The following is a 144,179-nucleotide window of genomic DNA, read 5'->3' as shown; positions in this document are numbered from 1 at the left end:
CCGCCATTTTGTCTCTTTGTTCATCGAGTGTTTAACCAAAGCAGATCTCTCCCCCCCCCCCCCCCCCCCCCCCCCGTGCTATCACATGCCCAGATTCTTGCATGTGGCAGACGTCAAAGATCTGCTGCCTCGTACAGGAGAAACGTCTGCTGATAAACAGGGGAATTAGCGGCCCTGGCTAACCACTCTAAATGGCATGCAAATGTCAAAGGTCGCATCAGGCGCTCTTCTCCCGCACCAGCTGAAGACACGAGACAGACACACGGCCCCACGCGCGCCCGCCCAGGTATGTTGAATGTAGGTCTCATGCGGAGGCTTTTCAAACTTTTTTGGGACCGTCCGAGTTTTAAACAATAGAAAGTTATGGGGGATTCCCGCAGTTCCGAAACAGGATGGGGTAGTACGCGTGGGAACTGGGTAGGGGAACATTAGTTGGGAACATGGTGTCAAAACCTGGTATAGAAACCCGTTTGGGAGCCAGATAAGGGGAACAGTATATACGAAAAGTTACGGGAACAAGCTGTATAATATTGTATTGAGATAAAATAAGGGAACTAGATACAGGAACCAGTCATGTTAACCCTGAAAGGATTATGTAATAGGAACCAGAAAAGGGAACCAAACAAGGAGCAGCAGAGTGAAGCCAGAGTTGGAACCTGACTTAGGAATAATTTTATAGAACTTTTTGTGAACCACATGTGGGACATAGAGAGGGAACTGTTAAGGGAACTGTTAGAGGGAACAGTAAAAGGGAATGGAAACAAACAAAAAATGGAACTACAGCTCTTATGTTGAATGCGGACTAACAATAAGTCTATTATAACTTAGCTAACATTTAACAACTAAGTATAGATTCAATAAGATCCTTCGAATAGCTAGTTGACGTAATCAAAATAAAGCGGGAGTGATCTCCCCTAAAACTTTCTCGAATGTTCTTATATAACACTACGGGGAATGCAACGTCGAGATTTCTGAAAATATGGATTTTGATTAGTTGCACGATTACAATACTTCCTCTATACTTCGTATACGAGAAAGTAAAAGTTTATTTAATTAGAAAACGCTTACGTCGTCGTTTTGTTTTTCGAGATGATCTCTCTGTACATCTTACGTTCTAATATGAAGCTAGAAGAAATGGTTGACATTTTAGGCTCGCATTGTTGTGTTGAAGTAATTTTACCCAACTAAAGGTTAATTAGGCATTGTATGATGTTATTGAGCTGTTAGTTTAGCCCGCATTAGGCCGTGTACCCATTAGAGCTGAGTTAACTCAAAGGTTTACCTGTAACAAGATCAACGTACTTTGCTGTTTAGAACAAAATCACTCAAGACGGTAACTTTAATCTTAATATTTGTAATGTTATTTCTTCAGAATTCGTCCTTTAGATTTTGGACTTATGTACCGTGTTTCATCAAACTTGGTTCCTGTCTTATCAGACTTTGTCCCTGTCTTATCAAACTTTGTCCCTGTCTCATCAAACTTTGTCCCTGTCTCATCAAACTTTGTCCCTGTCTCATCAGACCTGTCTCATCAAACTTTGTCCCTGCCTCATCAAACTTTGTCTTTGTCTCATCAAACTTTGTCCCTGTGTCATCAAACTTTGTCCCTGTCTTATCAAACTTTGTCCCTGTCTCATCAAACTTTGTCCCTGTCTCATCAGACCTGTCTCATCAAACTTTGTCCCTGTCTCATCAGACCTGTCTCATCAAACTTTGTCCCTGCCTCATCAAACTTTGTCTTTGTCTCATCAAACTTTGTCCCTGTGTCATCAAACTTTGTCCCTGTCTTATCAAACTTTGTCCCTGTCCCATCAAACTGTGTACCTGTCTTATCAAACTTTGTCCCTGTCCCATCAAACTTTGTACCTGTCTTATCAAACTTTGTCCCTGTCTCATCAAACTTTGTCCCTGTCTTATCAATTTTTGTCCCTGTCTCACCAAACTTTGTCCCTGTCTCATCAAACTTTGTCCCTGTTCTATAAAAAATGTCAGACAACACGGTTTTCCCCTCCCACCACCGCCCCCTCCCCCGCACCTTAGCGCCTGCTCCCCTAGCTCCCCCCCCTCCAGGTATTCCACCCCTACCCCCACTGTTCTACTTCCCCACCTTACAATACTTATCTGGTTACCATACCCCACTTAGATATTTGTTTAAATATCACCACACACACACACAAACATATAAAGGGTACCAGGTTCCTAAAGCGCATGCTCACGTGCATCCAGTGTGACGTAACAGCCTCGTTACACACTCTACACAGTCCGGGTCCCGTTTCCTTTCCAGGCGATGTTTCCTGGACCCGGGACCCGCGTGGTCGAGTTGGTAGTCTGTCTGGCTTGGGTTTCTGACGATCAGTTGAACGTTCGGATCCACAGCTACGAAAACAGCAGTCAAAAAACATTCGATTTGTCGGGTAGCAAGTGGAACATTGAGATTGGTAAACATCTTTGCCTTGAGCTGTTTAAGTCCCACTCATTTCAGCCAAGTCATGTCAGATAAGTTTCGTTAATCTCAGTCGTCTCACTAATCTCAATCAAGTCTCACTAATCTCAGTCAAGTCTCACTAATTTAAGTCAAGTCTCGTTAATCTCAGTCAAGCCTCGTTAATCTCAGTCAAGTCTCACTAATCTCAATCAAGTCTCACTAATCTCAGTCAAGTCTCACTAATCTCAGTCAAGTCTCACTAATCTTAATCAAGTCTCACTAATCACGGCGAAGTTTCCCCATCTCCAGCCACATTTCACTAACCCGTGCCTCACCTACCAGACCCCTCACACCCCCACACCCCCACACCCACACATGGTCTCTGCTCGACTGACTCCCCACGTGCGACATGTGTTTCAGACAAAATTTCCCAGCGGGGGAAAATGTCCCCAGCGGCTAGTGACGTGATGAAGAAATCAGAGTTATTTTACACGAAACAAAATTACTCTGAGCAGTCAAATGTCAAGTCGTTCTAAATATAGCACGTCAGTTTACCGCTGACGATTCGACGAAACAATTTTTAAAATGACTTTTTTTTTTATGTAACGTTGGACTTTATTTTATTTACCCGTGGAGGTCTAGGGGAGAGGGGACGCTGCCAAGTCGACTAGCTAATGTTGTGCAACACCCTTACATGAATGGTTTAATGGAATACGTAACACAGCCATTTTGGAAAGAACAGGAAAATTTGGGAAAGAACAGGAAAAATCCCGAAGAAAGTAACACAACAATTTGAGAAAGAACAGGAAAAACCCCGAAAAAAAAATCGGAAAAGATGGTGGAAATGGATATACCGTACATTGAGGAAAGTGGCATTTAATATTGCCAGACGAGGAATTTCGTAGAATCGACAAGGATCGTGAAAAAAAGTGAGAGATCCAAAGACACCCGACGTAGAGAAAGTGAAACTGAGGTGAACATTATTGGAAAGTGTTGGAGATAAATGGGAGACGGCAGAGGACAGAGAAGAATGGAAGGATGTTGCGTGAGGCATCAAAACCACTACGAGTCGTAAATAAGAAGATGATGCATAGAATAAAATCCTCATTGGACTCCCCCCCCCCCCCCCACCCTTCCAACTTAGATCAGTCCATAAATAGATCGGTCCACTTATACTTCATGAACCTACGACTGTAAATACACACAAATTGTATTCGTCAAAGGCTGATACCATGTTGAAACTAGTTTGAGATCAAAAGATTATCTTTATAAATCTTTAAGTCAGGGATTCTCATCTTTACGTTACTCTACCATAGGAAGTGTTTAAGTAAAACTACATGGGTTTAATCATATACCTACAAAAGTGTTAAAGGAAAACAAAAAATTGTTCATAAATTAGGATTTAGTTTGTTTAAAATTTTAGAATCCCTCGACTTAGCAGCACTAATTCCCCGACACGATCATAGTTTATAGGTCTATGCCATGGTTTTTCGGTGCACCTAAGTGCTGTTTTATAAGTTGGTGCTGGATTGTGTGGCCCAAACACTTAATCGTGACCACGGTGGTAAGGACGTGATACACTTTCTACACGTTGAGGAAGTGGCGCAGTGAGGGTTTCTGTGTTCCAGCTAATTCCGTGCTTATCTAGCCGGAAATTTCACGATTTTCTCGAGTGTTCAACATGGAGATATTGCAAGTAATTGTCAGAAGCAGATACGGGCTGTAGCTTGTGGTGTTGTTCAAGTATACTTCATAGATACGGCATGGTTTATGCTTGAAGTAGAGTTTAGATACTTTTCCGGGGTCTGAGGTTGATCAGAAATTTTTTTTATCAGTTGAAGTTTTCTGATCTCCCCCTTGACCTAGAATAAAGTCTAGGGTTGCACTAGTGGTTGAGATAAAATGTTCACTTAAAAAAATTGGGTTGGCTTTCTTCCTTGGACGGCCGCAATAACCGGACTACGTCAGGGAACATTGACTTGGTTGTAATGTAAACCATTACACGGCTAGTTTGACCGTGACCTTTGGAAGATGGAAATGTTGGATCGTTGTGTCCGCGTGAATGTTACGAAACTATTTTAAATACAATTTGTTTTTAAAATTTTAACTCACAAACGAAGGGGAAAAAGAGTGGAAAATATTTACGTGAAATAAAAATGTGGGGACAGCGTGGTTTGGAGGGATAGTGTGGGATTGTTAACTCCAAAAGTCCCGAGTTTGGTCTCCGGCAGATGAGGTTCCTTTTGAGGGGACAGCAGCCCATATAGGAAAGAAAATAACAAAATCAAACAACCGCTGCCTTGCAGATTGTTCTTGGTCAAATGCTATGTCAGCAAATCTAGGAAGAAAAGCAGGAGTAATTCGGAGTCAACGGGACATAACATGTTGACATTCAAGACTTAAATGAATTGGAGAAATCACCCTAGATATTAAAATTAATGATAAAGAAGAAAAAAATAAAAATAAAACGAGGCCGAGTATATGCAGGCATTGTTCTTGAAAATTAAAACTAGCCTGACTGTAGCTGGCTGTCCGTCCATCGACTGCCGACTGTAGATAAAATCCAGCCAACACTCCCCAAGTTCCGATGCTTTACACAGACAAAGTGTTGGATGCCGTGCCGCCTCCGGTTAATGTTGTCAATCTAAGTACACCGGCTAAGTAGGGGGGGGGGGGGGTCTGTCACACTGAGAAAACAAAGAGTGAGTCAGGCATGCAGCTAAGGACCTAGAGGTGGGCATAACCTTAACCCTAAACTTAACCCTAACCATAACCCTACTTTTAGTCCTAATCCTAATCCTAACCCTAACCTTACGACTAACACTTACCCTAATTATAACTTCAACCGTAGCCGTATATACAATGATTGATACTTATAACTGGAATTACCATGATTTGATCGGCTTTTGATAGTGATAACTATTTACAGAAATCTGGTTGTTGTAGCTGTCAAACTTTGCTGTTGTTTGCCCTGTAGTTGGCTTAACAAATAGCTGAGCATGCAGCTATATATTGCTGTAAGTGTTTCTAGCTGAACACGCAGCTATATGTGGCTGTATTTCTAGATTTGGCATTGTAAACGGTATGGCATTACTGGTGCCGCTTATAGAGGCTAAAGACGGAGCTAAAGATCACGCTCGCTTAAAAAATCTGGCAAATGTCAATGACAATGTCATCCTAACTTTGAAGACTTCCAAAGCGTTTCTCAATACTTTGCCTCAATGAGCCTTCTTCATCCGTGTACACGCTGTATTTTATCAGTACACACATGATGAATGGCGTAGGCCTGGATTTAAAAAAAAAATATGTAAAATAAAAACTAGGAATATTCTTGTAAGGAATAAAGTATTTTTATGGATGAAGCCTGGATGCTAAGGTAGTTGGTTTGGGAATCGTTGGCAGAACGTCGCTGGAACTATACCGGGAATAATGACAGTATATTTGATGTCAGGATCGTGTCTCGATCTGTCAATGCTCGCATTAAAGTACACACAGATGGTTATGTCGATAGCACATCTACCTCCAGGACAGACTAGTGCTACTGCATACATACATACACATATCGATAGTATATATATATATATATATATATATATATATATATATATATATATATATATATATATATATATATATATATATATATATACTAAGTGCATTTATGGTTGACTGCCCGTTAGAAGTTAATAACCTGCAACACTCAGTGTAGATTTTATTTTCTGCACTGTTTGTATAACTGTATCTCAGCTTTAGGTTATGTTTTGAGTTAGAGTTAGGTTAGCTCACGATTTGATTCAGACTTTAGTGGGATTTTCGTTTCAATATCTGTGAGATACTCAGGGATTTGTGCTAAGGTCGGTGTTTGAAACAGCTCATTCTTTACACGAGCTTTTCGATAAATCGAATCGTCAGTCATGCGGAACAAACAAGTCCTAGTTTTTTACATCTTGGCGTGACAGCTTAGATCACGCGTGACAGCTTAGATCACGCTTGACAGCTTAGATCACGCGTGACACAAAAATGCTGACTGAGACGGATGTATGAAATTGCGTTACATTTTTCTTTACAGGTCTGAAAGGAATGTTTAGAGTACATCCATTACATCGCAACTTGTTACAGATGGAAAAAACTAATAACTAAACCTGGTCTGAGCATTCAGAGAAATTCTTTAAAGTGGAAAGTTTTTTCCGTGATGAAAAATTTCAGACAATACTAAAATAAAAATATTCCTCGTGTTAACTGGTGCGAGACATGGGTGTAACTTCTGTAACAATCACGTGAGATGGGTGTAACAACTATAACAATCACGCGGCTGGTTTGAAGGGGCGCTCCCCAATCAATCCTCCAGCTATTTGGCACAACAGAAATTTGGGTTCATGTATACTAGATTGCTGTTGTAAGATGTTCACCCCCCCATCCCCCACATATTTTTAACATGCGAGTCCCTTCCCCCCCCCCCCCCCCCCCAATACATTTATAAAGACACTGTCGCTACTTCCACGTGCAATTAAATTCCAATATTTTAAAAAGTAATTTCAATTTCTATGAGGGCCAAAGAAGGCGCGTTCTCAAGTTCTTATGGTCGGCTGAATCTTTTCATCAAACAATAGAATGTTAACTAATTAGTCGGCATTTCTCTCCATAGATTCGTACATTATTCAGGTGTCATAGTGGGCCTCATACTTAGCTAGTGGTGTGTGATAGAGTTCAGACACAGTTAGGGTGTACATGTACCTATGGGGGAGTACGTAGTTAGGTACTTCAATATGTCCTCTAACAAGTAACCATACAGGACTGCTAACAAGTATCAAGCCCTACAACAAGTATACGACAAGTACACAGAACAAGTCCCTAAACAAGTGCCCTAACAAATCCACACACAAGTGACCGACCAAGTACCTAGCCTGTACCCCAACAAGTTCGCAAACAATTCCCCTGAAAATCCCTGAACAAGTCCCCAAATTAGTGCCCTAACAAATCCACACAAAATTACCCTAAAAAGTAACTTACTAGATCCAAACATGTCCCCAATTAATTTAACAAACAAGTCCCTAAACAAGTGCCCTAACAAATCCACACATAAGTGACCCATCAAGTCTATCAAGTACCCCAAAAGTACCTAACCTGGACCCCAACAAGTCCCCAAACAATTCCCCTGAACAAGTCCCTGAACAAATCCCTTAACGCTAAAGTATTTAAAAAAACCATTGAATTAGCATCAGATTAAACCAGGAAGAAAAAAGATCCGCCCTAGCTCATGAGAAAAGCAAGAACTTTTGAAATATGCTGGTGCAGTTAGCTACATAGACGAACATGAGAAAATCAAGAAATATTGAACATGTAGGAGCAGTTAGCTACACACAGACAAGGTTTAAAATAACAGCGTTGCCGTATGTCATGGCTATGAATTATTTAGGTAGATAGGAATTATATGCGAAATGTCGTGTGTTGATTAGTATTAGACATGTACACACATGTGTACTGTAGATTAGCATTAATAAAAGGTACACATTGATTTAGCATTGAAAAGTAGACATTGAATTAGAATTTACAAATGTAGATATTTTATTGCCATTAACAAATGTACACATTGAATTATTATTAACAAAATGAACGCATGTAATGGCATTAACAAAATACGTCCACATTTTATTTGCATTAACAAAGGTACACATTGGATTAGCTTTAGCAGATGTACACATTGTATTTGCAATAATAAATGCACATATTGTATTAGCCTTCTGTATCAGCAGATGTGCAAGTATTTCAATATAAAACACTCCATGGTATAATAGACCCCCTTTTGATCCAGGACTATGGTCCTCCCCCCTCCCCCTCCCCCCACACGTCGCTACTGTATGATGTCACGCTGTGACGTCAGTGACACGTGCTGCTGACAACGATGACTGCCATTAAAACTTTAGTGGCTACTGAACTAACAGATGTCTGGTGAACTTTTTGATGTCCAACACACGCTAGAATCTACACATACACACATACACACACACACATATACAGGAATTAGGTAATTTATGAAAAACGATCGGACCATCAGTGCAAATTTCCGATGGGTTTTCCCCGAAGTCGTCGAAAACGTGTTGACCTGTTAACCCTTTAACACCCACTCAAACATGTCTAAAGGGTTAGGAAATTCAAGTCAAGATGACTAGGATGGGTTTTTATTTTTGGTCTATGAAGTGTTAACAATAATTCAACGCTTTGTTTAGAACTGAGGTAAGAACATTTGAACATTCAGCCTTCAAACTCCAGCCTCCCTAAGACAAGATCCAGGTTTGTACAATATAAACAATATCACATGCTATTGATCCAGGTTTGTACAATGTAAACAATATCACATGCTATTGATCCAAGTTTGAAAGATCGCGCAGCTAACAATAGACGTCATCGTGTGGTCGAAATATTCCTGGGTCAGCTCTTCCAGGACTTCCACCTCTTGTTTGTAGGACGTCACATTTCCTGGGTATATTCTACATGACGTCACAATGTCAATTTCCTGGGTCTATACATGACGTCACAGTCCATTTCCTGAGTCAACCATACATGACGTCACAATGTCCGTTTCCTGGGTCAACTATACATGACGTCACAGTCCATTTCCTGGGCCCACTTTAAATGACGTCACAAAGTCCATGTCCTGTGTTTACTCTACATGACGTCACAGTCCATTTCCTGGGTCCACTTTAAATAACGTCACAGTCCATTTCCTGGGTTTACTTTACATGACGTCACAAAGTCCATGTCCTGGGGCAACTCTGTAAGACGTCAATGTGTCCACACAATTGATATACCTTAAGGAAGACAAAGACAAAAACAGACGAACTCTGCTGTACCGAGGTCTAAAAGATTTTAAATTACGGAATTTTGGTATCGACTGGAAACCAGTTGTCTGCCGGTCTGTAAAGGGTTAACAAATTCATCCCAAATTGGCCCTGATGTTTTGGTAGTCTTCAGAGGGTTAACAAATTAATGTCAAGTTGGCGAGGTACTGGTAAAGGGTTTATTATCCTACGTCAAGTTATCAGCGAGGGTGTGGTACTATAAGGGTTAATGCGTCATGTTAACAGTTATGTTGTGGTACTCTTAGGGTTAATACGCCAAGTTGTTCGTTGTTTCAAACAGTGAAGAGCTACGTGACTAGCAACGGAAACGTTTTGCTCTGGTGAAGCAGGAACATGGGAGGTCAAGGCTGAGTGAGCCGGCGAGGTCAAGGCTGAATGAACTTTTGCTAAAATTAGAATTCAGAAGTGTGCGCAGCAGGTAGAAAGTTCTAGTGTTGAGTCGGCTGTTTATGCAGTCAGCTGTTTGTGGAGTCAGCTGTTTGTGGAGTGTGAAGTCAGCTGTTTGTGGAGTGTGAAGTCAGCTGTTTGTGGAGTGTGATGTCAGCTTTTTGTGGAGTGTGGAGTCAGCTGTTTGTGGAGTGTGGAGTCAGCTGTTTGAGGAATGTGAAGTCAGCTGTTTGTGGAGTGTGGAGTCAGCTGTTTGTGGAGTGTGGAGTCAGCTGTTTGTGGAGTGTGGAGTCAGCTGTTTGTGGAGTGTGGAGTCAGCTGTTTGTGGAATGTGAAGTCAGCTGTTTGTGGAGTCAGCTGTTTGTGGAGTGTGAAGTCAGCTGTTTGTGGAGTGTGGAGTCAGCTGTTTGTGGAATGTGAAGTCAGCTGTTTGTGGAGTCAGCTGTTTGTGGAGTGTGAAGTCAGCTGTTTGTGGAGTGTGAAGTCAGCTGTTTGTGGAGTGTGGAGTCAGCTGTTTGTGGAGTCAGCTGTTTGTGGAGTGTGAAGTCAGCTGTTTGTGGAGTGTGAAGTCAGCTGTTTGTGGAGTGTGATGTCAGCTTTTTGTGGAGTGTGGAGTCAGCTGTTTGTGGAGTGTGGAGTCAGCTGTTTGAGGAATGTGAAGTCAGCTGTTTGTGGAGTGTGGAGTCAGCTGTTTGTGGAGTGTGGAGTCAGCTGTTTGAGGAATGTGAAGTCAGCTGTTTGTGGAGTGTGGAGTCAGCTGTTTGTGGAGTGTGGAGTCAGCTGTTTGAGGAATGTGAAGTCAGCTGTTTGTGGAGTGTGAAGTCAGCTGTTTGTGGAGTGTGGAGTCAGCTGTTTGAGGAATGTGGAGTCAGCTGTTTGTGGAGTGTGAAGTCAGCTGTTTGTGGAGTGTGGAGTCAGCTGTTTGTGGAATGTGAAGTCAGCTGTTTGTGGAGTCAGCTGTTTGTGGAGTGTGAAGTCAGCTGTTTGTGGAGTGTGAAGTCAGCTGTTTGTGGAGTGTGAAGTCAGCTGTTTGTGGAGTCAGCTGTTTGTGGAGTGTGAAGTCAGCTGTTTGTGGAGTCAGCTGTTTGTGGAGTGTGAAGTCAGCTGTTAGTGGAGTGTGAAGTCAGCTGTTTGTGGAGTGTGGAGTCAGCTGTCTGTGGAGTGTGAAGTCAGCTGTTTGTGGAGTGTGGAGTCAGCTGTTTGTGGAGTGTGGATTCAGCTGTTTTTGGAGTGTGGAGTCAGCTGTTTGTGGAGTCAGCTGTTTGTGGAGTGTGGAGTCAGCTGTTTGTGGAGTGTGGAGTCAGCTGTTTGTGGAGTGTGGAGTCAGCTGTTTGTGGAATGTGAAGTCAGCTGTTTGTGGAGTGTGGAGTCAGCTGTTTGTGGAGTCAGCTGTTTGTGGAGTGTGGAGTCAGCTGTTTGTGGAGTGTGGAGTCAGCTGTTTGTGGAATGTGAAGTCAGCTGTTTGTGGAGTCAGCTGTTTGTGGAGTGTGGAGTCAGCTGTTTGTGGAGTGTGGAGTCAGCTGTTTGTGGAGTGTGGAGTCAGCTGTTTGTGGAGTGTGAAGTCAGCTGTTTGTGGAGTCAGCTGTTTGTGGAGTGTGAAGTCAGCTGTTTGTGGAGTGTGAAGTCAGCTGTTTGTGAAGTCAGCTGTTTGTGGAGTCAGCTGTTTGTGGAGTGTGTAGTCAGCTGTTTGTGGAGTCAGCTGTTTGTGGAGTGTGAAGTCAGCTGTTTGTGGAGTGTGAAGTCAGCTGTTTGTGGAGTGTGGAGTCAGCTGTTTGTGGAGTCAGCTGTTTGTGGAGTGTGAAGGCAGCTGTTTGTGGAGTGTGAAGTCAGCTGTTTGTGGAGTGTGAAGTCAGCTGTTTGTGGAGTGTGGAGTCAGCTGTTTGTGGAGTGTGGAGTCAGCTGTTTGTGGAGTCAGCTGTTTGTGGAGTGTGAAGTCAGCTGTTAGTGGAGTGTGAAGTCAGCTGTTTGTGGAGTGTGGAGTCAGCTGTTTGTGGAGTGTGGAGTCAGCTGTTTGTGGAGTGTGGAGTCAGATGTTTGAAGAGTGTGGAGTCAGATGTTTGTGGAGTGTGGAGTCAGATGTTTGTGGAGTTTGGAGTCAGCTATTTTGTTGAGACCAGCGATTATTTTGTTTATGACATTTCATGAACAAATTATGTGAACTTTAAAAAAAAAATTAGCGTATTTTACACGTAGATTGTAGTTAGGAACAAGATAAGCGTTTGATAATAAGTCTAACTACACATTAAGATATCGTCTTACATTTGAAGACATCAGTGAATAGCTGGTAGGACGCCACTATGGAAGTGTTATGGGTTACTTCTTGCTGGGGAATGGGTATGTGCCGTAAGGGGGTGGGGGTTATTTGAATACATTATGAAATATTTCTATAGCTGTGTGCTACGTGGTGTAGACAGCGGTGGCTGTAATATAATACTGGCTGCCTGATACAGTACTGATAGGATGTTATGCAAAGGTTATTAGAAATAGTACCATGGATGATATAGACTATTACAGGCTAAGGTAACACCTGTCTATAAAATGTAGAACGGGTCTGGAGTTTAGACTTCAGGAGATCCCCGAGTCCACTCAGCTCTGATGGGTACCTGGCTCAAGTTGGGGAAAGTAATGGCGGCTGGGCATAGTGCTGACCACACTATCTCTTCATATGCCGAGGTCAAGAAACATTTGAACTCTACTTCCTCTACCCTATGTAAGGGGAGCTTCACCTTTTCTACCAGTCAGACGTATGATACAAGCAGTATAGAATGTACAACTCAACAAATGAAAGGTACGGAACAAATATTTGAATGTACAACACTACCAATAAAATGTACGGAACAAATATTTGAATGTAGAAGATAATTAACTCTGGCTAATTAAGACGGGAGACTGGATGCCAATACCAGCCAAAACCGCGACCAGCCTTCCCAGAAGTCTTAGGATTTATATAAGAAATAACCTTGACCTATCCCTGGTAGAAAGTAATAAATCTTGAGAGGTGGATCAGTTTTTAGACTGGAGCTAGACTAGACCAGTTGTGTAGGGCGGGTGGGGCAGGATCTGGGGCCTGAATAAGGACATTGTGGTTAGTACAAGGTCAATGCTCAGGCCTAGATCATACCAAGCTGGTCGTAATTTGCGAATTTTATTCTACTGTCGTGTGTGTAGGGAGGTCTGTGGTGTGTGTGTGTGTGTGCGTGTGTGTGTGTTGTTTGGGTGGACGTCACACTGGCATGTGAGGGCAATACAAAGTCTCAAACAGATTTCAGTAGGTCCTGATACCAAATATTTATCGATTACCTCTCATGAATTGTGATTGATTTTAAAATTGCGGCTTGTTTGCAAGCCTGTATGCGTGTGTGTGTGCGTGTGTTTTTATGTGTTTGTGTGTTTGTGGGCTTATGAGAGGTTTTGATTCTCTATACATGTATGTAAGTGTGTATGTGTGTACACTGTGTACCATAGTGTGTGTGTATATGGTGTGTGTGAGAATGTGTGGTATGTATGTGGATGTGTATGTGTGTGTGTATAATCAGCAAGTACTGTTGTACAGGGGGTGTTGGTAGAGGCGTCACAAATTGGCCGGGGGTCCGTGGACATTGTCCACCTTGGTTACATGGTTGCCTTGGTTACATGGTTGCCTTGGTTACATGGTTGGCTTGGTTACATGGTTGCCTTGGTTACATGGTTGCCTTGGTTACATGGTTGCCTTGGTTACATGGTTGCCTTGGTTACATGGTTGCCTTGGTTACATGGTTGGCTTGGTTACATGGTTGCCTTGGTTACATGGTTGCCTTGGTTACATGGTTGGCTTGGTTACATGGTTGCCTTGGTTACATGGTTGCCTTGGTTACATGGTTGCCTTGGTTACATGGTTGTGACGTCACTGGGTGTTGGTGTATCAGCTGCAACTTGGTCCATACAAACACAGCTGCATCCGCGTCAGGACTGTCACGTGGGAGTCATGGCGTCAGTGATTCGTCAGTTCTGGAGTCACTAGTTAGTTCTGAAGCCACTTGCTATCTTTGGAGTCTGTGAATCGTCAGTCCTTGGAGTCACTTGTTAGTCCTGGGGTTTTAGTCCTGGAGTCACTTGTTAACCCTGGAGTCAGTGAGTCATTCGTCCTGGAGTCAGTGAGTCATTAGTCCTGTAGTCAGTCAGTCGTCAGTCCTGGTCAGTTCCAGTCAAAGTTTGTTGTACCTACTCAATGCTAGTATTCATCAACCCTGACACAAAAAACACGTTTAAAAAAAAAAACTATTGAAAAATGGAAAAAAAGTTTTTTCAACGGGAATTCCCACAAATTGCTTTAAAATTACTTTCTATACAGCCATCAACAAAACAAAATGTATGTGTGTGTGGAAGGAGGTGTGGGGGGATGGAGGGGGCGGAGTGGTGGAATAACTGGCTCTAGAATTAGAATAAATACAATTAACCCCAGAGAATATCTAGGGAACCATGTGAAGAATTCTGGTCTTGTACAAACACACTGATGTTATTGTGAAGGGTGGAGAATTGTGTGTGTATGTGTATGTTGTGTGTGTGGGGGGGGGAGCATTGTGTGATGGGGACAGTATGTGTCATACATACATAGGTACAACTGTACTGAAACAACGCTGTGCTTTGTTAAAATTACTGTAAACATTTTTTTTTATAATAAACCGGTGTAGCCTATAATTAAACTATTTTTGAGATTCCATGAGAAATTCTAAAAATAGTTTTGAGTATTTTCAATACAATCTAACATCTAATTTACGTCTATTGTCTGCTAAATAGTGCCCCGATAATTTTAGTATCTTCAATATAACATCTAATTTATACGTACATTTTCAGTTAAAGTGATTTTAACATTCGGTTTAGATTTGAGTGGTGTGTCAGTATTTTTATATTCTAAATATGATTTAGACATTTTTGGAAATGGGTCGCCCATTAACTACATCAAATCCTGGGGGTGGGGGGGGGGATGGAATTTTGTGACGATGTGTGACAAGATCTCGCGGGCTAAAAGTGCTACGACATACTTTATCATTCTAAAAAGTAAAGTTTGAAACTAAATTTGAGCTATTTCTCGTTTTTTTTTTGTGTTTAAAACGAAAACTTGTTATGTAAATTGTTTTTAATTAACATAATGATGACGGAGCGCAGTACGTATTTTAGAAATACGTAGATGTTTAAAAAACAAAAAACTGTAATTTTAAATTGGGTTGAAGGCTGAGGTGTGACGTCATTTTAAGGTGAACTACCTGAACTGCCTTTTTGAGACGAAGTGTGGCGATCGGAAAGTGAAGGGGGTAGGAGTAAAAATAGTTACAAATCTTATTCTTAAAGTCGCTTATGATATGGATGGCCCCAGTGCAGGTATGAATCCAGTGCTTTATTTACATCTTGGGATAGTTGTTTTTTGGACACCAGCGCCGTTGTCTTCATGTTACTTTTTACATGCAGGATACGAGTTTGATGTCTGTTTCAAAATGCTAGTACTTCGAGATTAAATTCAACAAGTGGATTCATCCTCCCCACTCCCAGTCCACTTGCGTCAACAAAATTCGATTTTTCCCCGACCCCCCCCCCCTTCCCTCCTCCATATGGAGGTCAAAGAATAACCCCAGAAGACGTCAAATAAAGGTGACGTTGTAGTGTCATGGCCCCACCGATCAAAGTGTACATAAGACAACAAACTTAGAACCCCTGGTGTAGAGGTTAAGGACAAGACTTAGAACCCCTGGTGTAGAGGTTAAGGACAAGACTTAGAACCCCTGGTGTAGAGGTTAATGACAACAAACTTAGAACCCCTGGTGTAGAGGTTAAGGACAAGACTTAGAACCCCTGGTGTAGAGGTTAAGGACAAGACTTAGAACCCCTGGTGTAGAGGTTAAGGACAAGACTTAGAACCCCTGGTGTAGAGGTTAAGGACAAGACTTAGAACCCCTGGTGTAGAGGTTAAGGACACGACTTAGAACCCCTGGTGCAGAGGTTAAGGACAAGACTTAGAACCCCTGGTGTAGAGGTTAAGGACAGCAGACTTAGAACCCCTGGTGTAGAGGTTAAGGACAAGACTTAGAACCCCTGGTGTAGAGGTTAAGGACAAGACTTAGAACCCCTGGTGTAGAGGTTAAGGACAGCAGACTTAGAACCCCTGGTGTAGAGGTTAAGGACAAGACTTAGAACCCCTGGTGTAGAGGTTAAGGACAAGACTTAGAACCCCTGGTGTAGAGGTTAAGGACAAGACTTAGAACCCCTGGTGTAGAGGTTAATGACAACAAACTTAGAACCCCTGGTGTAGAGGTTAAGGACAAGACTTAGAACCCCTGGTGTAGAGGTTAAGGACAAGACTTAGAACCCCTGGTGTAGAGGTTAAGGACAAGACTTAGAACCCCTGGTGTAGAGGCTAAGAACAACAGACTTAGAACCTCTGGTTTAGAGGTTATCTGATATAGGGGACAAACGTCTTTCGAAAATTTAAAAAAAAAATTCTCTTTTAAATTCTAGTATTTACTTTTCGAGACTTGAGTTTCATGCGTACTGACGTCATGACCTTGACCTTCAACGACCCCCGATTGCATTGACATTAGTGTTGCATCAGCCTCCTTTCAAAAAGTCAACACTGGTCCCTTGTCTGCGTACAATTATTTATCTGTCTGCTCCATTTCTATGGGCAGAGTTATGCAGCTTGATAACAATTCAACTTGAATTGTGTTCACATGACGAACTGTTTATTCATCACAAAGCACTTTCTGTGGACGGGGAGTCTGAAGGTAAATCAGCGCGGACGTGGCAGAAGTAAAAAAAAAAATTGGGCAAGAATCTTGGGAAAAATCGGACGTACGGTGTTTGATTTTTGTGTGGTTGACAAACATGTTTCTAACGCGGTGATCGTAAATTTGAAATTTAAAATTAATGTGTTGTGAGTTTTTTGTGTTTTGATGATTTAGGAAAGTTGGTTGTTGTGGAAGTTATTTATTGACTTGAAATCGTTGAATGATCTCATGTTTTAATCGGTGTTTTAGTGAGTCATTTGGTGACGTTGTGAGTCATATGGTGACTTGGTGAATCAAAAGGCGACCCAATGAGTCAACTTGTGACCAAGTGGGTCATCCGGTGACCTTGTAGGTCATCTGGTGACCTAGTGGGTCATCCGGTGACCTTGTAGGTCATCTGGTGACCTTGTAGGTCATCTGGTGACCTAGTGGGTCATCCGGTGACCTAGTGGGTCATCTGGTGACCTGCTCAAGCCAAGGTCACAGCACCAGGTCAACTCACAGTGAGTGTCTAGTCTGAAAAAGTCAGACTCACTATCCAGTTTCTTCCAGGCGAGCCCCCCCCCCCCCGAAAAAAGTCAACCCCTCCTTAAGAGATGGAATTTATATAGAAAACATATACTTTTACCAGTGTCTCGCCCCCCCCCCCGCCCCACCGGGAAAATGTAGACCGCCCCCAAAAAACATTGTTCCCCCCCCCCCCCCCCGGAGAAAAAAGTCTGGAAGAAACACTAGCACTATCTCCTATACCCCCACGTGACTTGTCAATCTTATACCGTAATGGTGGGAAACATGTGTGGTGTGATCAGTGGTAAAGCTGGATACATGTGGTGGTGGTGTCAACATTCACTTAAATTACATTGACAGTATTGAACAAATACCCTTTTAAAAAACTATCGCCTGAAAATTAAACGGTTCCATGACAAATGATCTCAGGACAAATGATCTCAAGGACACATGATCTCATGACAAATGATCTCAGGACAAATGATCTCAGGACAAATGATCTCAGGACAAATGATCTCAAGGACACATGATCTCATGACAAATGATCTCAGGACAAATGATCTCAGGACAAATGATCTCAGGACAAATGATCTCAGGACAAATGATCTCAGGACAAATGATCTCAGGACAAATGATCTCAGGACAAATGATCTCAGGACAAATGATCTCAGGACAAATGATCTCAGGACAAAGGATCTCAGGACAAATGATCTCAGGACAAATGATCTCAGGACAAATGATCTCAGGACAAAGGATCTCAGGACAAATGATCTCAAGGACACATGATCTCATGACAAATGATCTCAGGACAAATGATCTCAGGACAAATGATCTCAGGACAAATGATCTCAGGACAAAGGATCTCATGACAAATGATCTCAGGACAAATGATCTCAGGACAAATGATCTCAGGACAAAGGATCTCATGACAAATGGTCTCAGGACAAATTGTCTCAGGACAAATGGTCTCAGGACAAATGGTCTCAGGACAAATGGTCTCAGGACAAAGGATCTCATGACAAATGATACCATGGAAAAATAATATCAGACAAAATATCTCAGACAAAATATCTCACATCAACATATTTGTAGTATTTAGGATTTTAGTCAAGTTTAACATTTTTAAAAAATCGTCAGATGGATTGTAGTAGCTTTTTTTTTTTACATATACTAATTGTGATCATGTGAGATAATTTGTCCTGAGATAACTTGCCGTTACCCTTAATTTCCTTTAGCCCATCCATCCAATGGGTACCTGACATATGTTGGAAATGCGGAGGCTAGACTTCTTAATGACCAGCTATCCCGTGTGTAAGCCTTAGCCTCAGAAACAGAGGAGCTCTACTTCATCTATCCTATTGACCGTCAAGCCCAAACAAGGTGACAACTCTAAACCTAGCCAATGGTTAGGCCGATACGTCTTGTACTCATATGGGTCATAAAGCATCATGACATCGTGTACACTCCTGTACACATGTGGGTCACGAAGCAACATGACATCCTGTACACATATGGGTCATAAAGCAACATGACATCCTGTACACATATGGGTCATAAAGCAACATGACATCCTGTACACATATGGGTCATAAAGCAACATGACATCCTATACACATGTGGGTCACGAAGCAACATCAAACTGGCGACACGCGAGAATTAAGGGAACAAACGGATACATTGTGTACACGAGGAGGGGGAGGTGAGAAGATGGGGTTGGATTTGAGGGCTGTCAGTACTGGCAGTGATGACGTCATCGGGTACCTGTCCCCATGTACACCCAACTATGTGAAGCCCGTGGGGGGGGGGGCTGAACTTAGTGTAAACAATTTTTTTTATCTTTCCCATCAAAAATATAAGTCACCAAATAACCCTGTGAGGACCAAGAAAAGAGTAAGTAAACAATCAATACCCCCCTCCCCCCATTCCCCCTCCTCCATTCCCCCTCCTCCCATTACGTTACAGCTTTTAGGATTTTAGCAGAGGAGGCAGATCTTCTTTGCTCTTAAATTGATTGTTATATTGAATGGGATTTCCTGCGGCGTAATTAAGTATTACATGTCTACAGGTTATACGTCATACACGGCCCGCTGACTTCAGTCTGCTTTTCTTTCTGGATTAGCTTCCAGAGTTTTAGTTGAGACAAGAACAGTCTACTAGACAGGAGTTTTAGTTGAGCTAAGAACAGTCTACTAGACAGGAGTTTTAGTTGAGCCAAGAACAGTCTACTAGACAGGAGTTTTAGTTGAGCTAAGAACAGTCTACTAGACAGGAGTTTTAGTTGAGCTAAGAACAATCTACAAGACAGGAGTTGAGCTAAGAACAATCTACTAGACAGGAGTTTTAGTTGAGCTAAGAACAATCTACTAGACAGGAGTTGAGCTAAGAACAATCTACTAGACAGGAGTTTTAGTTGAGCTAAGAACAATCTTTAAGACAGGAGTTTTAGTTGAGCTAAGAACAATCTACAAGACAGGAGTTGAGCTAAGAACAATCTACTAGACAGGAGTTTTAGTTGAGCTAAGAACAATCTACTAGACAGGAGTTGAGCTAAGAACAATCTACTAGACAGGAGTTTTAGTTGAGCTAAGAACAGTCTACAGGTCAGGAGTTTTAGTTTAACTACTGGTGAAAAAATATATTTTCTATATAAATTCCAATTCGTTGGCGGAGGTTGGGGGGGGGGGGGGAAGAAGATGCATGGAAGAAACTCTGTACAGAAGACTGACACTGACACTTAGAACGAGAAATGGCACTGACATTTAGGGGGGAGAAAGGGTGACACTTACCAGTACGTCACAGTTCTGACAGTTAATAAACTAAGAACGAGGTGATTTTTTTTCCCCAATGACGTAGATATTTAAGGAAATTCCCCATTCTAAATCTAGCACATTGGCGATTTGATCTATTATTAGATTTAAAACACATACACACGTAGACCTGTTTTATCATGCCCGCTTATGAATATGATGGACCCTGTCCGCAATTTTCCTCTTTGGATGACCTTCACCTTGGAGAGCCTTGAATTTTTTCACAGCGTCATTTGAGAGCAAACATCTGGTGTAGAGAGTACAAATGGCAGAGCTGAATGAATGGACCGGCTGCTAACTAATCGCGTTCATCCCCGTAGAATGGTTGCGGCCATTAAAGAGATTTTAGCGTTAATATCGGTGGCGGGGAAGGGACGGGGGCTTCATGTGTGTGTGGGGGGGGGGGGGGGGGGGGGGGGGGGGGGGGGGGGGGGGGGGGGGGGGGGGGGGAGAATGTCAATGATTGCTTTAATTAAACGCAATTAGTCAAGCTTCGTTTAACACAAAAACAAACCCTTCTAAGTTTTTATTGATGGAATGTTTTTGGTTCCATTGAAAAAAAATTGAAGCGGAATTTTTTTTTTGGATAACTTATACCCCCAAAATAAAGAAGCCCATTGTCTTAGGTAGGAGTATGGTTTTTGACTGTTGCACGTCATTTTAAAACCTCACTAATTACAAAAATAAAATGATACCTGATTCGTCCCCCCCCCCCACATTACATCGCTACCAATTGCGTGTGTCTAGCTTCAGTAGGAGCTAATACCAGTGGCGTAGCGAGGTCGGGTGCACCCGGTGCGGCACTTAATGGTGTCACCCCCCCCCCCAGAGGCGTAGCGACCCTTCCCGGGAACAAACTTTCAATTTTCGATTTGCACCCCCCACCTCAAACTTTCGATTTGCACCCCTCCCCCCCCTCAAACTTTCGAATTGCACCTCTTAAAAGATTATTTAACACTCGAATTAATCACTTAATTAAGTGGAATTATCATTTTTCTCTATATATTTTGCTATTTTTTGCCTTGGTGTCACCCCCCTAAATGGTGTCACCCAGTGACACCCCCCCTCCCTACGCCTTTGGCTAAGACATGGCCTTGTAAAAATGTGTAGGCGTGGCAACATAGGCAACGTTACAAAGTTTGGATTAGTATTGTCACATCGCTGTGTCAAGTTTTGAGTTATAACGCCATATTTTAACCAAAACTAAATGAGGTTACTGACGGGGTACGTCTATTCTTAAAATCTAATTAACAACTCGATTAATTATCCTCCACATGTCAGCTCACTTCTTCGTCCGTTAAGGTTACTAGTTTAAAGTCTGTTAGGTCACCAATAGATCTTTTAGGTCACGATCTGTTAGGTCACGATCTGTTAGGTCACCAATAGATCTTTTAGGTCACGATCTGTTAGGTCACGATCTGTTAGGTCACCAATAGATTTCTAAGGTCACCATTTGACATACCAGTAAAGTCAATTTTAAACATGCGAGCCGCTATTTCTTTGTGGCCGACTTACGGCGATAGACTTTGGTTGATCTAAAAATAGTAACTGTAACTATAGTCAACTGACCCAATTTTTTTGGCAGCCCCCACCCACCCTCACCGCCATTATTACTGTCGTGATTACGTTTAAAACGTTACGATGCTCTAATTCAATGCCTGACTAACAGTTTTACCACAGAGGCGTTGCTAAGAGGGGTGGGGGTGGAAAAGACGAGAAGGGTGATGGTGTTCAAATTAGTCAATTTTGTTTTAGAAAGGGGTGTAGAAATGGAAATGCCCCTCTTTTAAAATGTATGTAAACAGGGGCGGCGAGAGCCCACTACTGGGGGCGCCAAGAAGAAAAGCGACGCCCTTGTGTTAACGTGTGTACAAATGTCGGTTTTCTAACATGCGAACAACGTGGCTGTAAATTGTGGAGCCCTGTCATTGGTTAATGGGGCAAGCTGCTAAATCTTATCGCTAAATGCTAACCCAGTTGACAGCAGTACAGAAAATAAAATAGGGGGAAAGGGAGTTGGGGGGGAGGGGTGTGGGGGAGAAAGCCTGCAGAAATGTTGATTCAAAAATGTGTTTATTGTTCGTTATCAGCTGACTGTGGGGATTAATTAGAATCACATAGAAGAGGGTTTGTGTGTCTGTGTGTGTGCGTGTCTGTGCGTGTGTGTGGGGGTTGTCGGCTATCGTCTGCTGATAACCACCAAACTGGTTTTGGTGAAGTCCTGGTTTGCCCAGTGTCGTCTGGTTGGTTTGTTTAGTTACGTGAATTAGCCACCCCCACCTCACTACTCCACCCCACCCCACTGCTACACCCCACCCCACCTCACAGCTCCCCATCCCCACATCACTGCCCCCCCCACCCCACCATCGCCCCCACCTCCACTCTTACCTCACCGCCCTACTTACCCCCACCCTCATAGCACGACACCACCCCCACCCCCTACGTGACATTACTCTCTATCATCTGTACAGAAATCAACACTAAAGGTAAATTTTACAAGCTTAAGAATTTTAGACTGCTAGTCTTTGTGCATGTAGGTAATAACGTCACCGGCGTATGTGACAGATTGATTTATTTGTTTACATGTTGGTTTTGGAAGAAAACATTTAGACGATCGTCCAGAAATGGGGAAGTACATATTTTTAAAAAAAGGGTGGGGTAGGGGGAAGGTTAAAGTCGTTGTATTATAGTATTCGAATCGTGTGTGTGTGTGTGTGTGAGTGTGTGCGAGTGTGTGTGTGTGAGTGTGTGTATGTACGTGTGTGTGAGTGTGTGAGTACGTGTGAGTGAGTGTGTGTGTGAGTGTGTGTGTAAGTTTGTGTGTGTGTATGTGTGTGTGTGTGTGTAATGGAGCGTGTTACATCCCTCAAGTTCAGTGAATATTGGAATCCTGTATGAGACTAGAGAAAGTGAAGCAAGGACTGCAGGACTTACGTGGACTCAACTGAAGAGAGCCGCACAGATTCGAGTGCGATGGAAAAGTGGAGTTGTTGCCCTTTGCTCCACCGAAACCTCACAGTCAAGCAAGTGGGGGTGGGGGGTGGGGGGGGGGGGGTGTCCTCTTACAGAATGTGGTCACATGTGATGTGAGGGAAATCACAAAAAGACACAAGGGAGGCGGGGGGTGAACGTTGCAATGTGTGCTCACGCTAGTTGTAGAGCTTACACACGGCTAGGAGCAGGTTCGAATCTAAGTTGGGCTGTGGATGTCATCTAAGCTTGGCTGTCATTTATGCTTGGCTGTGAATGTCATTTGAGCTTGGCTGTGTCATTTATCCTTGGCAGTCAATGTCATCTAATCGTAGCTGTGTCATTTATGCTTGGCTTTAAATGTCATCTAAGTTTGGTTGTGGATGTCATCTAAGCTTGGCTGTGGATGTCATCTGAGCTTAGTTTTGACTCGTATATGTCATCTAAGCTAACTATGAATGTATCAATTTAAGATCGCATTTTAAATGCCGAAAGAAAGGCACAAAAAAGTGCAAGCCGTCAAAATACCGGAAGTTGCTCCTTCGCGCATGAGCGGGCAGGGCAAAAACACAAACAAGGAACAGTTTTGATTGGCTGATATCCGTGTCTGCTGCGGTTTGATGGTGTTGTCTGGCGCGTGAAATAAATGTTACATCAAATCATTTATCTGCGACGCAAACAAATGTTGGGTTGGTTCTACAGTACCTATCCAAAAATGAAAAATACAGGGGTGGGTGGAGGGTGGTGTTAAATCCAGGTATGCTTCGCGAGTCAAGGTCTTTGATCAAATGTGTGACGTCATAAGGTCTTTGATGACATCCGTGAAGTCATTAGGTCTTTGATCATAAGCGAGACGTTGTGCAGCATCTTACATCTTACATACTACAAAACTGTTGCTGTCGCTTGCACGTGTGTAAGGGTGTAAATAGATGTAAGTAGGGGTACGACGAGAGATGTAGGCTAGTATGGAGGGATGTAATGAGCAGTAAGGAGATGTAAGCAAGTGTAACTGTAAGGAGATATGGTGTTATGTAAGGGGATACATGCATTTATCAGAGCTTTATGTAGGCACAAAATTATCAATGTTCAATTTTCCAGGTAATAAAAAAACTGTAAAAGCTAAGATAAATAACAACTGTTAAAACAAACTTAAAATAATGTGAAGAGCTTGTCTGAATATTTTTTCACAACTTTCCTTTAAATTTGGTTTATGTCAATGTTGGAAAAATTATTGTGTGCGCTTTCCCAGTTAAGTTTTATTTACTGTGCCGAGCTGTTTAAGGCACTTGTTGCACGTTTTATATTGTTGTTGTCGAATGTCGATGTTGTTGTTGTTGTTGTTGTTATTGTCGTTGTCTTTGTTATCGATGTTGTCGTTATAGTTCGTGTCGTTGTCGTCGATGTTGTTGTATTTGTTGTTGTTATTGTTGTTGTTATCGACGTTGTTTTTGTTGTAGTTGTTGTCATTGTCGTTATTGTTATTGTTGCTGCTGCTGTTGTTGTCGATGTTGTTGTATATGTTGTATATATGTATGACCACTTGACAGCGCCGAACAACTGGGACGAGCTAACATCGAATACATTTTTTGTGTCAACATTGAGAGACGCAGGTCCCAACCCACGCCACGACCTGTTTTAGCGCACCCACGAAGGTGAGAGAGTTTTTGTTTTGTTTTGTGACATTGCTATGGGATCTAATTTTAGCTTTAACGTTTTCAAAATCTAAATTTTAAATTCGAATGTTGATGTTCGAGAAATGAATATCTCACTCATTTTTAGCCAAACACGAGATACATTTCTTGAAAACGCCCCACAATTCACCTGACCTTCTCAATTCACGTGAAGTTCTCCATCACATGACGTCACACAGTTCTAAGCTAGTCTGACAATCATTTCAATCTCCGTTCTTGAAATTATTTCTAGTCGAGTTTCACAGGACCTTTGCGTTTTTTATAGAAAATATACCTAACCGTTAAAAAGATGACCACAATTTTTGAACCTCAAACCACTCAGAACACGACACCTGATTGATTTATTGCATTGATAACGCATGCGCAGTTGATTAGAAACAAATCTCTTCCTGCTAGAGATATTGTACCTATTAATATTATTAAAGTTAAGTTCCCTTTCAAACATAACGGTACATAGTGCAAGTGAAGAAGAGTTCACTTGTTTCTATGACCTCGGCATATTATAAAGAGATAGTGTGGTCAGCACTTTGCCCAGCCGCCTTTACTTTCCCTAACGTGAGTTAGGTACCCATCAGAGCTGGGTGGACTCAGTGGACGGTCTACTGACTTGAACCCGGATTCGAACTCGAGACTTACGGGTTAGCAGTCCAGCTCTCTACCACTAGACCACTCCGTCCCCTCATGTACCTATTATATAACACGAACAAGCCGGCTTTATGTTATATAAAATTTCATTAAAACACTGGTATATTTGGTGTAGTATAACATTTGGTATAGTAAACCACTCGCCAACCCTTTATTCTCTGCCAACCCTGTTTCTCACACCAACCTCGTGTACCCTACCAACCCTACATACACGTATATAATAGGGCCAAGAAAGCAAATCATGCTTACCTTTTTGTTCCTCTTTGATGTCTATATTTTCACGTAGGTCTACTGTTGCCATAGCAACCTCTGCTTCCCGTTTCAAAAAACCGCAATATTCTAAAGCAATTTTCCATGACGTAAACACACCTATCTTCTAAGACGAGCGATGTCAGGGAACAGAGAGTGAAACTGACAGGGAACAACGAGGGAACTGACAAGAAAACAAGTGATTTGTTTCACATTCCGAAGAAACAAACATTTTTTTTAGCTAAGCGAGAGGTGGAAGGTGTAAAATAGGGAGAACTCAACATTGTGGTGTTCCAGAAATATAGGGGAGATGGCAGGGTTTAGAGGGGATGGTAGAGTTTAGGGGAGATTTTGCAGACTTTAGAGGAGATGGCAGTTTATTGGAGATTTTGCAGACTTTAGAGGAGATGACAGACTTTAAAGGAGATTGCAAGGTTTAGGGGAGATGGTTTAGGGGAGATGGCAGTTATGGAGAGATGGGAGACTTTAGGGGAGATGGCAGAGTTTCGGCGGGGTGGGGGGGGGGGGGGGTGGTGGTGGCTGAGTTTAGGGGAGATGGCAGAGTTTAGGGGAGGTGGCAGACTTTAAGGGAGATGGCACAGTTTAGGGGAGGTGGCAGACTTTAAGGGAGATGGCAGACTTCACGCTCAACTGGCGTTCCACAGGCCTATGTGTTTTCTGCGTATAAAATTGGCTGACTATCAATTATGTCTCTAACTATTCCTCTAAGTATGATGTTAAGTATACAAACGTCAAACATCCTTCAGGTTTATTTGTCTTAGTTTATTTCTTCTGAGAGAGAAGCAGAGACCATATGTTTAAGTTTAGATGCTTTTGCCATTGTTTCATTCTCTGTTAGATAAAATATCATACATTTAATATTTAAAAATGGGGCGTATTCAGCTTCGCAGTGGTCACACCTTAGTTTTGTAAATATTTTGGACAAATTCAGTCAGCCATATCTTCTGCCTCGTCATCAAACTTTCCCTTTTCCAACAACCAGCGAACCGTAACGAGGTGTGTATAGATGTAGGATAGAGCCAACACTTTGAAGTTCTATCTACATCTAGTGTTTGGAGAGTTAGCACTTTGAAGCACCACTGGGTTTGTGTAGAGCTAGCACTTTGATACACTGTGTAGGGACAGTGCTGTATGAATTAGAACAAAAACTACACTCATGGCTGGTGATGTTTATCAACATGCCTGTTTGACTTCTCAATCTGATGTTTTGCTTCAGCATGCAATTTGTTGACTTTTGATTTTGACTTCTAATTGATTTTTGTTGACTGATGTTGACTTTCATTGACTCATACAATTGAAGGGATCTCAAATTTTGTGGATCTGTGGCCATGGTGGATCTGTGGACTTGGTGGATCTGTGACCTTGGTGGATCTGTTATTTTCTGTGATTTATGAAGTGGAATTTTAGGCAGGCCACCGATTTAATGAATTAGCGTATTTATTTTTGTGGATCTGCGGTTTTGCGTTTTTCTAAAAGGGGGGGGGGGGGGTATGTTTTTAGAGAATCCGGGATTATGTGGAGCTATATGTGTTTATGTGGGCTGGTTGTGGCATTATGAAGTTTCCAGTTGTGGCCGTTGCCAAACCACGCTGGCGTTGTGTTGGTTACTTTCTCTAGATGGTTTCCTCATATAGACAAACATGGCACTCTCATGGGTTCTTTCAGGCTTCTTCTCCGGTGGTTTGGGCCACTTTAAGCTTCCGGTAGGACCAGACACTCTCTAAAGTACTTCGTCCGGGGGGGGGGGGGTGGGTGGGTAGGTGTGGATGTACTCTGGGAGGGTTGTGGGGGGGGGGTGTGCTCTCTTTCCTTGACACATAAATGAAAGAAACTCCGGACACTCCTGCTAACATGCTTCTATCCCCTGTCACACCACGAGTAAAACTGCCGATCTGTTTATGTGTTATCGTCACACACGGTTGGACTTGGTAGCTTACATGTCAACGCTTTTACTCGTAGAGTACATGGTGTAATGTGTACTCAGGTTTAACATAGTGCACTGTGTACTCAGGTTTAACATAGTGCACTGTGTACTCAGGTTTAACATAGTGCACTGTGTACTCAGGTTTAACATAGTGCACTGTGTACTCAGGTTTAACATAGTGCACTGTGTACTCAGGTTTAACATAGTGCACTGTGTACTCAGTTATTACACGCTGTAATGTGTACTGAGCTGCCCGCTATTAACGAGGTGGTATCAACAAATCGTTAGTTTAGAAAAACAAGATGGCCGAACACAAGCACCGATAACTCTTGAAGAAAAAAGAAAGAGAGAAAGCGATTTGCCAAAGTGAACAACAAATGCTGAAACCGACACACTCTAAGAAAATAAAGCACCATACGTGATCCTTGTATCCGATGGGGGTTTCGTAACTTCGAATTGTCTGGGGTAGGGGAGGGGGGGGGGGGCTGACTGGTTTTGGGGTGAGGTTTCAGAATTGTGTGGGGTGGGCGGTGGAGCTTGTGGTCTCTAGGATTAAGTAATTCATGCTCACGTGTACACTGATCCCCCCCCCCCCCCTTAAGATAAACTATAGCTAGTTGTAAAACTTTAAAGTATTCATTTCAAATATGTCGAGGGTAGAAAGATACGGGCAGTGGGTACGTAGTCTGTGGTTCTTAAACGTTAAGAATGGTTATGTTACGTAATACATGGTTCTGTGACGTCACCGCTGGTTCTGTGACGTCACCGCTGGTTCTGTTACCTAATACATGATTCTACATGATTCTGTGATGTAACCGATGGTTATGTTACGTAATCTATGGTTCTGAAATGCAAACTATGTCTGCAAGTTTTGTGTATGTGTTCTAGTCTAGACAGTGTCTATGTGTGCTTGACAGTGTCTATGTGTGCTTGACAGTGTCTATGCGTGCTCGACAGTGTCTATGTCTGCTTGATAGTGTCTATGCGTGCTTGACAGTGTCTATGTGTGCTTGACAGTGTCTATGCGTTTGACAATGTATGTGAATAAATTGTATCTATTCTAAATTAGACAATGTTTACATAATGTTAGAAGTCAGTGTCAATGTTTTGTAGTCAATATTTGCAGAGGCGTAGCGAGGGGGGGGGCGGGGGGGGACGACATATGTCCCCGGGCGCCGACCTTAGGGGGGGGCGCCAAATTGAAAGTTTGAGGGGGGGGGTGCAAATGAAAAGTTCGAGGGGGGTGCAAATCGAAAGTTTGAAGGGGGGGGGGAGGTGCAAATGAAAAGTTCGAGGGGGGGGGGGGGAGTGCAAATCGAAAGTTTGTTCCCGGGCGCCGGGAAGGGTCGCTACGCCTCTGAATATTTGTGTTAGACACAGTACGACAGTCGGCAAGAATTGAACGAATTCCTCGCCGTTCTATTCATCTGACACGCGGACTGACGTAGTACGCAGGTTTTGTTCGCAGGGTCAAAGGTTGACAACCTACGTCATTAGAACAGGATTTTTTTTTTGTTATCGCGATTTTTAACGGTTCACTTCGTTATTTACGCACTACCATCATTAGTTTAATTGCGCACATTTTCCCAGCTGTGGATTTTTAAAAATATGACCCATATCAGAATGTTAGCCTTGAACTTGAAGATACATGTCAATCATCTGAAATAAGGTCAAGACGATCAGGTGGGGGATTATGGGAGATTATCGTCAGTCCGTTATGCTGGGGCTGACCAATTGAATGATTGATTACCACACGAGTTTATACAAGGGGCGGGGAGTAGGGTCTTATCGAAGCCTACGTTACATTTTGTATTTTCTTCACTATTGGCTAGTGGAAGTGATTTGTCAATCTGGACAGAAACACGCAAAAAATAAACCACGGCTAAAGGAGAAAGCGACAAGTAACAAGCGTAAAACCACCAACACTAAAACCACCAACACTAAAACCACCAACACTAAAACCACCAACACTAAAACCACCAACACTAAAACCACCAACACTAAAACCACCAGCACTAAAACCACCAACACTAAAACCACCAACACTAAAACCACCAACACTAAAACCACCAACACTAAAACCACCAACACTAAAACCACCAACACTTAAACCACCAACACTAAAACCACCAACACTAAAACCACCAACACTAAAACCACCAACACTAAAACCACCAACAGCAAAACCACCAACAATAAAACCACCAACAGCAAAACCACCACCAATAAAACCACCAACAGCAAAACCACCACCAATAAAACCACCAACAGCAATACAAGCAACTGTTAAACCACCAACACTAAAACCACCAAAACCACCAACAGTAATACCACCAACCCCAAATCGCAACAAACAATCCGCCAGTACATCTGCACCAACAGTAGTATATTAGGTCGCTTTTGGACCGATTTTTTGGCGGAGGTGGGGATGGTGAGGAACAATGACATATAGCAAAATACTCGGAGGAGCTGCCGCAGCGTGGCGCAAAGACATATAGTAAAATACTCCCAGCCTGGCGCATCGGGATGGTGAGGGTGGGTGAGCAGGATGCGCGGGTGGCGCAAAGATATATAGTAAAATACTACGCCAACTGGGGTTGGCGGAGGTGGTGGGGAAGTAGGTCAGTAGGTCACCTTTTGGTGACCTTGTGACGTAATTAGTAACATTATGACGTAATCATTGACCTAGTTACGTAATTTTAATGTGTTTTTTTTTTTAATTTTTAATTAATTTTTGACCTAGTTACGTAATTTAATGCGTTTTTTAATGAGTTTCAATTTAATTTTTAATTTTTAATTAATTTTTATTAACTAGTTACGTAATTTGATTTTAATTATTTTTATTTTGTTTATTTTTAATTTTATTTTATAATTAGTTTGAATTCAATTTAATTACTTTGTTTATATTGTGTAATTTTTTATTGACTAGTTACGTAATTGGATTTTAATTTTTTAAATTTTTAAATTTAAATTTTAAATTTTAATTGATTTTAATTACTTTGTATTTTGTTTGTTTATTTTGTTTGTTTACTTGTTATTTAATTTGATTACTTTGTTTATATTGTGTAATTTTTATTAACGAGTTACGTAATTTGATTTTATTTTTATTTTTTTTAATTTTTAACTTTTTAAAATTGATTTTAATTACTTTGAATGTTGTTTATTTGTTTATTTGTTGGTTTGTTTATTTACTTGTATGTATGTTTAATAGTAAACGGATAGGGGTGTTGGTGGATGAGAGGGGGAGTAATGATGGGGTTTGAGGGTAGGGGTGTGCTAGCATGTACTAGAACAGTCTTTGTATAACAGCCATTAACCAGCCATGCAACAACACCTGTTACTCGCTTATGGCACCCGGCACGTATCGATTCACCAGCAAAGTTTTTCTTTTTGTGAGGGACCGTACACTGTCCGAGTTAATTTTGGTCACACCCACTGGACCATCATCAACTTGATAGCCCACCTAATTAAATTTTTTGACACCCGTCATTGATTTATGTGGGTTCGCGAACCGATCCCACCGGGAGGTATGGTAATTAACCCGAAGCCAGCGTTAAGTGTGGGAACATCTGTTACCACGTTAATCGATTTTACCGATCGCTTTGTTAGCTCCGCGAAGTACATAGGTCATTATGCAACAGCTGTTGTGCGACAGCTGGTGGTGTAATTAGGTTGAGCAACCGGACATTACCTTGTTGGTTTTCTAGTACGCGTATGCTACACGTATATACACATTCACACACACATACACTAAATTAGAACAAAAATCTTCTTATATTTTATTTGTTTATTAACGTTTTTCCAATTCAGCAAAGGCTTTTAAAATTTTGATTTTAATTTTTTAAATTTTAAAATTTGATTTTAATTTTTTAAATTTTTAAATTTTTAATTTAATTTTATAATTACTTTAATTATTATTAACGAGTTTATTATTAACGAGTTACGTAATTTGATTTTAATTTTTTAAATTTTTAAATTTTTTTTTTTTTTAAATTATTATTTTTAAATTTTATTTTTAATTGTTGTTTACTTGTTGTTTAATTTAATAACTTTGTATAATTTATTTGTTTGAAATTCATTTTAATTAGTTTGCTTTTAATTTCTTTGTTGTACGCCGTTTGAAATAAAAGACTAACACTAGCGTGTACTAGAAAGTGTCATTGTGTATAACATCCATTTAACCCCAAGCTGTTACTTATTAGCGACAGCTTGTACTTATCGATCCGCCCGTGATCCTCCCCGGCGCTCCCCGTGGTTGCTTAATAGCGGGCTCACTGAAGCGAGCACAACAGGTAATTAATCGAAGCCATTAAGTCCCTCTCCGCGTTAAGTGTGGCGACAGCTGGTGCTGTAATTAGTCACGGCTCTCGGCTTTTTTCATTAGACTACAGCTGTACATGAACTATGTTCACATATCGTACGCCCGGTCATTCTTTGATCAAATTAAAAAAATTTTGTTTCCACATGTCATGCGAACCGTCCCTTGCTATGTATGAAAGATTAATGGTTGTAACTATTCGCTTATAGCGAGGGTCAGCGAAAACAAAAATATATTTAAGGGTCGGAATTTTCTTTCAACCACCGTTAAGTCAGGTTTTGAGACGAAACGAAGTCTCGGTAGGTTCGTGTTTTTTAATGGGCGACAGGGCGACTTGGTGCGTTGGTACGTAGGTATGTGGGGTAGACATGTTTTTTACAAGTCTGGAAAAGTAATTACATTTTTTTTTTTTTATGACCGTTCCGATTTTCTTTTGATCTGACCACCATTTGACCACACTGAGCCAGATAAATTTAACAATTGTCGCAGCGGGGTTTATTTTAAGTGCACCCCGTGCACGCTTGTTTACATTTTAAAAGACGTGTCGCGTGTCTTCCCCTTACGGCTTCCCTAATAGAGAAACGAGAGGAAAGACAACTGTTCTAAGATTAGAACAGCCTTGTTTACAGCCACGAGTATCGTCCCTTGTGAAAAAATTCGCGTCAGAATCCTTAACTAAGCATTCAAGTTCTTTAACAAGTTAAAAAATAATTTAGGAAGACAAGGGTTAACAAAATATATATCTTAGTCTTGCAGCAGATTACCTTCCCATGTTCGCTTTAGTATTACAGTTTTCATCAATCTTCTTTTTGACTTGAACTTCTTTAATTTTTAAGAAAGTTAACTTATACATAATACATTACGGCTAATGACAATTTTTTTATTTTTACCACTCAATGTATTTTCTTTTTCTATATCTTACATTGTCATCTTAATTTTTGATCACCTTAGGTGGTGGTAAGGTGGTAAGGTGGTGGTAAGGTGGTGGTAAGGTGGTGGTAAATTTGCTTAAGGTGGTGGTAAGGTGGTAAGGTGGTGGTAAGGTGGTGGTAAGGTGGTGGTAAGGTGGTGGTAAATTTGCTTAAGATTATAAACTTCAAGTTTTAAAAAACAACAACGTTATAGTACGTCGTGTCAAATGACACACCGTTTAAAATGTCTACATTTAAAGTTCACCAAAATAATGACGTAAAAACTAAATATGATATGACGTTAGCATACATATCATTCAATCTAATCACTCTAAAGTACAAATCAATAATTTTTTATTGATTAAGGGGCTGGGTGAGTTATTTTTATCACTATTCGCCCTTCCCCTTCCCTTTGTCCGCAACCCCTTCCCCCTTCTCCCATCCAACCTTGCGTCATCACACTAACCTCAATACCAACCGCTAGATAAACAGACCGTACTACTACCCACACTATACCTATTCGATTTAAGAGACAAAGGCTGTATGACAATCCTACAGACAAATATTTATTCAACTAATATCACAACCCCCTAGAAACCACTCCAACAGACTGGGATACATAACTTGTAGACACCACTCCTCGTTGAATATCTCTTGCACCCTACCTACATCGACAACTTTGTCCGCCGCCCTCGCCCCCGTCCCTAGTATGAACTCAGTTACCAACAATTTCAAAACATGCATGTTCCGAGTTCAAAACCAACCTTCACCGACACTAGTATGAACTCGGCCCCTAACACTTCCAAAACATGCCTGTACTAACTTTGAAACCACCCTCGGTGAAAACTTCACCGACCCTACTATGGACTCTACACCTAGCGATTCCAAAACATGCAAGTTCCGAGTTCAAAACCAACCTTCACCGACACTAGTATGAACTCAGTTACCAACAATTTCAAAACATGCATGTTCCGAGTTCAAAACCAACCTTCACCGACACTAGTATGAACTCGGCTACCAACAATTCCCAAACATGCATGTACCATCGTTCCAACCTGCCTCAGTGCTAACAAAATTCCCCGGCCCTAGTATGAACTCGACTGCCATCAATTCCTAAACATCCATGTACCAACTTTGCAACCTGCCTCGGTGAAAACATCTCCGACCTTAGTTTAACTCTCCCTAACATTTCCAATGATGCGTGTACGAACTTTGTAACCTGCCTCGGTGAAAACACCCCGTCCCTAGTATGAACTCGGTTACCGACAATTTCAAAACACGCATGTTCCGAGTTCAAAACCAAGCTTCACCGACACTAGTATGAACTCGGCTACCAACAATTCCTAAACATGCATGTACCAACTTTGCAACCTGCCTCGGTGTTAACAAAAACTCCTCTGACCCTAGTATGGACTCTACACCTACCGATTCCAAAACATGCATGTTCCGAGTTCAAAACCAACCTTCACCGACACTAGTATGAACTCGGCTACCAACAATTCCTAAACATGTCTGTCCCAACTTTGTAACCTGCCTCGGTGAAAACTTCACCGATCCTAGTATGGTCTCTCTACCTATCAATTCTAAAACATGGATGTACCAACTTCGAAACAGCCCTCTGTGTTAACAAAATTCCCCCGACCCTACTATAGACTCGACCCCTAACAATTCCAAAACATGCATGGTCTAGCTTCCAACCTGCCTCGGTGAAAACGTCACCGAGTCGTGTATAAATTCTGTCCCAACCAACTTCAAACCTTCCCTGGGCACCCGAATAAAAATAACTCACCAACCAACTCCAAACCTTCCCTGGGCACCCGAATAAAAATAACTCACCCAGCCCCTTAATCAATAAAAATTATTGATTTGTACTTTAGAGTGATTAGATTGAATGATATGTATGCTAACGTCATATCATATTTAGTTTTTACGTCATTATTTTGGTGAACTTTAAATGTAGACATTTTAAACGGTGTGTCATTTGACACGACGTACTATAACGTTGTTGTTTTTTAAAACTTGAAGTTTATAATCTTAAGCAAATTTACCACCACCTTACCACCACCTTACCACCACCTTACCACCACCTTACCACCACCTTACCACCTTACCACCACCTTAAGCAAATTTACCACCACCTTACCACCACCTTACCACCACCTTACCACCTTACCACCACCTAAGGTGATCAAAAATTAAGATGACAATGTAAGATATAGAAAAAGAAAATACATTGAGTGGTAAAAATAAAAAAATTGTCATTAGCCGTAATGTATTATGTATAAGTTAACTTTCTTAAAAATTAAAGAAGTTCAAGTCAAAAAGAAGATTGATGAAAACTGTAATACTAAAGCGAACATGGGAAGGTAATCTGCTGCAAGACTAAGATATATATTTTGTTAACCCTTGTCTTCCTAAATTATTTTTTAACTTGTTAAAGAACTTGAATGCTTAGTTAAGGATTCTGACGCGAATTTTTTCACAAGGGACGATACTCGTGGCTGTAAACAAGGCTGTTCTAATCTTAGAACAGTTGTCTTTCCTCTCGTTTCTCTATTAGGGAAGCCGTAAGGGGAAGACACGCGACACGTCTTTTAAAATGTAAACAAGCGTGCACGGGGTGCACTTAAAATAAACCCCGCTGCGACAATTGTTAAATTTATCTGGCTCAGTGTGGTCAAATGGTGGTCAGATCAAAAGAAAATCGGAACGGTCATAAAAAAAAAAAATGTAATTACTTTTCCAGACTTGTAAAAAACATGTCTACCCCACATACCTACGTACCAACGCACCAAGTCGCCCTGTCGCCCATTAAAAAACACGAACCTACCGAGACTTCGTTTCGTCTCAAAACCTGACTTAACGGTGGTTGAAAGAAAATTCCGACCCTTAAATATATTTTTGTTTTCGCTGACCCTCGCTATAAGCGAATAGTTACAACCATTAATCTTTCATACATAGCAAGGGACGGTTCGCATGACATGTGGAAACAAAATTTTTTTAATTTGATCAAAGAATGACCGGGCGTACGATATGTGAACATAGTTCATGTACAGCTGTAGTCTAATGAAAAAAGCCGAGAGCCGTGACTAATTACAGCACCAGCTGTCGCCACACTTAACGCGGAGAGGGACTTAATGGCTTCGATTAATTACCTGTTGTGCTCGCTTCAGTGAGCCCGCTATTAAGCAACCACGGGGAGCGCCGGGGAGGATCACGGGCGGATCGATAAGTACAAGCTGTCGCTAATAAGTAACAGCTTGGGGTTAAATGGATGTTATACACAATGACACTTTCTAGTACACGCTAGTGTTAGTCTTTTATTTCAAACGGCGTACAACAAAGAAATTAAAAGCAAACTAATTAAAATGAATTTCAAACAAATAAATTATACAAAGTTATTAAATTAAACAACAAGTAAACAACAATTAAAAATAAAATTTAAAAATAATAATTTAAAAAAAAAAAAAATTTAAAAATTTAAAAAATTAAAATCAAATTACGTAACTCGTTAATAATAATTAAAGTAATTATAAAATTAAATTAAAAATTTAAAAATTTAAAAAATTAAAATCAAATTTTAAAATTTAAAAAATTAAAATCAAAATTTTAAAAGCCTTTGCTGAATTGGAAAAACGTTAATAAACAAATAAAATATAAGAAGATTTTTGTTCTAATTTAGTGTATGTGTGTGTGAATGTGTATATACGTGTAGCATACGCGTACTAGAAAACCAACAAGGTAATGTCCGGTTGCTCAACCTAATTACACCACCAGCTGTCGCACAACAGCTGTTGCATAATGACCTATGTACTTCGCGGAGCTAACAAAGCGATCGGTAAAATCGATTAACGTGGTAACAGATGTTCCCACACTTAACGCTGGCTTCGGGTTAATTACCATACCTCCCGGTGGGATCGGTTCGCGAACCCACATAAATCAATGACGGGTGTCAAAAAATTTAATTAGGTGGGCTATCAAGTTGATGATGGTCCAGTGGGTGTGACCAAAATTAACTCGGACAGTGTACGGTCCCTCACAAAAAGAAAAACTTTGCTGGTGAATCGATACGTGCCGGGTGCCATAAGCGAGTAACAGGTGTTGTTGCATGGCTGGTTAATGGCTGTTATACAAAGACTGTTCTAGTACATGCTAGCACACCCCTACCCTCAAACCCCATCATTACTCCCCCTCTCATCCACCAACACCCCTATCCGTTTACTATTAAACATACATACAAGTAAATAAACAAACCAACAAATAAACAAATAAACAACATTCAAAGTAATTAAAATCAATTTTAAAAAGTTAAAAATTAAAAAAAATAAAAATAAAATCAAATTACGTAACTCGTTAATAAAAATTACACAATATAAACAAAGTAATCAAATTAAATAACAAGTAAACAAACAAAATAAACAAACAAAATACAAAGTAATTAAAATCAATTAAAATTTAAAATTTAAATTTAAAAATTTAAAAAATTAAAATCCAATTACGTAACTAGTCAATAAAAAATTACACAATATAAACAAAGTAATTAAATTGAATTCAAACTAATTATAAAATAAAATTAAAAATAAACAAAATAAAAATAATTAAAATCAAATTACGTAACTAGTTAATAAAAATTAATTAAAAATTAAAAATTAAATTGAAACTCATTAAAAAACGCATTAAATTACGTAACTAGGTCAAAAATTAATTAAAAATTAAAAAAAAACACATTAAAATTACGTAACTAGGTCAATGATTACGTCATAATGTTACTAATTACGTCACAAGGTCACCAAAAGGTGACCTACTGACCTACTTCTCCACCACCTCCGCCAACCCCAGTTGGCGTAGTATTTTACTATATATCTTTGCGCCACCCGCGCATCCTGCTCACCCACCCTCACCATCCCGATGCGCCAGGCTGGGAGTATTTTACTATATGTCTTTGCGCCACGCTGCGGCAGCTCCTCCGAGTATTTTGCTATATGTCATTGTTCCTCACCATCCCCACCTCCGCCAAAAAATCGGTCCAAAAGCGACCTAATATACTACTACCAACTTCGCCACTTGCTGAAATAGCACGTTGGGGGGGGGGGGGGTGTGCAAATCGTATAAACATATGTAATGCCAATTTATAGAAACCCTATTGCCTAAAGTTGACACATTTTCCCGCCAAGAAATCGGTGCACTTGTGACAGTGAACGACAATAATCTCTAAACAGATACTTTAAAAAAAATTGACACCAAACTTTTCAAACAGTGATACGAGGCTATCTCAGCAAACCTTTACCTCTTCTGAGATAGTGAGGTGAATTATCTCACTGGGACAAGACCAGACAGGTCCTGTGGTCGAGAGTTATCTCACTCTTATCTCATCGCCTGGTGAGGTGGACCAAATCTGGCTGGCCTTCATTGAAGTAAGACAACAGAATCGAATCGTGCTTTGGGAGTGATGTCAGTAATTATTTGATGGGCTGGTCTAACTAGTGTTGTCGTGTTGCCGTCATGGGCTGAAAGCGGGCGTCCTTGAGGCTACTCAAAGATAGTTGAATATAAATAGTTTCTGTAAGGGATCGTGTACGTTATTATTAGGGTTTCTTTCAGACATTTATCTTGTAAATGGAAGGGGGGGGGGCACTTACAACTTCCAATGAAGGGGTGCACTTTATCACCGGTATCTTTTCTATATATTATTATAACTATATATTTTTTTCTGTTACATCAAGGGGTGGGAGTGAGGGGGAGGGGGAGAGAAGGCGTTGGTTGTACTTCCACTTTAGGGCAGTGCCCTCCATGTTCCCCCCTCCCCCATAGAAATGACTGAAAGAACGTCTGCGTATTATATCACATAACACTCTTAACGGGTTTACAGTTTTATATGAGGAATGGTGGTGGTGTGGTATATGACAGACTTGTATAATGGTGACCTATATAATGAAAGAAGAGTAGTGGTCTTAAACTTTTATATAATGAGACGGGGGGAGGGGATGTTAGATAAGTGGGGTAGGAGTTGGTCAAGAGTATCATATTTTTGTGTTTTACATACACAATCACCTGTCATATTTTTACTGCAGATTACTGCAGATTATGTCATATTTCTGTGATGTAAATACAGGATCTTTTACTGCAGCTTATGTCAAATTTTTGTGTACTCTGTACATAATCTGTACACAATCACTTACTGTACTGTAAGAATGTGGTTTATCGTAGTCTCGTCCTGACAAGATGGCGTACAGCCTTGACCTGATTACACGAATGATGTCAAAAAAGTTGTAGAACGTTTCTTCTAAGATAACAAACTGATTATTCAATTTTCAAATATTTTTTTTTTACAATTTTAAAATGTAATTTAAAAGTATCATAAAAATGAATGCATTTTAAATTTGACTAAATGAATAAAAACGAAATTAAATACTACACACCTGTTCTCCTCACTACACAGTCAAATGAAAATAAGACACAGAGGGAAAAGTCACAGAAAAAAAGTCATAGATAAAATTAATATGAAAACTGTCGATAAAAAAATGAATCTATATGTTATTTGCAGATACAATTTTTATTAGGTAGGACCATCTTCTGTTAGTTTTCACTACATTAAGCCAAGCAAGTTTTATCATCCTTCCCATCATCCTATCGTGTCTGTACCATCCTTCATTTCATACCATCCTGTCTGTCATCCTTCCCACCATACCAGCCTGTCTGTACCATCCAGTATGTTTTAAACCAAGGCCACACGATACACTACAGATTGACGCGCTAATCCTAACATAATCCGAGCATAATCCTTGAAGTAGATAAACCAATCACCGGATCAACTCAGACCACCCCACCCCCTCCCCCCACCACCCCAGACGTATGACCACTACAGGCAACCATAAATTCTTGTGTCCATTATCGTGGATAAAAAGTTGAGTGCGAAGGGCGTAAAGTGGGGTGGGGTGGGGGTGGGGGGGAGATGTAGCGGATTGTTGTACACGGTCACGATATGTAACGAGATGGGGCACCAAATACTGCAACTAAAATACGAAACACAAAGACATATATATATATATATATATATATATATATATATATATATATATATATATATATATATATATATATATATATATATATATATATATATATGGGCACTAATGTTAAATCAACGGCGCTGCTTTCAAAAAATGACTCAACAGACTTTTTGGAACTAGACCAACTCGAGGACTTACAAAGTTTTATGTCTTCTATTATCGCCCCCTTCCCCCCCCCCCCCCCCCCCCTCAACACACTAGCAGACACCCCCTGTCTTATATGGCTCAGTGCCATAGCCGAATACCCGTCTGGATTGCAACATATCGTAATACGGGTTCGGGGGATTTCTTAATCGAATCAATCAATAGACGAAGATTTAGATCGAACATCGATAAGGTGATCGATTCAGTGCACCTGTCAGACCGTAATGTCGTGACACACGTTCGTGACGGTCGGTGCACTCAACGTGACATGTCACGCCGCTTGAGGTGTCAGGTTATGACATACGGTCACACACACACACACACAACACACACACACACACGCACACACACACACACCACACACACACACAACACACACACACACACAGACCACACACACACACACACCATACTCCACACAAATCGAGAAAAAAAAACCCCTCATGTACATACAGATACAATAGCTAAATATACATCATAATACAAATTCAAAGTTGGAAATTTGCACACACAGCATATATATATATATATATATATATATATATATATATATATATATATATATATATATATATATATATATATATATATATCGGTATATATATATATATATATATATATATATATATATATATATATATATATATATATATATATCGGTAAATATATATATATCGGTATATATATATATATATATATATATATATATATATATATATATATATATATATATATATATATATATATATATATATATATATATATATATATATATATATATATACATGTATACAATATATAGTCTTTTGAATATGTTAAATGCATGTATATCTGTTTTTAAGAGTATATACCTACATATTTATATCAATAAGGAGTGAACATGAACCTGATTTAAATATTTAGAAAAATAGAGGTACAGATGATCGTTGATATTGCTCGACATATTTTTCAATAGAACTAGAACATTCCAGGTAAAGTAGGCCATCTATTAAACCTGTTAGGCCAGCGAGTTTCTTTAACAATCAGGACTTGTATAAGCTGCACGATAAGTGGGTCAACTGTACCTGGTTGTAGAGTGGGTCAACTGTCCACTACCCTCACTTGACAAAAGCTAGCTAAGATGACATGTACCAGCTAGCTAAGATGACATGTACCAGCTAGCTAAGATGACATGTACCAGCTAGCTAAGATGACATGTACCAGCTAGCTAAGATGACATGTACCAGCTAGCTAAGATGACATGTACCAGCTAGCTAAGATGACATGTACCAGCTAGCTAAGATGACATTTATCAGCTAGCTAAGATGGCATTTACCAGCTAGCTAAGATGTCATGTACCAGCTAGCGAAGATGACATGTACCAGCTAGCTAAGATGTCATGTAACAGCTAGCTAAGATGACATGTACCAGCTAGCTAAGATGACATTTATCAGCTAGCTAAGATGGCATTTACCAGCTAGCTAAGATGACATGTACCAGCTAGATAAGATGTCATGTACCAGCTAGCTAAGATGTCATGTACCAGCTAGCTAAGATGTCATGTACCAGCTAGCGAAGATAAAAAGATTGATCAGTAAAACGCCGGTTTTCCATGCTTGTGTCTGGTACCTATTACAGCTGAGTTGTCTCAAAGTATCGCGACTGTCTTATTGTAAATTTAGACTTTCTCGCTAGACACCATTTTATTTTACAGTCCCTGCACTCGACACTAAACAGTCACGATTATTTCTTTGTGTATTTATGGCTTTTTTCTGTGACTTTATTTCTGTGACTTTTTTTCTCTGACTTTATTTATTTGTTTATTTTCTGTGACTTTATTTATTTGATTTCTTTCTGTTACTTTATTTATTTGATTTCTTTCTGTGACTTTATTTTATTTTTTTCTGTGACTTTATTTCTGTAATTTTTTTTCTGTGACTATTTCTGTGACTTTTTTGGTGACTTTTTTTCTGTGCTTTTTTTCAGTGACTTTTCCCCCCACACACCGTTTATGTGTACAGGAAGAGAGTATTTGGACGGCATGTAGTTCAAGTGTGACACACACACACACCACACACACACTCACACCCACACACACAAGAGTAACTATTTCAGAGAGTGCGACCACACACATTTACGCACATATTTACACACATTTACAGCCCTTTGTTGTAAATTAAAAATGGGTCCAGTCAGCTTTATGGTCCTGTTTCCTTAGTCTCAATAAAACAAATCTCATCTATCCAGGCGGGAAAGGGGGGGGGGGTCGAGGTGTCTGGCCCGAGGGGGGGGGGGGTCGATGTGTCTGGCGATAGGGGGGGGGGGGGCAAGGTGTCTGGCCCCCTATGGGGGGGTCTGGCTCGAGAGGGGGGGGGGGGAGGTCGTTAGACCGTCTTGGCAGACATATTTCCTGCTTTAAGGCAATAAACGTCAAAAACAATTACCACAATTTAACACAATTAAAAGGTGCCGGCACACTTCTGAACCCCCACCCCCACCCCTCCACCCCTTTCTGTCGAAATGTTTCTGACGTTAATTCTGTTTTGGCACTATTGTAATAAAAAAAATATGTGTTAACCCTCAATTGCCCAGTTTTTTTTCTCTATTTCCTTTCTATAAATGAGGTTCTAATTGATCGGGTGCTGTAGAGTTAAATCCCTGCTGGTGTGGAGACATGCTAGTCAAATAACAAAAATCATGTTTCAAGATATCAAAGAGGAATGGGGCAAAAATCTTCTTTTAAGATATTAGAGGAGTGAGGAAAAAAATCATGTTTTAAGATATCAAAGAGGGGTGAGGCAAAAATCATGTTTCAAGATATTAGAGGAGTGAGGAAAAAAAATCATGTTTCAAGATATCAAAGAGGAGTGAGGGAAAAAATCATGTTTCAATATATCAAAGAGGAGTGAGGGAAAAAATCATGTTTCAATATATCAAAGAGTACCGAGGCAAAAGTCATGTTTTAAGATATCAAAGAGGAGTGAGGGAAAAATCATGTTTTAAGATATTAGCAGAGTAAGGCAAAACTCATGTTTTAAGATATTAGCGGAGTAAGGCAAATGTCATAATTCAAGATATCAAAGAGGAGTGAGTAAAAAATCATATTTCAGGATATCGGCAAGGATTGAGGAAAAAATACTGTTTCGAGATATCAGAGAAAAGTTGCTGAACTATCATCACCTAATGCGAAATATTAATTAATTAATTAATTAACGAGGAGTGGCCATCAGTTTAATGTGAAACATAATTAATTGTTAAAGAATCCGTTCCCTTCTTTACAAAAACAATCTAAAGCCGTACAAGTCAGAGGCGCCATTTCTTTCTTCATCGCTTTCAGTCGCCTGCTCCAGGCCAGCAGATCAAACCTGGTGTGTGTGTGTGGGGGGGGGGGGGGGGGTATGATGGCCAACATATCTCCCCAGTATCAATACACGGGCCAGGCTTCCACAAGGTGTAACGTTCAAATCCAGGTCCAAACTTGAAATTCTATTCAGATCATTATTGGGATTCAGCGATATTGGGTACCTAGCATTAGTGCGAGCATGGACACATGTTAATTGAAAACACAGTAATGTTGTTTAAACAGATAGACTCTACTTGACCTGCTATGTGAACTATACGAGTCTAAATGTATGACATAAGGTATGTCATAGCAAGAGTAGCAAACACATAGGTCTTTGTTGGAGTTGTTTTAGAACTTATTTAATTAGTTTAATTATTTAATTAGGTGATAACACGTCAAGGTATGTCACTTGATGTCTTGATCATAACAGATACATCTACACACATATCCACAAACACATCCACAGACATATCCAAAGCCATGTCCACATATTCATCCACACACATATCTATAGACATATCCACATCCACATCCACATCCACCTCCACATCCACCTCTGCATCCGCATCCGCATCCGCATCCACATCCACATCCACATCCACATCCGCATCCACATCCACATCTGCATCCGCATCACATCCACCTCCACATCCACATCCACATCCACATCCACATCCACTTCAACATCCACATCCAAATAATCCACAACCACATCTAAATCTACATCTTCATTATCCACATCCACATCTACACATCAACACATCAACACATCAACACATCTACACATCTCACAGGCATATCCACAGACATATCCATAGGCACATTCACAGATCGTATCAGAATGTCCGCCTGTTGTCACAATTCCACCTTGGATTATTTATTACCCCCCCCCCCCTCCCATATTTTCATCTTCCGGTATCATATTACAACTTCCGGTGTATTACAACTGTCACCGATTGAATCCAATCGGGTCACATCAATATAGTTTAACTAGCACATTAATTGCCGCCAAATGGGCATATGTGCAGAGATAACATTGAACCCCCCCCCCCCCCCCCCCCTCACCACCACCCCTGGTGGCAACTGGTCGGCCATTAAATCCCTGTTGACGGCCAAATTTTGATGACAGGAAGCGGTGAAATGAATCTCTTAACGTGAAGATCTCTGTTGGTGTGATGTGTTCTGGTCTCAAGTTGAACGGTAAAAAAAAAATAATCTCTGACATTTATTTTTTTCTCTGACGCAACTCTACAGGAATAGGAGGGGGGGGGGGGTGTGGAATAAAAGAAATATAAAGTAGTTTATGTGAGTCGATGACGTCTTTAAGATATTAAACGGCTAAATGTTGGGTGGGGGATAAAAATTTTTTTTTTTACAGCGATGTTGTAGAAATGTGAGGGTTATTTGAAGAGGAATTCAACAATGTAAGAAAATATGAGTGTAAAAAGCGAAACGAAATACTGCTAATTAAAATTGTTATGGATTATGAAAGAGTGGAAGGGGGGGGGGGTGCGGTAGTGAGGAAATGAGGTCAGGGACGGCGACTCCGCGTACTTGCTAACACGATTATCCCCCCTATAGTGCATTATCACGAGTGATTCCCTCCCCTTGGTGTAAAAAAATATAATACACTATGCTGTCTGGACGTTTGGGGGGGGGGGGAGGGGTTGTCGCCCAACCCCTTGCCACTACGCAAGTCGCCACCCCCCTTCCCCCGTCCCGTCACTTGTGGCTGTTTTGATCGCTACGCATGGCTGGTTTTTATTCAACGTGAACCGTAGCGAGGGAAAAAAAAAAGCTTTTAAGTCGTTGGGACATGAGACCTTAACTTAACCGACCAATTCTGGTTCTGTTGACGTCAATAGGGTCATGGAAATACCACCCTCCTCCCCACTTCACCTTCCTCCCCCCTCCCCCACCATAAACCTGCCACGTTTTAGCATCACTGTCTCCTCACAGCGGTTAAAACTGGTTGGTCAGCTGAACTTTGACCCTAAGAGCTCTGACGCGATCAGTGTCCGGCTTCAACAGGAAAACCCGGTTTGAGCTCATTAGCATATTCACCGGTGCGTATCGCCGCAGCGCTGGGTGTGCAGATGTGGGTTGGGATTGAAAACCCCGGGGTCGTCTGGTGAGTGGGTCCGGTTAGTTAGCCGGTTAAATTTGGCAGTCAGCCGGTTAAATTTGGCAGTCAGTCGGTTAAATTTGGCAGTCAGCGAAATATTGGAAATAACTTTGAACAAATGTTGGACAAAACTTTGAACAAATGTTGGACAAAATTTCTGACCAAATAATAAAACAGATTTCAGTTCTGTATAACCAACAAAAGACCACCTAAAAACTTTCAACGTATTGGATGAAGGACCTTACAGAGAGACTAATGTTACGACCATAAAACCACAAACCACCTTTTTTATAAAAGCACAAACCACAGCTAAGAGAGACTATAAAGCCTAGAATACAACCGGGATAATATATTGCCTTTAAATTAGGATAAGGAAGGATTTTTTAAGGGCTTACATCATCCCAGAGGTTGTGCTAATGCATCAGCCAACATTACCACAACAGTTGTTCTAACTTATCCTCTAGTGATCATCAACATTCCCTCAATGATTGTTCTAACTTATCCTCTGGCAATGGCCAACATTCCCTCAATGATTGTTCTAACTTATCCTCTAGTAATCATCAACATTCCCTCAATGATTGTTCTAACTTATCCTCTGGCAATGGCCAACATTCCCTCAATGATTGTTCTAACTTATCCTCTAGTAATCACCAACATTCCCTCAATGATTGTTCTAACTTATCCTCTGGCAATGGCCAACATTCCCTCAATGATTGTTCTAACTTATCCTCTAGTAATCATCAACATTCCCTCAATGATTGTTCTAACTTATCCTCTGGCAATGGCCAACATTCCCTCAATGATTGTTCTAACTTATCCTCTAGTAATCATCAACATTCCCTCAATGATTGTTCTAACTTATCCTCTAGTAATCATCAACATTCCCTCAATGATTGTTCTAACTTATCCTCTAGTAATCACCAACATTCCCTCAATGATTGTTCTAACTTATCCTCTAGTAATCACCAACATTCCCTCAATGATTGTTCTAACTTATCCTCTGGCAATGGCCAACATTCCCTCAATGATTGTTCTAACTTATCCTCTAGTAATCATCAACACTCCCTCAATGATTGTTCTAACTTATCCTCTGGCAATGGCCAACATTCCCTCAATGATTGTTCTAACTTATCCTCTAGTTATCATCAACATTCCCTCAATGATTGTTCTAACTTATCCTCTGGCAATGGCCAACATTCCCTCAATGATTGTTCTAACTTATCCTCTAGTAATCACCAACATTCCCTCAATGATTGTTCTAACTTATCCTCTGGCAATGGCCAACATTCCCTCAATGATTGTTCTAACTTATCCTCTGGCAATGGCCAACATTCCCTCAATGATTGTTCTAACTTATCCTCTAGTAATCATCAACATTCCCTCAATGATTGTTCTAACTTATCCTCTAGTAATCATCAACATTCCCTCAATGATTGTTCTAACTTATCCTCTAGTAATCACCAACATTCCCTCAATGATTGTTCTAATCTAACTTATCCTCTGGCAATGGCCAACATTCCCTCAATGATTGTTCTAACTTATCCTCTAGTAATCACCAACATTCCCTCAATGATTGTTCTAATCTAACTTATCCTCTGGCAATGGCCAACATTCCCTCAATGATTGTTCTAACTTATCCTCTAGTAATCATCAACATTCCCTCAATGATTGTTCTAACTTATCCTCTAGTAATCATCAACATTCCCTCAATGATTGTTCTAACTTATCCTCTAGTAATCACCAACATTCCCTCAATGATTGTTCTAACTTATCCTCTGGCAATGGCCAACACTCCCTCAATGATTGTTCTAACTTATCCTCTAGTAATCATCAACATTCCCTCAATGATTGTTCTAACTTATCCTCTAGTAATCATCAACATTCCCTCAATGATTGTTCTAACTTATCCTCTAGTAATCACCAACATTCCCTCAATGATTGTTCTAACTTATCCTCTGGCAATGGCCAACACTCCCTCAATGATTGTTCTAACTTATCCTCTAGTAATCATCAACATTCCCTCAATGATTGTTCTAACTTATCCTCTAGTAATCATCAACATTCCCTCAATGATTGTTCTAACTTATCCTCTGGCAATGGCCAACACTCCCTCAATGATTGTTCTAACTTATCCTCTAGTAATCATCAACATTCCCTCAATGATTGTTCTAACTTATCCTCTAGTAATCATCAACATTCCCTCAATGATTGTTCTAACTTATCCTCTAGTAATCACCAACATTCCTTCAATGATTGTTCTAACTTATCCTCTGGCAATGGCCAACACTCCCTCAATGATTGTTCTAACTTATCCTCTAGTAATCATCAACATTCCCTCAATGATTGTTCTAACTTATCCTCTAGTAATCATCAACATTCCCTCAATGATTGTTCTAACTTATCCTCTAGTAATCACCAACATTCCTTCAATGATTGTTCTAACTTATCCTCTGGCAATGGCCAACACTCCCTCAATGATTGTTCTAACTTATCCTCTAGTAATCACCAACATTCCCTCAATGATTGTTCTAACTTATCCTCTGGCAATGGCCAACACTCCCTCAATGATTGTTCTAACTTATCCTCTAGTAATCACCAACATTCCTTCAATGATTGTTCTAACTTATCCTCTGGCAATGGCCAACACTCCCTCAATGATTGTTCTAACTTATCCTCTAGTAATCACCAACATTCCCTCAATGATTGTTCTAACTTATCCTCTGGCAATGGCCAACACTCCCTCAATGATTGTTCTAACTTATCCTCTAGTAATCACCAACATTCCTTCAATGATTGTTCTAACTTATCCTCTGGCAATGGCCAACATTATTCCTACATTTGTTCTAACTTATCTTTAAGACCTCAATGTAGCGATAGGATTTGTATTTTCCAGTTAGGCCTAAGAAAGATGTGATTCACGGAAATTTCCGGTACATACCGGTTAAACGTGTCTGGAGGGTCAAGCAGTTCGGGTGGAACGTTAACAAGATTATAACTAAGATTAAGATTAGATTATTTAATTTCCCTCCAAGTAGTTTAATCAGTGTAGAAATAGCTTTTGTTAGTATATATTTGATCGTGAAAAAAAAAAAGTAAATTTTTTTGAAGTTAATTGTATGTTTTTTTTTCCTGATTTATCTTTACTTGGAGAGAATGTCATCAACCCTCGCCTTCCCCCTCCCCCTCTAGTCCAGGGTCAAGCACCGGGACACGTCTGCTCCCTTTTATTCTTGACCAACACCGCAGAACGCGAGTAGTGTAACAGGTTGACCTTAAGAGAGAGGTGAAGGCCGTTTGTCGGAATACTGTAACCTAGGACAGCAACCTTTTGCTGAGCGTTACAGGCAGGTTGATAGGATGTCAGGACAGGGTAGTGATGATATAGGAGTTTATTGACTCCTCGATATATATATATGTATATATATATATATATATATATATATATATATATATATATATATATATATATATATATATATATATATATATATATATATATATATATATATATATATATATACATATATATACATATATATACATATACATATATATATATATATATATATATATATATATATATATATATATATATATATATATATATATATATATATATATATATATATATATATATATACGAATACTTGTTTATGTACTCTTCTCTGTCTGTATGTAGTATACAATGTGTACAATGTTTCCAATTGTATAATTATGTATATATAGACTTATTTAGAGTGGGAGAGGGACTAATTTTTGGGGACAATTCCATCCACCGAAATGGATGGCTTAATTAGGTGGGAGGGCGTATGGTTGCCAACACCTAAAGTCCCGAGTTCTGACCCCGGGTAGAAGATGTTTGTTAGCTGGGGACAGCCACTCTTCTAGGAGAGACATCTCCTAAATCAAACAACTGCTACCTTGTAGTTTGTTCTTGGTTGGACAAAGGCTATGGAAGCAAATCCAAAAAAAAAAAAAAAAAAAAAAAAAGCAGGCTGAAATCAAAGTTATCTCGCCAGACGTCGCATAAAAAAATAAGACATAATAGTGTTGGAGGATATTACACAATTGTGAACGAAGAAAGGAAAGATCATCGAAAGAATGTTACAATCCCAGGCCAGGGGCGTAATGAGGGGGCGGGGGCGGGGGGGGGGGGGGAGGGCGGACCGCACCGGCTGACACCATTTAGGGGGGGTGACACCTAGGCAAAAAAATAACAATATATATTTAGAAAAACTTGAGGGGGGTGCAAATCAAAAGTTTGAAGGGGGGGGGGGGGGGGGGAGGGTGCAAATCGAAAACTTGAAAGTTTGTCCCCGGGAAGGGTCGCTACGCCTCTGGGGGGGGGGGGGGGCGACACCATTAAGTGCCGCACCGGGTGACACCCGACCTCGCTACGCCACTGTTCCAGGCTTAACATAATCGGTGTATTGCATTGATAAGCTCACGGCGAATAAGATATCAAGTTTTAAACCACAAGAACTCCCCACCAAATATTTGATCGAGAGTCGGTGATTATGTCTTGTGATAGTTATAGACTGCTGTATCGAATAGAAGGTCCGTCTACAGCTAAATCAATGGGAAATGGCGAATGTAATCGAGTACCAGGCTTGTAATCGTGGCATTGATGTAACAACTCGAGTACCGGTATCTCGTCGGATCTGAGGAAATTTTCTAGCATCGATTGGATTGCGTCATCGGAGTGACGTCGATTAATATGACGTCAGTCAGTGTGACGTCGATCAATATAAAACTTCAAAGTGCGCCGATCTCTCTCCCCCCCCCCCCCTGATAAACGTGGTGCTAGATTTCTTATTGCAAGTCTTTGATGAAGATTCCTGGGTTTTACCACATTTCTATCTGATGCAGATACGTGTGGTTAAGATATTGCTGGCTCATTAAAAACGTTGGTTCTAAAGTTTGAGTTTGACTGGTAGGCACGGAGAAAAATTTATGATGATGAGTCATTAAGTCTAAAGGCATTCGGGTCTGAAATGTAAAATTAGTCTAGAACATTTTAAGATAGTCCAACATGACGTCATTTCCGTTAGCAGCTTGATAGAGTGTTTTCATGTTCATTTCTATAGTTTATGGTATGATTCTTGCGTTAGAACCACACACCACACACACACACACCATATACCCCACATCGAATATCAAACACCCCACATACCACACACCACACACACCATATACCCCACATCGAATATCAAACACCCCACATACCACACACCACACAAACACACCATATACCCCACATCGAATATCAAACACCACACATACTACACACACCACACACATACACACCGTATACCCCCACATCGAATATCAAACACCACACATACCACACACACACCATGTACCCCACATCGAATATCAAACACAACACATCACACACATCACACACCACACACACCATGTACCCCACATCGAATATCAAACACAACACATCACACACATACCACACACACCATATACCCCCACATCGAATATCAAACACCACACATCACAAACATACCACACATCACACCACACACACCATATAACCTACATCGAATATCAAACACAACACATCACACACATCACACACCACGCACACCATATACCCCTCCATCGAATATCAAACACCACACATCACACACATACCACACACCACACACACACCATATACCCCCACATCGTATATCAAACACCACACATACCACACACACACACACACCCATATACCCCAACATCGAATATCAAACACCACACACACACACACCATATACCCCACATCGAAAATTAAACACACAATACTGGGATTTATATGGCGACTGAATGTAGCTCTATAGCGTCACAATATTCATGTTTAGCGGCGTCAGCATTATACGTTCCACAGAGTCAGTAAATACAAGTTCCAGAGTCAGTAAATACAAGTCCCAGAGTCAGTAAATACAAGTTCCAGAGTCAGTAAATACAAGTCCCAGAGTCAGTAAATACAAGTTCCAGAGTCAGTAAATACAAGTTCCAGAGTCAGTAAATACAAGTTCCAGAGTCAGTAAACAAAAGTTTCAGGACAGTACCGTCAATACCCAGAGTCCCGTGTAGTCGGGGAAAGCCAAGCCTCGTCTGCTGGCTCCTAGGACGTTCGCTGATGTGTAGAGAAATTAATTTTAATAAAAGCGTCAGCCGGCCTGGCGACTTCAAGCCGCCATCAAATAAAGAGATCAGCAAAAATCCCCAACATCATTCATCTGTCTGGGTTGGTGGTACACACAATATTTACAAAACTCGCGTGAGAAGACAAAATCTATCCATTATATTCTATCTACTGCAGCCATTAAGAAGAAGAAAAATATATCAATTATATTCTACCAACCGCAGCCAATATATTACTTAAGATGCTCTTATAAAATTGCGCAGTTATGAAGTTTATACCAAAGGTCTTTATCAGATAAAAGTACAATTTTGGATGCATTATCTTGCTCGATTCTTTTTCCTTTTTAAAGAATTAATTACCGGAATTAACTAATAATCTGGCTCTGTCGTGTAGTAAAGTTCCTCTTTAGACCTAGCGATCTATTGGGCTGATGAAGTAGAGTTCAAATGTTTCTTGAACTTGGCGTATAAAGGGATTGTATTTCAGTACTATGCCCAAACGCGCTTACTTTCCCCAACGTTAGTCAGGTACCCTTTAGAGCTGGGTGGACTCAGGGACGTCATACAGTTGCAAGTCCGAATCGGGATCCGAACTCGAGATCTCCGGGCTAGCAGCTGTGTCATAGTGTGTCATGAAAACAATGTCCTGCACACAGGAAAGTCAGGTTTTTGTTTTTTTGGTTCCAGATCACTAGAAAAAATGGCACCGCCAGACCCGCCCCCTCCACACACACACGCACGCACACACACACACACACACACACTACAGACACCACCAAGATGATCTCAGACAGACGAAGGCATACCTCGTCCTTATAGATGGTGTGATATGCGAGTGAAATATCGATGCATTGAAGTATCGAAATACGATTTACAGTGATACATGTGATTACGGTACGGAGAAAACGGCCAACTAACAAATTACTCAAGTAGAATTAGTTTAAGCCAGCTGTTGTTATTATTGTTATTGTTGTTGTTGTTGTGTGTGAAGGCTATATGTAATGTTTTTCTCCATGTCTGAGCTACACGTGCTTAGCTAATTAAAAACATAAACCTTCGCTTCGGTTTTTTGTGAATATCTTCCTTTTCTAGTGTTTCTGTTATTATTATTTTTTTAAAAATAATCTTGTTATTAGGAACATGATATAGATCAAAGAAAGAAAAAAAACACACCAGCAAAACGAAATATGTCATTGTGTAATCAATAAATAAAAATAGCATCCAAGCCATCAAAGTATCGGACAGCGGTATTTAGCTTTGTGTTATGAATCGATTTATAGGAAAATTGGATATTGAGAAAAACACCCCCCCCCGACAGTGGTCTAGTCGTAATGGGATAGATTTTATAGGTCGAAAAATGTAAGAAATGCTTTTATTTTCACGGTCATTTCAACTCAAGATAAATCATATAACACCCACACACCACATACCACATACCACATACCACACACACCACACACCACACACACCACACACCACACACCACACATACCACACATCACACACCACCTCAAGTATCTCACATCATTGATCGAACATCCCCACACCACACATAGCATGCACCATATCATACACATACACCACACCACATCATACACATACACCAAACCGCCTTAAATTCCACACAGCACACACTAGTGCTTGAGCCCCTCCCCCTCCAATTTCCACACATATTTTCTAGTGATGAGGCTCTTCACTGTCAGGGTACCATCTCTCTGTAATGTGCAAGGTGCTGACTCCACTATCTGTAATGTGCAAGGTGCTGACTCCCCTCTCTGTAATGTTCAAGGTGCTGACTCCCCTGTTCGGTAATGTTCAAGGTGCTGACTCCCCTGTTCGGTAATGTTCAAGGTGCTGACTCCCCTTTCAGTAATGTGCAAGATGCTGACTCCCCTTTCGGTAATGTTCAAGGTGCTGACTCCCCTTTCAGTAATGTGCAAGATGCTGACTCCCCTTTCGGTAATGTTCAAGGTGCTGACTCCCCTTTCAGTAATGTGCAAGATGCTGACTCTCCTTTCGGTAATGTTCAAGGTGCTGACTCCCCTTTCAGTAATGTGCAAGATGCTGACTCCCCTTTCGGTAATGTTCAAGGTGCTGACTCCCCTTTCGGTAATGTTCAAGGTGCTGACTCCCCTCTCTGAAATATGCAAGGTGCCGATCTCCTCTCTTAACATGTGCAAGTAACTGATTCGTTTGTCAGTGATGGGCAATATGAACACCGCCTCTTCCCCCCCCCCCCCCCCCCGTTTTGGCCTGTTGTGCCAACAGACCCCTACATTGTAAATATAAAAAAGATAAGAACATAGACAATGATTTGATTTGCTTTCTATGTAAGCTCACAGCACCCATACAATTAGATTAACTCCCCTTAATTTAGTGACCCCTCCACCCCTCGCACCCCACCCCTCGTACCCCCACCGGATGTCTATCATTTTATTTTTTCCCCTCCCACATTTCAACACCTTCCTGGAGCGAAAGAGATTTTTTTTTCAATAATCTAACACAATTTAATTTCATAAAAAAATAATTCTACCCATAATCCATTTATCTTCTGCTTCTACGTGTCGGCCATTTCTATCACCGATAATTTCAGTTGGAATTTTTTTTTCGCGACTAGATTGCGCAAAACGTTACAAGTGATCGATAATAATGGGGGAAAAAAGTAGCTAGCGCTCTCTTTTTTAAAAGGCAAAAATTGAGCAGTTCGAGGCGAGTTACTCGCCCCTGAGGGCAAGTGCACCTAACAGATTGAATGCACTCTATCAATCAGGACCCTATGACGTCACGGGGATGGCCAGTTAATCTCGTGCCCACATGTGCGGCCAGTTGGCCATTTTTGTTTTGTGGCTTTAATCTGGGTTTTTGTAGTTTTTATTCTAAGCTTAACTGGACGAAAAAGGAGTTTGACATTACAGTCAACATATAGTGTTTGTTAACATTTTGAGTTTTCGGTCAACAATTTGAGTTTGGGGTCAAATTTTTGACACATTGGCGCAAGACTCCCTAGATGAACTTCAACAGTCACGTGTTCGTGACCAAGACGAGCCATCTAGATGGAGGCATCCGGGTATGGTCAGGCATGGAGAGGGGTGGGCGCCGTCATGCGACACTTAGTCCTGGACACTCCACTCTGTGGTGCCCCAACGACCCCTACTGTTAACATACGGTATGGCCATAAGGACAATGACATAATGGTAGGAGACTGTAAATGCGCAACTGTGTAGCTCCAGTAGCGTAGCGAAAGGGGGGGGGGGGATGGGCGGGGGGTTGAGGGGGTGCAAATCGAAAGTTGGGGGGGGGGTGCAAATCGAAATCTTGAGGGGGAGGGGGTGCAAATCAAAATGTTTGTCCCCGGGCGCCTCTGTGTAGCTCCTATTGTACAGCTACTACTGTATAGCTACAAACATAAAAGAACCGTTAACGAAAACGTGTCTACCATTAACCATCTTCTAATTTCACCAAAACAGCAAACCATTCTGGAAATAATATGGCTTGTAGGTTGACTCTACAATAGCAATATGCTCCCCCCCCCCCCAAACAAAGCTTTAGAGCCCCCCACAACAACTACTCACAGCTATAATAGAAATGTACTCGTTCCTCCCCCCACCCCCGTGCCCATCAAAACCTTAGAGCCCCCGTCCGTCCCTCCCCCAACAACTACTCACAGCTATAATAGCAATATACTCCCCCCCACCCGCGGGCCCAACAAAACCTTAAATCCTCCACCCCCCCATAACAACTACTCACGGCTACAATAGCAATATACTCCCCCCCCCCCATCCCCGTGCCCATCAAAACCTTAGAGCCCTTTCCCCCTCCCCCCTACATCAGCTACTCACGGCTACAATAGCAATATATCCCCCCCCCCCATCTCCGTGCCCATCAAAACCATAGAGCCCTTCCCCCCTCCCCCTACATCAACTACTCACAGCTACAATAGCAATATACTCCCCCCCACCCCCGTGCCCAACAAAACCTTAGAGCCCCATCCCCCCTCCCCCTACATCAACTACTCACGGCTATAATCACGAATTTGATCGATCACAAGCAAACACGAGTTTATTTTATTGGTTCTTGTAGTTCAATCGGATTAAAAACAAAAACACGTTGCAACAGTCAGCATGCCATAGCGTCAGACTTCATGACACAGATTAGATGACACAGATTAGATGACACAGATTAGAGGACAGGGATTAGATGACAGGGATTAAGTGTCACATATTAGATGTCACAGATTAGGTGTGACATCATAGCCGTACCAAACTTTTTATATCATCAAGAATCTAATAGAGGTATTTGTTACGAGTAAAATATTTATAACATGCGTAACATTTGTAGCAAGAATAACATTTGTAGTAAGAGTAGCATTTGTTACTCTTTTTGTGTGACTTGTTTCCTGTGACTTATTTTCCGTGACTTTTTTAATGACTTATTTCCTGTGACTTTTTTCCTGTGACTTTTTCCTGTGACTTTTTTCCTGTGACTTTTTTCCTGTGACTTTTTTCCTGGGACTTTTTTCCTGTGACTTTTTTCCTGTGACTTTTCCCTCGTCACCTCAGGCTGACGCTGTAAGGCGCCCAACCTGGCTACAGGAATATCGGCGTGGGATCTTGGTGCTATTGGACTTGTGAACAATTTACCGCCCCAACCCACACACCCCCCCTAAACAAATAAGATTACGCTAATCGAACAAATGAGATTATGGTAATCGAATATTCCTCGGATGATGAGGTCAATTGATTGTTACCACAAAACTGGACTCGACTCGGCCTGTGACGTCACAGCGCCTGTCCACCACCACCACCACCACGCCACCACGATCTACAACATCATGAGTGTGTGGGTCAAAACACAACATCCACTGTCTGTAACGTAAACTGCATAACCCATAACCTGAAACCGGCGTTATCCAAATTGCAACAGGCATAATTTAACCGGCATTATAAAAAAACCAACTGCCTTATCACTAAAATAACCGGCATTATCCCTAACATAACCGGCATTATCCCTAACATAACCGGCATTTCTCCATAACATAACCGGCATTATTCATAATACTACCGGCATGATCTATAAACATAACCGGCATTTCTCCATAACATAACCGGCATTATTCATAACATAACCGGCATTATTCATAATACTACCGGCATGATCTATAAACATAACCGGCATTTTTCTATAATATAACCGGCATTATTCATAACATAACCGATTTTATCCATAATACTACCGGCATGATCTATAAACGTAACCGGCATTTTTCCTAAAATAACCGGCCTTGTCTTCTCCCTAACATAACCTATCCTACCTACCTACCAGCGACCGTCACTACCTACCATAAACAGGTGCATACATTAACATAACACACAGCCCAGTCCGTGGCGTCACCTCTACACTAACCATAACCTTCCCGACCTTACACGCTTACCCAAGGCATTTGGATTGAGGTTGTAGATAACACCCACCTCTAACTACCCAAAACTAGCACCCCTCTTAACTCCAAAGCTAGCAACCTATCAACCCCCCCCCCCCAAAATAATACCCTCCTATAACTCCCCAAATAGCACCCCCTTAACTCCCAAATAGCATCACCTTATCTCGCAAATAGCATCCCCTTGAATACGCAAAATAGCACCCCTTCATCCCCACCAAACTAGCACTCACCCCCTTAAATCCCAACTAGCACCACTTTAACTCCTCAAATAGCACCCCTTAACTACACCAAACAGCACCCCCTCAACCCCCCCCCCCCCTAACTAGCACCCCTTTAACTCCTCAAATAGCACCCCTTAACTACACCAAACAGCACCCCCTCAACCCCCCCCCTAACTAGCACCCCTTTAACTCCTCAAATAGCACCCCTTAACTACACCAAACAGCACCCCCTCAACCCCCCCCCCAACTAGCACCCCTTTAACTCCTCAAATAGCACCCCTTAACTACACCAAACAGCACCCCTGAACCCCCCCCCCCCCCCAACCAGCACCCCTTAACTCTCCAAACTACTCCCCCCTCTAACTCCCAACACCTCTGCCCTTTACCTACCAGTGACGTATTCCAATACCTTCACTTCACATCACCCCCCCCCCCCCCCACTCCCCCACCTGGTTGTAACATCACGACTTGTGCTAACGTTTCACCTTTTCCCTGTGGCCGACTGACAGTGTAGAATAGACGCTGACCTCGTGTTCCGGTCGCAGACTTGACCTTGAGTCCAGTTCCACCTGGGGATCATCAATTGGTTCCGCAGTGACGCCAGACCTGGTACGCGGTGTCACAGAGGGGGTGACACACTCACACACTTCATCCATCTCGAGATAGGAGTCAGGCCGCTTTTGTTTTCTAAAAAAAAATAATTCTGTGCTCGTTTTTTTTTTTTTAGATTTTATAAGCTGCCTACTCGAAGGATTTAGGTGGATAGGCTATTTTCGTCGTAGATTTAGCCTGTGGTTATTGGTTATCCAATCGATTGATTTAATTCAGGAGGAGATAATGTAAGTATATTGACTTAACCTTTGCAAGCGTGGAATTTGATTATCTGCCTCTAATGGGAATTTCCACAAACGTCATAGAAACTCAACATTTTTTTTTAATCGATAACACGGATAAGGGAAATTCTCTCGTAGATTGTGTGTGAAATTTTTGTTTTCATAACATGCTATTTAGTTATTTTAAAAGTGGAATTTATTTTCTGAGTTGTTCCGAAACAAATATAGAATGACGTAAGTGATTTCGGTGAGTGTGTTAGAGGCTATAGAGGATCTGCAAACGATTATTTACGATTATTTTTTTTTTCTCTACTTTTCGTTATGTTGTGTGTTGTGAGCGAACCGCCGCATCAAATCGCAAGGCCGGCAATCGCTGGCTGACTGTTCGATTGTCGGGAGTTGTGGAACTTGGCACGGTGCATTTCAGCAGGGACGGGTCGGGGTAGGTGGAGCGATTTGTACTTGGTGGTGTCTGTTGTAGCTAGTCAAGCCGAGATTTTCCTGACAGACTACATTCCAGGCTATTCTACAACTTTTAATTGATCTGTTACTTTTTTTAAACCCACTTGGCGCACACGTGACCTAGCTAACGGTTTTCAACAGTAAGCATTTTTAAATATTTAAAAAAAAAATTATTTTTTATTTTTTATTTTAAAAAAATTAACTGCTTCTTTTAAACGTGTTGTAATGTGTAGCAGTGAGCGTGTGTTAAAATTGTTTTTTTTTACACTCGAGCGAGCCTCGGTCCGCGTCACTCGTGTGTTATGAGTTGGTGTGAGACAGTGAACAGCGTGGCTAGACTCGACACGGCGCGTTTATCGTCTGCTAGGACTTAGGACGCCGGTAATTTAAAAAAATAATAATTGTTTAAGCCTTTATTTAATTAACTATTTCACTACCCTGCATATATGCTTTGTTTTTTTAAATTACGTAATCTCGCGTGCTTACGCAAAAATTTACTTGCGTATGTTTAACGTAAAAAAATAAATATATAAAAATAACTCTGAATGACGTAACCGAACAATGAGGCGGTGATCTCCCCTGCGCATGCTGTGTTGACAAGAAAACCATTCACTGCTGGTGACGTGTGCATTTCGTTGTATGGATTTCTGTGTGTTGTTTTTTTTTTCTTCTGTGGGTCACGTAAGGTAAGTTGTGACACTATGTATGACAGACGGGCTGACCGCTGGGTGTACAGGTGGGCGGAAAACACCTGTCACATTCGTGTTGTAGTTAACGGTACTGGTGTAACACGCCGGCTGGCGTATGGAAGCTTTTTTTTGACCATATCGATACCCAACTAACTAATTAATAATTAACTAAACCTGGCTCTAAGACTTAGATAAAACCTAGATCTAGTCCTACTAGACCATAGACTTGAGCTTAACCCCAATGAAAACCCTCGACAATGCCTGCAGAAAAAATAAGTAACCTCATTACAATGTTGTTTTAGCCTGGAGGTTATCATAAGATAATCAAATCCCCCCCCCCCAGATAATTAATTATTGCCGGTAATAAGCCTGACTAAAATTAATAAATTGTATCCCCCTCCCCCCCCCTAATCATTGATCATTTTGTCGTGTCAGTGAATTGTATTAAGTATTAGTACACGTGTACGTAATAGCTGTGACAGCTAGTTGTGTACCAAATCTAGCCATACAGCTAGCTGTGTACCAAATCTAGCCATACAGCTAGTTGTGTAGCAAATCTAGTAGCCATACAGCTAGTTGTGTAGCAAATCTAGCCATACAGCTAGCTGTGTACTAAATCTAGCCATACAGCTAGTTGTGTACTAAATCTAGTAGCCATACAGCTAGTTGTGTACTAAATCTAGCCATACAGCTAGTTTTGTACCAAATCTAGTGGCCATACAGCTAGTTGTGTACTAAATCTAGCCATACAGCTAGCTGTGTACCAAGTTAAGCCATGCAGCTAGCTGTGTACCAAGTTAAGCCATGCAGCTAGCTGTGTACCAAGTCTAGCCATACAGCTAGCTGTGTACCAAATCTAGATCTAGCCATACAGCTGGTTGTGTACAAAATCTAGCCATGCAGCTAATTGTGTACAAAATCTAGCCATACAGCTAGCTGTGTACCAAGTTAAGCCATACAGCTAGCTGTGTATCAAGTTTAGCCATACAGCTAGCTGTGTACCAAGTTTAGCCATACAGCTAGTTGTGTCTAGTTGTGTACCAGACACGTGGGTCGCCTACAGTTATTTGTTACAGTCGGTGTGTGCTGGCGACACGTGTTGATAGGGTCATGTGTAAACGTTTGAGATAATAGATAGGTTATACTGACGGCAATACTAAGACAGGCTTGAGACAGACTGGATACATACGAGACAGACTTAAGACAATGCAGAGACAGACTTGACTGGATACACACAAGGCAGATTTGATACATAAGTGACAGACTTAAGACAGACTGGATACATACGAGACAGACTTAAGACAATACAGAAACAGACCGCTATACCACGTGTATAATGTAGCAGCTGGCCACTGATGAAGCTAATTAATTAGCCCCATTTTCCCCAATACACCGGCGGTAGATATACGTCAGGCCTGCTGCGTGTGATTATGTAACACACGGGGTTAAGTTACGTAACAAAACAGGTTTAAGTTGTTAATGTGTATTAGATTGGTTTAAGGCTCCAAGGACCAGTTAAGCCAGGCCTGAGTAGGCCTACTAATAAACTATTTATGGTATGAGAATTTTCTTATAAATAAGAGAAGACATTTTGATGCCTCAAATATTTAGGGGGGGTGGAAGACAATAGCAAGAGCCTGGTTACCCCCCCCCCCCCCCCCAATATGAATCCGCCACTGGTCAGACTCGGTGATTAAAGATTTGGTGTGGATAGACAAGTAATCCATAAAAGTATTACTGCAGTAAAGACATTCAGACAGACTTTTTTAGACATTGATAGCCAGAATTGAATGGACCATATAGACAGTCTAGTGAAAAATCTTGAGTTGCAAAAGTTTCAGTTATTCCGTACAGTTGTCGACACAGGAACGTGAGCACAACAAAAATCGTCTGGTGTAGGCCCTAATTAGATTTGACAATTACACACTTGGTGATTATGAACTCGCTGGATGGTTTCGGTTTCTAGATTTTCCTTTATCTGGCAATAATAATTAATGGGTGTTTTTTGTGTGTTCTTCTTCTTAAAATATTGATGGGAATGGCGTCTTCTAGAACTTAGGTCTTTTGGAGTTTGGAGTTAAGTAAGTCCGTAGCTTATGGTTAGGCTTTGTGTTAAGTTTGGTTAGCTATATCAGCTAGTTTACCATTATCGACTAAAAACCTACTTTCTTCAGTTCGAAAGTCGGACACTGGTATGACCCCCACCCCTCCCTCCCCACCAATTATCAGCTGACCAAAGAAGACAGACCAGACATCACCAGCCACACTATGGGCTAGTTTTTGTGCGAGTCACTGGCGATCAGTGAATTAATTAGTCATCAATAATTAGTTACCCGTGAGATGGACGTTTATCAGTCGATTCGCGCCTGTCACGTGGGCTAACCGCCGTTTCTATTTTTAGCCCACCTGACCTACATTCTCTTATCACCAGCGTAATTTGTCACAATTTACGCTTTCCCAGAGTCCATTTCTCATGGCTGTATCTTTCTCTTTCAACCCATCATTTGTCTATCTGTCACCAATCATCCAATTCTAATCATTATTATTGAAGCAATTAGGCTACGCCCATACGATATTTCAAATCAACATGTGGTCAACAGTCCTAAATAAATCTAACCCACGTCTGTAGCCTAGTTCCCTTTTAGCCCTCGACTTGTAGCTCGAATCGGGATAGGAATAAAAAAAAATAAAAAGTTGTTTATAAGTCAAGGTTTTTGAAAAAAAAGTGCTCAAAGTGCCACACAAATTCACGCTAGTTGTGGCTATTTATAGCCTTCACTCACGTGGGTACCTGCCAGTCACGTGACACGCCAGTTGACCAGTTGCTGGCCACACGGGAGCCACGTGATGCCGGCCTTGTGTCACGTCACACTGCCCGCGAGATCCGGCAAACTGACAGGATTTAATTAGGGACACCACATTCTTTTAATTAAGACAGACTGATTAAGTAATCAGCTTTTATTAGCTGTGTCAGTCAGCGTTTGCTCGCACAAAGCCATTTCTGGGTTAGTCTCTGCTGTTGTGATTAGGGTTAGTTTCTGGTGTGGTTAGTCAGTTGTTGAGTTAGTGTGTTGTTGTGGTTTGGATTAGCCAACTGTTGTAGTACTACATCAACCTGCATGCTACTTTATAGCTACACATCAGTTGCATAAATCTTAGAATACGTTGGGTGACATGCCTTGCTGTGGTGCACTTTCAAATGCCACCCTATATCTCTCCAATTGTGCACCTTAAAGTGCTACCCCATAGGCCTCCCTCTCCAGTGGTGCACCCTAAAGTGCTATCCTATACCTCTCCATTAGTGCACCTTAAAGTGCTACTTTATATATCTCCAGTGGTGCACCATAAAGTGCTACCCTGTATCTCTCCAGTAGTGCACTTTAAACTGCTACCCTATACCTCTCCAGTAGTGCACCTTAAAGTGCTACCCTGTATCTTTCCAGTGGTGCACCATAAAGTGCTACCCTATACCTCTCCATTGGTGCACCATAAAGTGCTACCCTATACCTCTCCAGTAGTGCACCATAAAGTGTTACCCTATACCTCTCCAGTAGTGCACCATAAAGTGCTACCCTATACCTCTCCAGTAGTGCACCTTAAATGCTACCCTGTATCTCTCCAGTGGTGCACCATAAAGTGCTACCCTATACCTCTCCAGTAGTGCATCATAAAGTGCTACCCTATACCTCTCCAATTGTGCACTTAAAGTGCTACTCTGTATCTCTCCAATTTTGCACCCTAAAGTGCTACCATATACTTCTCCAGTAGTGCACCTTACAGTGCTACCCTATACCTCTCTAGTAGTGCACCCTAAAGTGCTACCCTATATCTCTCCATTGGTGCACCATAAAGTGCTACCCTATATCTCTCCAGTGGACGATAACATCAGCCTGTCAGTTTGTGGACCGGGGAACGGATCCTGGTCCTGACATACTGGCTAATCAACGTAACAGGCAGCACTGATCAAACAGGGGAAGATAACTCGGGACTCTTCTCTTGAGACAGTGTTCACCTGACACGTGTGACGTCAACTACCCCTTTTTTCTGTTATAACATTGTCTCCCTCCCCCACCCCATCAACAAAAAAACTATATTGTAGTGTTAGCACAAGACATCATCACGTCATATACTGGTATCTAGGGCCAAAATCGAACGAAGAGAAGTTAACTATGTTAACCAATGAAAGTTAATGACCAAAATGGGGGGGGGGGGGGGGGGGGGGTGTGAAAATAAATTAGGCTTGTTGTAAAAAAAAATGTAAAAAATCAACTCTGGAAATATTCACGACAGAAACTGAACCTAATGATCCTGGTAATTTAATTACTACGTCATTTATTTTTTTAACCGTGCTAATCAATGTTAGTTCCGGTAATTATTATTTTTTGTTAGCTTTCTAATCAGCACGAAAGACGTTCTATATTTTTTTTACCACAAATGTCTGTCTGCATAGATTGATTTGATCCAAAATCCAATAGTTTGGTCCTTATTAGTTAGGTCCTCAATAATTATTTATAAAGGTATTTTACAATCGCGAAGCTTTGAGGGAACTTCGGTCGTTATTAGTTAGTGCCTCAACAGCAAGGGCCCCTCTCTGTTCTGAGTTAGAGCCTGAACAGCAAGGGCCCCTCTATGTTATGAGTTAGAGCCTCAATAGCAAGGGCCGCCTCTGTGTTCTGAGTTAGGGCCTCAATAGTAAGGACCCCCTCTGTGTTCTGAGTTAGGGCCTCAATAATAAGGACCCCCTCTGTACTCTTAGGTCCTCAATAGCAAGGGCCCCCTCTGTGTTCTGAGTTAGGGCCTCAATAGTAAGGACCCCCTCTGTACTCTGAGTTAGGTCCTCAATAGCAAGGGCCCCCTCTGTGTTCTGAGTTAGGGCCTCAATAGTAAGGACCCCCTCTGTACTCTGAGTTAGGTCCTCAGTAGCAAGGGCCCCCTCTGTGTTCTGAGTTAGGGCCTCAATAATAAGGACCCCCTCTGTACTCTTAGGTCCTCAATAGCAAGGGCCCCCTCTGTGTTCTGAGTTAGGGCCTCAATAGTAAGGACCCCCTCTGTACTCTGAGTTAGGTCCTCAATAGCAAGGGCCCCCTCTGTGTTCTGAGTTAGGGCCTCAATAGTAAGGACCCCCTCTGTACTCTGAGTTAGGTCCTCAATAGCAAAGGCCCCCTCTGTGTTCTGAGTTAGAGCCTCAATAGTAAGGTCCCCTCTGTGTTTTGTTTCATACATAGCTTGACAGAAACGTAGTTGTCGGTAGCACTTTGGTGTTTGGCTTTGAAACCATTGGGTGTTCTGTTGACGATTTTAAAGTTTGGAAAATTTTAAACAAGTCACGTAGATTTCATACCCCAGTAGTATTTTCGCTTTTTTTCCCCACCTTTATCTTTAAGTTATAGTTAAAGAAAAGTCAAGGTTGGCTCAGTCATGCGCGCTGGAGCGTATCAAAGTTCAGTGACGTCAATACCTTTTGAAATGAGATTCTCCCGTGAACTTTACTTTGTTCATGTTTAGGGAAATTAGAACCTCGTCAAGGTTTGGATTGGTTTAATGTCACGTCGACACCACATCACACCACACTCTCCTCCACCATAGCCCCCACCCTACCACATTACCCCCACACCTCACCTCGCTAAACAGCCGACCTCTGGAGCCAAGATGTGGTGTTACGTATAGTCACGTGACTTGCCACATCCCTGAGTTGCATATTTAATGAGCCTGGCCGTAGTTTTGATGTAACACTACCCCAGCTAATAACCACCCACCTAATCAGTTTGGGAACCGCTGGGGTGGAGCCTGTATTCAAATAGCCCCATGAAGGGCCCGGGGGTCGTGATAAGTAAACTGTTCGGACGCTGGTCATACCGAGATTTTCATGTTGATTAACATGAGTCCCTTGGTTATCTCAGCTCTAATTGGTACCTGGAATATCTGGTGGGGGGGGGGGGGGGGGGAGGTAATCTAGGGAAAAAATATTTTTCTGCATTCCCGTATGGGTCTGAATGGTTAAAATGTATTTACTATAGATATCCTACGAATTAAAATGCTAGAGGTGGAACAGGTTAGCTCCATTTACAGTTATTGTATATAACAATGATACACAGTAGCCTTTTTTATTATAGTGATGCTTTTAGTATTCAAGTAGCAAAATCCAAATGTTAGCATCGTACTTCTCTCTTCCCATCCGGCAAACTTAGTTTTGGCTTGTACGGCTGCCCTAATCCATTTAAGTCTAAATTACGGTACTTTTCCTTAACCTCACCACGATATCGCAGGAAAATTTTGTATTCGATACTGTCGAAAAAAAAGATTTAAATGTTAATATTGCTGAACATGTGATGGTTTCAACCGGATATTACATCGTTTACTACATTTTCATTGGTCGGTCAGTCGACACGTAAGACGCTTTGAGAGTATCAATTGGCTTTAAGCTCGTCTACACGATGACGTCATTCATTGATGTTTTCTCGATAAAGCCCCACTCGCTGTTGTGACTGTACATTCAGCTGTTCATCTCACGGTGAGTTGACTTATCAGGCAAGGCACGTGACTCATGGAGATACACGCCATTGATCAACTTAAGTCTCGGTGACTGATTCTTCGACACGAGCGTGTTCTTGTGTTGGTGTGTAGTGGGGCGGAGACTAATTTTCTGATCTCATTTCAGGGGACTTGAAGCTATTGATGCGTGCAAGCTAAGCGTGACTATGAGACAATGAGATTTCAATCAAAGACCGTAAATCACCAATTAGTAATTAATGGTAATCCTAACCCGATATCTAGCCCCAGCTCGAACCAGAACTGAAATCCAAGCCCCGACGAAATAACCCGTCCTTTTACAAGCTTTTATTACACTCACTTTCTGTGTCGTCAGTCGTCAGTCTGTCTAGATCGAAACGCCGGAGCGAAAATTCGGACACTTCTAACTGACAGATACGGTTCGTAATTGGTACATGGGTCAAGGCATGACGACAATGCATCGTGACCTTCAATTTGACTTATTAATATTTTAGACCTATCAGGACGGTCCCAATTATATTGGCTCTCCAATTATCAACCCCCAAACCTTCAAAATACCGGAACAGTCTCTCTCACTCTCTCGACCCCTGTTAGGGTTAGAAATGAAGGTTAGGATATGCGGGTTAGACTTAATCAAATGGGTAAGTAATCCATTGTATTTTCCGTAAGTCGGAATCTTTTGACCGGAAATCCGACCTGATCCGACCAAGTCTCAATCCGCGGCTCTATTTTTGTGTGGCGGATCATCTAATCCTGTCCCTTTTGTGGTGGTGTGAATAGCATTGGGAAAATAGAATAAGGGGGTGGGGGTGGGAGGGGGGGTACTAGTCTTAGACAGAGCCAGACTTTCTGAACACTTCAACGTGTAGCCTACATCTGATACTCAGCTTAACAATGTATTTTGGTTTATTTTTAAGTTTTAAAAAAAATGTGTATAGCTTAAAACTATATCAGCTCTTATGAAATGATTGAGTCATATACACTGTGGCATGATCTGATTTAAATTTAAAAATGTATCTGACAAAAAAGTCACTTAGGTGGATTAATACAACAAAAGATGTTTGTGTCTGTGTATGTGTATGTGTGTGTGTGTGTGTCTGTGTAAAGAATTGACGGCAAGACTAAGGGCGGCTGTGTGGTAACCAGAGAATTTGGGTTATCTTTATGAAGTCAGCCGGTAGTACAACTTTATCAGTGGCGGCACCATGCTCGCCGTTTAATGGGGGACCTCCCACTTTATGTTTAAATCGTGTAACGCCTTTACAATTTATTTTACTACTACTTTTGTGTTTCTCCACTAGATTGCAGTGGTCCGGTAGGACGTGTATAAATATGTAGGACGTGTATAAATATGTAGGACGTGTATAAATAGGTAGGACGTGCATAGGACGTGTATACACATGTAGGACGTGTATAAATATGTAGGACGTGTATAAATATGTAGGACGTGTATAAATATGTAGAACGTGTATAAATATGTAAGACGTGTATAAATATGTAGGACGTGTATAAATATGTAGGACGTGTATAAATATGTAGGACGTGTATAGGACGTGTATAAATATGTAGGACGTGTATAAATATGTAGGACGTGTATAAATATGTAGGACGTGTATAAATTTGTAGGACGTGTATAAATATGTAGGACGTGTATAAATATGTAGTAAGTGTATAAATATGTAGGACGTGTATAAATAGGTAGGATGTGTATAAATAGGCAGGACGTGTATAAATATATAGGGCGTGTATAAATATGTAGGACGTATATAAGACGTGTATAAACATGTAGGACGTGTATAAATATAAGCTGCTGATGCTCGTTAAACGGCCCTTGGTGTAAACTCTTTGATACGCCCATGGGAGGGATATCAGCGAGAGGCGTAATCGATACGGTTACCCGCCCAATCAATAAAGGGAGGACTCTTCAATACAGAAAACGAAATCTAGCCCAAGATGCACATATGAGTAATCGAAGCAAAAATGTGAGAGGGGAGTGGGGGGGGGGGGGGTTAGGTTGGATGTGAGGGGGTGGTGAGGTTGGGGTGATCGCCCGATGAGTCTGAGGTCGAGACTGGTTTTTCTTGCCTCTTGTAGTGTTGGATGACCGCTCTAATTCAATCATTCAATCCTCTTGCTGGCCGAGTGTTGAATGACCGCTCTAATTCAATCATTCCATCCTTGATGCTAGGCTAGTGTTGAATGACCGCTCTAATTCAATCATTCCATCCTTGATGCTAGGCTAGTGTTGAATGACCGCTCTAATTCAATCATTCCATCCTTGATGCTAGGCTAGTGTTGAATGACCGCTCTAATTCAATCATTCAATCCTCTTGCTGGCCGAGTGTTGAATGACCGCTCTAATTCAATCATTCCATCCTTGATGCTAGGCTAGTGTTGAATGACCGCTCTAATTCAATCATTCAATCCTTGATGCTGGTGTAGTGTTGAATGACCGCTCTAATTCAATCATTCAATCCTTGATGCTAGGCTAGTGTTGAATGACCGCTCTAATTCAATCATTCAATCCTTGATGCTAGGCTAGTGTTGAATGACCGCTCTAATTCAATCATTCCATCCTTGATGCTAGGCTAGTGTTGAATGACCGCTCTAATTCAATCATTCAATCTTTGATGCTGGCCCAGTGTTGAATGACCGCTCTAATTCAATCATTCAATCCTTGATGCTAGGCTAGTGTTGAATGACCGCTCTAATTCAATCATTCAATCCTTGATGCTAGGCTAGTGTTGAATGACCGCTCTAATTCAATCATTCCATCCTTGATGCTAGGCTAGTGTTGAATGACCGCTCTAATTCAATCATTCCATCCTTGATGCTAGGCTAGTGTTCAATGACCGCTCTAATTCAATCATTCCATCCTTGATGCTAGGCTAGTGTTGAATGACCGCTCTAATTCAATAATTCCATCCTTGATGCTAGGCTAGTGTTCAATGACCGCTCTAATTCAATCATTCCATCCTTGATGCTAGGCTAGTGTTGAATGAGCGCTCTAATTCAATCATTCCATCCTTGATGCTAGGCTAGTGTTGAATGACCGCTCTAATTCAATCATTCAATCCTTGATGCTAGGCTAGTGTTGAATGACCGCTCTAATTCAATCATTCAATCCTTGATGCTAGGCTAGTGTTGAATGACCGCTCTAATTCAATCATTCCATCCTTGATGCTAGGCTAGTGTTGAATGACCGCTCTAATTCAATCATTCAATCTTTGATGCTGGCCCAGTGTTGAATGACCGCTCTAATTCAATCATTCAATCATTGATGCTAGGCTAGTGTTGAATGACCGCTCTAATTCAATCATTCAATCCTTGATGCTAGGCTAGTGTTGAATGACCGCTCTAATTCAATCATTCCATCCTTGATGCTAGGCTAGTGTTGAATGACCGCTCTAATTCAATCATTCCATCCTTGATGCTAGGCTAGTGTTGAATGACCGCTCTAATTCAATCATTCAATCATTGATGCTAGACTAGTGTTGAATGACCGCTCTAATTCAATCATTCAATCCTTGATGCTAGGCTAGTGTTGAATGACCGCTCTAATTCAATCATTCCATCCTTGATGCTAGGCTAGTGTTGAATGACCGCTCTAATTCATTCATTCCATCCTTGATGCTAGGCTAGTGTTGAATGACCGCTCTAATTCAATCATTCAATCATTGATGCTAGGCTAGTGTTGAATGACCGCTCTAATTCAATCATTCAATCATTCAATCCTTGATGCTGGCCGGTGTAGCTGTTGAACCTACTCAGCAAATGGTGACCGGATATTGGGTCGATGTCTGGGAAATATAGGGTTAAAACGTGCAAGGGTGTTCTGAAAATGGTTAAAACGGATTGGTGTTGTGAAATAAAGGGTTAAATGCCCGGATGTTGTGGAATGAAAGAGTTAAGTGGCTTTATGTTGTGAATAGGGGTAAATGATCTTACACGGTTATAGTTGACGTTATGAAGTAAAGGGTTAAAAAAGATCATATGATAAAGGGTTAGATGTATAGATGTCTGTACGTTTAGTTGTAAGTGGTTGAGTGGGTACATTGTTGAAGGTTATCGTTAAAACCCTGAGAAGTACTGTACATTTCAAGCAGGCAAGTAAACCATTTTAGCTTACATTATAAGAAACAACGCGAACAAATGGTAGACATTGCAAACAAATTTTTTTAGTATAGCTGAATACATTTTTAAAAATAATCCAGCTGTTACACCTTTACATTTGCTTATAATCAGAATCTTAGCTTTGATGTACGCAAGCATTTCAAGGGTCTACTGAATGTGGAGACTGGCATAAGAAGGTTCTAGAGAGTTGTACTCTAAAAGTCTTAACTCCAACTTACTAGCAGACGAGGAAGTTCAATAAAAGTAACCAGACACACACTTAAAAGTAGACCAGTAAATCTTTCAAGGAGGTTAAAAAGTGGACGAAAGGGGAGATTACAAAGTAGATTGCAAATATAGATTTTAAAAGTAGATACAAATACGCAACATATCTGTTAGAAGTGAATGTAAGGGATAAATCCAAAATCGATTTCAGAAAACTAAAACTTGTAATCTTTAGATTTAAGACCATTGTTTAAACGACTACACAGAAATATGGATTTAGGTATCGTTTTGTCGATACTAGAAAAAAATGTATCGATATGGGTAATTGACGAGTACCATTTGTTTCGAGCAATAACGGATAGTTTTTTTTTACCGTTATGTTTTATTTCTCGAAGTGTTAAAGGTTTTTTCAAGACTGTTTTTATTTTCTTGCTTCAATTGTGTTTGTTTAGATTCCCCCCCCCCCCCCCACACACACAACAAGGCAGGGCGGTTCTCGTGTTTTAAACCCCAAGGGAATAGTCCCTTCTAAGGTGTGTTTAATTAGGGGTAAAGAGAAAATGTATCATTTGCTTTGAACTTTAAACAGCTAAAATTGTTGTTAAACTAATCGGAGTAAACTTTGAGGGATGAAGCGTAAACATTCTTTAGTGGTCCCTGTGAAATAGATTTAGAACCACTGTCTAGTATAGTAAATCCACCGTCTTAAACTTTGTTAATTTTTTTTTTCTTGAATTAAATTTTACATCTCTGTGCCGTTATAGTCCCCCCCCCCCCCGGTTCCCAACGTAGATCAATCGAGATATGTGGAGCAAATATTTGGATGCCGTCTTAGTAGGGAGATGGGGTGTGTGTGTGTGATTGTGTGTGTGTGTGTGTGGGGGGGGGGGGGGGAATTCACGTAGTTTAAAATCTTCGATGGATGGGGTAGTTTGGATGACAACCAGTGTTTCTTCCAGACTTTTTTCTCCGTGGGGGGGGGGGGGGGGGCGGTAGACTTTCTTCGGTGGGGGGGGGGGGGGGCGGACATTGTTAAAAGTATATATTTTCTATATCATTTTCATTTCGTTCGGGGGGGGGGGGGCGGTAGACTTTCTTCTCCCCGTAGAGATGCCTGGAAGAAACTCTGATGACATCTTAGGGGGTGTCACGTGGTATGCCAGCAGTGATATCTCCTGGCGAGTCGAGCAGACGCTATAAAACATTGGTGACGAGGGCTGATACACGGGAATGGTGTCTTGTAAATAATAATGAACTCAAGTTGTTTTCTTAACCCTTCCACACGGTACTGTGGTGTGTATGTGGGGTTTAAACGGGGGGGGGGGGGTTAGGCAGCCATGGAAAGTGTGTGTGTATACATGGTTATTTGGCCGTCCATATATTGGGTTTACATTCGGTTATTTTTGGCCGTCCAAATATAGGGTTTATAAATGGATGGTTTTTTGCCGTAAATATATAAATGGTTTACAGTAGGATGTTCTGGCCGTCCAAACATAGTGGTCTAGTGTAGGATGTTTTGGCCGTCCAAACGTAGGTATTATAGTTTTGGCTATTAAGAACACATATCTTATTGTTGTGTGGTGACATAAATGGCCGTCTTGAGATCTCAAGTTTGGGGGAAAAAAAATTCATCGTAAAATTACTGAGCCATGTTTTTTTAAAGGTTCTACAACTGTTGCCTTGTGTAGGCTGTTTAGAGTGTTAACTGGTCAGTTTAAAGGTCTACAACTGTTGCCTTGTGTAGGCTGTTTAGAGTGTTAACTGGTCAGTTTAAAGGTCTACAACTGTTGCCTTGTGTAGGCTGTTTAGAGTGTTAACTGGTCAGTTTAAAGGTCTACAACTGTTGCCTTGTGTAGGCTGTTTAGAGTGTTAACTGGTCAGTTTAAAGGTCTACAACTGTTGCCTTGTCGGCTGTTTAAAGCTGGTCAGTTTAAAGGTTCTCAAATTTTGAAAGTTAAAGCTTTTGTCGGCGGCCAATGTTTCTCCCAGAATGGGCGACAGGCTAACCTAACCAAATTTTGAAAAAATTAACTTTTGCAACGTAGGCCGCTTGAATGGTCTACTTGTCAATTTCAAAAGGTTCTCAGATTAAAAAAAAAATGATTAGCATATTCGTCTGTTTATGTTGTCAGTTTGCCAAATCGAATGTTACAATCGTATTATAGATAACTCTGTTGAACTAGGATATTTTTATTGTTGATTTTAAAAAGTAAATGGAAGTAATTGTGTTTCAGATACAATGAGTAAACAGAGGGGACGAGTTAGATATATGTAGCTTAGCATATATAGACGCCATCTATATAGTGTATGTGTCTGTCTTATTCAAATATATGTAACTCAACTCATATAGGCGCCATTTTTATAGTTTATGTGTCTGTCTTATTCAGATATATTTAGCACATATAGACGTCATCTGTATAGTGTATATCTTATTCAGATATATAACTTAGCACATAGAGACGCCATCTGTATAGTGTATATCTATTCAGATATATGTAACTTAGTACATATAAACGCCATGTTTATAGTGTATGTGTCTGTCTTATTCAGATTTTATGTAACTTAGCACATATAGACGCCATTCTTAAAGTGTATGTGTCTTATTCATCAGATTTTTAAACATGGGACCAACAACCCCGAGCCCCAAATAACCTGACATACACATTTCGAAAACTGATTGAATAAATTCACATTCATTAGTCTAGGTGTTACTTCAGATCGTAGTCGACTCAGCACAAAGCTTTCCGGGCACGTCGCCAACACGACACAATGGGTGTATGTGTAACCGTCACGGACCCTCGACCGTGTGCGGATTGCCTGATCCATATTTCTCGGTCTTTGTGTAACGTTTTTCAAATTCTGAAGTAATCTACATTTACGTTTTTTTATTAAAGCGTTAGATCACTTGTGCATTTTTAAAAAAAAATGTTAAAAAAACAACCTAGATAGTAATTACTGTCCAGGTTTTTTTTTTTACGGAATGTTACGACCGTTGGTGGAGTTGAAAAGACTTTACCGGCAACTGTAGACGGTTTACCGTTAGAGTTGCTCTGACTTTTGTCTTTGCCGGATCCGCTCTGTTGAACCCTGGCAAAGGATATTTCAGACGAGCCACGTTGCGAGGGCCTGGGTCAGCCTTCGGTTTATTTCTTTCTTGTTTCAGCATGTTCAGCAAAACTCAATTTTAGTTTACTAGCAATCTGCCCGTCAGAACCAACGGGGACTGGTAATTTGGGTTGTATAATTTTTTTTTATTGCGTGTGCGTCAAATACGTATGACAAATGAATATGAACATACGCGTGTATAAAAATGATTCATTAGGGAAATGTGTGTCGGAGAATGCGCAGCGTATGTGGTAAGTGTATATTGCGAAATAATTCTTATTATTAATTTTAATGTAATTAACGGTGGCATTAATTAGCGCAAGGTGTTATTTTTTTTCAACACGACGGCAGTAATTTTATCCGCGCAAGTCCTCAGCTGCATATTGCCGAGTGGGCTGAAATTCTGTCTAACTTGTCCTTAATTTTCGGTTGTTTTTTTTAATTACAAATTCGGCTCACTCAACAGAAGACATCGGCGATTTTAAACTTCTGACCTGGATACTCTAGCTTTACAGCGGGCTTGCTTGTGCTTGGGGGGGGGGGGGGGGGGGGAATCGATTTTAATGTAATCGCATCTCAGGGGCTGCGAAAGTTAATCGTTATGTGATAGCAGGTTTGTGTGTGATTTAGCGTGAGTATCTTTTGTGAAATGTAGATCAATAGTTTAACGTGTTTATCATTAGTTGAGCAGTTCAATATTCTAGCGTGAGTGTCGTTTGTTAAATGAAGGTCAATATTTTAACGTGGGTGTCGTTTGTTAAATGTAGATGAATAGTTTAGCGTGTTTATCATTTGTTGAGCAGATCAATATTTTAGCGTGGGTGTCGATTGTTAAATGTAGATCAATAGTTAGTTTCTACAAGCTTTCACAAGACGCGTTTTATCTTGTTGGGATAGTGGCTAACCTTTTCGCCCAGCTGATGTTTTACAATTGAGTAGGCTGGATGAAGGAATTAGGCTAAGGTGGGGTGGATGGGGAGAAGAGTGGGTGGGAACGGTGGGTGTAGGGGGGGGGGGGTTGCAGGGTGAGGACGGTGGGTGGAGGGTGCCGTATCAGACAAAAACTTCCTGTCGGCGCCAATCAGCCGTAACGCGCATCTTCACACTTGGCCGGTATCTGGAACAGATCGGTCCGCACGTCACGTCGACCTAAATAGACGCGTGACGTCAGCGGGGTAGAGGCGAGCGCGCGCCTCGTGAGCGATTTTTTTTTAGCACAGCTGAGAGTGTAAACAAACATGCGCTGGCGAGGCTGCTCCGTTGGCTCCATGCCTATATATAGCTGCATACCCTGGTCTTTATGGGCTTTACGTAACGTTGTATTGGGAGGGGGGGGGGGGGTGGACGTGCCCAAACATATAATTATGTAGAACTATGCGTATATGTATATGTTATGTAAATCGAGTTGTTTATACAGTAGTTTTGAAATGCCATTGTTGAAGGTAATTGTTATTTACAACGTAAAGACCATTTACATTGTTTAGTGAGTAAAATAAAGAAATGTCCTGTTTAGTAACAATAAGTCCCGGGTTAGTAAATCCATTCGTAATGTCCCGGTTTAGTAACAAAAGAACGCCTTAGGGGGCGCCAAAATGGGTTGGAAAAATAAATTAAAAGGTTGAGGGGGGTGCAAATCGAAAGTTTGAGGGGGGGGGGGTGCAAATCGAAAAGTTTGTCTCCCGGGCGCCGGGAAGGGTCGCTACTAATGTCGCTATTAATAGAAGAATGTCCCGGTCTATAAAAAACAAACTACTCCACCTTTTGAGTTGAGTGTTGACAACAATTTTGTTTGTACTAAAATGCTAACGTTTCTTTTTTATCTTTGTAATAGTTTTATCACTAACCATCAGTAATAGTTTTATCACTAACCATCAGTAATAAAATGTTATCTCTGCAGTTTTGAAATGGGCTGGTTACACGCGGCAATGGTAAACACACGAGTTAGAGTTTAACGTCCGGCTAGGTTTGTGTTTTCTTAGAACTTCTAGCAGCCTATGTTAGTTTATGAGAGTTCTAATGTGCTAAAGGGTTATGTAAGTTAAACGTTCGGTTAGGTTTATGTTTTCTTAGAACTTTTAGCAGCCTATGTTAGTTTATGAGAGTTCTAATGTGCTAAAGGGTTATGTAGGTTTGTTTGTGAGAGGCAATTTAAAATGTGTTTATGTGTGTGTATTGGTGGGTGTGTGCAAGTTTATGTGTTATCGATTTACTTTCGCCGGTGTAAAAAAAAAAATTGTTCTGGCACTTTGTCAAACTTGTGTTCTCTGCGTGCTGCTACCAGTACGCCTCACCTTAGGGTATGGCGCCATCAATTTCAAGTTTTAAACCCGGGTCCTGGGGAGGGAGGGGGGGGGGGTGGAGTGAGTTCTGAAGGTAATGGGGGGGGGGGGGCATCCTGATGGTGCAGCCTAATGCAGATAAATCGAATCCATCGGTCTTAACTAATTAGGGATTCTGGGATGATCCGCTACAACCCAGTGCGGGGGTTCTCAAAGTGTGTACCGTAATCTAGGGTAAGGTTGTGCATGTGATGTAAGTACGGTGTAAACACTGGCATGTTTGTAATGAGAGCCCCTGACGCTATGAATACAAGACGTTGCAATAGTCAGTGATGTTTGTAAACTATTTGTTTTATTACGCTGTGTGTAGGAAATTATTCATTTCGGGGTATACCGTGAAACAAAGACTGAGAACCGCTATGAATACAAGATGTTGGTTAATGTTTACAAACGGTGGCTTTTGTTTCCCATCTGTCGCTGTGTGGGGTGTGTGGGTGGTGTACATGAAAGTGTGGGGTGTGTGGGTGGTGTACATGAAAGTGTGTGGGGTGTGTGGGTGGTGTACAGGAAAGTGTGTGGGACGAGTGGGTGGTGTACATGAAAGTGTGGGGTGAGTGGGTGGTGTACATGAGACTGTGGGGTGAGTGGGTGGTGTACATGAAACTGTGAGCGGAGTGGGTGGTGTACATGAAAGTGTGGGGTGAGTGTGCGGTATACATGAAACTGTGTGGGTGGAGTGGGTGATGTACATGAAATTGTGTGGGACGAGTGTTACATGAAAGGTTAACTTAAGCAACCGAGACAATAGAAGCAATAGAGCGTGAACAGACCTATTGTTTCTCCAGATCTGATGCTATTCTTGTCACCCGCACACCACGCGATATGTAAATACAAGAATAATTTATGTCTCCAACACACAAGTTCAAACACCATCGTTTTGGTTTTTTTTTTTTTTTTTTAATTTCTGCCTGCATCTCTGTAAATGGTTAAAAATAAAGTTTCTATTACGAATGTGGCGGTCCGTGGGGAATTTGAAGTAGAGTTTATCTGATTCTGTGACCTAAATATAAGAAAGATAGTGTGGTTAGCGAATGGTCCGCCGTCTTTATTTTCCCTAACGTAAGTCGGGTACTCATTAGAGCTGGGTGGACTCAGGGAAGTCTAAAGACCTGAGCCCTGGATCTGAACTGAAGCTTCAGACTATCTAAACACTTAGCGCAGATACATACAGTTGGAAAGACATAATAACAAAGTATATGACAGAAAAACATGGAAGGATAACACTGGTATTTAGTCCTGAGATGTTTTTGTGTTAATCAACAGACTACTCAGGTATGGTAAACAGGTACATTAAAGATTTGTTAAAGGTTTCTTAAATTCCAGAATAAACGGAGGAACTAATTAAATTAATCGCCGGTAACAAATTAGATTTGGCTGGCCGCGTGTTTTACATTATGGTAGTGCATGTACGCTTGGAGTCACTTTTGGGAATAAGTAGGGGCAGTAATCAGTGTGGGTTAATTACCTCCCCTTGTGTGACGTCAACGACTCGTATATCAATCGGCGAGTGGGGTTCTAAATATTTCAACACGGATAATTTATGCGAGGCTATTTTTTATACAATAGCACTGACAACTACCCTACTGTGCGTGTGTGTGTGTGTGTGTGTGCATTGCGTGTGTGTGTGTGTGCATTGCGTGTACGATAGTTTCGTCATCTATTGTAGGCTGTAAGGGGCCACAAGCCTGCAAACTCTAGGTTTCGAAATAAGGGAAATAACAATTTGGGCATCCAATTCAATTTCGTCACCCCCCCCCCCCCCCACACCATTCCGATTTATTTTTTAGTAACGTTTTTTTTTTCCCCGGATATTGGAATGTTCTAAGAATAATAAAATAGACAAAAGTTCGAAAACCTAATTACGCGCCACCGAAGTAATTATCATGGAGACTTGTATCTCAGTTTGCGGTCATCTGATAAACATAGATCCATTGTCCAGGTATCCCCCCCACCCCCAAAAAATTGCTTCCACATTCACACATAACTAACCGTACAACAAAAATGTTACTCAATTTTACATGTTTAAAATTAAAATAAAAACCCGTTTCACATCTTCAATCCAATTAACGCGATTAATTAGTCAACCACAACAGAAACTCATTAGGTGAGTTGTCTAGGTCACGGTGACCCATTGACGGGTTATATCGTCTGCCGGTGTTATCTAATCTTAACTCGTGATCGCCCCTGTTACATAAGTATAACCTAACTCGGTCTAAAAATAGCAAGACAATATGGAGATACATGTGTAATAAAAGCTGCACTATGTTGACATAAAGTTTTATGGTTTGGTTTGAGAGTATCACGAGTGATAGAATGGGTGGTGCATGTGTCTATGTCAGATATAAATAGTAGAAATGTGTAGTATAGGTGTGTGGTATAGGTGTGTTGTATAGGTGTGTGGTATAGGTGTGTGGTATTAATGAGTGGTATAAGCGTATGGTATAAGTGTGTGGTATTTCTTTACTTAGCATATTTTCTTAATATATTTCAACTCTCTTTACTTAATATATTTGAGCTTTCTTTACTTAATATATTTCAACTTTCTTTACTCGTATATTTCAACTTTCTTTACTTGTGTATTTTAACTTTTTATCTGCCACCTGGAATTCCCCATATGGACTGATGAAGATGACGCTAATTAAAAAAGTAATTAAAAAATAGTAATTAGAAAAATTCCCTCGTTGATGAATCTTTGGTCCATTTATCTGCATATTAATGAGGTTAAACTGTCGTTTGGAGTGTTTTGGAATCCACATCCGGGTCATTAAGCACGTGAATACAGAACGAAATCCTAGCCAGGGATTATCATGAAAATATGGACATCCGCGTCAGTTAAGTTGGTGGTTGTTACTGTGGTCAGCTTGTTTAGTAATGTGGTTATGGTCAATGGTGCTTTGTACGGACACGGTGTTACCGTTCGTGGTTTTACTTTCAAGATTGTTGTGAAAATAGGTGTTGGATATAGAGTTTTTTGGTAGGTTTTTAAAAAGTTTTATTTACACATTCTGAGTAGTTGAGTGTTTTTATATAGGCGAATATAACTCCTTGTAAAATTAATATTTGTATCCTATTTTAGTGAAAGCACTCAGAATCCTGCCTTATTTCTTTGGGAGAGTGTGTTCTGTTTATGTAACCCATAATGGGTTAGGCTTGTGGATTTGAGTTAGTGTAGCCGTGTGGTCGAGTGTTGCTAGCAAAGTTTCGCCAAGCTGGCTAAGGTTCGAATCCTGATGGGTCCTAATGTGATCTTTAAGTGGGACAGATTCCTTGTTGTTGGCTATTGTATAAAAAATATTTCAGTAAACTCTACCTCCACTTTATAAAATAAATTCTTCAGTAAACTCTACTTCCACTTTATAAAATAAATTCTTCAGTAAACTCTACTTCCACTTTATAAAATAAATTCTTCAGTAAACTCTACTTCCACTTTATAAAATAAATTCTTCAGTAAACTCTACTTCCACTTTATAAAATAAATTCTTCAGTAAACTCTACTTCCACTTTATAAAATAAATTCTTCAGTAAACTCTACTTCCACTTTATAAAATAAATTCTTCAGTAAACTCTACTTCCAGTTTATAAAATAAATTCTTCAGTAAACTCTACTTCATGAGGTCGGACCCCTAAGGTCCTTGTACCAAAAAAGTGAAGTCTTCGTTTATGTGTAGTTAATTGTGAAAACAAAAAAAGATAAACTTTTTGGATAAACGAAACAAAATACCAGCGACAGTTGTTGTAACGTGCTTCATTCGCACAATTTGGTGTCAGAATATCGAGATAAGGGCACGTTCAATTACTGGTATCGATACCCCCGCGTCTTGTTATCTTGTAGAAAAGCCAGGTTTCGTCACGTCCCGGTAATCGATTCGATCCACAGAGCTCCGGTGGAAAAACTAATTGAATTGACACACACAGACAGGTGGGATAAATTTGAAAACAATTTTTGTATTTGGCACCAGTCAAAATAGTTGGGTGAATAGCCGCGTTGAAAATAATTTTAATTTTAGCACTATGTGTGTAGATAACTGCGTTTAAAAAATATTTTTTCAGCACAAAGTTTTTAAATAGATACGTTGAAATTAAGTATAGTTTTATCGCTGGTACAGATTTTGGTGCGTTAATATTTGTTAAGAATAATATAAAGTTTAGCAAGAAGTTAAAATTGTTTTTTTTAAAAATAATTTTTGCTTAGCAGCTTTCAACTGGTCAATTCGAAACAAAATAGACATAAAAATAATAATCAAATACGTTAGCATTTACTACATGGTGTAGTTATGTGATAAGGGGGGGGGGGGTGGTCTATCCATTGAGCCACTCTCTCCCTGTATAAAAATAGATCTATACAGAAAGCGAAAAAAAATCGACAAACCGCCCCAAGCGTTATGTGCAGTTACGGTATTTCTCAATAGATTAAGTCGCCGTTTCATGCATTGATCGCTTTTGGACACGATCTGCAATGGCTGATATGGCTAGGTACAGCACAAAGGCGATTAGTGGTTTAGCACAGCAGGGGGTAGAGGAGAGGGGGGGGGGGTGTGCCAGTTGGGTGTGTGTGTGGGGGGGGGGGGGGGGGGTATTGGATATGGTGTGCGGTAAAGCTGGCCGGTCACATTAGCCGTACAGACACGGATACAGGACATGCCATGTCAGCTTTTGTCCTGGTGCGCCGCGTGATAAGTCCTGGTGGGACTTTAGGACACGTTGATCGACCCACTAAGGCATATGCCCCTCAGTCGTACTAAGACATATGCCCCTAAGACTTACTAAGACATATGCCCTTCAGACGTACTAAGGCATATGCCCCAGAGAAGTACTAAACCATATGCCCCAATGACGTACTGAATCAAATGCCCCACTGTCGTACTAAGACATATGCCCCACTGTCGTACTAAGACATATGCCCCACTGACGTACTAAGACATATGCCCCACTGACGTACTAAGACATATGCCCCACTGACGTACTTAGACATATGCCCCACTGTCGTACTAAGCCATATGCCCCACTGACGTACCCCAACAAGAGCCCACGTAATGATCACGACCCCAGTTTTCCGAGATTTTTGTGCGCATCCAATTCAACCATGGATGTACGACTTTCCGGTAAACCCCGATTCTAAATCGATTCTTTTGTTTCCGCTTTATTTACCTGTGACGTGGCCGGCGACACACCAACTCGCGTCGTTGTCCATCAAATGTGTTTCAATTGACACGCGTGAAAACTGGCTTACTTTTCTCGTGCGGTGGACGTGACCCTTGACCTTATTGATTCAGATGGGCCAGATAAAAATTCGCCTTGTGGGGAGAACTGGGTTTTTAGCCACGGGAGATATCAGCTGGTCTGGCTTAGCCCGGCTGGACGTCTGCTGTGTAGGGCTTGGACTCGCCCAAAAGATTTTTAAAATTCTTAATTCATCTTTCTGATTCACAAACACCACGTGGTACTAACATTTTTTAAAGGCTTAAAATTACAGTAAAGTAGTTGTTTTTTTTTAAAATTAAATTAAAAAAAAAATGTAATCATCAATAGAAGAGATAACACAGAGTTCATCTGTTACTTTGACCTGCGCTTATCAACGGAGTCAGTGGTTACATTAGGCACGGTCACTATTTTATGAATGGCAGACACTTTTATTTGGAAATGACCGTTAGTGCTTGATGAGACCGCATTGTGAGCGAGTAAATAGCTATTCATGTTTCAGATTGTTGACGATTTTTGTAATTTTTTGTCAAAAGAAAAAGAAATCGAATTTTGTTCCAAGCTTTTATTTACCTTGCTTCCTCGTTATGTCTGTCTGTCTACATCGAAACGGACGAGCGAAATTTCGAGCACTTCTAGCTGACTAATTTCTCTGAAATTCAGTATGTGGGTCAAGACTCAATGACAATTTTTTCTCAGTTCACATTTGACTTTATTTGATGACTAAAGTTTTAATGAATTGATTACAATTTTATAAAATTCGTAGGGTGTCCTACTACTATTCCTCACTTTTATAAGCGCATTGTCATTGTTCATTTGGTGCGCAATTGTAATAGTCATGAAACTCTATTGTATTAAAAAAAAGTATTTCATTCTGTATTGGCGTGCCCTTACGACACGCACAGATGGCATATAAGCCTTAGAGATGCCTGCTTCTGTTTTTAAGATAAGCACACAACATGACTTAATAAGCAAACTAGAAAAAAATCAGCAGCATTCGACATGAGCAATAGTCCTGACCTATAGGACGAGGGTAGACTGAAAGCCGATATTTCCACTCATCAGACCAAAGTTTGCCCGGCCAAAACAAAATGTCCACAGTTTCCTTCCACTCATCAGACCAAAGTTTGCCCGGCCAAAACAAAATGTCCACAGTTTCTTTCCACTCATCAGACCAAAGTTTGCCCGGCCAAAACAAAATGTCCACTGCGACCGTCTCCTTCAGACGAAATTAGTCAACGTCTGCAGTTAGAAGATATCTCCCGATATAAGTATTGGAGAAAATCGATACTGGTCTGATTGCCCTTTCACCCTCTGTCCACTAGAAGCTGACTAGTTTTTTTTTTTACTTTAACTTCCGGTTTTGTTAAAGAAAGAGATTTAACTTAGTGTACGTTATCCAGTAATGTATATTGTATAGTTACGTATTCGACTTAGCAGCATCACTGAAAAACAAAATTTGCTGAAGTTTGATTCGAAACTTATTGGTTTTGACGACTTATGAATAGTTTGCTGTTGATCTTTGTCTCATGACCAGTTCGCTGTTAGTGCTTACGTTAAGATCAGCTGACTGTTGATAGTTGACTTTAGACAAGCTGACTGTTGATAGTTGACTTAAGACCAGCTGACTGTTGATAGCTGACTTAATTATTCACGAGCAGGTCAGGATTCTTGACCACATGATCCAGTAACCGTGTCCTGCTTGACGTCATCGTACAAGGCGAGCTGTCCATTACGTCGTTACGTCATTGTAGCCTCCGCGTGACATGAAGTGTCCATCAAATGGACAGTCGCGATGTTAGTATGTAGTGGCTAGTTTAGGTTGATACCACGATATAACAAGGCATGGATCTTGTTCGGCTCTAAAACAATGGATCTTGTAGGTTTACTTCAATCATCTTCGGAACAATATTGATTTACCTTCCTTTTGTCTGTTTTCAGATAAACCAAATGTAGAATTTACCAAGTGACAAGATTCATCAAGGAAGAAACAAAAAACTTGACACAGACCAAGAAAAAAACAACCAAGCAACAAGTTTCGTTACTTTTGTTCAGAAAACTCTAAACGTGGAATAATCCCTGCCAAGTTTCGACCCCACAGCGTCAAGTTTCTCTGTGTGGTTTAAGATATCGCCGTGTGGTTTGAAGATTTCGCCGTGTGGTTTGAAGACCTCGCCGTGTGGTTGAGGTCCCGTCTTGTGGCTGAGGTTTGTCTGCCGTGCCCCACCCACCATCATTCTGGAGCTAGTCTTGACGTTAGACTCGGGCCTAGGCGAGTCTGGCAGCAGTCATCTGCTCATGTCAGATGACTTTCTGACCCCTGTGGATAGTCCTCCGTCTAATGAAGTAAGTAGGACATTGTCCTTTTTAATTCTATGGGACTTTCGTTAAGGTTTAGACCCCTATCTAATAATTATAGTGATCCGTCTATTGAAGTAAGTAGGACATTGTCCTTTTTAATTCTGTGGGACCTTCGTTAAGGTTTGGTCCCCCATCTAATGAATATAGTCCTCCATCTAATGAAGTAAGTAGGACATTGTCCTTTTTAATTCTTTAGGACCTTCGTTAAGGTTTAGACCAATAAAGTAAGTAGGACATTGTCCTTTTTAATTCTGTAGGACCTTCGTTAAGGTTGGTCCCCCATCTAATGAATATACTCCTCCTTCTAATGAAGTAAGTAGGACATTGTCCTTTTTAATTCTGTAGGACCTTCGTTAAGGTTTAGACCCCCATCTAATAATTATTGTGCTCCGTCTATTGAAGTAAGTAGGACATTGTCCTTTTTAATTCTGTAGGACCTTTTTTAAGGTTTGGACCCTCATCTAATGAATATAGTCCTACTTCTAATGAAGTAGAACACTGTCCTTTTTAAACGATGTAGGACTTAAGTCAATTAATTGTGGTCTAATGAAGGAAGTCGAATATAATTAAAAAAACTAAATTAACCGTTCAAATCTGACTGTCAATGGGGCAGGCGGAGTTAAGTTCACTTGTTTCTGTGACCCCTGCATATGAAGATATAATGTAGTCACAATTTTCCCAGCCGCCTTTAACGTGAGTTAGGTACCCATCAGAGCTGAGTGGACTCAGGGAAGTCCTACGGAGCTGAACCCGAAATCAGAACCCGAGACTTTTGGGTTAGCGTTCGTACGCTCCCATTCGGCATATTCCTATATAATGCTGTAGAACATAGTCACTTAATTAAGGTCTTGTCTTCAATCAATAAAGTCGTTGGATCCTAATTTTCTTATAAAGAAAAATATGGCATTGTGCTTTATATGAGAAAGTATCCTTTGCGTCTCATCTAAAAATAATACGTTAATTTTAGTCAATTAAATAAGGAATTAAGTAGTCCTAAGTCCTCCAGGTAATTGTTCCTCTTAAGGTAAGTAGGACATAGTCCTCCATATTGCAGAAATTTTCCGTTAAATGAAATAGAACAATGCCCTCTATTAAATGAACTCTTATAAAAATTCGTTCAAGTAACAATACGGTGTTGTTAGAAAGTTAACTTACAAGTCTTAGGATCGGAGAACATGTGTTAGACTCGAGTACAAAATGTTAGGATCGAGTACACATCGTATGATCGAGTACATATTTTATAATCGAGTACAAATGTTAGGATCGAGTACACATCGTATGATCGAGTACATATTTTAGAATCGAGTACAAATGTTAGGATCGAGTACACATTGTATGATCGAGTATATATTTTAGAATCGAGTACAAATGTTAGGATCGAGTACACATCGTATGATCGAGGACATATTTTAGAATCGAGTACAAATGTTAGGATCTAGTACACATCGTATGATCGAGTACATATTTTAGAATCGAGTTCAAATGTTAGGATCGAGTAGGCATCGAAAGATCGAGTACATATTTTAGAATCGAGTACAAATGCAAGGATCGAGTCCTAGTGAAGCTACCATCTCAGAGACCATCATTATTATCTAAGACCAATGATGGAGATGGGTGATGCATGCGCATTAGCCTCTAAAACTTGTTTATCTTTTTCCGTTTTGGTCAAAGTCAGTTTTTAGAAGCCACCATTGTTTTTCTAATGATTTTTTTTATGATGAGGCGGGGGAGGGGAGGCGTAGGGACATCTTCATGTTCGGTGGTCAATCATTTTTATTACATGTCATTTGACATCGAAATAACCGGCTACTTGTCATGTGACATCTAATGCCAGACGTCGCTGTGACGCGATATGACTTGATACGGTCTGCGTTTGAGAGTGGAGATAGCCGCGTGACATGCGCGCGCGCTCTAGCGGAAGAAACGGAAGCAGACGAGGGAAGTGCGCGATATCCTCACTGGTGCAAGCAAGATATCTGCCGCCAGCAGAGGACCCCTGATATGGAGGGGTCACGGGGAGTAAAGACCCCTGATATGGAGGGGTCACGGGGAGAAAGGACCCCCATGTGATAGGGCCTGTTTTTAAATGTCGGGGTGCGACGTTATCTCACACCCATCCCGCCACTTCTGATACCATCACGTGTGACGGTTCAAGTTAAATCAGGTCACGATTTCATCAGACGTGTAATTAGTTAACTAATCAGAAAATACAAGTTCCGGTTGGTATCGATTAGTCGTACTCGAATACATTGGGTAGTGTTTGGACTTAAGTTAGGACTAAGGTTAGGTGTAAGGTTTAGTCTAAGGCTTAGACTAAGGTTAGGTGTAAGGTTAGGTCTAAGGCTTGGACTAAGGTTATGTGTAAGGTTAGGTCTAAGGCTTGGACTAAGGTTAGGTGTAAGGTTTGGTCTATGGCTTGGACTAAGGTTAGGTGTAAGGTTTGGTCTATGGCTTTGACTAATGTTAAGACTAAGGACACTGGTAAAAGTTTAATTATATTTGCCTGAAAGAAACACTGAGTGAATCGAAGCCATCTTGTCTTGAAGTGTTATAGATAACAACTGTCTTAAAGCAATTTCGATAACACTCAGTGGGATAACGACCGGACACAATCGAGGGCGATAGTTTGTGTGGAGAGCTGTGGAGTGTGTTCTTGCTGTTTCATGGTCCAAAGTGTGACCCTTAACACGCTACGTGAAACTGATAACCGAGTCCGCCATTTTGGCTCCGGCCTTGACCCGACGCAGCACAGTCACATTTAAAACGCGCTGGTCACTGGTCTATTTTTAGCGCTGGGCGTCTCCGATATATCGGCATCGGATTTTTTTTTTGTAGATTTTTCCGCAATCGATTCTTCTGGAACTCTCTGGACGTGGAGGGGGGTAGGGGGTGGGGGTGAGTATTGAGGCCGCGGCCATGAAAACGAAATCGTTAGATTAAAGGTTGTCCTAGCAAGCCGTTAGGTAATTGCCTTTCCCTTAGATGGGGGCTTTAGGAAATGGAGACAAAATAAATGCATTTGGCGTTAGATTCCTGCCCCCCCCCCCCCCCCATCTCCCCCCTCACACACCCTCCCTCCGGGCGTGAGTAATGGACTGTAATTAGCCGAAGAGACTAGGCGGAGCTCAAGTTTCAGACAAATAGCAACACCGAATGTTGCCGACTATTTCACACTAAACGTACGCTGTTGGGGTGTTTAAATCAGGGGTTCTTAATCGTTGGGGTACCCGTCCCTTCTCACTAAAAACAAATACTTTTAAAATTAATGTTTATTTTTTTTTCCTATGCAAAGACTAAACTTTTTAGAGTATTGGTCTTCACTTTGAACGTAGCTATTTATAGCGTAGGTCTATCGCACCATTTATTAATGTTCGAATGTAAACACTTTCCACATAATGAGAGCCTCTGGTTCTAGAGCTTGTTGATTGAGGTTCAGGTTGGTTGCACTCACCAAGACAACCATGGACCTTGTCACCATGACAACCATGGCACTTGTCACCATGACAACCATGGCACTTGTCACCATGACAACCATGGCACTTGTCCACCCACCCCACCCATAACAAGCATGGGTTTGTCAACCACACACCATGACAACCATAAACCTAGCCAACCACCCACCATGACAACCATAAACCTTGCCAACCACCCACCATGACAACCATAAACCTTGCCAACCACCCACCATGACAACCATGGGATTTGCCCACCACCCACCGTGGGATTTGTCCAGCAACATCTGCGCCTTTTAAATCCGACTGCGTCATGATGTAATCCAGATTAGCCGAAGTCAATCAGATTTCCCTGCTAGAATTATATGCTCCCCCCTTCCCCCCAATGCTCCCCCTTCCCCCCCCCCCCCATCTAAAACGTTACACACATTTTATTTCAACCCACTTATTTCAACCACAGACTTCAACTAAAAATTGTGAACAATTTTGCGAAGTTTATTGAGATCAATTTATTGACCTTTCACCCCATTTTTTCATTAAGCATGATCAGTTTTAATTGTCAATACGTGTGTGTGAGTGTGTGTGGTGGGGGGGGGGGGGGGGTAACTTAATAAAAATTTTAAAATTCGATACGTTGCTGTTTTTAAAATTCTCTACAGGTGCGTTAACCCCGCCTATAATTAGCAGGTAAACGATGTGTGATATTAATTTGTAACTTAAGTACTTGTTTTATTTTTTACATGGTTTTGTTGAATTTTAGAAGGGATAAAATTTAGCATTCACATTTTTGGAGATTATGTGACTTGTGGTGGTACCATAATGACATTTTTACATTGGAGGGACGGTGGAGGGTTGACAGTGCGTTATGTTGTCTCAATAAACTTTTGACCCTGATTAATGTAGGTCACGTGTCCGGTGCCAGCCAATCGCATACCCAGGGATTGAGTCACGTGATGAGGGTGTGGCTGTTGACATATAAAACTGTTGTAATATGATATGATATAATATAATATATATATAATATGATGTCCAGTAAGTCTTCCAAAGCCAGCAACATTTCCCTTAAGATAGATTTTTTTTCTATGCTGGCCCATGTTCTGGATGTTGAATTTTTTGTAATTTTTTTTGAGGGGGGGGGGTTGTTGTGATGGTTGAGGAGGGGGGCAACCTCATTAGTCTATGTACCGACCTTACTCGTCACGGCGGGCAAATACTCCCGTGACGTAGTAGTTTACTTTGACGTTCGTCAAAAGCTGACCATCACCATCAGATCTCTCCACGAAGAGGAATCAGAGGAAGAGGTGGGACGATCAATATAATCTGCTCAAAACATTTAGAGTCAAACATAAACTTGGGAAAGTTCCAAGTCTTAAACCCCAAACTTGGCATACAGCCCCAAACTTGGCACATAGCCCTTAACTTGGCACACATTCCTTAACTTGGCATACAGCCCCCAACTTGGCATAAAGCCCCCAACTTGGCATAAAGCCCCAAACTTGGCATAAAGCCCCAAACTTGGCATAAAGCCCCAAACTTGGCATAAAGCCCTAAACTTGGCATAAAGCCCCAAACTTGGCATAAAGCCCCAAACTTGGCATAAAGCCCTAAACTTGGCGTAAAACCCAAACTTGGCATAAAGCCCTAAACTTGGCATAAAGCCCTAAACTTGGCATAAAGCCCCAAACTTGGCATAAAACCCAAACTTGGCATAAAGCCCCAAACTTGGCATAAAGCCCTAAACTTGGCATATAGCCCCAAACTTGGCATAAAGCCCTAAACTTGGCATAAAGCCCTAAACTTGGCATAAAACCCAAACTTGGCTTCAAGCTCCAAACTTGCCATACAGCCCTAAACTTAGTATACAATCCAAAAACTCGGCACACAGCCCCTAAGAAACTTGGCACCAAAGTTGAAAAAGTCAAAACATTGGTTTTCAAAGCAAAACTGAGTGGAAATTCTTAAAGCAATCAGCTGTTGTTTTAAAGAACCCTCCTCCCAATTTTGTCCCTGACTACACGTTAGATGTAGAATTGGTTCATGTTCACGGGCTTAAGATATTGTTAACGGTTTATGTCGGTTTTTAGTATACGTTCAATGTTGGGGATTCGATTCTCCATTCATTAGTGTTGATGTAATTACTGACCGTGTACCCGCCAGCCACCCGAATCCTCCCCTTAACGCCCGTGTCAGCTCCGTGAAATGATCCGTGTATAGCGTAACACAGGTGGCAAATAGAACCGTTTGGACACACCAGGATCCGCGTAACTTGCTCCGGTTTTTTAAACCAGTGGCTAAAAATAGTTTAAACAGTTTTTAAAATTATTTTTTTTCTGCTAGTAACTAGTCACGTAGTAAATCTCTTCACCCCTCCCATTCACTCCCCCCCCCTCCTTTGCTTAAGTTTATATCCTGTTCCGCTGAAAAATGTGTCGTCATGTCTATTGCGCATGCGCAGTGTGCCTAAGGAGACTGCACCCAACTTCTGTTACCAGTTCAAGGCTGTTTACTATCCAGAACATGTGCCACATTCATCACCCTATACAAGTTTTTATTTTTTTCATATTTTTAAAGGCCTTGAAATATTCTTTGGACCTTGTTTTTGTAAGTGTGTCAGGTTTTTGACGTTGTGAAGTATAACGCGACAAAATCTAATGGGACTACGTGCGCTTAGTGGCGTCACTCGGATGGGGTGCATGTGTGTGTGCGAGGGGGGGTGTTAATATAATTTATCAGTTGAATGAAGGGGTGGTTTAATTACAATCAGTGTTTCTTTTAGAAATTAGAAATTTTTCTCCGGGAAGGTTGGGGGATGAGGGGGGGGGGGGCACCTTTTTTTCCCCAATTATTACTATGAGGGTGGACTGGCTGTGTCCAAAAGGTCTTGGGCATTTTAATAGCGACCCCCCCCCCCCCCAACCCCAGATTGAAGTTTTCAATGTGGTATTATTTTCCCGGTAGACTGGCGGGCCAGTCCACCCCTTACAACTATATTAACAATATATATATATATATATATATATATATATATATATATATATATATATATATATATATATATATATATATATATATATATATATGATAAAAAATCTGGGTAGAAGCTTTGTAAATTTCCAATCTTTGTCTCGCTATGTGTAAAAAAAGTAAAAAAAAAACATATTTCATAAAGCTTCCGTGTCCTTCCTCTCTCTCTGTATATATGAGTGTGAAAAGGGGGGGGGGGGATATTCGATTTCTTAATCCTACGTAAGTCTTCATGAAATAGATATTAAAGAAAACAACATAAATAATCTGTCTAAAAACTCTAATTAGCTGGAATGTTATGTTTTAGATAGTATGCTGGAACAAGACAATCTTGCAAAAGATTGTAATGTGGCTTTAAAAATGTAAAACTCCAGTATAGAGTATCCACATGATTTATATATGGCGGTGTCCTGTCACCCCACGCCCCACTCGGGCGCTAGCTAGCGAAAACATGGCTGCAGCGATATTAGTGGGCTCTAGCTTAAGTCATGCCTGACTGCAGCCATATTAGTTGTCTCTAGCTAAAGTCATATCTGACTGCAGCCATATTAGTGGGCTCTAGCTAACGCCACGACGATGACCGTCAGTGGCCGACATAATTTTAACGCCCCCTTTTCTCCTAGCTTTCCCCGAGATTAAATCAGCATCTCATTTGCATAATCTGTCTTAACATGATTAATCAACATAAATTAAGCCACCGCTATGCAGGTGAAGCATGATGTCCCATTAAAAGGAATTTAAAAATAATTTATATGCGTCCGTCTAGAGTCTAGAGGAAAAATACAAGTCCAAAAGAAATCTATTTCTAGGATAGGTATTAAAAATGTGGGTTAACTAGGGCTACATTTTGGATTACTCCACATTTAAACTGGGGTTCAAGAAAGAACAAGAAAGAACATTTTATATTTTTACGTGTAACCGCAGACTAAGGGTTTTGATATATAACGCTGGGTGCGTCAAGTGGGGGCCTGCTAATTCGCGACCCCATTCATTAGGATAACAATGAATATCACTTAACGCTTGAATAAACAGGTTCGTCAGTGCACCCCCCCCCCATTACCCCACCCCTACCATTTTCCCCCTCCCCAAAGGTGTACTATATGCCTGAAAGAAATTCATGATGCGACATGACAAGCCCAAAGCGGTGTATAATCCATCAAAACCACTTCCCGGATAGAAGTAATCATAGTCACAGCAGTGGTACTTTTTTTCTGGGTAGACTTAGGCAGCGAAACACCGGTATGTTAGGGCGAGTTGACATTTTGGTCTGGTATTTTTGTCCAGGGCTGTTTGACTCGAATACTGTAAGACTTGATATTCCGCTTGCAGAATTATATATATTATAATATATTTTTGTTAATGTCTAATATAGGTATTTTTAATGAAGAGATTTTATTAATGTTAAAGATAATTAATGTGGCGAAGATGTATCAAAGAATTCGCTTCAATTCATGTGTGTTTTATCAAATTTGAGTCAAACGTCTCGGTGAAATATGGAATTCAAATTTGAGTCAGATTTTTTAAGTCAAAAGGAGGCGCCAAACTTTTAGCTAGAGCTAAGGAAGAAACATGTTTTAAGCTTAAGACTAATTAAGACTAATTAAAACTAATTAAAACCAATTAAGTCAAGTAGCCCAGACTGTATTATTCAATGTTTGAGCCCATGTTAAAGACGTTTAATTATCTCACTTCAGCCCCTGGTCTATTAGTGTAACCATATCAAACCTGAGATCTGCGTAGCTATCTAGTGTTAAAGTGTGTAGTTATCTAGTGTTTAGGTGTGTAGTTATCTAGTGTTAAAGTGTGTAGTTATCTGTGTGTCGCCTATCTTAAACCGTGTAGTCATCTACCCGGATCTAGGCCAACCTGAACGATCAAACAGTCCCGTCAAGGCTGTACATGTCCGGTAACATACAGCGACTTAAGACACACGAGTAGGTTCTAATTAAATGATGTGTTTTTAATGACGTGTGTTTATATTAATTAGTTGGACCGTATCCTTCTACTAAATAAAACTTCTTATTCCGGATACAGTCGGTGTGTAATTGTTAAATTATCTCCTCAACTCCTCCCCCTCCCCCCTCCACGCTTTTGTGTTATAATTTAAAAATATAATAGCGTTTATTGAACTCTACTGAGATCTATATATAATACAGTGTTTTTTATTGGATAAGAGGCCTAAGAGAATGGTTTTGATTGGGTGACGGAGTATAAAATCTATTTGACCGGCTTGTTTTGTTTGATGCGTGGTTCAATAGTTGTATTCAAAGAGTCAAGTTTGTTTTGTTCGATGCGCGGTTCAGTGATTGTATTCAAGTCAAGTTTGTCGGCGGTTTAGAGCGATACTTGAACAGGGATCTTCTACAATGGTTTAAATTTGATCTGTGTTTAATGGGGAGGGTTTTTTTTTTTGCTAATGAGTGGTTTTAATGGGGGATAAGTTAATTGTGTATTGTGGGGGAGGGGGGTTGTGACAAGACAGGTAGCTAACAAGAAAAGACATGTTTGGAATGTAAGAAAGGGGGTTGTTAGCAAGAGGGGTGTCTTTGGACAAGAGGGGTGTATGTGGACAAGAGGGGTGTATGTGGACTAGAGGGGTGTATGTGGACAAGAGGGGTGTATGTGGACAAGAGGGGTATATGTGGACAAGAGGGGTGTATGTGGACAAGAGGGGTGTATGTGGACAAGAGGGGTGTATGTGGACAAGAGGGGTGTATGTGGTCAAGAGGGGTGTATGTGGACAAGAGGGGTGTATGTGGACAAGAGGGGTGTATGTGGACAAGAGGGGTGTATGTGGACAAGAGGGGTGTATGTGGACAAGAGGGGTGTATGTGGACAAGAGGGGTGTATGTGGACAAGAGGGGTGTATGTGGACAAGAGGGGTGTATGTGGACAAGAGGGGTGTATGTGGACAAGAGGGGTGTATGTGGTCAAGAGGGGTGTATGTGGTCAAGAGGGGTGTCAGTGGTCAAGAGGGGTGTATGTGGACAAGAGGGGTGTATGTGGACAAGAGGGGTGTATGTGGACAAGACGGGTGTATGTGGACTAGAGGGGTGTATGTGGACAAGAGGGGTGTATGTGGACAAGAGGGGTGTATGTGGACAAGAGGGGTGTATGTGGACAAGACGGGTGTATGTGGACTAGAGGGGTGTTTGTAGACAAGAGGGGTGTATGTGAACAAGAGGGGTGTGGGGTGTATGTGGACAAGAGGGGTGTATGTGGACTAGAGGGGTGTATGTGGACAAGAGGAGGTTCTGTGGACTAGAGGGGTGTATGTGGACAAGAGGGGTGTCTATGGACAAGAAAAAAACCCAGAGGAAGCGGTTTGATAATGCAGTCATCTAGGGCCATCTAATATTTGTATAAGACCAATCACAAAACCTTGATACGCCACTACAGGTAATCACACAATACAATCACAAACACCTGCAAATCTGGTACTGAGCCTTGTTTTGTAACATCTTTTTTTCTTCTAATTAAAACGTCCTGCCGTTGCCTGAGCCTGACCCCTCAGCTTATTAGTTGATCACGTGGGGTCTTTAATCCTTCCTCTGATTACCAAGTCCCCAGTCCCGACTGTGATTGGTTTATTGATTGGATCCCACGGAATTCTTTGTCTACGTAATAGCTAGCATCGCGTTTCCTCCGCTGTCAAACAGCTGCCATTGTTCCTTGGTGCACCTTGCTTTGGTTCCAGTGTTAGCCGTGGCCTTGAGAAGAGCTGTCGTTTGAGCAGGCGTGAATTTGAGCCAGGTTTTTGCCGCATTTGCTGTCCAGGTTTTCACCTGCCTGTTTGCGTACTTTTACTTTTTTTTTTTGTTTGTTTGGTTTTATGTTCATCAGGTTTAGGTTCTAGCTTAGACGTCATGTTTTTTTGGCAACCCTGTCTGTAGGTGTTTTTTTTTTTTTTTAGCAACCGTTGACTTTGGCTAGAGTGCCGATCTGTTTATCTGGCATGACTTAATGCGTTTCGGTTAAGTAGCTATACAGTTTTAAGGCTTGTAACCTTTCGCTAATGCTAATTTGCTGTCAGTGACGTAGGCTTTGGTTATGACGTAGATGCGCGCGGCGTAGTCTGTAGCTTACGCTTCTTGTATACGTCATAGAAATACCTGGGTGAGTAGTGCCCAACACACATACCTGCAAATGTCAGGTTTTCAAGACAGGCCTCATATTGCACACACTCCCTCTCCCCCACCCACATCCCCCCCCCCACCAAGAGCACATCAATAAGGACTTGGGCAACAAGATAAAGTACCAACTCCAGATGGGGGACGGGGGGGGGGGGGACTGGGGGTAGGGTTGGGGGGGAGGCTCTTTGTCTCAGGACGATCGCTTAGGTTTATTTCTTTTACCTTTAACTAACATTTTTCTGTAAAGGTCAGCTTGATTTCCACAGCCGTCTTGTTTGGCGTCTGCCCCCCCCCCCATCCCGCCTGCACCATCTCAAGAGAGCAGCATACCTTTTCTTTGTCTCTTCCCTAACTACTCCCACGTCGTATCCCCCCCCCCACCCCCCGGCCTTAACCAGATGCCAATCAAACAACAAGTTGTTTCCATTTTCAACCGATGAAAACATCAACGTTATGGTCCCATAGTTTACCAACCTTACACCAGTCAATGACCTTAATAAGGGATTATCGCAGTCTATTTTTAAATTTAAAAAACAAAATTTCCCATAGCGCAATATCTCGATCTATTGCATGAGACCGGAAATTCCCAAGTTTTTAACAACGAGTGTGTTGTTTTTGAGAGTTTGATGATACGCGTATCGCTTGCCCTGTGACTAAAGAGGAAGTGGCGAGTTCACGGAACCATGGTAAATTGTTTATTTCGTATCAATAAGATTTCGGTTTTTTAAACACAAAATTCGCATCTAATTTACCCAATTGAGAAAAAAATATTATTTTTAAATAGAAAATATGCTTTAAGTAGTGTCCGCCCCCCCCCCCCCCACCCTCCGGAAACGATAAGTGCCCCCCCCCCGGAAGTTTCAAGTGCACCCAATCCCCTGCTAAAAAATTGTATACACTAAATACTATTAATTACTTAATATCACTTCTAGTACCGTTACGAAACCCCCAAATATTTCCACGTACTCAATAAAGCTGGGTGTGCTCAGGAGTGAAGACCCCCCCCCCCCCCCCACTACCGATCCTGATTGGCCGTACATTTGACATAGTGCGGCGTGCAAGGGATCTGGGCCGGTGTACGATATATACCTGCAGGGCCGGTGTACTTTGGACAGGGGAAGACCAGGTGTGGTTTAAAGATGCGTAGGTTTGTACCTCGTGATAAGCTTTTCCTTCTTTCTTTAAAGAGAAAAAAAAAAGGTTTTTGATCACTGAATAGATTCAATAGGGGTGGTGTGTGTGGTTGGGATTAAGATGTGTATAGGGTGCATTGTGTGGTGCGAGATATACCTCACTCCTGGGAAAGCAGAGGGGGAGGGGTAGTCGGAAAAATATTTGAGACAAAATAGATCAGTCTAAGTGTGTCAGGACATTCCTATTGTGTTTAGACTGCCCTCATAAGCCTGGTCGGTACTCGTGTGTTTAGACTGCCCTCATTAGTCTGGTCAGTACTCGTGTGTTTAGACTGCCCTCATAAGTCTGGTCAGTACTCGTGTGTTTAGACTGCCCTCATAAGTCTGGTCAGTACTCGTGTGTTTAGACTGCCCTCATAAGCCTGGTCGGTACTCGTGTGTTTAGACTGCCCTCATAAGCCTGGCTAGTACTCGTGTGTTTAGACTGCCCTCATAAGCCTGGCTAGTACTCGTGTGTTTAGACTGCCCTCATAAGCCTGGCTAGTACTCGTGTGTTTAGACTGCCCTCATAAGTCTGGTCAATACTCGTGTGTTTAGACTGCCCTCATAAGCCTGGCTAGTACTCGTGTGTTTAGACTGCCCTCATAAGCCTGGTCAGTACTCGTGTGTTTAGACTGCCCTCATAAGCCTGGCTAGTACTCGTGTGTTTAGACTGCCCTCATAAGCCTGGTCAGTACTCGTGTGTTTAGACTGCCCTCATAAGTCTGGTCAGTACTCGTGTGTTTAGACTGCCCTCATAAGCCTGGCTAGTACTCGTGTGTTTAGACTGCCCTCATAAGTCTGGCCGGTACTCGTGTATTTTGGGAGTCCTGTTATGTGAGGATTATTTCTCGTGTGTTAAGGCAGTCTTAGTAGAGTGGTCCTGGTCTGTTAGGGCTTGACTGAATTTACAACACACTTGAGATACAAAGTCTGCCGTACACATAACACAGCTTGTGCAGACCGCATATCCTAGAAACACACCTGGCTAAAACTCTAGCCATCCTAGACCCCAGGTAACCCAGACCCCAACTAACCCAGACCCCCAATTAACCCAGACCCCCAATTAACCCAGACCCCTAATTAACCCAGACCCCCAATTAACCCAGACCCCCAATTAACCCAGACCCCTAATTAACCCAGACCCCCAATTAACCCAGACCCCCAATTAACCCAGACCCCCAATTAACCCAGACCCCCAATTAACCCAGGCCCCTAATTAACCCAGACCCCCTACCAACCCAGACCCCCAACTAACCCAGACCCCCAACTAACCCAGACCCCCAACTAACCCAGACCCCCAACTAACCCAGACCCCCAGATAACCCAGACCCCCAACTAACCCAGACCACCAACTAACCCAGACCCCCAACTAACCCAGACCACCAACTAACCCAGACCCCCAACTAACCCAGACCCCAAGTAACCTAGACCACCAACTAACCCAGACCCCCAGATAACCCAGACCCCCAACTAACCCAGACCACCAACTAACCCAGACCCCCAACTAACCCAGACCACCAACTAACCCAGACCCCCAACTAACCCAGACCCCAAGTAACCTAGACCCCCAACTAACCCAGACCCCCAACTAACCCAGACCCCCAACTAACCCAGACCCCAACTAACCCAGACCCCCAACTAACCCAGACCTCAGCTAGCCCACAGACAGCTGTAGGCAACAACAAACTTCACACACGATTTATTTTTTTTAATCTTACAAATGTTTGAACACTACCCACTACTTCTTACCCACACCCCCGTCTTACCCCACCCCCGTCTTACCCCACCCCCAATAAAAAAAAAACTCCAGTAAATAAAACCACCCTTCTGCGTGGTTTTCATCACCGTGGTGCCGGCAGCTCTTTGATTCACGTCTGTTCCACCTTTTGGCACAAAGCCCTCGGTACGCGTGTTCTAGCGCCTGAAGTTCCCAAGTTTCATTCCGTAGTTTTATGTGCATTCTTGCGCTTTAAACGAACCTCTCAGCTTACATGAGTACTATTGTTACATTCTTTGTTGTTTTGTTTATGTAATGTTGATGGAGGGGGTGGGGGAGGACATATATCTAATGTTTATGGGTGGGTGGGGGTCTAATATGTTATTTTTTATTTATTTTTTGCTGCCAAAACTATACCTAGCCCTATCTACGAAATTGTTTTATTTCTGACCCTACCGCAAGGCTAGACCCTGATTATACAATTAATTGATACCGTCAGAAGAAATGCCGTAAAGCTAACCTGTCTTCGGGCAATGTTTTTAAAGATAAAAAAAAAAAATTCTTTACTTTATTTATCCAATATTGATCAAATAAGTAGTTTTTGTTTTGTTCATCATATGAAATAGCCAATGTTGTATAAGTGTTTTACTCAATTTGTTTCCGTGTTAACAAATTTATTTAAATAAAAAAGTCTTATGGGATTGAAACTGTTGTCCTTTGTTTGGCTTAACTAGCAATGCTTGCTAATATATTTTAACATGTACACTTTATTATATTTAATATTGTTAGGCTTTCATTTTAAATAACCTGTCTTATAAACATAAAATACTATGTTACAAAATGATAAATTCTCTGGGCATATTTTAAAATAAATTTTGAAAATGCAATTATTTAAACAATTTTTATGCGGCTATTGTTTCAAACCTTGTTTCTTATTTTCTATTTTAAAACTTGGAATGCAGTTGCCTTCGTCATCGAGCGCTGGTTATTTCCCTTTTTGACTGCAGGATCCGAGGTCTGTTACGTCAGCAGGCGGTGTGGCAGAGAGTGCGTGAGCGGAGTTTAACGCCATTCTTTATTTTCGGCCTTGCAGCAAAAATGTTTTTAAAAAAACCACTGGAACGCTGTAATTTTACGGGCACGCATTGACGTAATACTTTTATAATATTGATCATTTTGTGGGTAACTTTTCACCATATAAAGATAATCAAAGCATCTTTTAAATATCAATACATACTTTTAATAGCCTATCAGAGTGTATGTCGTTGTGCAAGCCTACACATATTTTTTTACAATTTACACACTTGTTTATAAACTTAAAGCAAAATTAAATATAAATAAATAATTTTAGAAATCGCTTTTAAAAAATGGAGAATCCTTAATATAAAATAGTATACTCCTATTACTAACTTTTAGCTTTTCATACATTTAAGTCTTACGGCAAAGCAGAAATATTCCTAAACCTATGTTTATCAGACGAATCAGGGGAACTAATACAGGGAATTAACAAAGTTTAGTAATTACTCCCTTATCACTCCTTATCTCTGTTTATATGATTTCCAGTACAGTAGCCGAACACATGTGAGCCAAACTAAACTTGACCTATTTTTACAGCTGCGCATGCGCAAATCGTTAACTTATCCACGCGGGCGGGACTTAGTAAGTTGAATAGGGCTGTGTGCTGATGCAACGAAGCAACGGGATTTTATCATCTCACCGCGTTGAAATTGTGTAGCTTATTACTATTAAAAACGCGTTTTTTCGAACTGTTATTGGTCTTTTAGCTGTATTACACACTACAGTGAGTATCATTGTCGTGATATTTGACTGTTTTCTATAATATTTGTATTGTATTTTAAGTATCCACGTGTAAAAATGTGTTGACCCACCTACTAAATCTCTCACCCAGCTGATGTGTCAAGGCCGGTAATGCTTTGTACTGATTGCGCTGATTGGCTCAGCTGCTGATACTTTATATTTTAGAACCAATAAAACATTGGGTTAGTTAAACACTGAGTCAAATATCGTTTTCTGACTATTTACCGGTAGCCATTGATTTGACAATCCAGTTATCAATTGTAAATGTTTTTACAATAGTTCTGCGTGGAATTCAGCGGTAATAGAAGTATTTGATTGGAGTATTTGTTCTACACTACACAGTATTGTATATGTTTCAGAAATGTAAGTGCTTTACTAAGAATAAAATAAATTATGTCACAAACGGGGTACAGATCAGCTACAGTGCTACAACACACACTTGGTTACAACTGTCTACACACTGCACATTCACAATCAATCACTCTATTTTCTGATCTCGGTAGACTTACATTTACGTCACTGGCGTAGCAGTCGCAAAAATTAAAAGGCTTCGATCTATATTTCTAGATCTAGATCTACACACTAATTGACTAAATTTAGTTTAGAGTCTAGACTCGAGATTTAGATTAGTGATTAGTGGACTTACAATTAAAAACTTTGAATTTAGAATGCTTTTATTAGAATTGTCTAATAAAATAGTTCTAGATCTAGACTAGTTTTGCTTTTTTAGACTAGATCTAGAATCTAGATCTAGATATCTAGATTCTATTATCTAGAAAAATAATAGAATAATAATAGAAAAACTTAGCTTAGGCCTACTACATCTATTATCAATTAATCTAGATATAGAATAGATCTAGAAGCTAGAGCTAGAGATCCAGATTATATCTAGATCTAGAATCTAGATATATACTAACTAATCTATATTTATAGTATATAGTATAGTCAATAGTATTTATAGTCTATATCCTTGTGATCTACTTTATAACTTTACCAGTTCTTTATGAAAAAAAATCTAGATCCTAGATCTATCTAGATCTAGAATCTATATCTCTAGACTCTAGAATACTCTAGATTATAAGTAGATCTAGTCTAGATCTTATAGATCTAGATTCTAGTCTAGATCTAGATCAAGAAATGTGTGACTTAAATGGCCCAATTACTAGATCTATAGATCTAGATCTAAATCTAGCTGTGATTCCTAAACTAATAGCCTACTTATTTTATTAGTATAACTCAACTGTAATGTAATTAAGACACTCTTAGGCAGTAAAGAATAGATCTATCTCTAGATATCTAGAAGAGTTTTTAATAAAATAGTACCAGTTTGAAAATATAATCCAAACCACAATAATAATATTTAATTGTACCTCTGGCCCTCTTTATTTTAGCATGTGTGTAGTAACTTCACTGTTTTACACCTATTGGTTCATAGATCAATTATTATCATCATTGTGACTGTTGATAGTGTCACTTTGTTATGATAATTGATTGTTTAAGCTAAATAAGTATGAATAATAATAATCTAATGATTTAATAATTAGATCTTCATTTATACAAACAATCACAATATTGACTCAGTCTAGACTTATGTAGATTTAGGTAGATCTAATTCAGCTTTGTGTGTAACTATGGTGTGGTGAGAGTTCATTTATTAATTTAATTCAATACCTTTTTTAAGGCCTATTTAGTGAAGTTTAAAATGTATTAAGGTCTACTTTTTACACATTCAAAAAATATTATATTATAGTTATGCCTAGATATATATATATATTTACTAGTCATAAAATAAAAACTAAGAATTCAAGGAGATCAATACCAAACACATCAAAGTTTTATGCCAACATCCAGAATTTGTTAGCATTTAGATTAGATATTGACTGCAATACCGATTCAAAGTACAAATTGTTTGTTTTATTGTTTTAGACTGACTAAAATCTCTTAAACAACAATCAAGCTTGTTAGTTATAAAAAATATATTTAATTTAAATATTTATTGCCTTGTTTCCCCCTATTCTCATTGCAAGTTCACACTACCAGTCCTGTTTTTATAGTGAAGTTTAAATAGATCTAGTTATTTTGTACCTACAAACTACAATCTACATGTAGATTCCATTAGTTAACATGATTGATTTTAATGCATACTTCACTGCATGGCCATCATAACATGGCTAATAATTGTGTGATCATTTGTTTATTCATGCTACTAATAAAAAAATATTAAGTGTCTGGTTTATTGTCGCTTGAGTTAGATTTAGATTTAATTCAAACTGAATCCAGTTTAAACAATGCTCAGTGTTTCATTTTTGTGTTATATAAAGTAGAAATGTAATGAACAGTAATGGCAGAAGTTTTGTGCATTAAAAACCTGCTTTAAACATGTTTAAAACTACACTACCTGTGCATATTTTCATCCTACCAAAGAAATGTGTTGCTATTTAAACCCTAGCACAGGCAGCATAATTTTCCTCAGCTGGGTAGATTCCAGTTATTTTCATGCTGACTTCCCTTTGCCAAAAGCTAGAAATAAGATCTGTGAAAAGTGTACATTATTTTTACTTTAACCTCATGTTGCTACTTGTTGTGTAGTATGCTGTTTAGCTTGTTTAGCTTTTATCCTATCTAAAAAGTTGTTTTTGAAATGTGTATTTGTTCTTTAAAAGATAAATGCGTTGCTGTACCTGGGGTAAATATTGAAGCCATTGTTTAGGTTCCAGTGTATTATTATTATTTGACCATTTGGTATTTCAATATCATGTGTCATATTGCACATATGACTAGGACATACATTATAATTTATATGTAGAGGAGATTTTTACTCAGAGTATCTATATAAAGCTGATATAAGAGTGCATTGTTTTTATTGAAGATTTTTTGTTGTTTCATACGAAAAAAAAGAGTTTTGTTAAAGTCCAATTGGGTGTTAATGATAGACGAGGAATGGGCTATCACTCAGCGACAGCCTGAGATCGATAATTACATTCCGCTCCCGCCACCAAAGCTCTTTTAGGGAAGTGACGGGGCCGTGCCCGGTTGGATATTGGCTGCTGCTGGCAAGTCCGACCAGCAACTTGTTGACTCGGTGTGTGTGTACTGACACGCTGTTCACCTTTTTAGATTGTGTACACTTCTTGATTGGATTAGATAGTAGTGTACATTGAGCTTGTAAGTACAATGCCATAGATATAGATAGAACTCACAGAAATGGAAACACTTGTAGCTGTGTGCTGAGCAGGGTAGCTAGTGTGTGATACAAACCACCCGGTAGGCTACCTGTTGTGGCATTCGTGAGAATATAGGCCTCTGTTAGTATTTAATCAGCAGCGCCATCGCAAGTTTTATATCTCCACCTTTGACACGGGCTTGATAGATATGACTGGAATAACAAAGCAGCCAGTCGTTTCTATGTTACACTCATGCTTCCAGCCCCCTCTCCCCCCTCCACGACATTCGCTATGCTTGTTGCTTTTAACTGTTGTCACGAGAAATGAATCTACTCCTGTCACTAATGGCTTCCCTTTAAAAAAGTCGCACAATTTCACGAGGCCAATGTTCTCTAGCATAGACCATAAATCAAATAGGTGTGGGCCACCACCCTTCCATGACGTATGCTTTTTTCTGCACCACCTTAACCGGCTTGCAAACTTTCGGTTGGTCGCTGGTAAGCCTGGAGGTGGAGCCTCCAAGGTCCCCATTCTACAATATTTTTGTCCTGGTCACGTGTCACAATAAGGCAAGAAAGGTAGGGGTGATGACAAAAGGAGCTGTGGTTGTCAAATCTGTGCTGTCGGGGGTTTTATTTGTGGTAGGGGTGGGGGTACAAGCATACACACAGCCTGGTTTTTGACTGGGAGGGGGTAATGCCGCGGTGGTGTTTGATTTTGAAAATGGGGGATAGAGGGAGCGTTATACTGTAGATTCTATGACAAAACTAGATGGCATTGACATGAAATTGGCAGTCTGTTGTTTGGGGCCCTCAGGAAAACATCTTTTTTTATCAGCTGGTCGCATCTCGCCGTCTGCTCAAAGATGTGCCTAGTGTTGTAGTCTGCTTATATACAGCATCATTTTAGCCCGGCTGGTCCCAATGTGGTAGAGCTCATCAATACATTGTTTAGGAATTACTTGAGCATCCCCTGGATTTTAAAAAACAAACCTGAGCTATTTGTGATATTCACTTTTTTTTTCTTTTGGCTGGTAATTGTTCTCCTTAATTAGGAGAGCAATTCACACACTTAAACAGCAAAAATTGATTTGTTCAATATGGTAAGCCGATTTTAAAATACTTTTAAATTTAGTCTATTTTAATGTAAGACTTCCAATCAATTTTCTCTTGTTAAGATTTGTATACTCTTTTCGCTTACTCATGTGTGTACAAAGGTTAGTTTACACTAATTGATTGCTGAAGCCAATTTCTTCGTCTATAATGAGTCTTATTTAATTGCACGCGAAACCGGGCTTTAAAAAGATTTTTATTGTCCTGCGATGTATTCTGTCTGCTGTCTTGTGTATCTGCAATGTAAATCGATTGTGTCCAGAACGAATTGTGTGCTCTCCGAGACGTAGAAACGAAGAGAAAATTATACGGAACTACAACAAACACTGTCCCGTCTCTAAAGATTGGACACGCTCAATAATTGGCTAATTAGCTCTCTTAGTGATCTTCCCCATGCTGTAAAGACTTGAAGATGATAATTAATTACACGCGCACCTTTCATCCTCTCATGAATAATCAGTCGCGCGGAATCACCCTTTGTGCAGAATACTAATGGTCAATTTGGTTGTGACGTCAGAGCGTCTAGTTTAATGGGGGACTTGAATTGACCAGTGTCCACTTTTTACTCGGCCGATCATTAAAAAAAAAAACTAGCTGTAGAATTTAGATACACGCGGGTGTATCCGATATTTGTCTAGTGTATTGTCTGTGTAAAATAAAACTTGTATCAATTCGGGAGCTATACTATCCAGGGCCCTGTACTCGAGTGGGCTCCACGCAGTAGTGGGTAGATGATTACATGGCCTTGTTTGACTGGCGCTGCCTGTCATGTTTCAGTGGCCCCACATCGTTAGGGGCATTATCTGCTTGACAAACCAATCAAGATTCCACTAGACCAAGTTTGGCTGGGCATAGCTAACACAAACGCCAGAAATATGAATACATGTTCAAAATATGGACCGTGCTGATGACGGCATATGAATACATTTTAATTGGCTTCTTTTAAACCGCATCGAGTTTCCTGTAATTGAAGCCGTACTCGACCGTACGGTCCACTACGCTTAATGGTATTGTATTCTACCTCGTTTCCATACTTACAATAAGGCTTCTCGGTCTATTTTTTTTATTACGGTTAGCCCCCTGGACCGGTCATTGCAATGTGTCTGGCCATAAATCTTGCGAGGGGAGGGGAGGGGCGGGCGCTTAATATCAGCTGGTTTGTTACAGAAAATGTCGAGATCAGTTTGCGGCTAGGGCGTCACGGTCGGTGGTTCTTTTATGGTTAGCCTTGGCTAGTGGGGCCAGTTTTAGGTCGTAGGTACTATATAGGTGGTCATTTGATCTGCACCATTCTCGCTCTGACCATTCGGTGTGTGGACGTCGAGGGTCATTCTTAGACATGGAGTTTCTGTTGGACTTTCCTTTCACCGAGCCGTCATTAATGGATTCACATCGTGTATATTTCTTTTTTATTTGTTTTAATTTTTTTATTTATACTTGTGGTTTTTTTTTCAAGTCTAACTTGTGATAGGTTACTGCCTGCTATTAAATTGTTTATTTAATGTGGTTTTATATTCCAAAAATGTAAAGCTATGTTGGATGGATTACAATACAGGCCCTATTATGTATCGATTTGTTTAGCTGGTATCAGTCAAGTGTGGATGTATACACCAACTTGCTGTGGCAGCGTTTGGCCGTGTGTTTAACCGAATGCTCTTGCTATCTTCTCCAGGAAACCGACGACAGTAACTTAGCCTACCGTCTAGGAACTCTGTGGGCTGGTATGGATCTAGACACAGTCATTAAATGTGAGCCAAACAGCCCTCTCGGCCTGGGACGGTGCAACCAGCCCAACTTGGACGACAGCTTCCCTCGGGATGTCTTCGCCTACGACCCCTCCCACGACGACTACGGGTCGGACCGTTCCTACCAGGGAGACAGTGCCGACAGTGGGAATATATCCCCGTGTAGCTTAGACAATATCAAAATCGACTTCTGCTCCACTACGTTTAACACTGAGAACGGTGAAGGCACTGACGGAGCTAAGAGACTTTGTCTTGTGTGTGGTGATGTGGCCTCTGGATATCATTATGGTGTCTCCTCTTGCGAGGCGTGTAAAGCATTTTTCAAAAGGACAATTCAAGGTAAGCTTTTTGACACTTGACTTGTTGATTTTGGTTGTGAAAGATGTCTTTTCAACTAGATTGGGGTGTGTTCAAACAAGTGGTGGGGGGGGGGGGGGGGGGAGGGACAGAAATGCTCATCAGTTGCTGAAAATGTGTGGGCAAATTTGAAGTAACCCTTGCGTGTTAGTTTTTTAAAAGTCAATTATTTTTTCTTCTCTGCATTGTTGGTAGAAACGGTGTATAAAACAAACAGGAGTAGCTTTAAAAGTGGCAAAACAACTTAGCAATGCAATTTTGCTCGCACTCTTGACTAAACTGAAAAGACGCGGATATGAACTCTAGGCAGATGAAAGGTTTTCACCTTTTTTCCCCTTTGAAAAAAAATTGAAAGCCAGGTTAAGAAAGCCTGTATGTGTGTGCGTGTGTATGTGTGTGCGTGTGTATGTGTAAACACGGGAACTGCTTGGACTGGTAGAACATCTGCCTGCTGGGGGCTGCTGCTTATACACCACAGTTTGTAAACATCCCTTCACTAACGCAGTTTGTTAAGGGAGGGGGGGGGGGGGGAGGATGGCCAAACCTTGTCCCTCATATTTAGGATAGTGTGGTATGGTGTCCTGAAGTGTAATTAACTAGCTGTAGGTATCATGAGTGTAGAACAAATGAAGGTCCGTGTAGAAAGTTAAGCGTCCTTAGATACCTGGTGTAATGTATGTACAGCAGCTGTTGACTGGAAGCTCATTTATCACACAACATTACAGGAAGTCGAGCTTCCTTCAGGCAGGTCCTTTATGTATGATGAGGATTTTTGCGGATATGTAAACCTCCTTCCCCCTCCCCACATTTTATGTCCCATATTTTGTTTTGTAAGACGGTTCAGACCAGTCTGTGTCAAAATTTGAATAATTTCACGAGCAATAAACCATGTGCTAACATGAGTCGAATGAACCAATATTGCAAGTACGAGTTAAAACATCTACTTGCTTATTTTTTCTTTAAAAAGTTTAACCGTGTTCTTATTTCTTTGGCTCTCTGGTCGCATGAAATATCTCCACGTCTTCATTGATCGTATTTTTGACGTCATTAGCCGGCTTTATAGTGTACACGTCCGCGGCGTTCATTCAAGATATGAAGGGGTAGAAAAAAGCAAGCCGCGATCGCATTAATTCCAGTTGCCTAACGAGTCACGGGGCAACGTAAGGGTGCGCTCACTAGGTGTATATTTTGGTAGGCAGGTACAGGGAGTAGATTACAGCCGTCTGTGGCTACAGCTTCTGCTTTACCTAGCACGCTATACACAACGAAGCACCCACTGCCCGGCTTTTTTTCTCTCTTTATTGCTCGATATTTAGTTGGCGCTGTCAGCTCTCCAGATTATTCGCGAATCACCACAGGATACATTTAGAACCACGCTCTCACCTAGTTATTATTAGTCGTAGCAACCACCCCCGCCCCCAGCCTCAATATTAATGTTGTTCTAGTCTCGCATTAATGGTAGCGGGTGTTGTGTAAGGCTAATGTTCTCAGGGTTTATTGCTTCAGCCCAGACTAGCGCCATTGTTGAGACTGGTTAAGTAACGGCGATACCGTGTGTAGGAACTCAGCAGTCACTGAGTACAACGGGCTATTGATTCGGTTTGTGGCATGATTGGCCTATTGGGTGTATTAATTACTGAGTGAGATTACGTAGTTAGTCGTTGACTCATTCCTTCAATCATCAACACTGTATAATATACGACCGCGAGATATCTCCCCCCCCCCTCACACACACACACTTGTATGTGTACGCTACAGCCCCATTTCCGTTGACTGATGCAGTGGAGAGGATGCGCCAACACTTGCTATAAATGAAACGAGCAGATCTGAGCACGTAGACAAGGTTCAGGCATTGATCCCGTGTTTGCCGTGCGATCATGTCTGAAACTAATCAATACAGGGGGGGGGGGGGGGGGGGGTTGCGTGGTTATCACGTGATCTAAGACCGGCCGGCGTGGGAGGGAAGGTGGTGGGGTGGTTGTTGGCCTTCTGTTGAAGGGTTAATGAAACATTAGCACCAGCAGTTTAAATCTGTGGCGAGCTGAGTAGCAAATAGGGAGACGAGACGTGCTCAAATGTTTACAACACCACTCTGTTGATTCACAGAACAGCTTAACCGTTTTGGATAAGATTGTACATTATTGCTGGGAAAATATTGCTTTAGAAAAAAAAGTTAATGAACTCGATATTGGGTAAAGCAATTTATTCAAATCTACAAGTACTGTACGCTAGGCGATGTAAAAAATACATTAAAGATTGCATCACCTTCTACTAGACAGTTACTCTGTACTCTGTCCCGTTCAGATTCGTACTGCAGTATCGACCCAAGTCAAATAAAGACTCGATCGATGCGGCTAAAAAAAAAAAACAGCTGACAGAATCCACGACGAAATCGATTTCTGTTTTATAACAGTGAATTCTTTTCATTGTCGTTGTTTTATATAGAAACACTTTGTCGTAATGTTAGAAATTACATGTGCGTAGTAACTAATAGTGACTAACTTCATTTTATTAAGAACAATCAACAGCAAGATTATGGGAAACATGACAGTTTTAAGTTCGATCATTTTATTAAATATCGTATTGTATTATCGAGATTGTTAAGGATACACTGCTATGAATGTTGATGTTGTGTTTTAAAAATGGTAGAAAAACAGGCAGGTTATAATTATGTCAATGTACAAGTATCCTTCTGGGTGAGAGGTTTTAAACACATCCTGTTAGGTGAGAGTGTTTGGCCATCTATTGAGTCGACTGGTTGACACCAGCCTAGTTTCTCCACTCTGCTCAGATGAAGAGCAATCTGGAGCGGAAACGGGAGATGATTTATTACAAAGCTGAGGCCTCCTACATAATTAAGGCGAGCCTACAGTGATAAGGAAGTGGAGATTTTCTCTTCAGGAAGCTTAAACTTAGATATATGTCATACTGCAGTAAAAAAAAAAAAACAAGCAGTGAATGTAGACAAAAGCAGAGACAACCCTACCCAGCTGGTAATTGATGGTGGAAAAAATAACGGATTTGAGTTGAGTAACTAGAGGGGGGAGGGGAGGTTAATAATAGAAATGGGTTGCTTGCACTTTTGACACAGTCACGACAAGCCCACTTGAAATAATGCGTTAATTTCAGGGTGTTTTTTTGTTAGATCACTTACCAAGCTTGTTGTATTTGGTAAAGAAACATTGAAGATCTTGTTTTGTCTTTCAGGTAATATAGAATACTCATGTCCAGCTAGTGGCGACTGTGAGATCACAAAACGTAGGAGGAAGGCTTGTCAGGCTTGCAGATTTCAGAAATGTCTGACTGTTGGCATGTTGCGAGAAGGTGAGTAACTGTACCTCAATGTTCACCTGACCTACATTCATCACTGTGTCGTGTATGTGTGTTGATTGCTAACAGACAGGGTTCAACACACTCTGTCATGTATGTGTTGATGTATTTGTTGTAATTGGAACTTGAAATTGCTTGCTAGACAGTTCTCTGTGTACACAACTCCCTAATCCCCTGGCATGTCACTTTACATACTTGTGTGGCGCTAACAATAGAACGGGTCCTTACACGAGTACCACCTGATTGAAGGAGAGATTGAACTCTTGAACTGGACATGGCTTTCTTGGGTCAATCAAATTTTAATATTCAACGTTCACCATAAGAAAGGGGTAGTTATATAGACTTAAGCTATTTATAAACTTGGCATAGATTGGGTACAAGCTTGTGGGTACTTATAAGATTTGGTCAGTCCAGTGGCTAGTCTGTTGTGAAGAAGGGAACTCTAGCAGACTTTAATTAGGTGTAAGACTCAAGTCTGGTCTGTGGTGGGATGCGGGTAGACCATCCAAATTGCAAGTAGCTGTAAGTACATGATGTTCGTATCTTCTGGGTTGGTCTTAGAACAACATTGTTGTTTGTTTTGGTACTGCTGTTCTGGATGCTTGGGTTGGCTTGTAGTTAAACTAATTTGGTTGACTCATCCTGTTTTTTTTTTTTACCAAACATATAAATGTTAATTGTGCTTTTGTTTATCTTTGAGATATTTGATTGACTAAATAGTTGGATGCTACACGTGTAAACTACGACCAAATGACCTGATTGGTTGTGTGCTGGCATCTAGTCATTTGTTTAGTCGCTGGGTGGTGTTTTATTTGTTCTGTGAGAGTGTGTATGTGTTATGGATGGGGAGTATTTACCCCCCCCCCCCCTTATCGATTGATTTCTCTTGCCAGTAGAGAACCTGAAAGGTGGATGAACTGTAAAAAAAAAAATTCCTGCCCATGTCAAAGCGACCTTTCACTTTCAATAGTTTTTTTATTTTATTTTAGATTAACCTAAGCTACTTAAGTGCTTGTCTGGTCAAATGTGATTTTTGTATTTGACAACTAATAAATAATCGCTAATGCTACGTGAATTGGCTTGGGAAAAAATGTGTTGGCCCAGTTCCAAGCAATCATGGATTTTATAATAGAAATGGTTGCATAATGTTTTGTATAGACAACACAGTTTTGTTATGTTTAATTTTGTTCTGATCGTGCCAAGTGTTTTGGTTAACACCTTGACAAACTGTTCGGGTAGCTGAGCTTCTAGTGTTTGTAGCTACAGCTGGGGGTCACATAGAGCAGCTGTTGGGCCATCACTACATATGTAACATATCCCTGTTTATGGCCCCACCAGCTGTACCGACCACAGCTTGACACTCGGATCTCATTCAGCTTCCATAGCACACCTCGTCACGTGGGACCCGTCAAGTTAACCTAATTGTCGGTCATTGCCTAACTAGTTGACCGTGCCCTAGTTGAGCATGGCCGAGGTTTTATAGCGGCATAAACCTTGTTTGAAGTTAATCCCGTAGCATTGTTCCCGCTGACACAAGGACGTCAGCCTGGTCCTAGATCATCCCCCACCCCAGGTGACCTCGCCGAGAGGGCTGGCTCGTCAGGGACAAATCCTACAAGACAAATCGTAAGAAAGATGGGAGGTCGTGTGTACTGCTATCAATCCATGTCCTGACGTCAGGACCACGCCCTCCCCCACCAAGATTGGGGGGACGGTCGCACTAACCTATGTGTTTTTTATGTTGGCCGCGACCAATATTTCAACTTGTTTTCTACCGTGTCAGGGCCGTGATCGGGTTAGACCTACTGCATATTATGTTGTTAGGTCAAACATCTGGGCGTTTTTCTTTGTTTTATTTTTGCCCATGGGACATTGTCCATTTGTCTAGCGGCTGTGATAAACTAGAGACTGTCTTGGCTGGTAGTGGAAGGCTTAAAGCTTGAGTGTCCATAGAACCCAGGGCCAGATGTCACGTTCATGACGTTGTTGCTAGAAGCTGACCCGCAGCTTGGTAGTCGCTACTTACAGGGTCATCTCATCTGTTTGTGACGTCACACTAGTGACGTTAAAAGGCGGCGTCTACGGCTGTAAAAAGTGTTGTTTTTAATATTCGGGGCTCTAGTCTGATAAACAGTTTATTTTGTCCAACTAAGTCTGGCCGGCTAAACCTTGATCGATTTGTTTTGAACTCACCAACAGGCACAGACCATCGCGGTCTCGTGCACGCCCGGTTTGATTTCAACCAGAAAAAAAACGAACTAGGGTGGCAGGTTTTTTTTCTTCTCTCAACCCAGTGAGGTAGGTGTGGGAACGGCGGAGGATGAGCTCGTTACCCTCTGGTATTGTTGGCATTTCCGTCAGGAAGGGGTCCGCCCCACCACCCCCGTCTTGGCGAAAGTATTGATTGGGGAAAGAACGTGTATTTCTTTGTCTTGGTCTGGCGGCTGGGTAGTCCTAAAGTAAAAGTGTTAACATTGCAGCTCCTGTCGTTATTGATGCCAGTTAAATGCCAACATTTGACGGTTTGTTACCCGGCCTAGTCCCATGACGTCAAACGATTAGCAATCAATTTAAAACAAGCCATTAACCTGACATGTTTAATTTACAACACATTATCAGCAACCTGATGTATAAAACATTGTTGTAAATGTTGGCTCGCCCGCTTTTATAGTCGTGTATTGTTTTAGATGGTGAACACTGAATGTTGGGAGAGTTGAATGCTATTTGTGCTGACCGAGCTGTCAGGGGATAGGCCGGTAGAACATTTATTAGCCATCACACATCAACCCTCGCGCCATCTGTTTGATACGGTATGCGCACGTGCGTGTGTGTGTATCCACGTGTTGCAAGCACTCACTCACACGTGGACACGGCCAGAATAATGTCTCGCACTTTAGTCCAGACCAATTCCCAGCGTGACGTCATCTCCTGGGGGAGTAGAATCCAATCATTTCATTTGTCTGAGCACCGGACTCCCGGGCTTGTTTTAATTAATTACTGTGCTAATGAAACACTTTTCTAAATGTTTTCAGGTGTCCGTCTAGATCGTGTCAGAGGTGGAAGACAAAAATACAAACGTAGTTCAGACTGTCAAACACATGTACAGCCCATTATACCAATGGTCATAAAGAAGTCATGTTTAGAAGGTGGGTAACACCATACCATGTCAACTCTTAGAAACAATAGCTGTCCCATTCAACAACTGGTACAACACCACAGACTCTCAACACTCTCACCCCCCCCCCCCTCCACTACCAACTCTCAGCACCCCCTCCCTCCACTTCAATTTTCAGCATTCCCCCAGCACCAAATGACCAAATAAAAAAAAGTGAATTTCCTGTAGCAGATATTTCTAGGTAACTTGGCCATCAATGAGTTAAAATAAGTAGGCTTATCTCTAAACTAAAAAAATTGGTTTTATAAGGCTGAATTTTGGTCTGGTTTTTTTTCTCCTCTCAACTCAAACAAGAGCACCACTCACCACCCTTCACCAATCAAATAAATAGTGATAAAAAGTGAATGACGAAGCTTTTTTCACAATGTCCTCATCAAATCACTGATTTGTTTATTAGCTTTTAGAAAGGAAGCCTTGTTTAATTTATGGTTGTATCACTGGAGTAGTTAATTAGCTACTGTTGATTGTTTAGGTTTATTGTTTGATTATTATATTGTAGTTCACCTACAATCTACTTGACATAATTGGTTCATTGCTTACGTAAATGCTGGCAGAAATATATGGCCTCAACCTTGGCATATTTATTTTAAATGGTTCATCAGTGAAAGCTAACCTTAGGGTTTCCACTTATGAATACAGCACTATTAGGTTCTCAGTGGTAGAAGTTGACACTTAGATACAAGCTCTTGAGTCTTGTTAGGTTAGTTAGTGTTGACTTCAATTTCTCAAGCTTTATTATGTTTGTTTTTTACAATAATGTAAATAAGTAAAAAAGTTAAATACATTGGCTTTATTAATTAAAATACCCATCTATAACAAAATGAATTGTTATAACTAGAACTAGCTGTACTGAATGACACAGCTGTCCACGATACCTTTAGGGAGATGGTTTGAAAAGTTGTAGACTGTGATGCAACTGTGTGTACCAGTTGATCTAAAACAAAACATTGGGCCTACTCTAGCCTATAAGGTTGTATTTATGCCACCCACTCCCCTATTGCATATAGAGTGAACTAAATTTATCTCAAGAAGCACTTAGCCTAGTCTAAATTAGCTGGAAATGATAAGAACTCTATAACTGCAGTGCAAAAAAATAATCTGGTGCTATAATTTAACGATGGCCAATTTAAATCTGGGCTATATTTAGTAGTTGATGGATTAGTCATAAAGCTTGTGTCCCGACAGACACCATAAACATTTTATTAGGGCTATCAGAGTTTGTTTAGTTAGCCATTCAAAACAATTTTTGGCCCACATTACAATTATTTTGGTCTAATTTTTCTTCTTACCCATTTAAAAAATTCTGAATGGAATTTTTCTTACTGTATAATGTAGTTTTAATATTTGTTAATCTTTTTTTTTCTTCATAAATATCTGGTATTGTTTTCTTAAAATGTTGAGCAACTCATAATTTTGACATTTTTTAAATTATTTTAGTTGCAGACAATAAAATCCTGACAATGTTGCTAGCACTAGAGTCACAGATGGAAGTATTACGGGCCAACACTGACACAGCTATGGATTCAGATGTGAAGTTTATGGCTGCGGCATCTGACCTTGCTGACAGGGAGTTGGTCATGACCATCAGTTGGGCCAAGCAGGTTCCAGGTGAGTCAACACTTGCCTCAGTTAGTCATCTTGTTTGTCTGGCTTGTTTGACCAGAATATTTTTAAAAATTTTGTTATCAGCTTGTTTAACCATATTATTTTTGTCCTCAGGTTTCTCCGCCCTGTCCCTAGTTGATCAAATGATGTTGTTACAACATTCTTGGCTGGAAATCCTTATGTTAAGTCTTGTCTTTCGCTCCTGCCCTTACAAAGGTCAGATCTGCTTTGCAGAGGACCTTCAGATATCCGAAGAAATGGTAGAAACTCTAAACTTTCCTTCAGAGCTGGATGCTCTTGTACGCAAGCTTAGTAAGAAATTTACGCACCTCAATGTCAGCAAAGATGAATTTGTACTCCTCAAGGCCATAACACTTTGTAATATTGGTAAGTTGTGTAAGAAAATGTTGGCACATAGCTTGAATGTAAAGATGTTTATAATAGATTCTCTTGTATTTTTGTTTAGAAAATAATTTGTTATTGAATTTGTCGTCAGATGTTGTAGCAGAGCTTGGGGAGTGTGTGGCGCACCTACAGGACCAGCTGCAAGATGCTCTCTCAGACTGTGTCAAGTCTGTCTATGGCCAGAACACTAGGCGTCTGGGACAGCTGTTCCTCTTGCTGCCATCCATAACACACATCAAGCTCCTGGCCAAACAGTTCTGGTACGACATGAAGAAAGATGGCCGCGTCATGATGCATAAGCTCTTCCTGGAAATGCTGGATGCAGACTCCTGAGATTGGCTCAACTGTAGGGAAAGCTCTTGTTGCTGCACATTTCAAAGGCTGGAATGTACATATTCATCATCTAAGTTTCTAGTTCCCTAGTGTAGTCATGCTGTAACCTGCCTTAGACTAATTAGCTAGCCACAATGTTTTAACCAAGCAATATTTTTGAGGAAGAAAAAAATTATGGACTGAAGAAATGGACAATACCACCAGCCTTTCATCGACTACGAAACAAAAGTAATTGAAATCAATTTTTCCCAGCAAAAAAAAAAGATGGTAAGGCGTCATTAGTCACGTACTTTTGTATTGAGCCTGTGGCCAACCATCCAATGTGAAGTTTTCTCAAGAAAATGTATCAATGAAGGCAGCCAGGGTCATCTCCCTGTGTAGGCTGTTGCTAGTGGGTGTCCTACAGCACAATCATCAAACAGGAGATGACACTTTGTTTATTTTGGTTTTGTTTTTGAAAACCACTCCACTCAAATTATCAACGATTCAATATTTTTAAAAGGGTTTTGTTTATACCTAAATTCAAATGATTTAAGGCATTTTGGCTAAAACACTTGCCATGCATTATACTTCATTTTCTGTCAATGACTTGCATCTTCAATATTTAAAGGGGGGTAACTGGTCAACCAGTTTAAATTATTTTATTTTGCTGTGGGAACAATTCACAATGGGTGTTCCCTGGGGAATGGCATCTCATTTCATTTGGGAAAGTAATTTTTTTAATCTGTTGAGAAGTATTATATTTTTGTTTTAGAAATGAATGAAAAATAACTTGTGATGATTAGATATCAAACCTTTTTTACGATATTTTTTTAAACAAATTATTTCAAGATTTGAACCTCAGGTCTGGTTACTGCAACAATGATCAAATGTTACTTGTCCATGTTTGGTGAATTCTCTAGTTGCTATGGCAACTTTTCAAATGGACTTTTTCTATAAAAATAATCTTTAAATATTACAGACCATTTTTTTTAAATTTTAATCATCTAAATATGTATTTGGGGTGGGGAGGTGGGGAAACTAAAAGATTTTATAGAGCACTCAACTAAGGTAACTTTCGCCCCTTAACACAATTTTTTAACCTGTTGAAATGTCAGATCAATTTTGCTCACTTATTTATTTTCACCTGCATATCAAACTTAAGTTATTTACCATTCATTTTTACCTCTACAAATATAAACCGATGAAACATGCACCTCTCTTTCATTTCTCAACTATAAATATATCACCCCATGAAAGAATTAGTATTGATCTGTCAGATAATAATGGACTGTAGAGCATTCAGTGGTTTAAACATTTTTATTTCCTGTAGATTCCACATTGCCCCAAGCTTCTTATGTTGTATCACTAAACTATTGTACTAGATGATGAATGTGCACAGATCATATTGTCCCACCCCGGATAGCCAGGTTTATAAGATTCCTTATTTATTGAATCTACCGGCTGATACTGTACTAGTAAAACCAGTGGAGAACTAGGCCTCTTCTGCATTTGTTTACAAACATGTCATCCCATACTACTTGGTTGTAAAAAAAATAAAAGCGTATATTATCTATGCTTAAGAGTGTAGACCTATATAGCCAGAGAAATACATCAATTTAAGTCAACAGAAAACTCATTTTTAAGTGATTGTCAACGCATGAGTAATGTAAATAAATCATTGTTTTAAAATTATTAAGAAAGTCATTTGAAAAACTAATTCAATAGACTTAAACTTAAAAAAAAAAAAAAAATCTAACAAAAAAAAAAAAAAATTAAAAAAAAAAAGATAAAAATAAAAAATGTTATAAAAAAAAAAAAAATGTTATAAAAACAAAAAATATGCAGTATGTGAGGTTAGGAGTAATGTATGGAACAGCAAGTTTGAGCACAAGGAATAAATCAGTTTGAGGCTGGTTACTACTAAATACTAAATGGGTTCTGTAAATAAAACTAGAGAAGTAGAACTGATGGATGGGAGGGACATACTCGGTGTCTGTATGCTAGAGGGTTGGCTTTTTCACTGCAATTGGTCAACTTGTTTGAATGATTTAGATGTGCTTTATTTTTAAGATAATTTTTATTTAATATTATTCAGAATATTTTTTCTTGATGTTAATGGGACAATGCCGTTTTTATTGATATACCGGCTTCTATGAATGGAATAGATTTACTGCAGTAAATCTTTATGTTGTGTTTGAAAACTGGTATGAAAGGAATAAAAAAAAAATTAAATAATAAAAAAAAAATGTAAATATATGCATGTGTGAAGTTTTACATTCAATCTTATTTGATTGTAAAATATTCAAATTTAAAAAAAAAAAAAAAAAAAAAAGTATAAATATAAATTACAAAAAAAAAATTAAAAAAAAAATAAAAACAAAAAAAATATAAATAAAAATATAAAATGTAAAAAAAAAAAAAAAACTAGACTTAATGCATGTATATAACTTCTGGTTTGTTGGCTTTTTATACACCAATGAAAATGCAAATTGTATTCCATGTGCCACAGCAGTGAGGCATGCGTACATGTGAACTCATGTGATCATTTTAATGTTGCCATCATTCACTAATTGCCTTCTTCTCCTAGGGAGAGATTTCAAACAAACCATTCCCCCGTTCCCCCTCCATATTTATTCTAACCAATCTGTTGATGATCCTGCCATCACAGCATGTACATTTCATTGGAGTCATGAGTTATCAGAGCACAGATGTAAATAATATAAATAAACCTTCATCACATCACTAATCAATGCAAGCCAAACACACTGGCCTAGTTTTCCCCTGGTTTTATTTAACTAAAGGGCTTTCTCTTAATAATTTACAAATGACTTGAATCATGTTTTTTTTTTTTGTGGATTGTTTTGAGCGAAGATTTCACAGTATTTAACTCATCCTCATTTTTTTTTTTAAGTTGATATGTTGCGCGGCTTTTCTGAAGGCCATCTGCTAGATTCAGTCCATGACTAGATGGATAGAATAGCAGAGTAAATGCTCAGTTTGAATGAGGGCAAGCGAGGTCATTGTTTTTTTTCTAAAGTACACTAGTTTGATCAAATTTTGTGTCCAGCAATTACAAATATCAACTATGTAATGAACATTGAACTGACAAAGTCAGTTTTATTAGTCCTCTGTGAGGCTATAAACATAATTAAAATTAATATTTATTTATACATATATATATATATTTAAGAGATTATATATGATTATGATTGAGTTATGATATGCAATTTGATTTTTATTTTTGAATCGTCAAATTTGGATTTAAAAAGTGTTGTTGATCTCTGCATGTCAATTGTTAGAAACCAAATGTTTTAGATGCACACTTTGTTAGCAGTGAACTCATTGATTGTCTAGTGTTTGACTGCCCTTGTCTAATGAATGCATTGTCATCTGCCCCGCTTTCACCTTATAAATAATCATACTGATAAAGGCAGCAGAAAAGGTTGGATATTCTCATCTTGTCATTTCACTTGATGTGCTCTAGCTGGTTGGTGAACCTTGTAGTTGGATGATGGAAGAGTGCTAAACTTTGTGACACATGAGCTAGACTGGCCCCCCCTCTCACTGTGATAAGGTTCAAACCTCACCCAGCCAGTCGGTCACAGCAATGGGGACACAGACACTTAAAACTTTTTTTTTCAAATTTCTGAGTCTCTTGTCTATTGACATTGGTCTTTCAGTATTTTGGGATAGAATGTTGTTGAGAAAAAAAAAACATGAAAAAAGTGACCTTACTGTTTCCTTGTGATATCATCTAAAAATTAAATGGCCATTTTGGTTGACCCATAATCATTTCTTAGATTAAAGAGTTGAAGCTATTTATCTCCTCCGCCCCTTCCCCATTTGTGTGTACAACAAGCAAAGCCATTCTCCTGGCGTGTGTCACAAATGATTTAGCGGGTCCACGCTTGAATAGTAGATGCTTTGTTTGTAGACTATGATACTAGCTGATGTTCACTATTGTTTGTTGTCCTTAGCATATTTACTCAGGAAATGTATTCATTTTTTTTCACTGCTTTCCACCCCCCCCCCCCCACCCCCCCCCCCCCCCCCACCCCCCCCTACCCTCCCTGTTCCCAACGCCCTCATTCCCTCTTGATCATATATTGTTCTAGATAACTTTTGTTTTATATTGCCAACCGTTTAACAGGAAATGTAACATTTTGTATCACAGAATATTTCTATCACTTGATATTGTTGTTAGAAGAGTTGTTGATTATTTATTGCTATGATATATGAAAGCAAGCGTAGAGCACTATTGCACAAATGTTGAATGATACATTTTTTTTTTGTTTACACTAGAAATGTTGTGAGCTTAAGATGAGATCTTGTTGATACTAGCAGCCCCGCCCCACCCCTTACTGAGTGACCCAGTGTTTTTTTTACCTGCTTGTACCTGTGTAATCACATTGTATAGAAAGTGAAAGTAGACAACTAGCATTCCAGTGTAGTGCATGCCAAGCTCCTGGGGTTTGAACAGAAGCATTAGCAAACGGGTTTGATTGTTTCCCTTAAACTTGATGACTGGCTCAGATTTTAGTTATGTTTTGTTTGATTTAGTTTTTGTCAACAAATTTGTACCTGTATTTTTATGCTTTTTTGCTGTCTTAAATATGCTTTTTTTAAAGTCGTTTCCAGAGTTTTCAGCATTTATGGAATTAGTTTTTTTTTTTTTTAAATTGCCACATTGGGTTAGTGCTGTTTAGATTTGCCAGACTTATCTATGCAAGTGTTTGTTAGAAACCTTTAACACATTGCTTGATGTGACGTGTGGCTTATTTTCTTCTAGTTTTTATGGTTGATATTTTTTTAGATGATGCTAGCCTGTAGTAGTCTTGCAGATATTTTCACTGTTGAATTGTTTGAAGAGAAAATGGAGTTTTTCAGAACACAATCTTCCATCCAGTTAGCTGTTGTGTATAGCTGGAGGCAGTAGAGTGTCTGTGTAAGTGTAGTCTGAGATCACACCAGAACAAACCTCTGGCATAGCCGGTGGGATATCAGCATTTTTCTCTCCATGTTGTGGCATGTTACTCCCTTCAAACTAAATGGGCCTAAAATTTGTTTCATTTTTTTTTTTTAACATCATTGTTCCATCTGTCACTCCACACCACCTCTGTTCCCCCCCTCCCTCCATCCCTATCCTCTGAAACTTATCAATGCCTTCCACAAAAGGTTTGAAATGGAAACTGTGATATTGGTCCATCTTGACTCATCAGAAATGTTCACCGCCTCATGTTAACATTAACTGCCAGATTCAGGCACTGTTTTTATTTTTTTTTTCCTCTCTTGGAACTGAAAACTCAACCAACTGTGTAGACCTGAGTTCCAGCAAATTTCTTTGCTGACAGCCAACCACATGATTCATGTGGGTTTTTTAAAAAATAATTTTAATTTTTTTTTTTTTTTTGATGAAAAGAAATCATGCTATTATTGCAAATAGGGCATATTCTGAGGGGGCATTTGTGCATTTTATGGCACATGACTGATTCAATGTGTCATTTTTCTAACCAATGTTATCATTGTACAAGACACTCCTAGTTTGTATGGTTGATAGCTGGCCATGGTTCAAATGACCATCACTGTGATGTTAGCTAGGAGAAATATGGGCGATGTTTAATGTAGAGTTTGTTTAAGTAGACGTAGATCTGAATTCATGTTAGCACAAAGTGTGTGTGGACCTCCATTGTTTTGTTGAGAATGTCATCACAACCTAATGATAAAATGTATCCATACAATGAAAATGCCTGTGCCCCCATTGTAAATTTAAAATCGGATCTTTCAGAAGTAGTTTGAGAACACGTTTTATGAACCTAGAAAATATGAAAGTTTCGGGTTCAATTTTTGGACTGAGAAATAACTTTTTTACTTGACTTTTTACTTGTTGACCCCCTTTTGTTGACGAATAATTGATTTGTTGACTAGGTCAAGTCAACTTTAGAAATTTAAAAATTGCTTTTTAGATGTGAGATATTTAAAACAATTATTCATTACTATCTGTTACTGCCAAGAATAAGCTTGTGAAAAAATCGGAAAATCATAAATGTACAAAGACATGTACATGTCTTTAGTTGTTAAATGAAGTGTCACTTAAAACTAGGTCCTTTGCATTGTAAAATTTTGATTTAAACTAGGTCATGATTATTTGACTGATGTAATTTTTATTGACTGACAGATCTAAAACTAGGTTATATTTTTACCAAATAAGTAAACCATAACTGCCCCTTATTTGAGAAATATGTAAAGTGAGACAGTTGTCATTTAGCCCAATATAACTGCCCCCTTATTTGAGAAATATGTAAAGTGAGACAGTTGCCATTTAGCCCAATATAACTGCCCCCTTATTTGAGAAATATGTAAAGCGAGACAGTTGCCATTTAGCCCAATATAACTGCCCCCTTATTTGAGAAATAAGTAAAGCGAGACAGTTGCCATTTAGCCCAATATAACTGCCCCCTTATTTGAGAAATATGTAAAGCGAGACAGTTGCCATTTAGCCCAATATAACTGCCCCCTTATTTGAGAAATATGTAAAGTGAGACAGTTGCCATTTAGCCCAATATAACTGCCCCCTTATTTGAGAAATATGTAAAGTGAGACAGTTGTCATTTAGCCCAATATAACTGCCCCCATATTTGAGAAATATGTAAAGCGAGGCAGTTGTTATGATGATTTAGCCCAATATAACTGCCCCCTTATTTGAGAAATTTGTAAAGCGAGACAGTTGCCATTTAGCCCAATATAACTGCCCCCTTATTTGAGAAATATGTAAAGTGAGACAGTTGTCATTTAGCCCAATATAACTGCCCCCTTATTTGAGAAATATGTAAAGCGAGACAGTTGTTATGATGATTTAGCCCAATATAACTGCCCCCTTATTTGAGAAATATGTAAAGCGAGACAGTTGTCATTTAGCCCAATATAACTGCCCCCTTATTTGAGAAATATGTAAAGTGAGACAGTTGTCATTTAGCCCAATATAACTGCCCCCTTATTTGAGAAATATGTAAAGCGAGACAGTTGCCATTTAGCCCAATATAACTGCCCCCTTATTTGAGAAATATGTAAAGCGAGACAGTTGTCATTTAGCCCAATATAACTGCCCCCTTATTTGAGAAATATGTAAAGTGAGACAGTTGTCATTTAGCCCAATATAACTGCCCCCTTATTTGAGAAATATGTAAAGCGAGACAGTTGCCATTTAGCCCAATATAACTGCCCCCTTATTTGAGAAATATGTAAAGCGAGACAGTTGTCATTTAGCCCAATATAACTGCCCCCTTATTTGAGAAATATGTAAAGTGAGACAGTTGTCATTTAGCCCAATATAACTGCCCCCTTATTTGAGAAATATGTAAAGCGAGACAGTTGCCATTTAGCCCAATATAACTGCCCCCTTATTTGAGAAATATGTAAAGCGAGACAGTTGCCATTTAGCCCAATATAACTGCCCCCTTATTTGAGAAATATGTAAAGCGAGACAGTTGCCATTTAGCCCAATATAACTGCCCCCTTACTTGACGTTGTTATATAGGACCAGGTCCAAGAGGTAGCTGATACTAATGTTGCCCTCATGTATCACATTAACGCTTAGTAGACAGAACATTCTAGAAGATGCATGACAGTACAATTTTGACTAGCCCTTTACCATTCAGATCTTAGGAGCAGGAGTTTTTTTTTTTTTTAATTAAGTTTTTGTGAATTTTTAATTGCCATGATTTAGGATGTACTGATTTGGTGAGTGCTGCCAATACTTTCAGCAAGTTTTCGTGTTTATTGGCTAGAAACAAAGCACCAACTCTCTGCATCTGATAATCGTTCTTTGTTTTCTCACATTAGTAGGTAGTTGACCACAGAATTGTGGAGACATTTATTTATTATCAGAGTTGTTTTAGGGTTTGCCATTTAGATCTAAAAGTACTAGATAAGTTTGATTCAATAAAAGTGTGATATCATCTGATACCTGAGTTTGTGCTTTTGTCACTTTGCCTGTGTGTGGTGTGTGATGATATAGGTGTACACCTGAAACAATGGCGGCGACTTCTGAAGGAAGGGTAAATAAAGGGAGACAACGTGCTGAACTATAGCACTGGGCTGGATTACATTGTAATTTGGTCTAATTTCTTTTTATTAGACTAAAGTTTGAGAAATTGACGCACAGAAAACGTCCTAAGATGGATCGGTGTTAATTGTTTGGATGAAATTTTACCAACGTTCTAAAAATATTAAATATTATAATCAATTATATATCAATCAAACAATGGCTTAGGAAATGCGACATATAGATTTATCCAATTCTGCAAACATATCTGAATTGATAGGTTGCAAACCAAAGATACTTATGAAATGTTTGCACTAAACATTATAGTTCTCCTTCTATGTACGCCTCCATCGGTTTCTACGGATAGAGCCCGGTTCAAAATAAGAGTACTTTAATGTGCATCAACAACAGTAAGGTGTGTACATTTACAAGACAGAGACATGGTTAGGGGAGGGGTAGTTGAACATTATGTGACGTTATTTTACAGGCGAGTTGGATATATATATATATATATATATATATATATATATATATATATATATATATATATATATATATATATATATATATATATATATATATATATACTAAAATATATACTAAAATCGCTTGAGATAATTTAAAGCATCGAAGCTTCAACCTTCAAATTTGAGAGTTCAGAGGTTAAAAACTAATAAGAAGCTAATGACCTCGTCTCACCCCCCCCCCCCCCCCCCCCCCCGGGACACTAGTGCCCAAATTCAACACTCTCGCGGTGACTGTCAAAAGCCACCCGTTCTAGTGCCGTGTACTCTCAGCCCAAACAGCAGTGAAGATTCTAAACTTCCTCAACTGGAACACTACTACGTATCTTCTATCTGATACTTAGATCTATATGCCTTCTATCTGTCGCCAACATCTTTCTATACCTCATAATAAGACGGCGTAGGGATACATTTAACAATGAGAAGCTGCGTGGTTTCTTTTTGGCTTGAAGATTCCACAAAATCTGGCTATTTTGTTAACATCGTCTTTTATTCAAAATACATAAACTAGGATAATCATCAGGGTTATTGCCCTTTACGGTAGCAACCAGATTTTTGTGGTATTTATGTTAATTTTCCAGAGCATAAGTAATATATGTTTGATCTGAATGGCCCTTGGGTTCGAGGCGTTGACCCGGCCCTACATTGAATCTGCTGCTATCTCGCGAGACGAGAGGATCCCATAAACGAAGCGGTCTGCTGCATTTTATTTCAGTTCACATAAAAGCATATTCGGTTCAAGAGTACACAAAACAGCCGGGGATTTTATTTCTGTTGGTGGAGTGGCCTACATCAAACATTTTAAACTGAAGTATTTGGGTCTTTAAAAAAAAAAAACGTAAAATAAATGCAACGTGTCATGTACAGCCAGACTCTACTTCACCTACTCTTTGAAGTACTTGTTGCGTTGCTACATGTATGCGGATCAGGGTTTTCAGTTGTCAGGGTTTATATGGGCCTCGAGTAGTACATATAGGGTAATGGAAGATCCCTAGAATGTAAGGCGTATTTGGGAGGGGAGAGAATAATTATAGAATGTAAGACGTATAAGGGAGGGGGCACAATCACTATGGTGTAAGACGTATATGCAAAGGGAGAGAAGCATCATGGAAAGTAAGACGTATATATTTTATCAGGGTGGGTCCAAAATGTCATATTTTTATGACATATAATCTGTGCAGGATATAACCAGCTGTAGGCTAAACTCCGCGGAAAACCGCCGTTTTTTTATTTGTTGTTGGATTTTCTTTTTTTTTTTTTTTTGGCGACTGTAAACACTTCATTAAACATTATAATATAATGTAAATGCAGAGAGGTATTTTTAGAAAAAACTTGTCAAGTTAATTGATTTTAAGTTAGCGCCGTTTTGCCCCAAGAGGTACCGTTTTTTATTATAATTAAATAAGAGCAGATTAAATGTCATACTATTTCAATTTTTAGTATGGTTTAAATTGCGTTCTATATTCTAAGGATTCTTTGGCTGAAGTCTAAATGGCGCCTGAACAACCAAGTTTTCTGTTTAGTTTTATGTGTTGAACTTTTACCCCATAGCATCATAACAAACAAAAACATAAAACTTTGAAATAAATCTTGAGGAAATCTTAGCTAGACTTTTTTTTTTCATCTTCTCGGTGTCGCCTCACTAATCCAGGGTAACTGTGTACTTTTAGGTACCTCTAACCTTTCATCCCTAACCTCCGATTCAACCCAATGATGGGAGTCAGGGGGTCAGTCACACCTCCATCGTCCACCCCCACCCCCACCATGGTTGTAACACGATATCATAGGTAATTAAGTATGTGGCGAGGGGAGGGGGGGCTATTCTATGGTGCGAATTATATGGACTGTAGCAGTTTCAGACGATTAGGTTTGATGCGTAAGGTTTGCTTTCATAGGATGTAGATCTAGTCAACTATTAGTGGAGGGTGGGGTTGGGGGTGGGGGTGGTGCCCCTGGAACACCTCTATCACCTTCCAACAACCAACAAACCCGGACGAAATAAGAAATATGTAATATATATATATATATATATATATATATATATATATATATATATATATATATATATATATATATATATAAAAAATGTTGCACTGTTTTTGCACTCTTGAACGCGGAATATGCTTTTACTGCTTTTACCTGAATTGAGATAAAATGCAACAGACAATTTTGTTTATGGGATCTAGGTTATTTTATACGACCGCTTCCCCCCCCCCCCCCCCCCCCCGGGAATGTATGAAAGAAAACCTGGTTGCACTTATGGTAAAAGCTGTTTTTTATCTATAATATACGCTTAACAATGTTAGAAGGACTTTTTTTACAATTTTTTTTACAACAGAAATGTTTTAATAATTAACAACTTTCCTAACTTTTTTTTAAATTGTTATTTCTGCTCACCTCTGCTTTAACTAGATTCTAGATAGATCTGGATCGGTAAAGCTCGACAACTCCCTTTATAATTTCTACATCACAAGACTACAGCAGACGAGAGGGGAAAAAAACAGTGCTAGTAAATCATAGACCAAGTACACGGATGTAGGCATGCGTTGTAATCTCTAGTGTTAGTTTATCGATTCTTGTCTTCTCAAGTGCGATCAGGGTATCGATACCCTAAAGGGACCTTAAAGCTGAAGTGGTCGTTCAACTTTTTAACTACCCACAACATAAAACGGTTTGTTTCGTTTCAAGGGTTTTTGTTTTGACAAGTTCCCTTTAATCACCCGCGGCGAAATTTGCAAGCTGTATTTTAAAGAGAAAAATATCCGTTAGTGCAAGGAGTTCTTTTATTATGTAAAACAAATGTAGACTCGGCGCACTATTAAACGTTGAACATTCTTTTGTGTTTTGCTTCAAGGTTTTGTTTATTTTAAAAAGTGTTTTAATTTTAAACCGTAAAAAAAGATAATGTATAGATAACAACGAACAGGCGCCCAGAAGCCGTAGTAAGTAGGGGAGTCACTGACTCAAAGCTGCACTCTTCAGACAAGGGTTCAATTTTACACAGTTCTATATATACAGTGGCGTAGCCAGGGGGTGTTAGGACCCCCCCCCCCCATTTCCTTCATGGACTAGAAAAATGACAGCAGAGTTTCTTCTCGAAAAAACGTCTATAGTTCCCCGAGCGAAATAGAATTTATATAGAGAATATATACTTTTACCAGTGTCGTCGTCCCCCCCCCCCCCCCAAATCCCCCCCCCCCCCCTGAAAACACTGAATGTCATTTGTGTCAGTTTTAATTTATAGCTTGGATCGCTCTAAATTTTAATGATATAAAACAAAAAACTTGATGTTCGTTCTTAAATCCTTAAGGAATATATATATATATATATATATATATATATATATATATATATATATATATATATATATATATATATATATATATATATATATATATATATATATATATATATATATATATATACATATAAAGGCTTTTGACACCAGCCCCCCCCCCCACACACACACACCTTCCCCCCCTAACCTACAAACATTTTGTAGAGCTAGCAGTTATCTTTCTGTTTAAAAAAACGGAGTATTTTTTATTGTCTTTTATTTCGTATAAATCCAGACTAGTGTTAAAATAATGTTCCGTTATCATGTATGAAACTAGAATATGTTTTGGGCCAACAAAAACACGATCCAAATAAGATACTTGACCTCCCTCCTTACATGCCAATACACAAACTTGACCCCCCCCCCCCCCCCCCGTGTTTTCCTGCGCAGTTTTTTGTTTGTTTCACCGTCTCAGCTAAACATTCGTTTATTTGCATGTGCAGGAATATTTAGGAAGAGACCCACGCTTTTCTTTATAAATAAAAATAGTAGTGTATAATTTATTTTCTACTTTTTAGTGCATTATTACATAAAAGCTTGTTATTAAAACGTTTTAATGATTTTTTTTTGCATTTGTTCCTGCTTTGTTTTTAAAAATTGCATTTGACGAAAGTATTCAACATGGTTATAGCTATACAAATACAAATTGCGCGTGAATAATTTTCAGTTTTTTTTTAGGCTGGGTGGTGGAGACTTTTTTTTTTCTTACAAATCCAAAATGAATTTGATATCTAAATGTTTACAACAGTTTTGTTTTATGATTAAAAGTATGAAACTAATTTTTTTTTAATGTCAGCATTGTGGTGTGTTTTTATTAATACAGACTCTGTATGTGTATTAAAAAAACAATAAAAATTCAAAAAATTGATGGGGTTATCAAAATCATTAGAAGATTATGGGGTGGGGTGGGGGAGTTATCACGAAATAAAATTATGTGTGCGTAGATGTCAATTATTGAAACAAAAAACGGAAGTGACAAAATGGCGACCAGCGTTGATGGAAAAAAAAAAAAATAGAAAATACTTTTAGACAAGGTTCCGATAAGATATTTTTGTACCCCAAAATTAATATATGGCAGTCTGAACATAAGCATAGATCAATGTCTATTTTAATTTTGACGTCCACATTTTCAGCCCAGTTTATCAGATTCCCAGATGTCATGAGGGAGGGAAGATGGGAGAAAATTGTGGAGGTGTGTTTAGATTAAGTTCCGTATAAGTCCCCCCCCCCCCCCTCCCCACACACACCCTTCGCTTACAGTTTAAAATGTGAGGATTTGATCCACTGACTTGTATTTTATGCCTTGCCGGTTCGTTAAATCTCCACGCCTTGTAAAAAAAAATGATGGAGGTAATATAAGTTTGGGGGATGTACTTTAAGGTAAGGTCAAGGCCGGTGAACTTTAAGTCACCCGACGTGTCACTTCACGGCTCGCTGGTTTTCTCGTGTCACCCATCTTCATGTATCACCCCATCTCAGATGTGTCACCAGTACCTGCTCTAATATCACACAATCTCAGATGTGTCGCCAGTACCTACCCTTATCACCCCATCTCAAATGTGTCACCAGTACCTACCCTTATCACCACCTCTCTAGTGTCACCAGTACCTACCCTTATCACCCCATCTCAAATGTGTCACCAGTACCTACCCTTATCACCCCATCTCTCTAGTGTCACCAGTACCTACCCTTATCACCACCTCTCTAGTGTCACGAGTACCTACCCTTATCACCCCATCTCTCTAGTGTCACCAGTACCTCCCCTTATCACCCCATCTCTCTAGTGTCACCAGTACCTACCCTTATCACCCCATCTCTCATGTGTCACCAGTACCTACCCTTATCACCCCATCTCTCTAGTGTCACCAGTACCTACCCTTATCACCCCATCTCTCTAGTGTCACCAGTACCTACCCTTATCACCCCATCTCAAATGTGTCACCAGTACCTACCCTTATCACCCCATCTCTCTAGTGTCACCAGTACCTACCCTTATCACCCCATCTCAAATGTGTCACCAGTACCTACCCTTATCATCCCATGTCTCTAGTGTCACCAGTACCTCCCCTTATCACCCCATCTCTCTAGTGTCACCAGTACCTACCCTTATCACCCCATCTCTCTAGTGTCACCAGTACCTACCCTTATCACCCCATCTCTCATGTGTCACCAGTACCTACCCTTATCACCACATCTCAAATGTGTCACCAGTACCTCCCCTATCACCCCATCTCAAATGTGTCACCAGTACCTACCCTTATCACCCCATCTCAAATGTGTCACCAGTACCTACCGTTATCACCATCTCTCTAGTGTCACCAGTACCTACCCTTATCACCCCATCTCTCATGTGTCACCAGTACCTACCCTTATCACCACATCTCAAATGTGTCACCAGTACCTCCCCTATCACCCCATCTCAAATGTGTCACCAGTACCTACCCTTATCACCCCATCTCAAATGTGTCACCAGTACCTACCGTTATCACCATCTCTCTAGTGTCACCAGTACCTCCCCTATCACCCCATCTCAAATGTGTCACCAGTACCTCCCCTATCACCCCATCTCAAATGTGTCACCAGTACCTACCCTTATCACCCCATCTCAAATGTGTCACCAGTACCTACCGTTATCACCATCTCTCATGTGTCACCAGTACCTACCCTTATCACCCCATCTTTCTAGTGTCACCAGTACCTACCCTTATCACCCCATCTTCGTGTGTCACCAGTACCTACCCTTATCACCCCATCTCTCTAGTGTCACCAGTACCTACCCTTATCACCCCATCTCTCTAGTGTCACCAGTACCTACCCTTATCACCCCATCTCAAATGTGTCACCAGTACCTACCCTTATCACCCCATCTCTCTAGTGTCACCAGTACCTACCCTTATCACCCCATCTCTCTAGTGTCACCAGTACCTACCCTTATCACCCCATCTCTCATGTGTCACCAGTACCTACCCTTATCACCCCATCTCTCTAGTGTCACCAGTACCTACCCTTATCACCCCATCTCTCTAGTGTCACCAGTACCTACCCTTATCACCCCATCTTCGTGTGTCACCAGTACCTACCCTTATCACCCCATCTCTCATGTGTCACCAGTACCTACCCTTATCACCCCATCTTCGTGTGTCACCAGTACCTACCCTTATCACCCCATCTCTCATGTGTCACCAGTACCTACCCTTATCACCCCATCTCTCTAGTGTCACCAGTATCTACCCTTATCACCCCATCTCAAATGTGTCACCAGTACCTACCCTTATCACCCCATCTCTCATGTGTCACCAGTACCTACCCTTATCACCCCTTCTTCATGTATCACCCCATCTCTCATGTGTCACCAGTACCTACCCTTATCACCCCTTCTTCATGTATCACCCCATCTCTCATGTGTCACCAGTACCTATCCTTATCACCCATACTCAAATGTGTCACCATTATCTACCATTAGCACCAAATCTCTCTAGTGTCACCAGTACCTACCCTTATCACCCCATCTCTCTAGTGTCACCAGTACCTACCCTTATCACCCCATCTCAAATGTGTCACCAGTACCTACCCTTATCACCCCATCTCTCTAGTGTCACCAGTACCTCCCCTTATCACCCCATCTCTCTAGTGTCACCAGTACCTACCCTTATCACCCCATCTCCCTAGTGTCACCAGTACCTACCGTTATCACCCCATCTCTCTAGTGTCACCAGTACCTACCCTTATCACCCCATCTCAAATGTGTCACCAGTATCTACCCTTATCACCCCATCTCTCTAGTGTCACCAGTACCTACCCTTATCACCCCATCTCTCTAGTGTCACCAGTACCTACCCTTATCACCCCATCTCTCTAGTGTCACCAGTACCTACCCTTATCACCCCATCTCAAATGTGTCACCAGTACCTACCTTTATCACCCCATCTCACTAGTGTCACCAGTACCTACCCTTATCACCCCATCTCAAATGTGTCACCAGTACCTACCCTTATCACCCCATCTCAAATGTGTCACCAGTACATACCCTTATCACCCCATCTCTCTAGTGTCACCAGTACCTACCTTTATCACCCCATCTCACTAGTGTCACCAGTACCTACCCTTATCACCCCATCTCAAATGTGTCACCAGTACCTACCCTTATCACCCCATCTCTCTAGTGTCACCAGTACCTACCCTTATCACCATCTCTATAGTGTCACCAGTACCTACCCTTATCACCCCATCTATCTAGTGTCACCAGTACCTACCCTTATCACCCCATCTCTCATGTGTCACCAGTATCCACCCTTATCATCCCATGTCTCTAGTGTCACCAGTACCTACCCTTATCACCCCATCTCAAATGTGTTACCAGTACCTACCCTTATCACCCCATCTCTCTAGTGTCACCAGTATCTACCCTTATCACCCCATCTCTCTAGTGTCACCAGTACCTACCCTTATCACCCCATCTCTCTAGTGTCACCAGTATCTACCCTTATCACCCCATCTCTCTAGTGTCACCAGTATCTACCCTTATCACCCCATCTCAAATGTGTCACCAGTACCTACCCTTATCACCACATATCAAATGTGTCACCAGTATCCACCCTTATCATCCCATGTCTCTAGTGTCACCAGTACCTACCCTTATCACCCCATCTCAAATGTGTCACCAGTACCTGCCCTTATCACCCCATCTCTCATGTGTCACCAGTACCTACCCTTATCACCCCATCTCTCATGTGTCACCAGTACCTACCCTTATCACCCCATGTCTCTAGTGTCACCAGTACCTACCCTTATCACCCCATCTCAAATGTGTCACCAGTATCTACCCTTATCACCCCATCTCTCTAGTGTCACCAGTACCTACCCTTATCACCCCATCTCAAATGTGTCACCAGTACCTACCCTTATCACCCCATCTCAGTAGCTGCAAAACGTCTAATTACAATTTTAATTTTAGACCAGAAAATGCAATTATGAAATCAATTGTTGATTCAAGAGATGTTGTTTCATCGGCGTGATGGGTTGAGGGGTTTGAGTTTTTTAGTGAGCTGAAAATACGCATTCAAGATCCTGATTAACTTTGTATAATAGTTTTTTTGTTTTTTGTTTTAATTTTTTAGTATTTTTTTTTAAGTTTAATAGTTTTCCTCTCTTGCTGCTTCCCATTCAAGCCAGGGTTGACAGCAAGAGTAGGTTCACATGAACATATATATACATATTATACAAGTTATATTACGTGTCTAATACAAAACGTATATATTTAGGTTCCCTTATACAAAACGTCTACAGTTACTAAGTGTTTAATTAAGTTTTCACTTGAGACTCCATGTTGGGCGATCGATTTGACTCATAGATGATGATTCTTTGTGTGTACCTTCATACCCTTTAGAGGGAGGCGTATAATAGTATACGTACGATCTTATGAATAGGAAAAGAAAACTTAGAGGAATTTTTGCAGTTTTTTGCAGATCAATTAGTATTTTCAAGCTTGTTAGTTTAGAAATGTTTTATTTTTAATATTAGTTTAGTTTCTACACTTTAGTATTTAAAAAAAATAAAAATATTTAATGTATAAGTTTAAATCAACAAAAGGTAACTTAATTTATTGTATTTTATTTGTTGCTACTAAAGTCAACACCACACACACCAGCTGAATAGGCTTTAAACTCGGCCAGTACCTTAGGATCTTAATTCTAATTAAACATTACCTCCCCTTAGCTACGTCATTGGTCGGATCTTTTAGCATTTTTCACGTTTTGAATTATTTCCCCTGATCAATGGATATGTAGAAAAATCAATATCGCGTAATTGACGAGTAATCGAACTTGCAATTTAATATATATATATATATATATATATATATATATATATATATATATATATATATATATATATATATATATATATATATATATATATATATATATATATATATATATATATATATATATATTGGACTAACAACTTATCGACTTTGATAGCACAAGTGCTACAAGCGACAAGTGGTCGGATGGTGTGGTCGGATGGTGTGGTCGGATGGTGTGGTTAGTCGGATGGTGTGGTCAGATGATGTGGTCAGATGGTGTGGTCGGATGGTGTGGTCGGATGGTGTGGTTAGTCGGATGGTGTGGTCAGATGATGTGGTCAGATGATGTGGTCAGATGGTGTGGTCAGATGGTGTGGTCGGATGGTGTGGTCAGATGGTGTGGTCAGATGGTGTGGTCAGATAGTGTGGTTGGTCAGATGGTGTGGTCAGATGGTGTGGTCGGATGGTGTGGTCAGATGGTGTGGTCAGATGGTGTGGTCAGATGGTGTGGTCAGATGGTTTGGTCAGATGGTGTGGTCAGATGGTGTGGTCAGATGGTGTGGTCAGATGGTGTGGTCGGATGGTGTGGTCAGATGGTGTGGTCAGATGGTATGCAGTCATGTAATGACCATCCTGACCTCACAGAGGAGATCGTCACGTGACTATTGGTCACGCATGAACTGTTCGTCTCGCTCCAGTAACTTGTCGGATGGGGGAGGGAAGGTGCTGATGTAGCAGATTTAGAACCTCCCCCCCCCCCTACCCCCCCACCCCACCATGACTGACCCCCGCCGTCGTGTCTGACACCAAAAATTGTTTCTGTCACTCACGATATAACTCACTGGCCGTGAACTTTGACCCGGTTCAAGGTCATGCTAAGTTCAGACTGTAAGATGAACAACCGCCTTGCTGTTGTAAGATTTATTTATGTTGATGTAAAAAAAAAAACACAAAGTCAAATAGAAACAAACGTCGTCGTTTTTATAACAGTTTTAACACGAAGCATGGGGGAGGTATTAGCACAAAGATAGCTACTAGTCTCCATTCCACCACCCCCCGGACCTCTTCTCCCCCACCCCCAGTCCTCCCTCTTCTCTCCCCGACCCCTGGCCCTTTCTTTACCCCCCCCCCCCCAACCTGCCCCATTAGCGTCTTGTTGTTACTAGTACACCCCGTCCCACTGCTCATTATTACAGCTTCAGATGACTGCCGCATAATTAATTACTGCATAATTAACTCATACATTCATTGCTACCAATCAATTAGTACCAATTAACAAGCAGCTGATTTGGAAGCAAATAATTTAGAGGACGGCGTGGTCGGGTCGTGGAGCTCACGACTGCTAACCTGAAAGTGTCGAGTTCGAATCCTGGACTAGTCTGTAAAACGTCCTTAGTCCACCCAGCTTTTATGGGTACCTGGTTTACTTTATGTAATGTAAAGGCGGATGCTTATAGAACCGACCACACCATCCATTTATATGCTGAATTCAATTAAACTGGTGAACGCAAACATACTCACACAAACACACAGAGGCGTAGCGACCCTTCCCGGAGCCCGGGGACAAACTTTCGATTTGCACCCCCCCTCCCCCCCCCCCCTCAAACTTTCGATTTGCACCCCCCCCCCCGTCAAACTTTCGATTTGCACCCCCCCCCCCCCCGTCAAACTTTCGATTTGCACCGCCCCCCCCCCCCCCCCTCAAACTATCAATTTGTTTTTCCAACCCATTTTGGCGCCCCCTAAGGTCGGCGCCCGGGTACATAAGTTTTCCCCCCGCCCCCCCCCCTCTCTACGCCTCTGCACATACACACTAATTAGAGGTGATTGGTTTGTAAGAAAATATTTTTTTCTGCTAATTAGTAGCCAGTTAATAGACTAATGTATCAGCAATTAATTAGATTGAATGCATCTCGGTGAATTGCTGTCAAATTAATTGCAGTAAAATTAACAACAGTTATAATAATGAATGTTTGCTACCAATAATGAAACATTGGAAGGAGAGAGATTCGCTCAAAGTTGATTTTTGCGGACATATGTTAAAGTCAATATCAATTTTCAGACATCATGAATTGATAAAAGTGTTTCAAAAAACCTGATTTATTAATATCATTATCACCTTTTTCCCGTTCGTGCCCAAGACACATTAGGCAGATGCAGTAGAGTAAATCTGTTTCTAAAACCTCGGCATATAAGGGGATAATGTGGTCAGCATTATACCTAATGTAAGTCAGGTATCCATCCTGAGATCATTTGTCCTGAGATCATTTGTCATGGAACCGAGATCTGAACACGAAACTTCGGGCTAGCCACCAAACTCTCTACCACTTGACCACACTGTACCTTTTCTTTTTTTAATGATATGATTTTATATTGAATACAGCAATTATTTCTGACACACGTGAACATGAAATGTAACGTTTAAAGAGTGTTATAACTCTATATTAATGTTATAACTTGTTATATTTATAGCATAACTTGTTATACTTATGCCTTAACTTATGCTGTAACTGGCCGTAAAATGATACCCGTGGTTTGAAAATGTTACATTTTTGTCAAGGGAGATAAATAGCTTCCACATCACTCCAGGTTACTGACCCCTGATTTAGGACAAGACACAGGGGCAACAACTTGTGTATACAGTGTCACGTATTTTTATTTTAAAAATCTAAATTTATTTTTGTTAACAGCTAACTAATATTTGTATGACTCGTATCAAGTTTCATATCACGTGTTATGATGAATTCCTAATTTTTAAAAATATAACCCCCCACCCCTTTAAAAAAAACTACCAGGGGACGTAACTGCAAAAGATAACTCTATTGTATCCTCCCCTGCTGAGGGCTAACGTTATGTTGGGGTGATTTGCATGAGAATGGCTCGAGTGCTCCTGGGGTGGTTTTTGTGTGGGTGCACCCGCCCGTGAGAGATTCCTCTACAGCCACTATAGCCTTTTGGGGGGTGAGGGGTGTGTGGGGGTGGGGGTGTTAATTTATAGCAGTAAACGTTTGAAGTGTTTTATTTTATAGGGTTTTATTTTATTTTTTTGAATCTGTTGCGTCTTTTTTTTTTCTTTACAAACCAGAACGTGTCTTTTGATTATATGCGTGGTTGTCCCATGGCCTTGATTTTGTGCTAGTTCTTGGATAATGACGAGGCTCGGGTGGGGAGGAAGGGGAGGGGGGGGGGGTCATAGCCTGCTCTGTACTTTAGGACTCATGAGTCCCAGGGGATAAGAACCAGGACAATTTTTGAGTTTTTGGCCAGATTTGTGTGCTAGTTTACAAACCAAATTAAAGTTTTGTGTGCTAGTTTACAAGCCAAATCAAATTTTATCAGACGACTGCATAAATTCGAAGCAATTTGTTGAACAGGTTGAATATGCATGTAATATCTGGTCAAAATTATTCTACCTGTTTTAATGTTTTCACTATAATGCATTTTTTGTGTTTTTATTTGTTTGTATGTTGTCATAAAAAAACAACAATCAACATCCATTCAGAAGTAGGTCAGGGATGCTGGTCATGTGACCGTCACGCTGGAGCCACCAGTGTCACGCCGCTCCTGGTCACGCCAGAGCTCCCAGGGCCGGGGGGGTGTCACGCTAAGCGTCCAGCGTGTCTAACGCTCGGTGTCAGCAGATATCGCTTCCTCGCCACGCTTGGCTGCACATGTCTCATGGCCGGGGCGGTGTGGGGGTGGGGGGTGGGGGGTGACCCACGCGAATCACTCAAGTCTAACGGCTGTGTCGGTTGATGGAAATCTGGAGCGTTGTTTGGGTTGGGGGGGGGGGGGGACGGAATGGGGGGGGGGGGAGAAAAAAAAGCATCGGTCACGGTGACCTGGCCTTCTTGGTAAAGCTTGACATTAATATGTCTTAATCTCACTTCGGTTAAAACAATCTTCTATAGTTAATCTGATCCGGATATTTTGATAGGGTGGGAGGGGGGGTGTTGATTCATCACCTGGCTATAATCGTCATCACGATATTTTTTTAGGGGCGTTGATTTAATCTTCAATAGATCGTTGGTTGGCTACCGTGGTGTAGATTCTGTGATCTCATACTCTACAACACACTTGTTGCATTAGAACACAACACAATGTTTTGTGACCTTTTCTTTACTGTGACTTTTTTCCTGTGACTTTTTTCTGTTTTTTTTTCCTTTGTTTTCCTGTGACTTTTTTCTTACAATCGCGGGCAAATACTGGTAAAAGTATATATTTTCTGTATAAATATTATTTAGTTTTGGGGAGGGGGGTAGACCCCCGAAGAGATGCCTGAAAGAAACTCTGTTCTCCCTATTAAGAGGTGAAAGTGTGATGTTTATTTTGGGATGAAGATTACGTAATCATGAGGGGTAGAAGATTTGTGTCTGACGAAGATGAGAATGACGTAGAAGGAAAATGTGACGTTTTTATTGTTAGCACGTCACATGGCGTAGTGTAGTGTGGTTTGTCTAGGTGTTGTCACAGTGTGTACAAGTATTGTACTCATGTTGTTAGTGGAATGGTGTGGATAGGTAGTCGTGGCATAATGATGAATGTCCGTGAGTGTCCGTGTGTGTCTATGTGTGTCTATGTGAGTCTATGTGTGTCTAGGTGTGTCTATGTTTGTCTAGGTGTGTCTATATATGTCTATGTGTGTCTAGGTGTGTCTATGTTTGTCTAGGTGTGTCTATATATGTCTATGTGTGTCTAGGTGTGTCTATGTGTGTCTAGGTGTGTCTATGTTTGTCTAGGTGTGTCTATATATGTCTATGTGTGTCTAGGTGTGTCTATGTGTGTCTAGGTGTGTCTATGTTTGTCTAGGTGTGTCTATATATGTCTATGTGTGTCTAGGTGTGTCTATGTTTGTCTAGGTGTGTCTATGTGTGTCTAGGTGTGTCTATGTTTGTCTAGGTGTGTCTATATATGTCTATGTGTGTCTAGGTGTGTCTATGTTTGTCTAGGTGTGTCTATATATGTCTATGTGTGTCTAGGTGTGTCTATGTGTGTCTAGGTGTGTCTATGTTTGTCTAGGTGTGTCTATATATGTCTATGTGTGTCTAGGTGTGTCTATGTTTGTCTAGGTGTGTCTATATATGTCTATGTGTGTCTAGGTGTGTCTATGTTTGTCTAGGTGTGTCTATATATGTCTATGTGTGTCTAGGTGTGTCTATGTGTGTCTAGGTGTGTCTATGTTTGTCTAGGTGTGTCTATATATGTCTATGTGTGTCTAGGTGTGTCTATGTGTGTCTAGGTGTGTCTATGTGAGTCTATGTGTGTCTAGGTGTGTCTATGTGTGTCTAGGTGTGTCTATGTTTGTCTAGGTGTGTCTAGGTGTGTCTATGTGTGTCTAGGTGTGTCTATGTGAGTCTATGTGCGTCTAGGTGTGTCTATGTGTGTCCATGTGCGTCCACCCTCCCCCTCACCAACTGCTGAAACTGTGGAGATGGTACACAGCCTCGATCTGTATGGAATGGATGTAACTGTCACACCCCTCACACACACACACACACACACACTCACACACTCACACACCACAACACACACAACAACACACAACACACACACACGACCAAGCACAACAATCCACTGTCTTCAAAGAACACCGAGTTTATCTGCTGTGTGTCAGCACACTGCATTACGTGCATTGCATATCTCAGGCAAGTAGTCACATACCCCGTTATCACATAAATATTCTGACCCCTACTTATCACATTAATAATGGACCAGCATTCTGACCACTATCCTTTTAATATCTGACCACTTTCCCCATCTCATTAATATCTGACCACTATTTCCGATCTCATTAATATCTGACCACTATTTCCCACCCCATTAATATCGGACCACTATTCCCCACCCCATTAATATCTGACCACTATTCCCCACCCCATTAATATCTGACCACTATTCCCCACCCCATTAATATCTGACCACTATTCCCCACCCCATTAATATCTGACCACTATTCCCCACCCCATTAATATCTGACCACTATTCCCCACCCCATTAATATCTGACCACTATTCCCCACCCCATTAATATCTGACCACTATTCCCCATCCCATTAATATCTGACCACTATTCCCCACCCCATTAATATCTGACCACTATTCCCCACCCCATTAATATCTGACCACTATTCCCCACCCCATTAATATCTGACCACTATTCCCCATCCAATTAATATCTGACCACCATTCCCCATCCCATTAATATCTGACCACTACTTACCCATCATATTATTAAGTCCTGACGGTCTATAGGGCAAGTGGTAGAGTTCACTTGTTTCGGCATATGAACAGATAGTGTGGTCAGCACTATGCCCAGCTGCCTTTACTTACCCTAACGTGAGTTAGCCACCCATCGGAGTTGGGTGGACTCAGGGACGGTCTACTGACTTGAACCCGGATTCGAACTCGAGTCTTATGGGTTAGCAGTCCAGCTCTCTACCGCTAGACCACTCCGTCCCATCATCAAATTATTATTAGACCACTATTTCCCCATCCCATTAATATCTGACCACTATCTCCCCATCCCATTAACAATCGGCCAACATTCTCCAGTGCACCAATACGAATTCACCTTGTCACTGTGTCTTTAAGAGAAATATTTTAAACTCTCGGTCACTGACTGCAGTTACACACAAGGTCACCAACGGTTGGCACTGTTGCAGAAAACGGCTACAAACTAATATAGTACATATTTGTAACATGGTTCCTGATTGGATGATATAAATACTGGACCTGCACTAAGATTATAGACACACATGACATACAAAATTTGACATTGAACAAAAGATATACGAGATGATGTAATAATATACAACATACAACTAAGTAAATATATAAAATATACAACACGTGACTTACAACATACAACATAAGAAGTAAAACTTAAACAAATCCACATATGGACACAGAACATGCAACTTAATAATACAACGTACATCACATAACATACAACATAAAACAAAACATACAACCATACACCATTCGACAACCGTCAACGGCCAATACAACATACGACATTTGACAGACATAATATGACAAACAACATACGATCAACAGATGACAGACATCACATGACAAACAACATGACAGACAACATATGACATACATCACATGATAGACAACATATTACAGACAACATATGACAGAAATCACATGACAAACAACATGACAGAAATCACATGACAAACAACATGACAGAAATCACATGACAAACAACATGACTGACAACATATGACACAGAACATATGACAGAAATCACATGACAAACAACATGACAGAAATCACATGACAAACAACATGACTGACAACATATGACACAGAACATATGACAGAAATCACATGACAAACAACATGACAGAAATCACATGACAAACAACATGACTGACAACATATGACACAGAACATATGACAGAAATCACATGACAAACAACATGACAGAAATCACATGACAAACAACATGACAGAAATCACATGACAAACAACATGACTGACAACATATGACACAGAACATATGACAGAAATCACATGACAGACAACATATGACAGACATTACATTACAGACAACATATGACAGACAACGTATGACAGACAACATATGACAGACAACATATGACAGACATCATATGATAGACAACATTAAACAGACATTATATGATCAACATATGACATACAACATATGAAAGACAACATATGACAGATAACATATGACATACATAACATGATATACAACACATGACAGACAACATATGACAGACAACCTATGACAGACAAGGTCCAGGCTCCCACGCTTCAACCAGATACCCGTCACTTCAAAATTAATTAGGGCAAACCCGTTTTATTTCTTTTAAATATTTATAAACCCACGGAAACCATACGCTTTGAGACACTTTGTATCAGATAAACCCGGGTTCTCGGGTTTCTGACTTAGTATCATAAAAACCTTTACATTCTGGTCGCAATGGCGGCGCCTGGGAACATAGCAGGGGCCGTAACTGCTACATGACACCTTCGTTAAGACGTCGAGAAAAAAAGATCTGTCACCGAGTGGTTAGTTGACGTCTGTTGGGATATTAATCTGCCCAATCTCCGTGAAGCTCTTTAATTGGTAGAGTTTAACTAAAGGCTGAGGGGAGGATGCAATAAAATATGCTGAAGTAGGTTAGGGGTATGAATTTTGGGCGGCCGAATTTTAATATTGCACTGGGTAGAAATTATTTATATGCGGTTTTTTTTTAAAAATGGGTGAAATCGGATATTAGGTTGGTTTTTTTTGGGTTAAGATAGAGTCTAGGTTACTGTGGTGGTTGAAAAATTTGCCTCTGGGGTCATCAATAGAAGTCACGTTTTTTGGAACGTTTTTTCCCCTCCCCCCCTCTTTCCCCCCCCCCCCTCTTCCAATCTTTTGACGTCACTAAAGTCCGAGTTCCTACCTGTTATTAGGTGAGTGACGTCATTGGTGGACGACGTCTTGTTGCTGTGGGGTGGTAGAGTTGGGAAAGACAGCACCATACAGCGCCAGACAGCACCAGACAGCACCAGACAGCACGAGCAGCGTTTCTTCCAGACTTTTTTCTCCGGGGGGGGGGGGGGGCACTTGAAATTTTCGGGGGGGGGGGGGCGGTAGACTTTCTTCGGGGGGGGGGGGGCGGACACTGTTAAAAGTATATATTTTCTATATAAATTATATAAATCATTTCGTTCGGGGGGGGGGGGGCGGTAATTCTTTTTCTGCCCCCCCCCCCCCCCCCGGAGAGATGCCTGGAAGAAACTCTGAGCACGAGGTATCAGGAACATTAAGGTGCAACAAGTTGATTGATTTCCCCCCCCCCCTTCTGTTTCTCATTTTTTAAAAATCCTAAACAACCAATGGTCACATTTTAGTATCGGAACAAAACAAAACAACATTGTTTGAAATTTTTGTACGTACCATAACAAACTATCTTCAATACTAAAACAGATTGACCGGTTAACCATCACTTCACATATCAAGCTGGGTTTTCAGATAAAAACGAGCAAGATGTCTTTGGGTTAGATAGAGGTAATGTTTGTTACCTCTAAAGTGTGCGGTTGCGCGGCCGCGCAGTAGTTGTGTACCTGCCGCGCAGTCACTTTGTAAAATAGGTTTATCCTTGAATAAGACTTTTAGAACCCCGCTTCTTTCAAGTTTCACCCTCTACCCCCCTCTCCACCTCTCCCCACCCCTCACACACACACACACACACATATATATATATATATTATATATATATATATAATATATATATATATATATATATATATATATATATATATATATATATTATATATATATATATTATATATATATTATTATATAGATATTTTTTATATATATAAATGTATGTATATATATATATATATATATATATATATATATATATATATATATATATATATATATATATATATATACATTTATATATTTATATATATATTTTCGTGGGGCGGGGGTGGACACTGGTAAAAGTATATATTTCTATATACATTCTTTTTCGTTGTTGGGGGGGGGGGGGCGGTAAACTTTCTGCAAGGGGGTGGGGGGGGGGGCGCTCCGCTTTCCTTCTCCCCCCCCCCCCCTCACCCCGAGTAGCCTGGAAGAAACTCTGTCTACCACCCATCTCCTCTTCACTAGTGTCTGTCTCACGTGTTATGAATGCTGAGAATAAACGTAAACAAATGGGACGCTACTCTAACGATATTTTATGTTTACAAACAACCTCTACCAAAATAATCCAACACGTTTATAACAGTAACCTTTTAAAAATCTATGTGATGTGTGGAAATAGCCTTCTTAGAAATTGGTGTTTTTTTCTCTTTCGTATTGAGATTGTGTAAAGTTCCGTTTTTTTTTTTTTTTTTTTTAAATTAAAACCACATTTAAAAAAATAATTATTTTAGCGAATATTGCTGCTTACGGTTTGGAAAAGGGTGGTGGTGGGGGAGGGGGGGGGGGCTGTTATCACGGAGATCGCTTGTAAAAAGATCCAGAAAAATCTCATCCGTCTCCGGGAGAGGTAACACAAATGAGGTTTTAGAAACCTCAGTCTACACTCAACAAAAGCCAGCGTGCATATCATTTCTTCTCTATAGGTTTTTTTTAAATATCTGTATACGCCGTGTTACCTGAGGCATAGGGGAGGAACGGGGAAACCCGTTTTGCAGGAAAAATTGTAATTCTGTAAGGGGTGGGTTGCTTCGTTTTTAAATTGAAAAAAAAAAGACATAACATTATTTGAATAGAGGATATAACTGTATAGAAACCTTGTCAGTTCAACTTCCTGAATCGTTGTTTGGGTTTTTTTTTTTTTTTTTTTTTTTTTTTTTTTTTGTAAAGTTGATGGTTTGAAGAGTTGAAGCTGGTTACATGAAAGAAGGTGTTGTTAAAGTGTAACGAATGACGCTTGAAAAGTAGGGTGAAAAAATTGAACCGGGCCATCTGTAAACAGAGATATGGAAATCAGGGGTTTCGTGTGTTGGTGTGCCATCATTAAAAAACAACTAACGGAATCAACGAAACGAAATTTTGTATCCAGATTTCTGCAGCTGGTTTTGTCAAGGTTCTGTAGTTATGATTGAAGAACTCGTTTTATACATTTTGTATACATTATTTTAATTTATGTAAATAGGTCGCCTCAATAAAAGTTATATTGCAGTTCTAATGCTTTAAATTGTTACCATCGCATACAACAAATGTCGTATGTACATGTTGCTCATTGATTTTTAAAGTAACATGTTCATACAATTTTTAAAAGAACTGCATTCATTTATTCATTCATTCAAAGAACTACAAGCAGAGGTGTAGTTTGTAAACCACTGGGTCGATTGTTCGTCTGCTGGTGTAAGATGTGGTCAAGTTAGCAGAAGATGGTTCATTATTTTATGGTCCAACATTACTTGATAAGAGCATTATTTTATGGTCCAACTAAGACTTATTACTTGATTGGAGCATTATTTTATTGTCCAACATTACTTGATAGGAACATTATTTTATTGTCTACCTTATTACTTGATTGGAGCATTATTTTATTGTCCAACATTACTTGATAGGAGCATTATTTTATGGTCCAACTTATTACTTGATATGAACATTATTTTATAGTCCAACGAAATACTTGATATGAGTAATATTTTATAGTCCTACCTATTACTTGACAGGAGCATTATTTTATGGTCCACCTTATTACTTGATTGAAGCATTATTTTATGGTCCAGCTTGTTACTTGATAGGAACATTATTTTATGGTCCAAATAATTACTTGATAAGATTATTATTCTATGGTCGAACTTTGATAGGAGCATTGATGGTCCAATCTATTGCTTTTTAGGAGCTTAACTTTAAAGGGGTGTATGGGAAGAGGGACCTTGATATTAAGAGTTAGGGACTGTGATAGAGTTAGGGATTGTGGTAGTTAGGGAAAGGGAATGTGATCGTTGAGGTTAGGGACTGAGATAGACAAAGTTAGGGACCTTTATAGACGGGTTAGGGACCTTTATAGACGGGTTAGGGACCTTTATAGACATGTTAGGGACCTTTATAGACAGGTTAGGGACCTTTATAGTCAGGTTAGTGACCGCAGAAAATAAACAGCACTGAGACGTCTTGTCAACTTGTTGCTATTCGTTTTTTTTTTTTTTTGTCTGACGGATTTCTATTTTTAGAACAGCTAACTTAAAGGGTCACATTATAATACGTGTGGATTGGGTAATAGGTTTTTCATTAGGTTAACGTTGATTTGATCTCACTCTTTATTCAGGCATCAAATGATGACCTCATAAAGTTTGACGTTTAGGGGTCAATTTTTCTTTAAACTTCCGCCCTCGAGAGTTCTGACTCAGGCGGGGTAACTCGTGAACTTTGAGGGCAAATAGGTGAAAAAACGGTTAATTTAATTCGCGCATGTGACCTAAGGTTTGGGGCCACGAGTGAGAACACGGTCATGTTGAGTTTGTTTATTTTGTTTCGTTAGTTGGGTCGACCAAGATTTAATTTTTTTAGAAATAATTCATTTACTCTGTTTTTTAATTCGCTACGACCTAGATTTTTAGAAATAAATTATTTAAATTTAAACAATTTTTTGACATAAATCTTTAGTTGACATTAGGTTTGGTAAAAGTTGTATGAAAGTTGTTTTTGTAGAATAGGAGTGTCGGGTAATATGATATCTGCCTCAGAAAACAATGTTCGTGGACTAAGGTGCCTGTTGTCGAAAACTAGAGAGGGGTCGGCGTGGTCGAGTCGGTAAAGCTCATGGTTGCTAAACCGAAAAGTCTCTAGTTTGAACCATCGGGCAGATGAGGCTCGTTAGCTGGGGACAGCCACTCTTCTAGGAGAGGCAACTTCAAAATCAAACAACTGCTGCCTTGTAGTTTGTTTTTGGTTGGACAAAGGCTATGGAAGCAAATCCAAACAGAAATCGGAGTCAATGGCATCAATGGCGCATAACCAGTTGACACGTATACTTTTCAACTCTAAAATTAAGAACAAAGAAGCAGATGACTAGAGGATTTGCATCCCACAACAATAAAATGGTAAAATGTGTATGTGTACAAATGTTTATAGAAGCGTTTATGTTTACGTAAAAAACTATAACATATGAATACATCTGTCAGCAATGTCAACTATGAATGATGTATTATTGACTAAATCTCTTTGCTCAAAACTCTACGTATTTGAAGTATATCTCAAATTTCGAAGTTTGTTTTTCTTCTTTTACTTTGGTTTTATGATAGATGGACGATACGGTGTTCCGTAACTCAACAGACCTATTGTAAAGAAGCTTTTTTTCCCTTTTACTTTGGTTTTATGATAGATGGACGACACGGTGTTCCATAACTCAACAAATCTATTGTAAAGAAGCTTTTTTTTTTCTTTTACGTTGGTTTTATGATAGATGGACGACACGGTGTTCCATAACTCAACAAACCTATTGTAAAGAGGCATCGTCTTACGACTAATAATGGCTGTTTAGTCCTAGTAAACACACACTAAAACGCACGTACTAGTTCTGTTGAAATAAGAAAGTTGTTTTGGTAAGGACGGAAGAACTGATTTGTCTATCTGGTCGGATCCAGTCCTTCACTTGTGGGATGTTGGTTCATGCACTGATGGTGTGTGGGGAAAGGTTAATAGTGGTGAACACAAGGTCAAGATTGGTGAACACA

General features: G+C 40.4%; 1 protein-coding gene across 8 annotated transcripts; it reads left to right on the top strand.

Moving 5' to 3' along the window:
• Positions 1 to 57,642: 57,642 nt before the first annotated feature.
• Positions 57,643 to 114,259, top strand: LOC131941928 (estrogen-related receptor gamma). Of its 8 annotated transcripts, none has more exons than XM_059301542.1 (8): positions 57,643 to 57,772; positions 82,350 to 82,754; positions 104,037 to 104,448; positions 107,674 to 107,790; positions 110,829 to 110,942; positions 112,409 to 112,579; positions 112,691 to 112,963; positions 113,073 to 114,259. In XM_059301542.1, the coding sequence occupies exons 2-8, from the start codon at positions 82,707 to 82,709 to the stop codon at positions 113,312 to 113,314; spliced, it is 1,377 nt and encodes a 458-aa protein (XP_059157525.1). In that variant the 5' UTR covers positions 57,643 to 57,772; positions 82,350 to 82,706; the 3' UTR covers positions 113,315 to 114,259. The 8 variants fall into 8 exon arrangements, with proteins under 8 accessions (XP_059157525.1, XP_059157523.1, XP_059157528.1 ...); XM_059301540.1 differs by lacking the exon at positions 57,643 to 57,772 and adding an exon at positions 58,195 to 58,368; XM_059301545.1 differs by lacking the exon at positions 57,643 to 57,772 and adding an exon at positions 58,894 to 58,914.
• Positions 114,260 to 144,179: the final 29,920 nt, after the last annotated feature.

This window comes from Physella acuta, unplaced genomic scaffold (assembly GCF_028476545.2).
Source record: "Physella acuta isolate Inbredline_101_S28 unplaced genomic scaffold, ASM2847654v3 ptg000377l, whole genome shotgun sequence".
Taxonomy (NCBI): domain Eukaryota; kingdom Metazoa; phylum Mollusca; class Gastropoda; family Physidae; genus Physella; species Physella acuta.
This window is presented reverse-complemented; position numbering and strand designations above follow the sequence as displayed.

Bases quoted from the DNA above. Each gene is read 5' to 3' on its own strand.
- LOC131941928 (XM_059301542.1), top strand. From the start codon at position 82,707: ATGTCAGATGACTTTCTGACCCCTGTGGATAGTCCTCCGTCTAATGAA. The intron at 104,449-107,673 runs GTAAGCTTTTTG...TTTGTCTTTCAG, and splicing joins TTTCAAAAGGACAATTCAAG to GTAATATAGAATACTCATGT. The intron at 110,943-112,408 runs GTGGGTAACACC...AAATTATTTTAG, and splicing joins AAAGAAGTCATGTTTAGAAG to TTGCAGACAATAAAATCCTG.